Source organism: Oryctolagus cuniculus, chromosome 6, assembly GCF_051225735.1.
Source record: "Oryctolagus cuniculus isolate XC-2025 breed Fujian yellow rabbit chromosome 6, ASM5122573v1, whole genome shotgun sequence".
In the NCBI taxonomy this organism is placed as follows: Eukaryota; Metazoa; Chordata; class Mammalia; order Lagomorpha; family Leporidae; genus Oryctolagus; species Oryctolagus cuniculus.
In genome coordinates, this window is record NC_142872.1 from 129,052,613 (window position 1) to 129,185,379 (window position 132,767).

General features: G+C 43.1%; 2 protein-coding genes and 1 pseudogene across 3 annotated transcripts; all 3 read left to right on the forward strand.

The window, feature by feature from the left end:
* The first annotated feature begins 1,929 nt into the window (after positions 1-1,929).
* LOC127490792 (ribosomal biogenesis factor pseudogene) lies at positions 1,930-2,246 on the forward strand (annotated as a pseudogene).
* Positions 2,247-26,354: 24,108 nt separating this feature from the next.
* Positions 26,355-62,806, forward strand: FZD6 (frizzled class receptor 6). Of its 2 annotated transcripts, none has more exons than XM_017341467.4 (7): positions 26,355-26,595; positions 27,692-28,001; positions 43,186-43,382; positions 51,910-52,927; positions 57,052-57,200; positions 59,024-59,452; positions 60,675-62,806. In XM_017341467.4, the coding sequence occupies exons 2-7, from the start codon at positions 27,825-27,827 to the stop codon at positions 60,841-60,843; spliced, it is 2,139 nt and encodes a 712-aa protein (XP_017196956.2). In that variant the 5' UTR covers positions 26,355-26,595; positions 27,692-27,824; the 3' UTR covers positions 60,844-62,806. The 2 variants fall into 2 exon arrangements, with proteins under 2 accessions (XP_017196956.2, XP_002710771.2); XM_002710725.6 differs by having other exon boundaries at positions 26,364-26,595; positions 27,667-28,001.
* A 42,604-nt stretch (positions 62,807-105,410) lies between these two features.
* Positions 105,411-122,008, forward strand: CTHRC1 (collagen triple helix repeat containing 1). Its single transcript, XM_002710591.6, has 4 exons — positions 105,411-105,804; positions 113,020-113,241; positions 116,787-117,003; positions 121,489-122,008. The coding sequence occupies exons 1-4, from the start codon at positions 105,670-105,672 to the stop codon at positions 121,629-121,631; spliced, it is 717 nt and encodes a 238-aa protein (XP_002710637.1). The 5' UTR covers positions 105,411-105,669; the 3' UTR covers positions 121,632-122,008.
* The last annotated feature ends 10,759 nt before the right edge of the window (positions 122,009-132,767 follow it).

Below are 132,767 nucleotides of genomic sequence, written 5' to 3' on the forward strand. Positions count from 1 at the left end.
TATGAGAATTAACTGTAAAAGTTGTTTTCAAATAGTACTTTATACTTTGTGTATCTGTGGGGGTACAAATTGTGGAAATTTTTACTTAGTATAGAGTTGGTCTTCAGTATATAAAGTTAATTGAAAATGAATCTTAATGAAGAATAGGATGGGAGTGGGAGTAGGAGGGCGGGTATGGGGTTGGGGGAGAACCACTATATTCCTAAAGCTGTACCTATGAAATTTGTATTCATTAAATGAAAGGTTTCAAAAAAAATAGCAAAGAAAAGAAAAAAGTGCCTGCCCACTCCTTGGCAGCTTCCAATCTTAGTGCCTGCCCACTCCTTGGCAGCTTCCAATCTTATCATAAGAATAGCAAGGAAGAGGCAATTCTTTCTGATCTCCCAGTTGACTATAAAGCAAATTAGGCATCCCACCCTACTGATGGTTCTTTGTTTCTTCCAGACAGGATGAAAGATTGCAAATCAGGTATTTTGATGGGTGTTATCCCTGCCTTGTAAATGAATGTCAAGCTGAAGTTTTTTTCTTCTCCAAAATTGTGCCTAAAAGCCCGGTACCACCAGCCCTCTCGGATTTTGCTTTTCTTGGAGCCCCTTTCCATGCCACTCTGTCTGGAAGTCTCTGACTCTGATAAATCTTGCTTTTATACCTTAAAAAAAGACTGTCAAGAGATAAAGATATAATTTTGAAAGCAATAAAAGAGAAGAGACTTATCACATAAAAAGGATCTTCCTTTTTAAATTAATACTTGTATATTTTTATGGGGTACACTTATATTTTAACAGGTACATACAGTATAAACTGATCAAATCAGGAAATTAGCATTTCTGTTGCCTCATCATTTCTTTGTATTTGGAGCCTACAAATTACTCTCTTCTAGTTCTTCATACAGGGTTGACTACATTATTGTGAACTATAGTCACCCTGATGTAAGTACTATGGAACAATAAAACTTTACCTAAATGTGTTCTGGTATACAAGAGTTCTTCAATAAGATTAACAATTTCTCACCAGAAACTATGGTAGCTAGAAAGTAAACGGAGAGTATATTCATAGTGCTGGGATAAAAATTCCTGTCCAGGGGCTGGCGCTGTAGCATAGCAGGTAAAGCCACCACCTGCAGTGCTGGCACCCCATACGGCACCAGTTCGAGTCCTGGCTGTTCCACTTCTGATCCAGCTCTCTGCTATGGCTTGGGAAAGCAGTAGAAGATGGCCCAAGTCCTTGGGCCCCTGCACCCGCATGTGAGACCTGGAAGAATATCTTGGCTCCTGGCTTTGCATCGGCCCAGCTCTGGCCTTTGCTGCCAGTTGGGGAGTGAACCAGTGGATGGGAGACCTCTCTCTCTCTCTGCCTCTCCTTCTCTCTCTGTGTAACTCTGACTTTCAAATAAATAAATAAATCTTTAAAAAAAATTCCTTTCTGTCTAGAATTCTACAACCAGCAAAATTACCCTTTGAAAATAAAAGAGAATTAAACAAAAACTGAATGGATTTGTCACTAGAATACCTGCACTAAAGAAACACTAAAGGGAGTTTTTCATGCCAAAACAAACAGGAACTAAACAGTAACTGAAATTCACACAAAGCAATAAAAGAGCAATGAAAGTAATTACTTTGGTTAATATAAAAGATAGTATAAATGTACAGAAATTTTTTCTTCCTATCTTATTTAAAACACAATTATGTAAAGCAGTATTATAAATCTGTATCGACTGGCAAACAATGCATAGATATAACTGGTATGACACTAATAGTATCCAAGGAGGAGGAGCAGACTTACACAGGAGCACGTTTGTATTTACTATTAAAGTTAAGTTGGTATTGATCCTTCAGTTGATACTGTTGTAAATTAAGATTGATTGTAATTCCCAGAATAACAGATACAAAAGTAATGTAAAAATATGTACAAGGGTATGCAAATGGCATCATGTGGGGCTCAAGCTGCTGCGCCAAGAACAAATTAGGAGGGCAGAAATCCAGAAATGTATTTCACAGAGCCGGTCAGAGAACTTTAAGGCTAAAACTAAAGCAAAACCAGTTACTACTAATCTTAAGAAGAAAAATATTGTGAATGATGAAAAAATTAGCAAAATTTGTATGTTTTGTAAATATACAAAAGGGGCTTGCATATTTCTCGAGAGGCCTTCTCAGGAATCTTGGCAGAAAGAGCTGATTCCTCCGCTGCATCATGAAGATGAACCAGCTAATGCTGACAAAGCTACACGATTACTGGCTCTGTTGTAATACAGTGATGATACAAAGGTCAATAAAGTAAATGTTTTACACAATTTTATTTATTTATTTAAAGATTTATTTTATTTATTTGTAAGAATGACAGAGAGAGGGAGAGACAAAGAGATTGTCCATCTGCTGGTTTACCCCTCAGATAGCTGTGACAGCTTGGGGCCAGACCAAAGCCAGGAGCCTGGAACTCCACCTGAGTCTTCCACATGGGTACAGGGGCCTAAGGACTTGAGCAAAATTCTGCTACTTTCCCAGGCACATTAGCAGGGAGCTGGATCAGAAGTAGAGCTTCCCGGACTTCAGCTAGCACTCTAATATGGATGCCAGCATTGCAGGTGGTGGTTCAACCCACTGTGCCACAACACTGGCCCCTGTACAACTTTATTGCAGTGACTGTTCCTCACCACCGCCGGAGAATTAGGCAGGCTGCCCGCAGCTTGCCTTGACCAAGGAGGGGAAGTGCACCACCCGCCACTCAGCCTTCCCCAAACCCGGGGGACAATCAGGCGCGGTGTGGAGCCCAGTTGAAGCAGGGTCTCACTTTATTGTAAAAGGGAGGTGTATATATAGCTGAGGTACAGAGCGGATGGTACAGAGCGGGATGAGCTGATGCGGGCAAGGGGTGGGGTGTTGTGATGCAAAAGGGTCCTAGGCACTCCTGTTATACCACCTTGATGATCCTTAGGCAGAAGCACCCTGGGGCTGGGGTGTTTGATACCAGGGATTTGAAACTTAAAGTCAGGTTTTCAAATTCGAGGCAGGCTCAGGAAGTTCCTCTAGGCCTCTCTGGATTCAGCGTCCCCCACACTTTATTTTTTAAAAATCTTGTTATTCTACAGGCACTGGCAAAAACAAACTACATAAACAGATCTTTCCTATACTCTAAGAAAGTAGAATGAGGAAAGTAAACGAATGTGATTGGGTGTTAAAACAGGAGGCACTTTACAAAGTCTGCTCATTCAGTTACAGAGCCTCCTTCACATCCTTCACTTGCAAGTGGCAGTGACGGGACTGAAGGACCTGCAGAACTACTGTTTCATGGCAGCACAAATGCAAAATACACACTGTTGGACCCTTGGCCAATATTTTTGTTTTTGATCACCTAAAGTCTACTTCAATTTTCCTCTCGTAAAAGGAAAAAACAGAAGGATTCAGAATTAGCCAAAAGAAACAAACAGAAACCTCAGAATGCAATTACTTAGGAGTGTAGGGATTGTATATTAAAACACTTTTCCCTCGAAGCAGTCACAGTGCTTTTATGGTTGAAGTTTTCTGAAGCAAAAAAAAAAAAAAAAAGGAAATTATTTGGAAATAAATAAGGAAAAAAAGTATTACATTAGTTATTTTAAATACTTAGGTTATTAAGAAATCTAAATATTACATTTAAAGGTAGATAAGTCCCAAGTCTCCATGGAATCTAATAGTTTTGTTTCTGAACATCAAATAAATTACAAACTTCTCCATTATTATATAATTAAAGTTGTGGTCATCTCCCAGCATAGGAGAAAGTGATGAGAAGAAATGCTGCAAACCAAATAAAAATTCAGTGTTACTAACGATTTCTACAAACAGGTAATGCTATTTAACGTTAAGTACACTGAGGCTGGGACTGTGGCACAGTGGGTTAGACCACTGCTGGTGACATGGCATCATGTGTCCTGGCTGCTCTGCTCCTGATCCAGTTTCCTGATAATGCAACTGGGGAAGACAGCAGATGATGGCCCAAGTGCTTGGGCCCCCGTCATACTTGCGGGAGATCTGGATGGCGTTCCATGATCCTGGCTTTAGCCTGGCCCACCCCTTGCTGTTGTGGTCATTTTAGGAGTGAACCAGTGAAATGGAAGATCTCTCTCTCCCCCTCTTTCTCTGTCACTCTGCCTTCCAAATAAATAAACAAATCTTTTTTGTTTTGTTTTAAGATAGTCTCAAATATATCAACCCCAATTAAGCTGTTTACTATGTGACATGTAAGTTTTTTAATATAATATATAAAGTAATGATCAAATTAACAATATATATTTAATGTATGCTTTGAAAGAGTCTAATTTCAAGGTAATTTGTACTGATTATTGGTATTAGCTTGAGCAACAAGTTAAATTTTTATTGTTGCAACTGTCACTAAAACACTCATCAAAGTAGTTGATTTACCACCTTGAAAACAGAAGTGTGCACTAGATTAAACTACATTATGATTTTACTACATAAATATTTAGTAAACATCTAAGTTGTTACTGAAGAAAATATGTATAGTGAAATGAAAAAAATATATTATTTATATATAAAAATTATATACTAGAAAATATCTAATACAAAAGAAGGCAGTAATGAAGAAAGGATGATATATGTAACACATATATAAAACAAATAGCAAAATGTCAGGCATAAATTTCACATTATCAGTAATTACAATGAATATAAATAAACTGAACATTTCAACTCCAAGACAGAATTTGGCAGAAAATGTTTTGTTTTGTTTTAAAACCCTGCTCTTGGGGCCAGCATGGTGGCATTAGTGGGTAAAGCCGCTGCCTTCAATGCTAGCATCTTGGCTGTCCACTTTTGATCCAGCTCTCTGCTAATGGCATGGGAGAACCTGCACCCATGGAGGAGACCCTGAGGGAGCTCTGGGCTCCTGGCTTCATCCTGGCACTGCCCAGCTGTTGCAACCATTGAGGAGTGAACCAGCGGGTGCAGGATCGATCTCTCTCTCTCTCTCTCACCTTCTGTAACTCTGTCTTGGAAATAAATAAAAAATAAAAATAATAATTAAAAAACATAATCGAGCTTTACACTGTCTACAAGAATATCACTTTAGGTGCAAATGCACAAAAACTTCAGGTTGAAAGTTGTTTTTTTTTTTGTTTTTTTTTTTTTTGTTTTTTTTTTTTTTTACAGGCAGAGTGGACAGTGAGAGAGAGAGACAGAGAGAAAGGTCTTCCTTCCATTGGTTCACCCCCCCAGTGGCTGCTGCAGCCAGCCGCGCTGATCTGAAGCCAGGAGCCAGGTGCTTCTTCCAGGTCTCCCATGCAGGTGCAGGGCTCAAGCACTTGGGCCATCCTCCACTGCACTCCCGGGCCTCAGCAGAGAGCTGGCCTGGAAGAGGAGCAACAGGGACAGAATCCGGTGCCCGGGACTAGAACCTGGGGTGCCAGCGCCGCAGGCGGAGGATTAGCCTATTAAGCCGCGGCGCTGGCTGAAAGTTTTTTTTTTTAAAGATTTATTTATTTGAACTGGTGCCCATATGGGATGCCAGCACTGTAGGCGATGGCTTTACCCACTATGCCACAGCGCCAGCCCCAGGTTGAAAGTTAAAAAGAAGATTCCATGTAAGCAGTAAAACCAAAAGAGAGCTGAAGTTACTATACTAATATCAGACAAAATTTAAGATAAGAACTGTTACCAGGGGGCTGGTATCGTGCTGTAGTGGATTAAGCTGCAGCTTGCAATGCCAATGCCCTATATTGGAATTCCAGTTCAAGTCCCAGCTGCTCTACTTCCAGTCCAGCTTCCTACTAATGTTCCTGGGAAGGCAGCAGATGATGGCTCAAGTACTTGTGCCCTGCCACCCATGTGGGAGACCTGATTGAAGTTCCTGGCTCCTTGCTTCAGTCTGGCCCAGATCAGGTTGTTGCAGACATTTGAAGAGTGAACCAGTGGATGGATAGTCTCTCTCTCTCTCTCTCTCTCTCTCAGCCTTTCAAATAAATAAATCTTCTAAAAAAGAATTTTTAGTAGAGGTAAAGAATCCCATTGTATATTGGTAAAAGAATAAGTGCAGTGTGCATATATATACTTTATATATGTATATTATATATTATATATATTTTATATATGTATATATGCATATATATACTTTATATATATAAATATCTATGCACCTAAAAACAGAGTCCCAAATACATGAAACAAAAACTGATAGAGGGGCCAGCACTGTGGCATAGTGGGTAAAGCTGTTGCTGCAGTGCTCAGCATCCCATATGGGCGCTGGTTCAGGTCCCAGCTGCTCCAGTTCTGATTTAGCTCTCTGCTACAGCCTGGGAAAGTGGTGGAAGATGGCCCAGGTGCTTGAAACCCCGAAGACGCTCCTGGCTCCTGCTTTCAGATCAGCATAGCTCTGGCTGTTGCATTCATCTGGGGAGTGAACCAGCGGATGGAGGATCTGTCTCTCTCTCTGCCTCTGCCTCTCTGTAACTCTGCCTTTCAAATAAGTAAATAAATCTTTTAAAAAAACTTGATAGAAATGAAAAGAAACAAAAATAATTCTACAATAATAGTTGGAGGTTTAAATACCTCACTTTTAATAATAACTCAACCAGGCAGAAAATCAACAAGGAAACACTTAAGCGTCATTGTTGTTGAGAGGAAAATTCCTTAGCTCAATTATATCTAGTAGATTTCATTTGAGCAGAACAAAACAGAACAAAAATAAATTACAAATGAAGCATTTCCCAGACCCAGAAAAGGTTTTGTGAACTCTAACCAGCCATAATATTAGACCATATTTACAGAAAAACAAATCTGTGAAATAGAAAACAGCTTAATTGACTGCAACCTGGTTAATCAACCAGTCAATTGGTTACAGCTTAACTAGAAAATTATTTGTAGCTCCATTAGTTAACTGGCCACAGAGCCCTCTGAAATTAGCCAAAGCTCAGGTACTATGAATAACTTCTATGTTGATGTAATCTATTAACCCAGTGCAGGTGCTTGGTCTAAATCCACGGCTTCCAACAAAACCTTATTTAACACTACAAACCAATTAAACCCAACAAACATAGATGTACCTTGAAAACACTATGCTAAACGAAATAAGGTAGTCACGAAAAAGTCATTTAATGTGTAATTCCATTTTTATGATTGTTGAGAATAGGAAATAATACATAGAAACAAAAAGTAGATTAGTGGTTTCTAGGAGTCATGGGGAAAGGAAAGTTGGGAGTGACTGTAGTTCCTTGTAATTTGCAAAGTTAAACTAACATTAATTGCCATTCATACATCACCTGAATTTTTGTTAAGGTTTACAAATTATTAAGCCTGAGTCAACCAACCTGGGGAGATCAGTGATGGATCCCAGGAGGAGAGATGAGAAATGGAGAAGAAGACTCACCCTCTTCCTATGCACAAAATAGAATGTGGCTCACATCATAGGCCTATTGCAAGTATCAAAGGGTGGCGTGTCTGTGCAAGTACTTTATAGACACACCACACCATACAAATGGGAGGAATCATTACTGTTTAATGAGCCATAGAAAGAGTTCACTAAATTATTTGTGGTCTGAGTTCCTGTTCAGTTTTTACATGTAAGATCATGTCCAAATTTTCCATAGAGAATTTTAGTCTCTGAAAGAATGGTATATGACAAATATAAAATTACAGCATTGTCATTAACTAGCATAATTTATCTTGCTATTGTGACTAAATGACATGTCAACAAAAGTTTAAAGTACATAATAAAATTTTCTCAATGTATTGACAGAATTTGAGACACATTTGAGATGAAGATTTAAAGGCACTTCATAAATGGGAAAATGCCAAATAAATGCCAGTTATCAATATTAATTGAACCAAGGAAGCTTCATTCATTTTAGCTTTTAAGTTTATACTGGAAAAATATCAGCCAATTTCCAATTCAGTCCCATGACAATATTTATTGGTGCCACCTGCTGGAAGCTTCTGAAAAATTGATAAGGTTAAGATGAACAAAATGATAAATAGCACAGCACATTTTGTTTAAATACATGTATTCCTCCTATATTAAAATTAATGTAGGTAAAGTTCCTGGCATGAATTTCTTGAATTAAAATTTGCCATATAAAACATTTGATGCTGAATAGCTGAAATGTTTCATAAATTATTCATTCATTCATTCAACCAGTATGTTTTGAGCTCGTGGTGTCTACCAGGCATGCAAGAAAGTCTAAGTAGCTGTCACTGATCCCATAGGGGCTACAGCCTCCACTTGATGGGGCAGATGACAGATACACAAACAACTAAATGTCAGGTATTGGAATAAACAAAAAACTCCTTGGGGAAGCCAAGGAAGGTCCTTCCAAATTCAGTAAGTGATAGTCTTTTCCATAAAATACTGAAATTTACCATCTTTACACAAGCAGGGGAAAGAAGGGAGAATTACTGAAGAAAACTAAAACTTGAAGTGAAGTCATGAGGCAAGTAGGGGTAGGAATAAAGAAAACAAAGCCTTCTCCACTGTCATGAAATATCAGAGGGAAGTGGTCTCCCTGATGGTCGGGTTAGGTTAGTCTAGCCCTGTGCATTAAATGCACCATGGATTTCAATATAGAGTGCATAAATACTCTGCCACCCAAGACATGTATCAGCCTCCTTAGAGTTTTCCCTACACTCATTTAGCATAACTGTGGTGGATTTTCATCCTCCCCAGCAGGCTCACCCCCAATAAATTCACTGATCCCACAACGAGCCCATCCTGCATCTTACATGACTGAAATGTTCGGATTCCTGGAAACTTAGTGAGTGAGGATTTCCAGGTATGGACTTGTTTATTGAGCATTAGCTTCAAACCAGGGGTTCTCAGAATTTAATGTGTAACAAAATCACTTGCAGGGCTTCTTAAAACGCAGACCCTGGGTCCTACCTCCAGAGTTTCTCATTCAGAAGGTCCTGGGTGGAGTCTGAGAAGCTGCGTTTCTAACAGGGTCCCAGGTGATGCTGATACTACTGGTCCAGGGACCACTCTGGAGAAACACTGCTTTAGACTCTGACTGTTACATATTAATGTTAGCCATCGCAAAACACACTGAACACCAGAGTAAGGGAAAGGGTTTATTGGGGAACACCCTACAGACTGGAGTGAAGGGGTGGTGAAGGAAAAAGAGAAGGAGACTATAAGAGAGAGAGAGACAAAGAGGAGGGAGAAGGGGAGGGAGGAGACTACAGAGCAGAACCAGGAGAGCACAGGAGAGAAGGGCCAAGAGAAAAGAACCAAGAGAGCCGTGTTCAGGCCCTTTTAAAACTTTGCCTGAGGGTGGGCAGGGAAGCAGGAGCAGCGAATCCCATTAGGATGGGGGTGGAGCCTGGCTCAGGTAGCTGGGCCATGTGGCCACCTGGCTAAAACTGCGCCAGTTTCCTAACACTGACAACATCAACTAAAGAGAATAAAGGCAAAACATTCACCAGTTTTACAAGCATTTAAAAATAACTTATGATGACTTGTTCTGATATAAAAAGAAATAAAGTTACATTGAAAATGTTGAAAAATAAATTATAAAAAAGAAAATAAAAATCACCTAAAATCTCAATATCCAGAAATAACCACCATAAATGATTTGGTTTCTTTCTTTCCATATTTTCTTTGATATATGTGTATATACACATGCCTATAATTGAAATAATTCTGTAGGTACAAATTTGTATCTGATTTTTTTCTTTGCCACTGTATTTGAACATTTTCCATATCATTTAAAAAGTTAGCCAATATAGAGTACATAAATGATCAAGTTATTGCCATAAGCAGTGAGTGCTCAAAACCTTGGGGACTGCTGGGAGACGAGTAGAACCTACTGCAGAGTTGACCCATCCAAGGAGCAAGGAAGCTGTGGTATTTATCCTATATCTCCCATTTGCTTTTGGTTGGGAGCTGTTGGGCCAACAGAAAAACTTGACAGAGTCACAGTGCTTGCAGTAGAAAGTCACTGGAATGTAAAAGGACAATGAATGAATATGGGTCCCCCTCCCCCCCAACCCCCGGCACTGTGGCATAGCAGGTAAAGCTGCAGCCTGCAGATCCAGCATCCCATATGGGCGCCAGTTCTAGTCTCAGCTGCTCCTCTTTCGATCCAGCTCTCTGCTATGGCCTGGGAAAGCAGTAGAAGGTGGCCCAAGTCATTGGGCCCCTGCACCACATGGGAAACCTGGAAGAAGCTCCTGGTTCCTGGCTTTGGATCAGCGCAGCTCCTGCCGTTGCGGCCATCTGGGGAGTGAACCTGTGATGGAAGACCTCTCTCTGTCTCTACCTCTCTCTGTAACTCTGACTTTCAAATAAATAAAATAAATCTTAAAAAAAAAAGAATATGGGTAGGCTATGGATGGGTAATAAACAGCATCTACTACAGAGAACAAATCCAGAGTGGTGATGGAGCATCTCAAGGAGATGACTGAGAAACACACCCATGTAGTCCTCTACTATGCTCATTTGGTTTTAAAACCAATACTATTATGGAATAGGTAATTTTGTATTCTTTATATTGAAGCAGTGTTTACAGAACAGTGTCTTTATAAGATGTCCTCACAGACTAAGCCTTACAGCCTGCAGAACTCGGGGCTCAGACATGACAGGCTCTCTATCGGCTTGCTCTGAACACACCTGCCAGCACTTCTTCATGCTGTAGTATTTTCTGAAATGGTTTAGCTTATTTTCAGCTGCCTGTGGTTGCCTCATTTTAGCTCTTTTTCTGCAGGTGATAGACTCTTCTTCAATCAATTACAGCTGTGTTTTTTTTTTTAAAGATTTATTTGAAAGAGTTACAGAGAGAGGTAGAGACAGAGAGAGAGGTCTTCCATCTGCTGGTTCACTCCCCAGATTGCCACAACGGCCAGAGCTGCGCCGATCCGAAGCCAGGAGCAGGGACTTCTTCCCAGTCTCCCACACGGGTGCAGGGGCCCAAGGAGTTGGGCTATCTTCCACTGCTTTCCCAGGCCATAGCAGAGAGCTGGATTGGAAGAGGAGCAGCTGAGACTAGAACTGGCGCCCATATGGGATGCCGGCGCTTCAGGCCAGGGCTTTAACCTGCTGCGCCACAGCGCCAGCCCCAGCTGTATTTTTTTTTTAAAGATCTATTTTATTTGTTTGAAAGGCAGAGTTACAGAGAGGGAGAAGGAGGGGCCGGCGCTGTGGCTCACTTGGTTAATTCTCCGCCTGCAGCGCTGGCATCCCATATGGGCGCCGGGTTCTAGTCCCGGTTTCTCCTCTTCCAGTTCAGCTCTCTGCTGTGGCCCGGGAGAGCAGTGGAGGATGGCCCAAGTGCTTGGGCCCCTGCACCCACATGAGAGACCAGGAAGAAGCACCTGGCTCCTGGCTTCGGTTCTGTGCAGCGCCGGCCATAGCAGTTCATTCTCCAAATGGCTGCTACAGCTGGAGTTCGGCCAGGCAGAAGCATGGAGCCATGAGCTTCATTCAGGTCTCTCATGTGGATGCAGGGTCCCAAGCATGTATCTTCTGCTGCTTTCCTAGGCACATTAGCAGAGAGCTGGATTGAAAGTGGGCAGCAGGGAATCAAATGGGCACCAATGTGGGATGGTGGCATTGCAGGAGGCAGCTTAACCTATTACGCCACAATGCCGGCCCTTTTCCAGCTATATTACAGCTAGTGCCCTCTTACTGTGGGCAAGGCAGTCCCTAAGTTGGTTACACACACTTGGAGTATGGCTTCTGTATCACAGAACTGGGGCAGAAGAAAGAGCAATGTAGCCAGTTATAGCTGAAATGTCACAAATTGACACTTCTACCTAAACAAATTTGGTACATTTTCCTACATGAATGGCTCTCCACTGCCATGTACCTTTCAAACAATCTCCAGAGACTGAATAAGAGTTCTTATTTTCATATTGTATTGCTGTTTTGCTGGTGAGAAATTGACCTTTTCATTCCATCATTTTGGAAGTCCCATCTCATCCTCTTTGTCCTTTCCTGACTGACAGTTGGTGGAAATAGCATGAGCAAGTAGAAAGGCGATAGTCAAATGTCTTCTCTCTGTGCTAAGATCTCTTGAGCAAATAATAGGAGCATGCATGTTCTGGGATCTTCCCTTTGTATCCTCAACCTCTTTTGCCACTAATGAGGAATATTAACTTTGCATATGTTAAGTACAGTAGATATAAGTTGCAATTTTTGTGGAGGTTAAGATCAGCTGATTAATCATGGAATTAGCCTAATTAATTGTTTTAGCATTCCTAAAAAAAACGAATTTAAGTTGGTAGACAAAAATTTAGGGTGAGAGTAAAGTTCAAGGGCAAATCTATACATTCAGACATGTTAAAATATTTTCTGAATTATGTAAGTAATAAATGTCTATCACAGAAAAAAGGGCTTTATCTTTCCTTCCCAAAGTATTTGTGATTCTTTAGGCATTCACTCTAGTTAACAACCACACTAGTTTTGCTCTAGCAAATTATCACTCTATTTTTGGTTAAATCCTAACTCTTACCATTTCCTTTCCATCATAACTAGTTAGGCTCAGAGTTGGAGTCTATTCAAAAACACTCTAAGTATTTCCAATAGGGCAATTAATAGAAAGAATAGTTCAAAAGTGCTAGAATGGCAGAAGAAGCAACAGTAAAACAATGAGCTACCTGAGAGATTAGCAGCTGGGGAATTTGCTACCCCCTCAAGGCGGGAGGAAAAGAAAGGAAGGAAGTGCTGTCACCAGGCCCATCAGGCATTCCTCTGTTACTACCCAGGCTTGTTGTTATTGCCAGAACTACAGGGGCCCACAGCAGCCACAGTTTCACCTACTGCCCACCAGCAGCTGTGGCCCACTGCCAAAGAACATTGAAACAGTAGCCATCCAGGGGTGTTAGACAAAGAGTGCTTACCGTAGGCACTGGCAGTTTATTGAAAGGAAATGTTTTCAGGCTCTGGAATTTTTTTTTTTTTGTTTTTGACAGGCAGAGTTAGACAGTGAGAGAGAGACACACACACAGAGACAGAGAGAAAGGTCTTCCTCCCGTTGGTTCACTCCCCAAGTGGCCACTATGGCCAGCATGTTGCGGCTGTTGCGCTGCGCCCATCCAAAGCCAGGAGCCAGGTGCTTCTCCTGGTCTCCCATGGGGTGCAGGACCCAAGCACTTGGGCCATCCTCCACTGCCCTCCCGGGCCACAGCAGAGAGCTGGACTGGAAGAGGAGCAACAAGGACAGAATCCGGTGCCCCAACTGGGACTAGAACCCGGGGTGCCAGCACCCCAGGCGGAGGATTAGCCTAGTGAGCCGCGGCGCTGGCCCAGGGCTGTCTCATAGAACTTTCTGCAGTGATAGAAATGATCTATAACCTCTGCTGTCTGATACTACAGCCACGAGTCACCGCAGGGCAACTGAGTGCCCGCAATATGACTAGAATGCCTGAAAACTGAGTTTTAAGTTTTACCGAATTCTAGATTAGTTTAATTTGAAGAGCCACATTTGACTAGTGGCTTCTGTATTGGAAAGCAAAGATTTAGCCTCTGCAATACAGAGCAGATTGGGGAAAGGCTAGATTGGAGTGAAGGGCAAGTAGGCGAATGCCTGCAGAGGGTCAGCACTCAGGCTTGGTTCCTACCCTGGCTCTGTCACTCACTTGCTGAGAAACCTTGGACAAGTTACTCAATCTCTGGAAGCCATTTGTAAAAATGGCAATGATCATAATAGTTACCTCCTGGGATTACAGAGTTATTGACAGAACTAAACAAGATGATGCAACCATTCACTAAATGCCTGACTCATGGGAAGTGGCCAATAAATGTCCATTATAATTGTCATCTACAGTAGTTCTTTCCAAAGCTTTGAACATGGAGAGGCAGAGTAGGACACAGAAAATCTACGGAGAGATGGTTGCAATCCATCTCCCAGTGTTTCCTTAACTACAATCCCATAGGTATATTTGCTAAACTTTCTTTCCTTCTCTCTTTTCTGTGTTATTCTTCGTCTCTGTCTAGCAAGTGATTTCAGTGTCTCCTTACTCTTCTTACAGTAGGGACTGTTTTGTCTTTACTTAATTATCATACTATTATAGCCATACTATTATTATGGAAGACTTACATAATTATCACATGTGATGGACATTCACAATTATGTCAAAATAACATTTGTTGGATCTGATGAAGTGTTACCATTTTCCTGCTATGACTATGACATGCTAAGAGGCTGTCACCATAACACACGGCACTTATGTTTATGTCTGACTTTCCCTTATCATATTATTAGAGATAAGAAAGATGTATAAATGTTTACAAATGTTTTATAAGAGTTCTAATACATTATAGAGGTTTACTTTATTATGGAATGTAATATTTTGTGCCCAACCTAGCTATCTCTCTCACAATCTCTTCTGTTCTCTCGAAGGCTTAGGAAAGCAGGCTAGCATCTGGAGGCCTACCTCTTACACAAATAATGTTGCTGCAGCCTGGAGATGGTCAGCTGCTTAGAGAACAATATTCCAATTGAAGTAGCAGGTGTTTCACAACACAGAACCATTCTTGCAACTGCACTGAAGGAGCACCTTATCTCGGTTCAAGTCAGAAAGGGTGTTAATGAGACACACCTGGGAGTGAAATGATTCTCCCAGGGAGGTAAAAGAAAAAAAATGACAAATATTTTCATTGCTCAGCTACATTGTAGGACATGGAACACTTCTTAGATAACTTACAAGGGAGGTTTTTGAGGGAAAAGTAAACAGAAAAGGAATGTGGAGTCCTAAATGGAGAGTAATCCAACAATTAATGAGATTAGCTGGCATACAGTACAGTGGGCTGCTCTTAGTAACAGGTGATGACATGCCCAGAGGCACATGGGGCCTTTCACCAGAGCCACGCAAGCTTGTGTACTGCTCCGAATTTTTCTTGTGAATATGCTATTAACACTAGTGGGAGCTGTTTACATTAGATTTTTCTTAAAATCACAAGACCCACAATTCTGTAATCTTCCCCCCTCTATGGTCAGACTTACTTGTCATGTTTGGGGGAAGTTATCTTTAAGTGAATCATTTGCTAAAACTTGATTTTTTTTTTCAAAAAATTATAAGGCATTATAACATGGAAGTGAATAATTTTCTTCACTCTTTCTTTCTACCTCTGAACAATATTTAAGCCAGTCAAAGGAAATTAGTGTCTGTCATTAGTGCTTTCCAGAACACACTAGTGGTCTGTTTTTAGTTAGTTACTGTAGATTCCCAGATTTTAACATATGAAACTCTTGAAATAATGTCTGAACAAAGTGGGCAATTTCTTTCCAACTTTTTACTTTCCCAGGTTTATCATACTTGATCACCAAAGATAGTGGCATAGCACATTACTGAGGAGCTGAGACTTGTAACTGTGGGATTATTTAATCTGGAATGCCTTTGAATATCCATTTTCATGCACTTTCTACAGTCATCCCAACACTCTTACATAGTTCTATTTTTTTTTACAAAAGAAATAAGTGGACACCCTGGGAAATTCAAACACTAGTTTAGTGGAGCGCAAGCACCCTGAGGACTACAGAATTCATCCCCTTCCATGAAATTTGTTGGGAAGACTCTAAGAGTTGGAGCAACCTGACCCCTTTTCTACTGATTCTCTCCAAAGAATCATGCTACTCATAATGAAAATGCATGGAAAAGAATTCACAGTCTCCACTTGGCGGACAGTGACGGTGCAGGCACTCACTAAGTGTCAGACACCATGCTACAGGGTGGAAGCATCCTCATGCCAAAGCTCTGAATTATTCTTCCTTTCAGTTTGCTGATTTATAAACTGATGCTTTGAGTGTAGATCCGAGTTAGTAAATGGCTGAACCAGTATTCAAGCTCAGATATGTCGTACTGCAAAGTTCTTATTCAACCGCTACATTTTACTAGATTGTCTATACTGAATATTACTAAGGAAGGAAGGAAGCATTGTCAAAACCCTAGGCAGCAGTGAGATCCAGGGTAGTGACCGTCTTGTAATAATGATAGCTACCCTCTACTGAGTGCCTACCGTAGGCCAGGCATTTTATATTTGTCACTTAATTTGATCATCACAGTCACCTAACAGATAGGAATAATCATACTCATTTTTCAGGTGAGGGTACTAACATCAGAAAACTTAATTTTCCCAGTCACACAGTTGGCAAGTAGTAAAATGAGGCTTAAATCTAAGTGATTTGAAACCCCGCTCTCTCAGTCCTCTTAACATGAGTGCCTGAGCCATGGGAGTGTTCAGCAGACTTTGAGTGCATGATAAATGAATGAAAACATGAGTGATTGGGTGCTAGAATGGAGTATGTACCTGTTGCATAATAGGTAGGCCTTTATTAGGCTCTTAGGCTCTCAAAAACAAGCAAGAAACAAACACAAAATGTTCTGTTTTGTTCCAAAAGGCAGACTTGGGACAAATCAGTGGAAATTGCAGACTTCTTTGCAGCTTCCTGCACAGGAATCTGGTTGCACAAAGTTCATTGCCTGAATGACCTTCACATCTATGATCCAAAGAGTCTATGAGAGTCAGTGTCTCCATAGAGGCATGAAAAGGGTAAGAACATTCCACCCATGAGAGCTGCCTAGAAAAACAGTAACTGGCCACTGATAAAGAAATTATTATACTGGGTAGTGTTGAAGATTGTTTCCAAAAATGGCTGAAACTAGTCTCTTTCCTTTTACCCATTCCCCCTTTGCAAGAGGACTATGAAATTCCTTTCACTGAGATCTGACATTTCCCGACTCCTTGAAACTGGGCTAGCCTTGTGACTTGCTTTGCCCAAAAGGTAGCAGAAGTAATAGTGTACCAGTTATGAGTTTAGACTTCAAAAGGCCTTGCATAATTTCAATATTTTTCCCAAAACTCTGCGACTACTGAGCAAACAAGCCTAGCTAGACCAGAGTACTGGAGGGTGAGAAACTACATAGCTGTCACCTTCTAGAAGCAGGGTCATCTAGCCAACCCGCAGCTGATCACAGATGTACAAGGGAGCTCAGCTGAGACCAGAGAAACCACCCAGGTGACCTTACACTTGTGGACAATCATAAATGGTTGCTGTGCATTTCTCAAAGTGTATCCTGAGATGAAGGTAAGATACAAAGGGTGCCTGGTGTCCTAATCAGAACAGCTCAAGTCACTCATCTGCCTGCATTCAAGAAGGTATCCAGAGACTCTCCTCCAAAGACGTAGTAATAGCAACATAAATTGGGCATCTTACTATACTACTTCTTAAACCTCACATACTTCTTAAACATCACAGCTAATGAGAAATGCAGGGTTATTATTAAACTGATTTTACAGATACACAAACCACAGCAGAGTTTAAGGTAAAGTTAGGAAAATCCAGTCCAGGATTAGAACCCAGGAAGTCTATAGCTACATCCCTTGCTTTCACACACTATACTGCCTCTTGCTCTCTGACCCAAAGGGGAAGATTGTTTGCAGAGACTACACTTACAGCCACAAGACTTGGTAGCTGTAAGTATTTGCTGATGTTTTCTGAAACTTGGAACCTGTTATCGGGAAATAAAGTTTAAAAAGACTCATTACCAAAAGCAGAGGAGCAAGGAGACAAAACACTCCTTTTCCAAGAGAATCAATTCTACAATATGAGAGTTTCCATTCTACCCAGAGTTGGAAATGTGTGTAAAGCAAGCTTAGAAAAATATGTAAAACAGGGTTATGCAAAAAGCATTTTAAAATCAGGTTAATGTTAACTAAAACGATCTGAACAGATTGCCTAATCATTCCTAATAATCAAGATGATTATTTTTCTTCAGAGTCTCCCTGCAGCTCAGGATAGCTACAAAATGCTTCAAATCACTGTTTTTCTTGCTGAATGCAATGGACGGCCAACACTTCAACCATAATTAAATCAATCCAACAGGGAAAAAGCCAAGCAAAGTGTCTATTTCCACATTTTCCGCAGTCTTGTAGCTTATACTGCTCTGCTATGAGGTCTCTTAAATGCCAAATTAGATGAAATATGACCAAGGCATATCTCATTTTTTAGAAATTTCCTCTGCCTTGTCTATTTTTTCCATTGGAGTAGGGATTATGCTCTTGGCAGCATGCATGTTATACGCTTTGACAGCTGTAGAGGGACCTGTATCCATCATTGTGCTGTCACACAGAGTAGCTTCACTACCCTAAAAATCTGTTCTCTGCTTATGCCTCCATTCCTCCCATAAACCCTTGGAAGCTGCTGATCTGGGTACTGCCTACATAGTTTTGTGTGTCCAAGAATGTCACATATGTGCATTTTCTAAAAGGTCATACAGTATGTAGGCTTTTCAGGTTGGCTTTTTTCATTTAGTAATATGCATTTAAGTTTCCATCATGTCTTCTCATGGCCTGAGAGCTCATTTCTTTTAATGTCTGGATGTATCACAGTTGATTTATCCAGTCACCTGATGAAGGATGCATCTTGGTAGCATCCAAATTTTAGCAATTAAGGATAATAAAGCTGCTACAATGTAATGCATTTGATATAATGGTGGTGGGGAGTAAGAATCTCTGCTGCACATCAGATTGCAGGGGCAGGGGGGTGTAAGAGTCTCCTTTGCACATTAGACACTGCCTCAGACACCACTTATTCCGATCTATAACACTCGCTTGTACTTCCTTCTCCAAATGCCCACAACATCCAATGCTGGGCCCAACCAAAGTTAGGAGCTCCAAAATCCCAGCTGGGTCTCCCACGTAGGTGACAGGTACCCAACCATTTGAGTAATCACCTGCTGCCTCCCTGGATCACATTAGCAAGCTAGATCTGAAGAGGAGTAGCTGGGGTTTTAACTAGGCACTCCAGCATGGGATGTTAGCATCCCAAGCAGTGATTTAATCCACTGAATCACTAGGCCTGCCCCTCAATTTAGCCTTTATATGTGGTGAATGATGAAGACCCGATTTTATCATTTTGCATGAAGATATCCAGTTTTCCCAATACCATTTATTGAAGAGACTATTTTCCCTATTGTGTATTCTTGGTGCCCTTGTCAAAAATTAGTTGATGGTAAATTCATGGGTTTATCTCTAGGTCTATTTTGTCTGTCTTTTAAAATCTTTAACTCCTTTCTTTTTGTCAATTACCAATTGATTCAAATTACTTTCTGCTCTTTTTTTTAAAGATTTATTTTATTTATTTGAAAGACAGAATTACAGAGAGGTAGAGACAGGGAGAGAGGTCTTCCATCTGCAGGTTCACGCCTCAGATGGCCACAACAATCAGGAGCTAGGAGCTTCCTCCGGGTGTCCCAAGAAGGTGCATGGGCCCAAAGACCTGGGCCATCTTCCACTGCTATTCCAGGCCACAGCAGAGAGCTGGATCAGAAGAGGAGCAGCCAGGACTAGAACCAGCACCCATATGGGATGCCGGTGCTTCAGGCCAGGGCTTTAACCCACTGCGCCACAGCATTGGCCCCTATTTCATCTGTCTTAATCTCTGTACCATTCTATTTTGACTATGGTAGGTTTGCAATACTGTTTGAAATCAGAAAGTGTGATGCATCTAGCTTTTTTTTTTTTTTAACAAAAAGATTTATTTATTTACTTGAGAAGCAGAGTTACAGAGAGAAGGAGAAACAGAGAAAGCTGTCCTCCATCCATGCTGGCTCACTCCTCAAATGGCCACAAAGGCCAGAGCTGAGCCAATCCAAAGCCACAAACCAGGAGCCTCCTCCAGGTCTCCTACGTGGGTGCAGGGGCCCAAGCACTCGGGTCATCCTCCACTGCCTTTCCAGGCCATCAGCAGGGAGCTGGATTGGAAGTGGAGCAGCTGGGACTCGAACTGGTACCCATATGGGATGCCAGTGCTCTGGTGGACCCTTAACCCACTACACCACAGTGCTGGCCCCTGTTTCTCTTTCTTAAGACTGTTTTGGCTACTCAGGGTCTTTTGTGGTTCCATACAATTTTTAGGATTTTTTTCTAAATCTGTGAAAAAATACTTCTAAATTTTTAATAGGAAAAGCATTGACTCTGTAGGTCACTTTATGTAGTATGGCCATTTTAGCAATGCTAAATCTTCCAATATGTTAATTTATCCTACTTGTTTTTAAAGCAATTTTGAAAATCACATGCAGTCATTAGCAGCCCATGATGCCCAGGTAGGTATAAAATTGAGTTTGCATATAATGAAATTTAGTTATTGTCTAAATCACTAACTGTGGACAAGAAGCCCTTTTCTAGATAATAATTTAACCTGACAAGGTATAATGCTAGAAGGAAGGATATTAAATATTCAAGGTGAGCAGGTGGTAGGTATTGAAGCCACTACAAAGATCAACAGGGTAAACTCACATGCACAAAATGTAACTCAAAGCATTAGTAATGCTGAGCCTATTTTTCTTTAGCATTGTGACTCTCTATTTGCAAATGACAATACCAGAGCTCCAAAGAGGCAATCTTACACATCAAACTGTCATTAAAATATGTGCTCTTTCCAACAGTGTCATGTTACCACTGGGCTGAAAGTTTCACTTTTCCAGTAATACTGGTGGTAATAACTGGAAAGTATATTTCTAGCCAACCATAATGGCTACAATCCAAAGGTTAATTGCTATGTCACAAGCACTGTGGCAATTAAAGTAGAAAGCAACAGGTAATACATTTTAAGTGAATGTTTATTTTTAAGTAAAGGCTGTCCTCTTTGTCATGTTCATAGACTCCCCTAAGTTAACTCAGTGTGTTATTAATTCTTAATGTCACTTAGAGGATCCAGAGCCATGAGCAGAGCTTCTAAGACCCACGCAAAGAAAGGTTTGGGGGAGAACTTCAGCAGGGAAGGGGCCCATGGCACTGTTGGAACTGCTTTCCTCACAAGTTCTTCTCTTTCCCTCTGTTCTCTTCTGCGCCTCTGTTCAACCCAGCCTTTCCTAGTTGGAATCCCTCTGTGCTATCTGCTCTCCAAGTTCCTACACAGAGCCTCAACATTAGGTTAGTGGTCACAAGCATAAATTGGAGTTCCCACTTTGGCCTGTAAAGACCTTGGAAGCTGTCACTTCATCCTCACAATAAGTAAAATATTGAACAAACTGAAAATCAGCAACTTTTCTTAGCAGTCACTGGGCAGACTGCTGCTCCCTGGAGTAGAGAGACAAAGAAGCAGATACTTGAAAAACTTTCCAGAGCGGGAATGCACAAGCAGAAACCACCGAGGGAACCAGGACAGGGGAAGAAAGTCAGAAACTCACTGATGAATTGCTGGAGGCTCGGTGTGAATTAGTCTGACAGTTAAAAATCCCAATAGGCCTAAGCTTGGGAAACATAGCCATACTTCTGTGTTTTAACTTCAGGAACACTTTTGGGTTCTCTCACTGAAAATCAGAGAAAAACCCCCTCCTATATTCAGCAGGGAGAGGGGAAAAGGAACTATGTTGAAATATGCCAGTGCATTCTGTTCTTCACACAGCCCGCCTGCCCTCAAGGAAAACTACTTTACCAGAGCCCGATCGATTGCTCTTTATCGGAGTCTAATAACCCAGCGGAAAAGAAATATCCAACTAGCCCCTGATAGCCCTCCTGTCTCACTCAAGGAGGGGAAAAACTGAGAAGGTCACAGCCCAGGGCAAGGCTCACTAAGACTGAGACCTAATCATAGCTCTCTAGAATGGTTCCCCACCCGCACACCTTACCACCACAGCCCCAAGCCCTACTTCCCACTCTTCCTTTCACTAGGACATCATGTTCAGATCTTAACAAAAATCCTAAGGCATACTATAAAGCAAAAATCATAGTCTGGGAAGACAGAATAAGCATCAGAACCACACTCAGATACAGCAGAGGTACTGGATTTTCAGGCCAGGGTCTTAAAATAATTATGATTCATTTGCTAAAGGCTATAAAGGATAAAGGAGACCACATGCAAGAACAGATGGGTCATGCAAGCAGAGACATGGAAATTCTAAGAAAGAATAAATAAGAGGATTCCTAGGGATAAAAACATTGTGCCAGAGATGGGAAATCCCTTTGCTGGGCTCATTATTACTCTAATGGACATGATTGAGGGGATAGTCTCCGAGTTTGAGGCTATGTTAACAGAAGCTTCCAAAGTTGAAAAGAAAAAAAAAAAGACATAAAAAAGGAAACATAAGTCCCAAGAACTGTGGAATAATTTAAAAAGTAACATGTATGTAATGGGAATATCAGTTGGAGAAAAAGAAGAAAATTGAACAGAAGAAATATTTGAAGTAATAATATCTAAAATTTCCCCCAAGTTAATGTGTTTTGTTTTTTTTTTTGACAGTCAGAGTGGACAGTGAGAGAGAGAGAGACAGAGAGAAAGGTCTTCCTTTGCCGTTGGTTCACCCTCCAATGGCCGCTGCGGCCAGCACGCTGCGGCCGGCGCACCGCGCTGATCCAATGGCAGGAGCCAGGAGCCAGGTGCTTTTTCCTGGTCTCCCATGGGGTGCAGGGCCCAAGCACCTGGGCCATCCTCCACTGCACTCCCGGGCCACAGCAGAGAGCTGGCCTGGAAGAGGGGCAACCGGGACAGAATCCGGCGCCCCAACCGGGACTAGAACCCGGTGTGCCGGCACCGCTAGGCGGAGGATTAGCCTAGTGAGCCGCGGCGCTGGCCCCAAGTTAATGTTAAACACAAGTTCACACAGCTGGTAAGTGCTAAAGCTAGCCCTTGAACCCAGGAATTTTGAATGCCAAAGTCTGTGTTCTTACTTTCATGCTATTGAGATGAACTTTTTATATTGAAAATGCTGGTATGGACAATTGCCTAAATATTCCAAACTCAGTCTGACACAAAATCATTGTAGTTCATCACTGCTGGCTACATAATTAAATGCAATTACAGAGAAATAGGATTACTTCTGTGTAGACTAACGCTTACCAGTTTCCCCTCTAAATCATGTAACACGGGTTAATTTGAATTTCAACAGTATCACTTTAAAATGTCATTTCTGTGTTCAAGTGTTCTAGGCCAATCACAGAAAGTTTTGTTAAGTTTCTAAGAATTGGGGAGAAGTAATCTCCCTATGTAGAAACTTAGGGAGAAATATTCTTCCCATGTGAAATTTATTTGGCAACACACAAACTGTCCAGTTGTAAATGGTGTTAGCATTTCTTCATCATTCTTTCCCCAACATCAGGCCTACACCCTTGATAGAACTGAAGAGGAATTATCCTCTCCAGATGGAAGTCTTTCCCTCCACTTTGATGCTTAGCAGATTTCAAAATCCTTACATCTGGTTACTCGGTGGTGTCCTTTACCCCAGGTACTGAAATCTGACTTTTGTTGACGCTGCAGGATGCTTTTTGTGACAAGGACAGCTTCCATGTAAAAGGCACCTGACATCTGTCAAAGTGCTTCCAGAAGTTCATTTGCTTCACATAGAATTCTATCTACCACATAGGAAGGTCCTATCAATTAGACATAAATGCACATAAAGGATTTAGCCCTCTGCTGAGCTATTTGTGTTCCATAAATGCTAACCATCATTTTAATCACATTTGTGCACTGTATAATGACATTTTGGTCAATAATGGACCACATATACATTGACAGTCCCATAAGATTATAGAGGAACTGAGAAAGGAATACAAAACTAAAGAGGCAAGAGAATAGGAAATGGTAGGAAAGGGAGAAGAATGTGCCTTCCTCTGTTTTCTGTTACTGTAACAAGATATCCAAGGCTGGGTAACTTTATAAAGATAAGGGGTGTATTGTGGCTCACAGCTCTGGAGGTAAAAGAACTAGGGGTGCCACTGGCTTTTTGCTGGCTGAGTTCTGAGGTGGTGTGGGATACCACGTGGCAAGAGACAGGGTGATCACATGTGTATCTATCTTCTGGACTCTCTCTTTCTACATGGCCACTTGTATTCAATCCTGGGGGCTCTGCCACGATGTATTGATCTAACCCTAATCATCCCCTAAGACCCTACCTCTAACATCATAGAGTAAGTTTCCAGCCTCTTCATCCATGATTGGGATCAAATCAACACGAACCGCTGGGGGAGGACACGTCAATCATATCCAAACCAGAGCAGAAGCTTTGGCAGACTTCAACAAGCTCCTTAGAAAGTCACAAAACATGGACCCCAATACTGAAAGGTTTTCCTTACCAGAGAATGTTCATGGTGCATTACCTGCTTACATAGGAGGCTAAAGAAGAAAAACAAACAAATTAAGCAAACCACCATGAAGAGTGACACCTCCTCAAGAGCCTGAGGCAAGCCCCTCACAGGAGATGACAGCTCCCTGCACGTTACCACCCCCTGAAGACCCTCCAGTGAGACAAGAGCCACAAAGAGAGTGACTGAAGAGTTTGACCCTGTGTAGACCAAGGCTGCTGCTTACATATGTGTGTGTGTGTGTGTGTGTCTGTTTTGTTTAATTCAAGAAACAGATACACACAGAAATACTGAGTATGTCTTAGTTTTGAACAAAAAAGTTTAAAAGTAAAAAAAAGATATGCAAAATTTTAAAATAAGAGTAAAGACTATATAAAAGACTCTTGTCTAGCTGTTCAATGTTTGCATCTTAAGCTGTTATGAGTCAAAAACGTTATAAAGTTCATTTACATGCTAATTTTAAATTATTATTGAAAAATGCGATTCTTTTTGGGCCGGCGCCGCGGCTCACTAGGCTAATCCTCCGCCTTGCGGCGCCGGCACGCCGGGTTCTAGTCCCGGTCGGGGCGCCGGATTCTGTCCCGGGTGCCCCTCTTCCAGGCCAGCTCTCTGCTGTGGCCAGGGAGTGCAGTGGAGGATGGCCCAAGTGCTTGGGCCCTGCACCCCATGGGAGACCAGGAGAAGCACCTGGTTCCTGGCTTCAGATCAGCGTGGTGTGCTGGCCGCAGCGGCCATTGGAAGGTGAACCAACGGCAAAGGAAGACCTTTCTCTCTGTCTCTCTCTCTCATTGTCTAACTCTGCCTGTCAAAAAAAAAAAAAAAAAAAAAAGAGAGAGAGAGAGAGATTCTTTTTTATAACTTTAGGGTAGCCTAAGTGCCTGGTGTTTATAAAGTCTGCATCGGTGTACTGTTATATCCTAGGCCTTCATTCTCTCCACTCACTCACAGACTCAGAGAAACTTCCAGCCCACAAGCTTCAAGCATGATAAGTGCCCTATATAAGTTTACCATTTTTTTATCTTTTATACTCTATTTTTGCTATATCTTTTTTATGCTTAGACACATAAAAACTAATCATTATGTTACAATTGCCTAGAGTACAGTAACATGCTGTATCGGTTTGTGGCCTAGGAGCAACAGGTTCCAGAAGTAGGGAAATTTTTTTTCTGCCCACAGCCACTTTGATATTTATAACATCATGGTGGTGAGGCAAACAAAATTATCAACTTAAAAAGTAGCCTGCTAGGGGCTGGCCTTGTGGGCTGGGTATAGTGGGTAAAGCTGCTGCCTGTGATGTTGGCATCCCATATGGGCCCCAGTTTTTGTCCCCGCTGCTTCACTTCTGATCCAGCTCCCTGCTAATGTGTCTGGGAAAGCAGTGGAGATGGCCAAGTGCCTGGGCACCTGCCACTCAGATGGGAAACCCTAATAAAGCTCCTGGCTCCTGGCTTGGACCTGGTCCAGCCTTGGCCCTTGCGGCCATCTGGGAAGTGAACCAGCAGATAGAAGATCTCTCTCTGTGTGTGTCTCTCCCTCTCTCTCTCTATAACTCATTCAAATAAATAAATCCTTTTTTAAAAAACAATATTAGCCTGCTATAGATTTATCAAATTTTGAGTTCCACCTGCGGCTGCGTTGGCAGAACCAGACCCAAAGATTTTCCCACCCATGATACACCATGCAGCCCTGTAGGTCTGTCCAAGTTCGCTCTGTGATGGCCTAACTGCATTTCTCAGAGTGTCTCCCCAACGCTAGGCAATGCGTGGTCTATGTATTACCCTGACTAAACTGCTTAGAAACCAAGGTGCTGAAAGATAAGGTTATTTAGCTGAGATGATGTGAGGCAGAGTCCGCGCTAAAAACTAGGCTGGCTTAAGTTAAGGTTTTGCATCAGTAAACCTGTAGGATCCACTAGGATTGGAATTCCACTGTCCCTTGTGCTCTGAGGTAGCAACCCACCCTGCCTGATAAATAAGAAGAGTGGTGTTTTTTTTTTGTTGGTGGTGGGTTGTTTTTTTTTTTTTTTTTTTCCACAATTATCCAGGATGTTGCCTGCTTTCTCGGGTCACCGGGGCAACCGACTCTACAGAGCAAACTGGCTCTGCTTAAGGATTCTCAGGTCTCCAAATCCGAAATTCAGTGGGTTCTTTTCAAAGGAGCCTTTACCTTGAGGCTCACCAAGAGCTTCTAAAAGTCCTTCGCCGGTGAAGCCCTCAGGGGCTGGAGAGCGAGAGAGGGCACGGCCCTGCGCCTCGGGTGCCTTCACGGACCGCAGGGCGGAGGGGACTCCCCGGCCCCAGGCCGTCCCTGGCACCCGGACGGTCCCCCGCCCCGTCCGACAGCCGCCGAGCCGGGCCTGCCGGCGCAGCGCGGGCGGGGCCCACACGGAGGACCAGTCCCGCCGCCGCCGCCGCCGCGAGCCCGGACCTGCCCGCCCGACCTGGCGGCGCAGTCTCGCGGGATCGCTCAGCTCTCGCTCCCCGTGCGGCTCCCCCTGCGGCTCGAGCCCGGACATTCCCCGGAGTCGTCTGTGGTCGCGCGGGGCGGTGGGGCTGGACGGGGACGGGGAGGGAGCGAGGCCTGCGACCGCTGTCCGAGGTGAGGCTCCTCCGGCCCCGACTGGGCGGACGGCCGGGCGGGTCCTGAGGGGAGCGGGGTGGGCCTCGAAGGGTGCAGGGCGGGCTGGGGCCGCGTCCGGGGTAGGGTGGGCGGCCCAGAACCCGAGGGTGCCTGGCAGTGGCATCCGGGATGGGGCGGGCGGGCCTGGCGCTTGGAGCTGCAGGTGCGGGGAAGGCGCCGGCGGGACGGCCGGCAGCAGCCCAGGTCTCCAGAGAAGTGGGGGCAGCTCCTGAAAGGCGACGCCGGGTCCCCGTGGCGCGCTGCAGGCCGGGACGCCGCGGCTGCCCGGCTCCAGGCCTGGAGCAGGTGCCCAGGAGTGGGGCGCTGGAAGGGGGCACCGGTGCGCTGGGTGGAGAGAGGGGGAGCTTATTCGTCATTCGGGGCCCGCACCCTTCTTTCCCCAAGGACTTAGGTGGCCCTCCCAGGACAGATGGGCTCACGTTCCTCTTTGGTGGGCACCACTGCCCCTTCCCCCACGCCGGCCCATGAAAACCATACCACTTACTCACTCCTAGAAGTCCCCTTCTAGGTGACCTTTTGAAAAACAGGAAAAGTATATTTCCTGAAGACTGTCACAAAACCTGGCTCTTTAGAATCTTTAAAAAGTTTAAGAACTCTTTAGATTTGAAGAATTCCCCAGGACCTCAGATTTCTTGTGCATAATAAGATTCCCACAAGAACCCTTATATTTTACGATTCTATTAATTCCTGTTAACTTAGTCCTAACCACCACCATTACCTTTTTTCTCCAAATCATTCATGCTGTGCGCACCTTGGAGCCTGAGTTCCATGGGGCACAAACTGCCATCAGTCCCTACAGATGAGGTGTATCAGCAAATGACACCGTCAGCTAATAATCATTCGCTTTTTTTGTTGAAAACTAAGACACAAACACACACTTGGCTAGGGCAGGTGCAGAGTATCTTGCTACGATGGAATTTTCCATCGTTTTCCGCAGTTCATTTCCCAGGAATGAAAATCTGCACTGTGATATCCGCATTGGCGTTTATGACAAATATTGCTGATACACCCTCTTGGTTGTTTTTACAGTAATTGACCCAGAACTCATTTTCAGGAAAACAGCTTCCTTCAAAATGGTAAAATAATGAGATGAGGACTTTGAACATTTTGCCTTTGGATGGGAATCCTCTGAGGATGAAGAGAGCAGTTAACCTAAGACATGTGGTAATATCAGGAATTTGAAGACAATGGACATGTTTGCATTTCTGTTGACAAGTATGTTTCTACCCCTTATAAGGGGGCACAGTCTCTTCACCTGTGAACCAATTACTGTTCCCAGATGTATGAAAATGGCCTACAACATGACATTTTTCCCTAATCTGATGGGTCATTATGACCAAGGTATTGCTGCTGTGGAAATGGAGGTGAGTGGTTACATTCTTCATGCCCTCAGTGAAAAATAGTTGATGCTCTGTTCTGGAATAAACTAGAAATATACCTTTATTTTTAAACACAGCAGGAGATTCCTTCACATTTTGGACAAGTCATATTTTGAGCAGTTTTTTTGAAAATTAAAGCTCCCTGTTACTTTGTATTTTGTGTCATTTGGGTATGTCTTTAGTGAATTTGCTTAAGATAGGGTTTGTTTTAATAATGAAAGATGATTATGAATAATACCTAAATACCTTATACCTGGCGAATATTTTGCTTTTCTGAATGAAGTATGGTAGTTCCTCTAGAAATGCAGTTTTTTTTTTTTTTTTTTAATTCACAGAACATACAGGTATAATCTAGATTGCTTGGAGTAAAAGTGAAGCAATTTACATATTTTTGTAAAGAACAATTTTGTTCATTTGGCATAGTTTTCCTGAAGCCAATTATTGGGAGGCTTTGGGACTGCAGATAGTGTTTTACTAAAAAGTGACTGTTTTCTGAACATAGCACTTAAATATTCTTCATAAGATAGTTATTAAAAGAAACCACAAGTCAGGCAAGAACAGTGTCACTAAAGATTGCCTTAGGTGCCTCAGTTACTTGCTTCTGCTTTAGAGAGATGTAAATTGCTAGGGAGGTGTGGGAAGAAAGAGCTACCTGTAGAGACAGGAACCTGCTCTCCCATACAGATCTGTTAGGCTGATAAGTCTCATGAAGGAAAGAAGACAAATGGGTTGTTTTTGTAGTTTTTCTCTAGAAAAACTTTCTGAGAATGGTTAAGAGCCATTTTCCCCCTCCTATTGTTAAGAGATGAAACCCCTATGTATTTAATATAGATTCTATTTTTAAAACTGCCTAGATCTGCTTTTGCAGCTTTGAAGGTCTTCCATTGTTGTTCGTTTGAATAGTTGGCTGACTACCTCATTGTAGACTCATATCTAGAATAGGAAAGCTTTTTAAATACTAAGTGGCTGTAATTTAAAAGGATATTACAAATAATATTATTACAATTTTCAGTGGTTTTTCAAACCAGTGCAAGATATCCTTTTGAACGCTGAACAGATGATACATTGAGACTTTCACTGACTAATCAGAAGCCTTTTGATGGTTTTATTTTGACTAAAATAAAGTATGTAGTAGGAATACTGTCAAGTGATAATTACATCATTCATTCACATTTTTTTCTGATGCCAATATGTTTTATAACTAATTTTGAACTGTGTTAAAAATTTTTTTGCTAAACTGGTTTCCTCCCTAACAGTAGCTACATTTTAGTTTGCATTTTGGTTTGAATGCCTACAATGATCTTAAAAACTCTTACCATTTAGACTGAAGTTCCTTATCTTAGAGTGCCATGATAAGGACAGGGGAGAGAGGCATCATTGCTATTGAATACCTATAATTATAAGATGGTAACAACTACTTTTTGACCTGCACATGTCTTTTTAAAACCAATTCTTTCAGACTTAATTAAAAAGTTTGTTTTTTTTTTTTTTTTTTTTTAACTTACCAAGCTTCTTTCCCAAGTGGTTGTGTGTCTGGGCTAATTATCAAGAAGGCTTTTTGTTCTTCCCTTCTTTATTTGATTGTCAACGTTGCCAAATTCTTTATTATATAATATTTCTCACAAACTAAACTTTCTGCCATCCAACTTCTAATGAAGCCCTACCCTATGTAGCCTCCAAAGTCAGACACGATTGGGTGTATTTAGGGTGTTACAGCCGTACACCTAAATTTCCTCATTGCCTTTACTAATGAGGGTTTTTTTTCCCCCCTGTAAATCATACTGCAGTGTGTTTAAGGATACAAAAGAAACAGGCCATCAAACAGTCATTTAATACCAGTATCAACCTAATCTTACAGAAGGAGAAAGGGATAGAAGGGGGAATGGAAAGGTAAAATATGAATGATATCAACTTGACTCTGACTTTTCATCACTACAAATAATTTTTATTTTTGGTCTGTGGTATTGCGCTTTTCCTTTTGCCCATTTGTAGTTGTCTTCAGCCAGCAGCATTCTCTTTTAGTTCCTGTATTGAATGACCAAGATCTTATAATTTGAAAGTTTTTAAGTGACGCCAAAGATCACACAATCCTTCTTCTTTTGTGCCATTAACTCTTTTTCAAAATAAGAGGATTTTTTTAATTTAAATAAGTAAAATGGGTGGTATAGTGGAAACCAATTATTTAGAAGTATACATCTGTATGGGGTTCAGGTTAAGAACTTTGAACCCTTTATTATATAGGTGAAGAAACTGAACCCCAGGGAAGTTACGATTTGTCCAAGATTTGAACACTATGAACTGACAGTCATTTCATTCTGGACCATATGTCATCTTTAACTGTTCTTTAACACCTTTGACTTTATTGGATAAGTAGGACAGCATTTCCTAAGATCCAGAATATAATGTTTCAATTCCGATCTTTGCTTCATTTTTATGAACTTCATTTAGATAAAAATTGAGTGACTTTTTTTAAACCTCTATTTAGCTCTATCTCTCTCCTTCTCTTCAGTGTCTTGAGTACGAAGTTTTGTTAGATCAAAAATAAAATCCCTAGCCTTCTGTCTCTTTCCTCTATGGGTGCCAAAGTGATTTTTTTAAAATGCAAATCTGTACATTTAATTTTGGAATTGAAAATCTTCATCATTTCCCTAAAGCTGAAGAAATACAGGCCTGGTTTTAAGATGGTGCCCAAGACTCTTCATATGAGACCCTGTCCAGCCTCCCATCTTGTCCCTTCCCACATTGTGTACTCTGTTCACCAAATTGGCCTATTTTTAAACTCAAGTGTGTATCACTCCCTCCCCCCATGGACCATTGGAGATATTGTAATCTCTTGTGGACTCTCTACCTACTCTTACTCACCTGCTCAGTTCCTTCAGGTCTCAGTTAAAGCAGTTGTTTTTAGTGAAGGCCTCTTTCACCTTTCTTCCAAGCGTATTTAATCAACTTACTCTCTGAGCTTTCATAGGACTTAACATATACAACTGACCTCATACAGTATTGCAGTTATTTACATTCGCTCTCACTAGATTATGAACTTGTTGAAGGCAGGAATGGTGTTTATTTATCTTTATCCCTGATGGCTTACATGAGCACAATACCTCTGGGCATGGTAGATTCTCGATGGACACTGAATAAAGAGAAAGGTGGTTTTACCTCTTCCTCTAAATCAGCAAAGAAAAATTTCCCCCTAAATCTTTGCCTTCTACCTCTATTGCAGTGTCCAAGTTAAAACTATTCTGATATTTTTATGTGGTTTTCATGTCATCCTTTTTTGTTCTGCTTCATCCTAGCTTTAATTAAACAAATTAGTTCACATTCTCTATTTTCTCTATGAGCTGTACACATACTTGTTAGAATTTCAATAATTTAATTTAATTTTTAACCATCTCTGTTTGTTTATATGAAATAAAATGATGAATGTAAAAATTCATCATTTGTTTGAACTGTTGGATTATAAACTATATGTGTCACAAATCTTTCAAATATTATACTTCAGTACTTCAGTTTATGACTGTAGTCCAGGGAACTCCTAAATTATAGCTGCAAATACCTTGGCTTTTACTAAAAATGTGTTTTATAGATTCTCAAAGGAGCAGCTTGGGTTTTCACCTTTAACCCAATTGCCTTTGATTCCTATTGGTCCCTGTTTAATATCCAACATTTACTGGGAGTTAGTGTTGGGCAGAGGTGCTGAAGAATTATTTGATGATTAGGGCAACCAATTGTATCTTCTTTGCCACCAAGAATTCCAAGTAAGTCAAAAGATCTATCTCATTCCTCTTTTGTTCCTCAGTTTTGTTTTTTATCAGCTAACCTATTATAGAATTTAGACACTTATGGTCATTGTGATTATATGAAGTGGTTTAGAGCAGTGGCTCTCGAAGTTCAGTTCATAGGCCAGCAGCTCATTAGCTTGTTAGAAAGTTGAGTTGATGTACCCCACCCCAACCTACCCAGTCATCATCTGAAGGGAGAGTTCAGGAAACTGTTTTAAGAGGCTGTCCTAGTGTTTCTTAGGAATGTTAAAGTTCAAGACCCACTGCTTTAGAGCAAGCGTTACAGACTTTTCCTGTAAAGGGCCAAATATTTCTGATTTTGCAGATCATATAGTCTCTGTTCAACTCAGCAATTGTGGCACAAAAGCACTCACAGGCAGTATCTAAACAAATGAGTGGGGCTGTGTTTCAATATTATTTACAAAAACAGGCAATGGACCATTTAGCTTGCTGAACTTTGGTTTAAGCTCCTTGAAAGTGTTTTAAGGATACTATATCGTGATAAATAAATATCAGTGTGAATGTTTATCATTGTTCCCTGATTTATATGTTGTTTACTTTCCACATAAAATTTTTAAGTCAAATTTATCACAACCTGAAAGTATCTGTCTGGGATATCCTAGTTCTTCAGTTTTGTTTCAGAGACTGCTTGAAATAAGGAACCTAAATTTTTTCTTTATTATCTGAACCTGAAATCACTTGTATTATGCAGAGTTAATTTACAGTTCTGAATAGTAACTTGGCTTTGAAATGAAAAGGATGTTGTACAGTCTAACTCTCCCAAGTGGAAAAACAAATGGTTGCCGGTTTTCCTTTTGTTTCGTATCTAGAGCATTGTTTCTCAGATTGTGAGGTTGATGTCCCATGAGAGACTGATTTCATCCAGAAAGGGCTGAGACTGATCTAGGGAAAATGGAAACAGGAATATTGTATTTTTCTTTTTGAATTGCCTTCATTGAGGTCTAGGCAAAAGCAAAGCCATGTATTGTGTTTGGAACAGCATGGGGTCATTCCACTTTTAAATAGTCTAAAGGGAAGTGAGCCAAAAAACACTTTCCTCTCCACCTGTTAATGTGTACTATTAAAATGTCTCTATACAATTAAAAATAAAGGATGGAGAAGAAATGGATACGCAAACTTTTAAGGAAAAAAATCTGTTTCTAGATGGTGCAGTGGTTTTAAACATTTTCATTTTTCTGCTTTTAGAAGAGTCTAATGGACCTTTTCCTGCTGTCATCTTTCTTCCTTATTCTCTGCCCTTGAAAACGCATAGGCGAGGAAAGAATATGTTTGGTGTAATTAACTTCTTTGTTTCTCAGGGAAGACTCTGAAAATAGCTTTAGCTATTCTGAAAGTAGGTTAGCAGTCATGTAAAATGACATAGATATTGAGAAGTGTTTCAAGTCAATTGAATAAATAACACTTTTGTGTTTTAAATGTAGAAACAACAAGCTTACCTTCACTGATGAAACTGTTGCTGTAGTAGGGAAAGTACTGTGCTTTCTCTGGGTCTTCAAAATCAGGGTAGGTGTGTGATGTGTGTATGTACAGAAAGGATAATATTTCTCCTGGGAGGCTCTGCTAGTAGGAACAGGTTCCTATTCCAAACCTGTGTTCCACAATCTAGGAGATTATTAGTTGTGCCCTTAAGAGAGCCTGACCACAGACGGACGCAGTTCTTTCAGGCTGTGAAGGGAAGAATCAAATCATTTTATCATGGGGAGCTAATTGGTCCTTTCCCTGATACATCTCATTGAGACCAGCTAGTGTTTGTTCAACAAATATTTGGATGCCTCAGTAAATAAATATTGAAGCACTAGTCAGGCCCTAGGAATACTATAATGAACCACACAAACCACTGTGCCCTCATGTAATTCATATGCTGATGGAGGAGCAACCTGTTTTTGTCATTGTGCATTTAGCTCTAGGTTTTAGCAAAGGCTTATTTTCTTAGATTACTTTTTGCCCTTGGCTACTCATTTCCAAAGAAACACTTTTAGACCTATTTCAGTATTATCTCTCTCTATTTCTTTTGTTTACATTTTATAGATCTTTAGTTATTTTAACTCTGAAAAGTGATCCTCCTTCCTTTGTGGTTTGAATTATTTTCTTCTTTTTCTGTGTATTTTCCATCTAAGATGTGGTTCCTGTAAAATAATTGATTAAGAGAGTAGCAGGTGGCTCACAGAATCAACAGGTAGGCAAGATTTCAAAAAGCTCAGACTCCCAAGGAAACAAGCTACAGCTAAGACCCTGACTCAGAACGATCTGGCAGCTTTGTAAGCAAGGAATGTCAACGAGGGCAAATATTGGATGGAAGGGGTCCAGGGCACTTTTTGACACTAAAAAAGTTGGATGAACCCTCTGGTGGCACCACATTGAGAGCTTAAGGTTGGTGGCTGCTCTGCTTCTGGCAGCTACTCAGCAGTGGGCAGATGAGCTTCAGGGAGAAATCTGTGCTTTCAGATCTGGGCACTCCTTCCTGCCACCGCAGCCCTTTTGTTCCTGAGCATAATAAGCAAATACGGGAGAAAAGGCTGATTGACATCCACAGAGAGGATTGTTTAGTCTATGTGTTTAAAAGCTTCCTCTGTATTGAGGCCTTTGGTTTACATTCACGTCAACAAAAATACTTTACAATTGTGCTCCTAATTTGGAGAATTCTACTGTCTCACTACTTTTTCAGACTTAATCACCAGTTCTCTAGTTTGTTCCTTATAAATCTTTATCTAGTTATACTAATAGCTGTAGCCTATCAATCAATGTAACTTCCTACCTCAGACCATCTTTCTACTGAAATGTAGACAATACATGGTGATTCAGTTCTGCCCACCAGGGCCAGCTCTGAGTGCAATTAGAATCCTGTAGCAGTTTGCTGTTGCCTAGGGCCAGCTTGTATAAACCAGGCTAAAATTGTTTCCTCATCAGTCATTTGGTCAGAAGGAACTCTCCATAAAGCCACAGGTATGTTTTTTTTTTTTTTATTTTATTTTTTTTTTATTTTTTGACAGGCAGAGTGGACAGTGAGAGAGAGACAGAGAGAAAGGCCTTCCTTTGCCGTTGGTTCACCCTCCAATGGCCGGCGCGGCCGGCGCGCTGCGGCCGGCGCACCGCGCTGATCCGATGGCAGGAGCCAGGTACTTCTCCTGGTCTCCCATGGGGTGCAGGGCCCAAGCACTTGGGCCATCCTCCACTGCACTCCCTGGCCACAGCAGAGAGCTGGCCTGGAAGAGGGGCACCCGGGACAGAATCCGGCGCCCCGACCGGGACTAGAACCCGGTGTGCCGGCGCCACAGGCGGAGGATTATCCTAGTGAGCCGCGGCACCGGCCTCACAGGTATGTTTTAAGGATAACACAGAAATATGGCAGAAGTTAGTTCTGAGAATGTGAGCAGTGTGCTCATGCCACTTTTGCTTGTCTTTAAGATTTTCATTTGAAGATGGAATGTTGTTGGGCACACCTGGCATGAATAGGTGATTTTTCTCTCATGGTAGGGAGGGGACCTCTAGTTTTTTTGTTTGTTTGTTTGTTTTTTTAAAGATTTATCTTCTTATTTGAAAGTCAGAGTTAGAGAGAGAGGGAAGGAGAGCTCATTTTCCATTCACTGGTTCACTCCCCAAGTGGCCATAACAGCCAGGGCTGGGCCAGACCAAAGCCAGGGGCCTAGAACTTCATCTAGGTTTCCCCAGACAGGTGGCTAGAGCCCAAGTGCTTGGGCTATATTCTGCTGCTTTCCCAGGCACATTAGTAGAGAGCTGAATCAGGAGTGGAACAATTGGGACTCGAACCAATGCTCATGTAGAATTAACATCGCAGGCAATAGCTTAACCTGCTGAACAACATGCCAGACTCCCTCTAATGGTTTTTTACTTGGCTACTCCTATCATGATTGACTTATCTAGGAAATCAGTATGGTAATTGTGTTTTTACCAAATAGAGCTATTAAAGTATATACATGTGGACTTGGAAATTACAGTGGGTTGAGCTTGTAGTCTTACTGAACCACTATCAAGGGCTTGTTTATCATCTAACTTCCAAAAGCCCAGCGTCTGAAGCTAGCGCACTACTGAAGAATCTCTGAGAAGTAAACTCATATCATTATGTCTTAGTCCTATCTAAAATAATGTTCTTTCCTTCTTAATCTAGAACCTTCAGAAACCAATATAAGTCAACAGTGTCTGACAACTAATTTATAGGCCTTTTTTCCAAATGTGATTTTGACTTGACCATCCCAGGACATGGTGGGCTGAACCTCTAGCTTTTTGGTTGGGACTTTGAAGAGTGGTGAGGTTTGGGAATGTAGCTATTCTTACAAAGTAAATGGTTTGGATGAGGTTTGCCTACAGGACTACAAGTTCAGAGCACTGTGTGAGCACTCTAAATCGTGTTATGTGTCCCCATACTGCTTCCTAATCAGAGTATCACTAGATGTCTTACGAAGAAAGAAAGCGAATATAACTGATAGACTTTCGCAACCTGTAGGATTGAACTGTGCATTTAATTTTCAACTTCTTAAGCCTCACATTCTTTTCATTCTTGTGTTTTGCATCATACTTTGAGTCAAGAATTCAGGGATACCAGTTGGTGTTTTTTTAGATCAACCAGTGCCATTAGAAGCCCTCACCCCATGCTACAATCTTTGAGTGACTCATGCTCTTCATACTGTTTTCTGGTTCTCTGGCATCAGCCACTCATTGAATCTCTCCAAAACCTTGTCTTCATTGGGCACATCATTTTAAGAGGTACTTAGAATATAAGTGATTACAAGGATAACTCAGTTCATTTTTCTGCTGCAATATGCATTGGGTTTCCAGGTTTCCATTTCTGATACCAACAGAATATCCACTGCTTTTGGCCACAGTGAGGCAAGAATCCTCATTCTAGAATTCCTTCCATTTTTCTGAGGTCATTTGTAGTGCATTCTCTGTGTAATTTCTATACTAACCAGTCTTCCTGGTGATAAATAACAGAAACTAACTTTGGTTAATTTAAGCAGGAAATGGACAGATATTAATAGCACATAGAATTGATGAAGTGGCTGGAGAACCAGGTCCACACTATAGATGAACCTAGAGAACCAGTGCATGGCTCAGATCATGCCATAGGATCAGTTTGTCACATGTCGCAGTGCCGATGTCATTGAACACTTCCTGAAGCATTGCCACGGGATACTTGTTTTGGGACTGCAGCTGACTCATTTATTCTGTTGCACAACCCTGTCCCCAAGAATCACAATACCTGGAGTATCCAAATGGCCAAGCCTATGTTTCAGTTGACAGGTTGAGTTTCTACATTTCACCTTAGCTTCTGTAGAATCTCACCTACTTTAGGATTCCCAAAAATAGACTGCTGGGTAGACAAAAACAGTACATATTCACTCCATGAGCTTAATGCAAAACTGAGTTATCTGTCAAGGAGTGGATATCCTTGTAGTACTTAGAATTATTTTGTTGTTTATCTCCATCTCTGCTATTCAGGTCTTTTTTACTCTCTTCATAAACTTTTAAGCCATAAGTACACTTAGAGATCATCCAATACATAGTTGATTACTCTCATTTCACTGATGAATATTCTAAGACTCAGAGACACAGAAATCAGCTGCCAAAGGTGATCCAGGTAGGCAAATTAATGGTTGGAATTAAACTATTAAAATTAAATAGTAGTTTAAATTTAGTTAGAACTAAAATGCTGACAGTATTTCCAGCAAAGGATTATATAAAGCACTCCATGTACAATATTTTGGTTCTCATTATCCGTTTATCTTACCATTTGGCTCAAGGCATTTTTTCAGAATGGAATTAGACTAGCTCACTCAGTTGCTCTCTTTTTTCCTTATCTGTGATACTGATACCAGCTGCTGTTTCTAGGGATTTCTACCAGGGACTGACCATTTCCTTAAAGATACCTACCTAATTATTTCTGAGTGTTAAAACTATAATTAATGAGACGGTTAGTTGTTATTGAGTAGTAGGATTTCAAAAGCATTATATATTCTTTATATTGAGGTTAGTTATTAGATGAGTTTCTTTGAGAATTAAATTTGAGAGAAATCTGCAATGAGATTGTAAAGTTGCAGGGTTATTGAGAGTTGAAGAAGGTGTGACTATAAGGGGAAAAAAGGGAACAGAAGAGGCAAGAAAGTTTGAATATTTGCTCAGTTCACAGGTTGACATAGCACCTGCTGTGCTCAACACTAGTTAATAATATGGTAGAATTTAGAGTATAAAATTCAGAACTTAAGAAATATCACAATGAGCCTCCCATCTTAAGGTTTGGTTTTGGAAAATGGTACCCAGGACATTTCTTTTCTTTTCTTTTCTTTTCTTTTTAAGATTTATTTATTTATTTGAAAGGCAGAGATACAGAGAAGCAGAGGCAGAGAAAGAGAGGTCTTCCATCTGCTGGTTCATGTTCCAAGTGGCTGCAGCATCCAGGGCTGGGCTAATCTGAAGCCAGGAGCCAGGAGCAAGGAGCTTTATTTGGGTCTCCCATGCGGGTCCAGGGGCCCAAGGACTTGTGCCATCTTGTACTGCTTTCCCAGGCCATAGCAGAGAACTGGTTTGGAAGTAGAGCAGCCAGGACTCGAACTGGTGCCCATATGGGATGCCAGCACTGCAGGCGATGGCTTTAACCACTACACAATAGTGCCAGCCCCAACCCAGGGCATCTTGTGGCAAAGCATAAGAGATTCCTATCAAAATCTTTACCTCAAAAGATGAATGAAACTTGTTCATCCCGTTTTTCAACCAATTGATGTCATTAATAGACTGACAACCCATTATTTAAAGTGTGATTATTTCTTCTAAAATAATTTGTTCTAAAATTACCTGCTTCAGGAGGTTTATGCATTACCAAGAAAGGGATAAACATAGCTTAAGGTATTATAGTCTTTCATAGTCTTTGATATGTGTCTTGTGAACATTTATTGTTTCCAAACACAGGTGTTTTTTTTTTTTTTTCCTCATGTGAAAGATTCCCAGTCTTCCTTTGACATCTGTTCTTCCCTCGTCCTTGTTGGCATGTTTGCCCATCTTGGTGCTTTGGGAAAGAGTAGTTTGCAGGGAGCACCGAATGCAGCACTGTGTAAAGGTTACATCTCGAGTGCATGGCCCCCGGTTCATAGCCTAATTCTCTGTTATTGGTTTTCTGACTGTACAAGTAACTTACCATCTCACAACCTCAGTTACTTCATCTGCAGGGCGCAGAGAAGGGCATCCATGTCTCAGAGTTGTTGTCTAGGTAAATGGTACATGATCAAGCACAGTGCCTTGCTTATGGTAAGTGCTCAGTAAACCGAAGCTCTAATTTATTATCAGTAGCTATTGCATTGGTATGGTAACATTCAGTCAGGAATAAGAAAACCCAAGATTTTAATCCAAGGTGTATTTTGGAATTTCAACGATAATTTTAATAAGCAATTGACTTCAGTTTTCTGTTGGAATCTCAAGGTTTGACCTGGATCAGTGGTTTTTAAACCAACTTCTCTGGAGGTACTTTGAGGTCACTGAGAGTGAAGGGGAGCATTGAGCAGTATCTCAGCAGGGCGGCCTTCCTTTTCAGCCACAGCAGTTGGACCTGTATTTATTTACTACATAGGTCTTCTTTGTAGTCTTGTACTTAAATAAAATGTCTCTTGGCAACATGGTGTGCATGCACACATGCACAAAGTTCCTCTCAGGTCTCTTTCAAATATAAAATTCATCGAGTCTGTCCATCTGCAACAAAGCTTGGAAGTTGGTGTTCCAGCTGACCCAAAGTTAATGGTTTATTTGTCTTGCAGTTTTTCAAATGTGTAAATTAAACTGCCAAAGTCTAAAATTTGAAGATAAAAATCCAGGTCATGTTTTCTTGTGAAAAATTGATATGTTTGATAACTTTGTGTCCACATTTCCAAATAACAGTATTTTAGAGTTGAGTAGCAGCTGCTTCTGTTGTCATAACCCTTTGAATTTACCTGTCTCGTCTCTGAAGGTATTTGAGTTTTCAACATCCAGTTCATCCTCTCCACAGTGTGTGACATCAGCATTACTAGGTTAACCAGTGTTGGCACTCTAGTAGAAATAGCAAGAAAAATGACTTGCCATGGTTGCTCTGTAAGAAAAGTGTTTTAGTGTAGCCAAAGTATGTGTGTTACTTTCATTTTGCCTTTCTTTTTTCGGAGTAATTAGTTCTTAAGTGCTGACCATTGGCTATATAATGGCTATTGCAAAATGACTTAGTTAGAAGAACTAGACACCGTATGTTTTATTTCTTTCCACCAAAAGGTCTGATTACCAGACACTCCAAAAATTGAGGGACTAGGCTTCTTAGGAACAGTAAACAGTCAGTGCTACCAGTTGCCTGTGCCTCCCCTTCTCTCACCTGAGTCCCAGAAGAGGCTGCTCACACAGTCTAGGCAGTACTCCCCCTTAGCCTGGAAGAAACAGGAAAGTCTGTGCTGTTTGTTCTCCAGCAGGTTCTTGTTAGGTGGCAAGGGGTCAGGCCTCAAATAAGAGAGCCTTGTCGGCTCCATCAGGACAGGGTGAACCTGCCACTTGGCTAGCATTGTCCAAAACTGATATCTTGTTGCTATTGGCTATAGGTTCTGTGTGTCTTTTAAGTCAGACTTGACTGTAGTACCATAATCAAATCTCATACTTACTTATTTTTTTGTTTAATCTTTCATTTACTAGGAATGACACATGGAAATTTTTCTTTATGATCACGGAATTGTCTATTTCTCCTTAGAATTTTGTTGCTATTTCCTTTATAAATTTTAAGGTGATCTTAATTAGGTGCATACCATGCGTTACAATGTATTTTAAAGTGTATTTATTGTAGTATATCCAAAATCTGAATGTTTTAATGTTATAAGATATTTAGTTGACCATACTACTCAAAGTAGACATCTTCATTCCTTCTTTTTATCTTCTAGAAAATAAGAAGCTGAGTAAAAGAAGGAAGGAAGGAAGGAAGGAAGGAAGGAAGGAAGGAAAGGAGGGAGGGAGGGAGGGAAGGAGGGAGGAAAGGAGGGAGGAAAAGAGGGAGACAGGAAGGTAGGCAGGCTACTATCTGATTCCACTTATATAAAATTGTGGAAAATACTCTGTAGTGACAGGAAGTATATCATGGTTTCCAAGGGAGGGAGGTAAATGAGGGGATATGAAGGAGGATGGATGGGAAGGAGGGATTACGAAGGGGCTAGAAGAAACTTTTACTACCTTGATAAAGGTAATAACTTCAGGCTTACCAAATTGTACACTTTATGCATACTCCGCTTAGTACAATCAATTATACTGGAATAAAGCTTGGGAAAAAAGCCCTTAATACTTAATGGCTTTTAACAGGAAAGCAACAATCCTTGCCTACCTTTCTCTGCCCGCATTGAAGTCCTGCTTCGCAGAGACAGTGGCTTTGAACTCTTGCAGGTGCTCTTCTGGTAGATAGGCCATCTTCTAGCTGATATGCTTACTTTTTAATTTATTGCCTCATCAGTTTAGAGCTTCAGATAGTGTCTGTTTATTTTTTCCTATTGTGGTAGATGATGGTTTGTTTTTCTTACTCCACCACTTTCATTTCTCCTTATAACCTCCTAATAAATCAGTAGTTCAATTAGGAATACTAAATGTTGTTCACTGCTGAGTCCAATAGTATATTTTGATTACATTTATTTCTTCAGACCCCCACCACAGTTAATGTAATAGTTATATTTTTCCTTCCTTGCTTTGCTTTTTGTGAAACTATGGCTATTTTTTCCCAGCTGTCCCAAGAGACTCATCAGACACTGGCAGCAGGCCCCTTCCCCATGCCCTGGAGGGCTTTCTGCATCAGCCATCTGTCCTAGCTCACGCACCGGGGTGCTTTCTGGACTAGACTCACGGCTGTCATGCAGACCACTTATCTTCTTATTTTTCAATGTTGGATCAACTAATCCTGAGTCCCATATTATTTTCCTTCCTGGTTTATTCATATATTCCTCAATATTGTATTTTCTAATTGTTTTATAAGAAGAGAAAACTGAAAGTTAAAATTGTTTCTCATAGAGCCAAAAATGCCATTCCTTTTCCTTTTTAAAGTAGAATAGAACAAAATTCTAGGTTGAAAGTAACTTTCTTTCAGAATTTCAGAGTTATTTCTTCATTGTCTTTAGCATCTAATATTATTAAATATTCAAAATTTAATATCTTTGCTTGTATCCTGTTTTCTGCCTCTGTGGGAGCATTTATAATCTATTTATTGTGATATTCAAGTTTTTTATTGATATGTCTTATCCTTGTTCATTCATTGTTTTGGGGATTTATTTATTCAGTAAATATAGAGAAATCACTAAGGAGCAGACACTTTTATTCTAGACATTGGAGATACAGTGTTGAACAAAATAAACAAGTCCCTTTCCTCGTGGAATTTACATTCTAGTTTTTGGGATATGTTTGATTTGAGGTGCCTATTGACAGACAAGTGGAGTTGTCCAGGAATCAAATGTTCATTGAAGTCTAGGGTTCACAGCAAGGATGGAAGCCATAGATAGAGGAGAGGTCTGAGGACTGAGCCTTGGAGCATTTCAATTTGTACAGCGGAAGAGTGGAAAAGAATCAGAAAAGTAATAGCCAGCAGAAAGCTAGGATATGAGCCAGTGCCGTGGCTCAATAGGCTAATCCTCCACCTAGCGGCGCCGGTACACCGGGTTCTAGTCCCAGTCGGGGCAACAGATTCTGTCCCGGTGCCCCTCTTTCAGGCCAGCTCTCTGCTGTGGCCAGGGAGTGCAGTGGAGGATGGCCCAAGTGCTTGGGCCCTGCACCCCATGGGAGACCAGGAGAAGCACCTGGCTCCTGCCTTCGGATCAGTGCGGTGCGCCGGCCACAGCGCACCAGCTGCAGCGGCCATTAGAGGGTGAACCAACGGCAAAAGGAAGACCTTTCTCTCTCTCTCTCTCACTGTCCACTCTGCCTGTCAAAAAAAAAAAAAAAAAAAAAAAAAAAGCTAGGATATGTAGAACTTCAAGAAAATCAGTATCCTAGGAGATAAGTGTAAAAAGTGCCCCAGGAGGATGATATTCATCAGGTCAAGTGTTAAAAGTTGAGTTGAATAAAGACCCAGAATTTATCAGATTTGATGCTTTGGAGTTTAGTGATGACTCTGGCAAGCAGTTTCACTGTAGTATTCCATGTCGTCTTGAAAAAAAAATGTGTGTGTGTAATTGAATAAAATAATAGTATTCCATTGTGTATGAAAAAATCATAGGTCTAATAGACTAAAGTTGCTTCCTCAAAATTTGGTTATAGTGAGAGGGAGATTTAAAGATTCTTTAAATATAGTATAGTGATAAAGTATATACCTTAAACAGTAAATCAACTAATTTCATTCACTTTTTATTAAAATGTTTTCTAACCTTGTCTGTTTTCCCTAATAGCATTTTCTTCCCCTTGCAAATCTGGAATGTTCACCAAATGTTGAAACTTTCCTTTGCAAAGCTTTTATACCAAGCTGTACAGAGCAAATTCATGTAATTCCACCTTGTCGTAAGTTTTGTGAGAAAGTATATTCAGATTGCAGAAAATTGATTGACACTTTTGGGATCCGATGGCCAGAGGAACTCGAGTGTAACAGGTAAACTATATTTTTCACTAAATATTCCTAGTAATATTTTAATATTGGTGTTAGCTCTTTAGAATGTTAGTGACAGGTTCTCAGTATGTAATTCAACAGATGTTTATTCCACACTAATACATGCCAGGCACTATAGTGGTAAGTGTTGTGGACACAGTAGTGAGTAAAACACAGACCTGGTTCTTACTCATAGAACTGACAGGTGAGAGGAACAGATAGTAGTCAAATCACTATGCAAATAAATGTAAAATTATGATTGTTCTGCAGCAAAGGAGAGGTGCATAGTTCTATGAGAACATGTGGTGGTGCCTTTGACCTAAACTGGGAAAAGGAAAGGAGATGACAATCGAGCCTAGGTATGAAGGGTAAGACAGAGGTAACTAGATAGCAAGGGGAGGAAAGAGCATTTGTGACAGTGGGAGTAGCTTGTTTAGACCCTGTGGCACCAAGAAGGTTGCCATATTCCGGGAATGAGAAAGCCAGTGTGACTAGCATGCTGAGGCTAAGAAAGAATGTGGTACAAAATGAGGAAGGAGAGAAGCAGCAGTCAGACCATTCAGAACCTATCTGTCCTGCTTTTATGCTAAACGCAATGAGAAGTGAAGCATTTTAAAATTGGAGTAGATGGCATGATCCTGTTAGCTTCTCTATAGAGCCTGGCCCAGTGTCACAGCCTAATGAGGATTGGGCAGCCATATTTGGCCATGTGCCTCTGGAATCTAGACACCTTCCATTTTGTACCTGTGACAACCATGCAGATGGGCAAGAGAGAAGGCAAAAAAAACTCATACTTCTTACTAACTGCTTCAGACTGGGAGTATCATACTTTTCTCATTCACATTCCTGTTGCCAAGGTATCAGTCATGTGGTTACAACTGAATTGGGAAAATGGGAAATGTGTGTCCAGAAGGTACAAGGGTATTGAAGGCAGAGGAAGTATCTGATGCTGCCTGTTGAAAAGGTCATTATTGCCTTGTATTTCACTGAAGTAATTGGGACAAAGAGTGAAGGAGTGAGTGGAAAATGAAACAAGACACATGGATAATTCTCAGGAAATTTGGTTATAAAAGAGGAAGAGAAGGGGAGGGTCATGGAAATGGTTTGTTTTTTGGGAGGCAAAGAGACACAGAGGGAGAGAGAGAGGGAAAGACAGAGGTTAACTCTCTGAATGCTGCTCAAGGCTGCAGCTGAGCCAGGCTGAGGCTGGGAGCCAGGAACTCAATCTGGGTCTCCCACGTGGATGGCAAAAACCCAACTACTTCAGCCATCACCACTGTCTCCCAGAGTGTGCATTAACAGGAAGCTGGAGTCAGGAGCTAGAGCTGGGTATGGGACTCCAGTACGGGGCACAGGCATTCTTTTTTTCTTTTTCTTTTTTGTAAGATTTATTTATTTATTTGAAAGGCAGAATTATACAGAGAAAGGAGAGGTAGAGAGGGATCTTCTATCCGATGGTTCACTCCCCAATTGGCCACAATGGCTGGAGCTGCGCCGATCCAAAGCCAGGAGCCAGGAGCTTCTTCTGGGTCTCTCACGTGGGTGCAGGGGCCCAAGAACTTGGGCTGTCTTCTACTGCTTTCCCAGGCCATAGCAGAGAGCTGGACAGGAAGTGGAACAGCCGGGACTCAAACTGGCACTCATATGGGATGCCTGCACTTCAGGCCAGGGCATTAACCTGCTGGCCACAGCGTGGGCCCCAAAGGACATAGGCATTTCAACCAGTATCTTAACAATCAGGGTAAAGGCTTGCGCCAGGGAGATTGTATTTTAATGGCCAATAACTAAGAACTGATAGGAGTTCTCTGGGTTTAATGGGAAAGGATTTGCATTTAATGGGGAAGAACTGATGCCTTTAAGAACTGCTAAGAACAAGGAAGAGCTGAGCATATATGAAGTAGAAGAGACAATCAACAGTAGAAGCTTTCTGATGAGGAGATAGGATTTCCAAGCACAGAGAAATGTGGGCCAGTGGGCCATCGATAGGAAGAGCCTCCGTTTTAACAGCAGGAAAGAGAATAGGATGGCTGGATGGCTATGCATAATGGTAGGTCTGTGTGTTTGGTAAGGGTTGTTGCAGAGTTCCCTTCCAATGGCTTCTATTTCCCTTGTGAAGTAGAAAGAGAAAACGAAGTTGCAGTTATAGAGAGAGCGAGAGTGAGTAGACCAGAGAGTCTTCCTAACATTTTAAGTCAGGGAGGTGATTCTGAATTTGTAATGGATCTCATCTGACCCATTGAGGCTTTCTCTAGCAATAGTAGAATGCCTGGGGCTAAGTTAAATACAGAAGAAACATGTAGTTGTCTGTGGTTGGGGCTTGTCAGATAAAGGAACAGTTTTAAAATGAAGGATAGTGAGAAGGATGCTACTAAGTGGCAACCCATTAAAGTCAAAATGGGTGAGGAGCAAAAGACAGAAAAGGACTGAAGCGTGGAGATGGGCTAGAAGAAATCCCAATAAAATATTTGTTTTTTAGAGGCACAGGATAGGAGCTTGCAGAACAAAGGCAGGATGCTGTGGTTGGTTTTGGAGCTAGTGTGCACTGATAGGTTGGGGTCGGGTTCTTTGTGTCCATGATTGCAGGTGGTCAGAGTAGGTTAGGGATAGTCTTTGGAGATGAGGAGGTTAAGGAGTTGACAAGCCAGAGTATCCCTGGGTCATCCACATGGATGGTCAAGTCACCAAGGATAAGGACAGCAGAAGGAGAGGAGAGAAAACTGGTAACTCATTCAACAAATCACATACTGCCATTATACTTTGTGTTCGGACAGCTCTAGCCACTAAAGATATAATAGGCAAAATTTTCCAAAACTGGGGATCTTGCATTTCTAGGGAGGGAGAGAGACAATGAAATAAAAAAGTTGTATTTATGTTAGGAGATAAGACATATAGAAAAAATATCTTTTTCTTTTTTATGGGATTTCCTACTCAATTTCAAATTGGGAGAGTTAACAACTTAAAATTTACACTGGCATCTACGTTGCCATTCTTGACTCTTTTGGAATCTTGATCTTTGTTGGGAAATTGATGCATTTTTTCTTGTAATTTAGCCAAATAAAATTTATTTCATGTTTGAGAATGATTGATACATTGAATTTAAAAGTAAAATCTATTTCTAAATTATGTAAACCCTATATTAATCTGTATTGCAGTATTGTAAAGCAAATCATAAGTGTTCCCTTATAAATGTCACATATGAGGCTGGCATTGTGGCACAGTGGATTAAGCTACAACCTGCAGTGCTGGCATCCCATATGGGTGCTGGTTTGAATCCTGGCTATTCCACTTTTGATGCAAACATTTGGGGAATGAACCAGTAGATGGAAGATCTGTCTCTCCCTTTCTCTTTGTAACTCTCTCTTTGCCTTTCAAAGAAACAAAATAAATCTTTTTAAAAATTTGAAAAGTTTTTTAAATGATATAATGTTAACGGCTCATAGAATAGTTTTATTCTCGTTTCCTTTAGGCTTTTGTGGCATCTTCTTTTACTAAAAACGCACAGAGAGAAAGGGGGAACTTCTGATTAAAACCTCAGTTCTAGCTCATTGAACAGTTCCTAGCAGAGTAGAAAGTTTAACACATTTAGCTTTGTGGTGAAAACATGAAGACAGTAGAACTGTGTGGTTCTGGCGCACATCAAGCACTTGGGCGTCCAGAGAATGCCTTTGCCTTCACAGCGAGATTAAAAAGGTGCATTCAGTCTTTTTTTTTTTTAAAGTTTATTTTTATTTATTTGAAAGGCAGGCTAAGGGGGGCGGGGTACTTCTTTGCTGGTTCACTACGCAAATACCGCTAACCACCAGAGCTAGGCCCGGCCAAAGACAGGAGCTCAGAACTCAGTCTGGGTCTCTCAAGGCCTCAAGTACTTGAGCCTTCATCAGCTGCCTCCCAGGGTGCATGTCTTCTGCATTCATAGTTTCCTCAGAGCACAGGCTCTGAGGAAGTTTTGAGACAAACTGGGCTTGCTTTCTTTGCACTTCTAGCTCAAGCCATGCTCGGACAGTTTGCCAGTAGTTTAATCCTTCTCATGATGCCCTGTCGCGTTCCTGCCCTTTTCTCACTTGTTTTCCCACGCAGTGCGTATCACCATACCTCCTGAGAGCCTATGGAATCTTATCACTTTCCCTTACGATTTTTTCTTTTCCTCATGTTCCTGTCTTTGTTATGGTAGTCAAACTCATCACCTCACAAAGGTATACCTATCTTGCTTTAATAACATTCCCTCCTGAAGTGATATGTCAGCAGGCATTTCAACCCCTTACCCACTTTACTGTGACAGGTTTTTAAATTAATAAGTGAATTTCAAAACAAAAATAATGCAAATGAGCTAAATTAGCATATGTTCTAACAACATGAAATATTCTGTTTTAAGGTCAAGATGCCAACTATGTATATTTTCATATATCTTATCAGTATTAGTGTAACATTTTGCAAGACAATGTGTCTTTATTGGATATAAAAATCTCAGATTTATTTATTTATTTTGAAAGGCAGAGTTACACAGAGGCAGAGACTTGGAGAGAAAGGGGCGGGGGAGAAAGAGAGAGAGGTCTTCTATCTGCTGGTTCACTCCCCAGATGGCCACAATGGCCAGAGCTGTGCTGATCTGAAGCCAGGAGCCAGGAGCTTCCTCCGGGTCTCTCACATGGGAGCAGGGGCGCAAGGACTTGGGCCATCTTACACTGCTTTCCCAGGCCATAGCAGAGAGCTGGATCACAAGTGGAGCAGCCAGGACTAGAACCAGTGTCCATATGGGATGCTGGCACTGCAGGCAGCAGCTTTACCCACTATACCACAGTGCCAGGCTCCTACTGTCTCTGAAGTTTGAGCCTTTCTTTAATAATAAACATAATAAATAATGATTGGCTTGATCAATTGCCATTAGAGTTCATATTGAAAAATTGGATTTTAAGCATGGTTATATCATGAATGAACTTTATTATCAATTCAATAAGCTTTACACATCAATATTTATTACTTTAATTTCCTGTTTTCTAGATATTAGGGCCTTGTAATTTTAAATATTCTACTGGTATAATACGATAATGTATAACTTGGGGAAGGAAGCTAGCTGGATTTTTGGTTTTTTATTTCAAGACTAAAGATACTACAGAACTTCTGTGGAACTCGCACACTTCTGGTAGATGCATAATCATTTTCAGTGTCAGTTGAATAATATAAAGTTGTAAATACTCATACCTTACATCCTAAAAGATATATGTCTGTAAGATCTCTAACACAAGGAGTCATAAACAAGAAAATTGACTGTAGCACTGTCCTAGTAGAAGAGCAGTTAGTGGATGGCCATGCACTTACACACTATACTACTGCCACAACTGATAAAATGAGTGCAGTTGACCCACATCGGTCAAGATGGATAAATCTAAAAAATATGGTGTTGAGTTTAAAATAAATTATGGAATGACATCATTTATATGAAGTTCAAAAGGTATGAAATGGTATTATATACAGTTACACTTAGTAAATAGTATAATAAAAATACTTTTAGATGTTTGAGAAGAATAAAAATTGAATTTCTAGTCATGAGAACATCTGAGAAGAGAGAGAAGGTCATAGCACCAGAAAGGGGTGCCAGCTGTATCTGGATTGTTCTCTTGCTTTATTTAGAAAGGTTTAAAACAAAACTGATATATATGATGTTTTAGTAAAGCTATTAAATACATAAATATAAATTTTATGGTCATATATTTCATTTTTTAAATCTAAGATATATTAAGGCATATTTAAAGTGCTTTCTCCTTAAGCACCACCCCCCATTACTTTTAAAGCCATATTGGTGCTCCAAAATACCAGAGTAAAGAAACTTGACTCAGAGATAAAGTTCTGCTCAAGACAAATTTTCCTGTGGATCACCCAGGACTGAGTGACCTGAGGAAAACAGCCAAACCTAAACAGATCGGGGGTGTGGGTTAGGCTGGTCCTTAGGCTCCCTCTCCATGGTATCCTTGACTTTTTTGAAGAATGCTATGCTGTCAATCTGGGGAAAGATCTCAGTCATTTTTGTTGTCATCACTTAGGTCATGCAATTGCTGTATTTTGCTTGTGGGTATCAGAAATTAAAAGAGGGGCTCCAGTGTTGTGGCACAGCAGAGTAAGCTGGTGCCTGTGACATTGGCATCCTGTGTCAGAGTGCTCGTTTGAGTCCCAGCTGCTCCACTTCCAACCCAGGTCCCTGCTAATGTGCCTGGAAAAGCAGTGGAAGATGACCCAGGTGTTTTGGCCCCTGCACCTACCTGAGAGACCTGGGTGGAGCTGAGGCTCCAGGATTTGAGCTGTCCCAAGTCGCTACCATTATGACCATTTGAGAAGTGAAGCAACAGATAGAAGATTCTCCTCTCTCTCTCTCTCTCTTCCTCACTCTCATTCTGTCTTTCAAGAAAATAAATCTAAGAAAAAAGTAAATTTCTCCAAAGCTTACATCTCAAACACTGTAAACAGACATGCCGGTACTCTGTCTATAGACTACCAATTCAGAAAAAAATTCTTTCGTAGGTATTTAGTCTTTTTTTAAAAAAAAATTATTTATTTATTTGAAAGACAGAGTAACAGAGAGATCTTCCATCTGCTGGTTTACTTGCCAAATGACCATGATGACCCAGGCTGGGCCAGGCTGAAGCCAGGAGCTCTATCTGCATCTCTCATAGGGGTGGCAGGAGTCCAGGCACATGGGCCATATTCTGCTACCTTCCCAGGCACAGCAGCAGGAAGCTGGATTAGAAGAAGAACAGCTAGGACTTGAACCAGTGTGCCGATGGTGTGCTGGAATTCCAGGTGGCGGCTTAACTCAGTACCACAACACCAGTGCCCAAGTATTTAGTTGTGTTTTTTTTTTTTTTTTAATTTAATTGAAAGAGTTAGAGAGAAGAGAGAGAAATCTTCCTTCTGCTGGTTCATTCCACAAATGGCTGCAACAGCCAGGGCTGGGCTAGGCAGGAGCCAAGAGCCTGGAGCTAAATCTTGAGTTTCCCACGTGGGTGCAGTGTCCCAAGGACTTGGGCCATTTTCTGCTGTTTTCCCAGGCACATTAGCAAGGAGCCGAATCTGAAGTGGAGCAGCTGGAATTTGAACAGGTGCCTATATGGGGTGCCAGCATCACAGGCAGCAACTTAACCTGCTGCATCACAGCACCCGCCCCAGTATTTAGTTGTTGTTGTTGTTTTTAAAGATTTATTTATTTGAAAGACAGAGATACAGGGAGAGGTAGAGACAGAGAGAGAGAAGGGGTCTTCCATTGAGTAGTTCATTCCCCAAATGGCCACAATGGCTGGAGCTGAGCCGATCTGAAGCCAGGAGCCAGGAGCTTCTTCCTGGTCTCCTACATGGTTGCAGGGGCCCAAGAACTTGGACCATCCTCCACTGCTTTCCTAGGCACATTAGCAGGGAGCTGGGTCAGAAGAGGAGCAGCCAGGACTGGAACCAGCGCCCATATGGGATGCCAGTGCTACATGCTGGGGCTTTAACCCACTGCAGCCACAGTACCGGCCCCAGTATTTAGTTTTTTTTTTTGTTTGTTTGTTTGTTTTAAGGTTTATTTTATTTATTTGAAAGAGTTACAGAGAGAGGTAGAGACAGAGAGAGAGGTCTTTCATCTGCTGGTTCACTCCCCAGATGGCCACAACAGCTAGAGCTGCACCGATCCGAAGCCAAGATCCAGGAACTCCTTCCAGGTCTCTTACGTGGGTGCAGGGGCCCAAGGACTTGGGCCATTTTTCACTGCTATCCTAGACTATAGCAGAGAGCTGGATTGGAATAGGAACAGGCAGAACTAGAACTGGTGCCCATATGGGATGCTGGTACTTCAGGCTAGGGCTTTAACTGGCTGTGCCACAGCACCAGCCCCCAGTATTTAGTTTTAAAAGCAGAAATTAATTAAAATTTTTTAAATTCAGGGCCAGTGTTGTTGCACAGCAGGTTAAGCTGCTGCCTGTGATGCCAGCTTCTCAAATAAGTGCTGCTTTGAGTCCCAGCTGCTCCACTTCTAATCCAGGTCCCTGCTAATGTACCTTGGAAGGCAGCGGATGATGGCCCAAGCATTTGGGCCTTGCTAACAAAATGAGAGACCCAGATGGAATTTCAGGCTCCTGGCTTTGACCTGGCCCAGCCCTGGCCAATAGGGCCATTTGGGGAGTGAACAGCAGATGGAAGATCTCTCTGTCTGTGTGTCTCTCTCTCTGTCTCAAACTGTGCCTTTTAATTAAATATACAAAATCTCTTAAAATTATTACTTCACTAATTTTTCCCCAGTGGATTTTCACGCTCACCTGCTTTGTACTTATAATATATATATATATATATTAGTGTGTTGGAGCCTTATTAACAGCCACAAGATTTTAGTGAAATTCAAAACTTTCTACCCAATTCTTTTAGCCTATAATCTATTTAGTTTTGTATTTCTTTCCAATAATTATGATTACATAAGATAATATTTTATGGTTGGAAAGCATAGCATTAAAATAATGGATCAATAAAATTGTTGACTTCATGTATTTAATTTTTGTTATCTTTACAGATTACAATACTGCGATGAGACTGCTCCTGTAACTTTCGATCCACACACAGAGTTTCTTGGTCCTCAGAAGAAAACAGAGCAAGTTCAAAGAGACATTGGGTTTTGGTGTCCAAGGCATCTTAAGACTTCTGGGGGACAAGGATACAAGTTTCTGGGAATTGACCAATGTGCACCTCCATGCCCCAACATGTATTTTAAAAGCGATGAGCTGGAGTTTGCCAAAAGTTTTATTGGAATAGTTTCAATATTTTGTCTGTGTGCAACTCTGTTCACATTCCTTACTTTTTTAATTGATGTCAAGAGATTCAGATACCCAGAGAGACCAATTATCTATTATTCTGTCTGTTACAGCATTGTATCTCTTATATACTTTATTGGATTTCTGCTAGGCAATAACACAGCCTGTAACAAGGCGGATGAGAAGCTGGAACTTGGCGACACAGTTGTCCTAGGCTCTCAAAATAAGGCTTGCACCGTTTTGTTTATGTTTCTGTATTTTTTCACAATGGCTGGCACCGTGTGGTGGGTGATTCTGACCATTACTTGGTTCTTAGCAGCAGGACGAAAATGGAGTTGTGAAGCCATTGAACAAAAAGCAGTGTGGTTTCATGCTGTTGCCTGGGGAATACCAGGTTTTCTGACTGTTATGCTTCTTGCAATGAACAAGGTTGAAGGAGACAACATTAGTGGGGTTTGCTTTGTTGGCCTGTATGATCTGGATGCTTCTCGCTACTTTGTACTCTTGCCACTGTGCCTTTGTGTGTTTGTTGGGCTGTCTCTTCTTTTAGCTGGTATTATTTCCTTAAATCATGTGCGACAGGTTATACAACATGATGGCCGGAACCAAGAGAAACTAAAGAAATTTATGATTCGAATTGGGGTCTTCAGTGGCCTGTATCTTGTGCCATTAGTGACACTCCTTGGATGTTATGTGTATGAACAAGTGAACAGGATCACCTGGGAGATAACGTGGGTGTCCGATCACTGTCGTCAGTACCATATTCCTTGTCCCTATCAGGTAAAAGCTGTCATGTGAATTATATCACTCTTTACTTTTAATGTCAAAATGTTCCCTGGAAATATACCTATTAGTCATGGACAAAAATTTTTATTTTAGCTGAGAACTATAATGAAACGGACATTGGGAATGGTTCCTTCTGCACCAGCTGAAGCTGTGACAAGTGTCCTAAGCATTCGTTCCTCAAGCTTTAGCTTCAGTTACTGTATTATGGTGCCTCCTTTAGCTATCGTTTTAAAGATTAAATTGGGTTGCAAAAGCAGATTGATAATAATGAAGAAGAGAGTAGAAGAACAGGCCTTGCCAGAGGGAAAAAGAGGAGTGACTTCTGCTGAACTGAAGATTGTTTTTTAATTCTTCCATTAGTAGAGGACATCCTTTTTTGGATGAATTTAATTTAATCACATTATCTTGCAACATTTTGCACTGGAAATACTTACAGTAGACAATTTATTTTTTACCTAACCTATCCTATCATTTCTAAGCTGATAAGAGCAATTAAAATGAAGTGGTTTCATATGTTTCTGATGCGTATGATTAGTATAAAGCTGATATTTCTAAGATTCAAAACACCAGACTTCTGAAACTATGACATTTCTTAAAGCATTTTAGTTGATATTTTTCTAATAGAAATTTTTTGTGTTTAATAGGTATGATATTAACTATATTAAACATGAGAACTATCACAGTCTGTATTATATATCCTAGAAATTGACTGTTTTATACCATGGTGGATCCTAAATGTTAGCCTGCTATGTGGGGATTAAAGTGCTACTTGCCTTGCATGCTGTCCACAGTCTGCTCTTACTACATACTGACTAAGGCAGCCATGTCTTAGAGTGAAGCTGCCGTGTTGAGTGTCTCCTAGATTCCTCAGACAAATGTGGGGGAGGACTACTATTACATACTGCTCAAAAGTTAAAGAGCTGGGGCCGATGTCGTGGCTACCTTGGTTAATCCTCTGCCTGCGGCACCGGCATCCCATATGGGCGCCGGGTTCTAGTCCTAGTTGCTCCTATTCCAGTCCAGCTCTCTGCTGTGGCCTGGGAGGGCAGTGGAGGATGGACCAAGTGCTTGAGCTCCTGAACCCATGTAGGAGACCAGGAAGAAGCACCTGGCTCCTGGCTTCAGATGGGCGCAGCTCCGGCCATGGCGGCCATTTGAGGGGTGAACAAACGGAAGGAAGACCTTTCTCTCTGTCTCTCTCTCTCTCACTGTCCAAAAAAAAAAAAAAAAAAAAAAGAAGAAGCTGATTATTCTGATGCCGATTAAATTGGGAATCACAACTCTATACCAATGTTTCTCTAAAAAAAAAAAGTTAAAGAGCTTTATTTTTTTAAGTTATGTTTCCTGTAAGAAAGAATAGAACATAGATTGAGAACATTATACTCCTCAAGTGGAAAAAGAATCTATAAGAATGACATCAAATTTAGGAACTATAAAAGAAAACATTGCCTGATATACTCCATGGCAAAAATAAATAAAAAACCCATTGTCAAAATTGAAACAAGCTGAGACATTTATGTGCATATTATGTTGTAATTGAAAGGCTAATTTATAGAGTTCATACAAATCAGTAAGAAAAACAACAATCTGATATAAAAATGTGAAAAAGATAAGAGTATTCATGAAATAGAAAAATTAAAAAGCATTCTTAAAGATGTGAAAAATACTACAGTAGGAAATGTGTATTAAAATTAATTTATACCCCCCTATGTATGACTTAGCAAACATCTGAAGCTTTTATCCCCTCTGTGCTGGTGAAACTGGCAAAATATGCATTCTCACATTTTGCTATCAAGAATTTCAATTTGTTCAACCTTTTGCAAGAAGCAATTTGACAGTATGTATCGGATTTTAAATGCACATACTATGATTCTGCCTTTCTGTGAATTTTAGGCAGATGTGCTCACAGATGTGAAAAATTATGTAATACATAATACATTGTGTAATACAAAGATAGTCATTGTAACATTATTTGCAAAATAACCTACATATCCATTAATACAAGTAGTTGGATAAGTTATGGTTCATCCATACAACATAGCAGCCTTTTTTTTTTTTTTTTTTTTTTGACAGGCAGAGTGGACAGTGAGAGAGGGAGAGAGACAGAGAGAAAGGTCTTCCTTTGCCGTTGGTTCACCCTCCAATGGCCGCCGCGGCCGGCGCGCTGCGGCCGGCGCACCGCGCTGATCCGATGGCAGGAGCCAGGAGCCAGGTGCTTTTCCTGGTCTCCCATGGGGTGCAGGGCCCAAGCACCTGGGCCATCCTCCACTGCACTCCCTGGCCACAGCAGAGAGCTGGCCTGGAAGAGGGGCAACCGGGACAGAATCCGGCGCCCCGACCGGGACTAGAACCCAGTGTGCCGGCGCCGCTAGACGGAGGATTAGCCTAGTGAGCCGCGGCGCTGGCCGCCTTTTTTTTTTTTAAAGATTTATTTATTTGGGGTTGGCGCTGTGGTACAGTAGGTTAATCCTCCTCCTGTGGCGCCGGCATCCCATATGGGCACCAGTTCTAGTCCTGGCTGCTCTTCTTCTGATCGAGCTCTCTAATGTGGCCTGGGAAAGCAGGAAAAGATGGCCCAAGTACTTGGGGCCCTGCACCTGCATGGAGACTGGAAGGAAGCACCTGGCTCCTGGCTTCACATCGGCGCATTTCCGACCGTTGTGGTCATTCGGGAAGTGAACCAGCAGAAGGAAGACCTTTCTGTCCCTCCCTCTCACTGTCTGGAACTCTACCTCTCAAATAAATAAATAAAATCTAAAAAAAAATTATTTATTTATTTATTTGAAAAGCAGTTGCAGAGAGGCAGAAGCAGAAAAGGAGAGAGAGAGAGAGAGAAAGAGAGAGAGGTCTTCCATCTGCTGGTTCACTCCCCAGATAGCTGCAACTGCTGGAGCTGTGCTGATCTGAAGCCAGGAGCCTGGAGCTCCCTCCCTGTCTCTCACATGGGAGCAGGGGCCCAAGAACTTGAGCCATCTTCCACTGCTTTCCCAGGCCATAGCAGAAGGCTGGTTCAGAAGTAGAGCAGCCAGGACTTGAACCGGCACCCATGTGGGATGCCAGCGCCACAGGCTGCAGCTTTACCTGCTACGCCACAGCGTCAGCCCCTGGCACAGCCTTTAAAAAGAATGAAGGTTTGGGCATTTGCCTTCAGAGTGAAAATGCTGCTTGGGTTCAGAATGCCTGGGTTTCAGAAGTCTCAGCTTCATTTCCAATTCCAGCTTCCTGTTAATGTGCACCCTAAGAGGCAGCAAGTGATAGTTCAAGTACTTGGGTTCTGCAACTCACATGAGAGATCCAGCATGAGTTCCTGGCTCCTGGCCTCCACCTGGTCCAGCCCTGGCTGTAGAGCTTTGGTTGTAGAGATTTGGAGAGTGAACCCCCATGGATGGAAAAGTTCTTCCTTTCTTTCTCTCTCTCTCTCTCTCTCTCCTTCTCTGTTTTGTAGATAAATAAAATAATGGAGGGCTTTACTTGCATTAATGTACAATGATCTCAGAATTTTCATTAAATGCTAAAAGCGAGATATGCAGAATGTGTAATATGTTGATACTTGTGCAGCATTTTAAAATAGTATTTAAAAATTTATGATTAAAAATCTGATTTTAATTTCATGAAATTTCCACATTTTCCCATTTTACAGATATTTATTTTTCTCTAAGGTTGCAGATTTTAGAACATAATCATTAATAGTGAATAGAGGCTATAAAATATGTATATGTTGTTTTAATGAGTTTAAATGTATTTTTCTGATAGATTATGGTGAGAGAAAATAGATAAATATTTATAAATACTTTGGCAATTATAAGAGGCAGCTATACCCATATGAGGAAATGCCAGAAAATCATGCCAGGATTTAAGAGATAATTCCTAAAGTATATTTCAGTATTTTTACCTTACTAGACATATATTTTGATACACAGATCAAGGTTCTTTGTTCATGACTTAGGTAAAAGAATGTATTGCAATTAAAGCACCATTTATTATATTACATCATTTCAAACCTTTTATAATAAAACAGACTACAGATTTTAACTTTTGTTTAAGTTTTATGTTGACAATATAGACTTTTCACTTTAAATGTGGCATGGTAAATTTTATTGTTAATATTTCTTTTGTAGGCAAAAACAAAAGCTCGACCAGAATTGGCTTTGTTTATGATAAAATACCTGATGACATTAATTGTTGGCATCTCTCCCGTCTTCTGGGTTGGAAGCAAAAAGACATGCACAGAATGGGCTGGGTTTTTTAAAAGAAATCGCAAGAGAGAGTAAGAAACCTGTTGAATTACTGACATTATTTTCAAATAAATAGATCAAATATCAAGAACTATTCAAATTATTGTACTATCTGAGTTTGCTTATATTCAATTCAAATTCAATTGAATTTGCCAAATTCAATTTTTCATGGAGGATCTATGCTTTGACATTTAGTGACTTTGATACATGCTAGTCTATTTGAAATATGCATGAATGATTTCTAAAATGCACATTTTCCTTCCATAGTTTATAGTATATATTCAGTATTCTTAATTGCTGTCATTGGGTTCATTCATTTAGGTGTAGCATCTTTATTAATTTTATCCCATTTTATCAATGGTAAAAGATTAAATGGAATCAAACATATGTAAGCAGATCTCTAAAGTATGGTTCAAACATAAGTGATGTATTGTGATCATTATTTACTACTTATAAATTTTATTACACAATTCTGACCTAAATTTCACTTACTTGCCCTGACTCAGTTGGTAAAAATTCAAACTTGGAATACTGTGTAATAATTTAGATTTATATTTAGGAGTAAATAGTTCATTTTAATTATTTATATACAATACATACAAGGAAGTATAGAGTTTTTAAAATTGTTCCCCACTGGTTTGTATAATGACATTTTTGTGGTCCAAATTTCAGAACTGTAGCTCTTTTCACAAGTATGGTTTTTATGTCTGAAGAACTGCATTTAACTGGACTTTTTTGCACTATATATATATATGCTACATATATATATATATGCTTCAAAAAGTTCATGGAAAATGAATTTTATAGATAAGTTTACTTTAGCGCAAAAAAAATTAAAATCCATTCTCTGTTTTTTAATAATTCACAATTTTCTTGAGTTTTTCAAAGAACCCCTTAGGCACAGATTTCAAAATTTTTACACCAAAATAAACATCTCTTATTCCATTTTCCTTTAATGTTTTCAATTACCCTTGTATACTAACACTATCCTTAATGTAACTTGCAAACTTTAATGTTAGAAGAAAAGAATTAAATTTAAACAAAAACAATTAATTATATTCTATATCATCTGTTTCTGATTTACTTTTATGTTGGATATATTTATTTATGATACAAATATAACTATTCCCTTTATGCTGATTTGAGTTTATTTGCCATCATCCTCTGATTTGACCTATTTAATTTCTTTCCTTTTTTTTTTTTTTTTTTTTTTTTTTTGACAGGCAGAGTGGACAGTGAGAGAGAGAGACAGAGAGAAAGGTCTTCCTTTGCCGTTGGTTCACCCTCCAGTGGCCGCTGCGGCCGGCGCACTGCGACTAGCGCATCGCACTGATCCGAAGCCAGGAGCCAGGTGCTTTTCCTGGTCTCCCATGGGGTGCAGGGCCCAAGCACTTGGGCCATCCTCCACTGCACTCTCTGGCCACAGCAGAGAGCTGGCCTGGAAGAGGGGCAACCGGGACTAGAACCCGGTGTGCCGGCGCTGCAAGGCGGAGGATTAGCCTATTGAGCCACAGCGCCGGCCTGACCTATTTAATTTCTTACCAGTTTCTTGTTTATATTGAGAAAAGCAACTGAGAGCATATGCACAAAAGATTTTACTTTATGTAAATCTATTTAGAGTATTTATAATAGCAGACTTCATAAATGATGGAAAATTTCTAATTTTAACAAATGAGTATTTTTGCATATATAGGATCTAAAGGAGCTTCAAAAAGTTCATGGGAAATAAACATCTTTTAATTCTTTTTTTTTTCCATTTACATTTTGAAGCCTCCTCAAATGTGATACTTTTTATGGCTTCTACTATAATACTTCAGATTTATTGAGTAAATCCTCTCCTTGGATTGTCTTGCAGTCCAATCAGTGAAAGTCGAAGAGTACTACAGGAGTCATGTGAGTTTTTCTTGAAGCACAATTCTAAAGTTAAGCACAAAAAGAAGCACTATAAACCAAGTTCACATAAGCTGAAGGTCATTTCCAAGTCCATGGGAACCAGCACAGGCGCTACAGCAAATCATGGCACGTCTGCGGTAGCAATCACTGATCATGATTTCTTAGGACAAGAAACCTTGACAGAAATCCAAACCTCCCCAGAAGCATCAGTGAGAGAGGTGAGAGCAGATGGAGCAAGCACCCCCAAAGTAAGAGAACAAGACTGTGGTGAGCCTGCCTCCCCAGCAGCAGCCAGTGCCAAGGTCTCTGGGGAACAGGCGGACAAGAAAAGCCGAGCAGGCAGTGTGAAGGCTAAGAACAGTGTGTCTGAGGGTGTGCGGAGCGAGGGAAGGTAAGACTTCATTTTCTTATCGAAAGTCATAACTTTAAATATTGCATTACTTGCTTTTTGTTAAAGCATAGCATATCTGGAAATAAAACATTTTATGTCTTACTCTTAAAGCAAGGACATTTGGGTTTCGTCTATAAATGTGCTATTTGGTAATTTTTTATTCTTTTTTATGATTTATTTTATTTATTTGAAATGCAGAGCTACAGAGAGAGAGGGAGAGACAGAGATAGATCTTCCATCTGGTGGTTCACTCCCCAAATGGCCACAACGGCTGGGACTGGGCCAAGTCAAAGCCAGGAGCCAGGAGCTTTTTCCAGGTCTCCTAATGGGTGCAGGGGCTCAAGCACGTGGGACATCCTTCGCTGCTTTCCCAGGCCACTAACAGGGAGCTAGATGGAAGTGAAGCAGCTGGGACTCAGACTGGTGCTCATATGGGATGCTGTCGACACAGGAGGCAGCTTTACCCACGAGCCCAGAGCACCAGCCTGTAGTTTTTTATTCTTAACTTTGAAAAGAGCATTAGTATGCATGTCAAATAGGAAAGTAATAATCATGTCTTATGGTAATTGTTACGAGTTGTTTAAATGTTTAGCTAAATTCATCTGAAATACAGGCTAAGTTTTAGTTAATACTACATTATTGTTCTGTCTAAAAGGATTCATTTTATACAAAGATGATTGTAAAATATTTTTTAGTTTCTGGTCATTGAAGAGTATGTTATATTATTAATGTGTTAACAAAAAATTTTAAATAAATTTTCCTAGATGGTCATAAATGACCAAGCCCAAATGCCCCTTTTCTGTGTTCTCATAACAGTTTTCATACACCTGGATTACAATTTGATACATCTGCAAACCCTCACAGGCAGAGCTGAGGTCTTACTCATCTTTGTGTTCCCAGCCTCTTAAACAGTGTAATATCCATGGTGGACTGAGGGCGGGAATCCTGCCTTATAATTGTATTCCCCCATGAGATGCCATGCTCAGTTCAGGCATGAGTAGTGCCTGCTGATGTCTCTGAAGTCAGTGAAACCTGTATTTTATACATTTTTATTTGTATTTTGAAATGTTAAGGAATACGTAAAGATTTTTACTTAATCATTTTCTCATAAAGGTGGACACATTGAGGGTAGAACTTACAAAAAGTGGATAGCGGTTGTAAGAAATCTGACGTCGTATTTGTGCATACACATGTATGTATGTCAACTTTTTCTTTTATCCAGGGTAAGTCCAAAGAGTGATGACACTGACACTGGCCCAGTGCAGAGCAACAATGTGCAGCTCGCCAGTTCTTCAGAGCCGGGCAGCCTCAAAGGTTCCACCTCTCTGCTTGTTCACTCGGTTCCAGGAGTCAGAAAAGAGCAGGGAGCTGGCAGTCACTCAGATACCTGAGAAACGCTTTCCCCCATTACTTGGAGGCAAATTCCTGCTACACTGGAGACGACCAAAGCACTGTCTTAGAAGAACGACCGTGTCCATGTTCTTTTGCACTTAAAGCTGCTTTGCCAACTGTTACACTGGAAAAAGTAGATTTCAAGAATAATGCAACTCATTTCCTCAAAGGTTAATGATAACAGCATACCTAAAGACAGAAATGTGCAGGTTACTGTTTTTTAAATCATGTGGGGGGAGGGGGCTAGAAGAATCTTCCTTTTCTACTTATGAAGATTCTATTGTTGAAAGTCTTTTAGGATGTACTGTGCTACTTCACTATTTTTATATGTTTAAGATTTTTCTTTGCTGAAGTATTTAAAGCATATTCTTGTATCTTTTTATATATATTTTAAAATAAGCTTCTATATATTTGAACTTTTTTGAAAAATCTGGAAAATCTATTCAAATATTTTATTATGCTCTTCTGGTATTTTAGCACTACTTTGGTAGTTTTACACTGAATATAAGAAGGTTGGAAAATTGTATTCTTTTATAATATAAAACATAGTTAATACACCAGGAGATTTTATAATAGGAATTCAGCTTTAAAAAAAAAAAAAAAAAACACTTGGAGGAATGGGGCTGGCATTATGACATAGTAGGTTAAGACACTGCTTGCTATGCCAGCATCCCAAATCAGAGAGCTGGTTTGAGTGTCAGCTACTTTGCTTCTAACCAGCTCTCTGCTAATGTGCCTGGGAAGGCAGCAGAAGATGGACCAAGTACTTGGGTCCCTGCCACCCATTTAGGAGACCAGAATGGAGTTCTTGACACCTGACTGTACCTGGACCAGCCCTGGCTATTGTGACCATTTGGGAAGTGAACCACTGATTGGAAGATCTTTCTCTCTCTCTGTGTCTCTACCTCCCTCCTCTCTGCCCCTCTGTTTCTCTCTCCCTCTCTGTTTCGCTCTCTGTGTCAAGATAGGGGGCAGGCATTTATCCTAGTGATGAAGACACTGGTTGGGATGCCTGTGTCCCACACCAGAGCACCTGGGTTCAATGGTTGGCTTCCGCTCCTGACTCTAGCTTCCTGCCAATGGAGACCCTAGGAGGCAGTGATAATTGTGCAAATATTGGTTTTCTGCCACCCATATGGGAGACCTGGGTTGAGTTCCTAGCCCTAGCCTCCCGGCCATAGTAGGCATTTGGGGAGTGAACCAGTAAATGAAAGCGTTCCCTCTGTATCTGCCTCTCAACTAAATAAAAATTTTAAAACCACTTACTTCTACCTTAACATCTTAAATATGTGAATTTCATGGAGTATTGTTGTTTCAGGAAAGTCACAGATCTATGCACTGGAAATAAGGTGCTGACTGAACAAGTGGCCAATTGTGACTGTGTTGTGCGGTTCACTGACCCTTCTCCATGTTTTAAATCAAGTGTCCTAGAGAATGAGTAGATGAAGTGTTAGTCCTTTATAAATTAGGCCAAGTGCAATTTATTTCCTTTTTCTAATGTTTTATTACCACGCAAGATACAATTATGACCATTTACAGCTGCTTATTCTTTTCCTTTCACTTTTGGTTTGCAACATTTAGAATACTACAAACACTTTGTGGTGTTCACTGTCTTTCTCAGACATTATGCAGAGTTCATTTCTTCAACTAAGTAGTTTTTTGGTGAACATTAAAAACTAGGTCAATAGTATGTGCCAATCAGATGGGAAACAAACAAAAAACATTTTATATAACATACTTTAAAATATTAAGGAATTTTCTTAATTTTGTTTCTCATTACTCCTTGAACAAAGTTTTCTGATGCTTTTGGTTGTCTCTCTATTAAAGCATAAAAAGAAAATTATCATGTACTGTATGGAAAATGTTGTAAATATTAACTTTTCCACATTTTTAAAGAGATAACTTTGAATACAAAAATTTGGTTTTGTGTGATATTTTCATTAATAAAATTTGTCTTTAAAAGATTGTAGTCTGTTGAGACAAGGGCTATAAACAATCATCGAGTCTCAAAATGTATTACATTTTAGGTACTCTATTAGTTACCACAGATCACAGAAAACATTTAATATTTGTCTTTTGAGGACTGACTTATTTCACTAAGTATAATCACAGTTGAGGAACAGTGTTTTTTTCTTCATACTGTTTGTTGAACTCTTGGTGTAGAGTTAATCTTATGAATATAAAATTGAGCAGTTTTAAAGATGGCAGAAAAGGGAGGGAGGGAGCTTGCTGCCCTAGTCTAGGGGAAGATGGTTTAAAAAAAAAAAAAAGTGGAGAGAGTACAATCCCTGAGTTAGTGAGAAAATGGTAGAGGAAATTCCATGCAAATTAGAGGGACACTGCAGACCTACGTGGAGAGTGTGGATGCACACAACTCAGGACCCCAGCAGCCAAGAGCCTCAGCTTCAGCTTTGGAGTGAGGTGAGTCTAGATTGCAGCACCCCAAGCCACTGGTGATAAAGCTATGGGAAGAGCCTGGCGTGAGTATATCTTGTAGCCTTAAGGGGGACAATATACCTGCCAACCTAGAGGAAAAAAAGGGGAGGGGGCATGTTTCTCTCTTCCTGACCTCCTGACACTGGCATCCTGTAACTAGCCAAGAGAGGGCAGGTGCCACTTTGGACGTGTGTAACAGCTATGCCAGCTTGGTCCATGCAGCCAGCAATCATCCTAGAGGAGACACCTGAACTGCTGGGAGAATTCACGGGGTCTGGATGCTGGTGACTGTGAGCCTTGTGTGCTGGGATTGTGGAAACACTGGCTGTGTGGGAGTATGCAGGGTGTGGCTGGGTCTCCAGGCAGTCACTGTAGGCGGGTCCACATGCTCGGGGCTCCTTGTTTCCCTGGTGAGGGTCATTGCTGTGGGATCCATGTTCATACCAAGGATTGCACAGATCCTTTGTGTGGTTCTTGCAGCAGCACAGATGAATATTGTACTCACTGGGGCTAGCACCCAGGCATTGGTCTCCTTGGAGGAGAGGAGGTGAACGTGAGACTATGCAACAGAGCTGAACAAACCTCTGAGATATAGATATAGATACAGATATAGAATAAAGGAGATTTACCATGCCCAACTTGGGTGTCACCTTGGACACTCCCTTCACTCTGGAGCACTGAACAGAGCTCCCTGGCCACATCCAGCACATGCCTCTGGGTATTCACTGAAAGAGCAGAAACTCCAGTAGGCCACAGAAGCATAGTCCAAAGATAAAAGCCATCATGGTGGGGGGGGGGGGGAGTTTCTCCACAAGTACCTAAAAATAAACATAGCAATTCAAGAAACAAGAATAAGGAAGACAACATGATGCCCCCAAAAGAACACAGTAACATTTCAGTACTAGAATGGGAAGATGAAGAGACTGAAGAAATGCCAGAAATGGAATTCAAAAAGTAGGATTACTTAGAAGTAATCAAAAGCAAATCCATGAACTAAAGAAATCTATACATGACATGAATGAAATTTTTTCCATGAAATTAAGATTTTAAAGAGAAAATGAAAATTTAGAGATGAATTCAATAGAACAAATAAAAAATGTGCTGGAAAGTCTTAACAACAGATTCACTGAGGCAGAAGAAAGAATATCCAAGTTAGAAGACAAATTAGAAATTTTACAGTTGGACAAAAAAAAGAAAAAGAAATTAGAAAACTAAAAAAACACTGTTTAGATTTATGGGATACTATCAAATGACCCAACATATGGATCTTAGGAGTTCCTGAAAGAGAATGGATTAGAAGGCCTTTTTAAAATTGAAATAATTATGAAAAATTTCCCTAATTTGGGAAGGGAACATCCAAGTATAGGAAGCACATAGAACTCCTAATAGACATGACCAGAAAACATCTTCACTATGACATATTGTAGTCAAACTCTCCAGAGTAAAACATAAAGATTCTAAAATGTGCATGAGAGAAATGCCAGAGTACATTCTGAAGATCTCCAATTATACTCACAGCAGACTTCTCATCAGAAACCCTACAGGCTAGGAGAGAATGGTAAGATATATTCCAAGTCTTAAGAGAAAAAAAAAAAAACTGTCAACGCAGAATCCTGTACCCTGTAAAGTTCTCATGAATGAAGGTGAAATAAAAACCTTCCATAATAAACATAAATTGAAAGAATTTGTCACCACTTGTCCAGCCTTACAAAAGGTGCTTACAGGGGAAAGGAGGAAGAATTATCATGTTCCCAAAACTGTATATATTAAATGCATGATGTTGTATTCCTTAAACAAAATAATAATAAAAAAATGCCTACAGATGTGCTACGCCTAGAAACACAGAAACATGATCATCACTATGAAATAAGGTGAAGGCAGAAAATCTCCCAGTAAAAGTACAAAGGAAATCCAAAGTAAACAATAGGAATATTTATGGGAAAATGGCAGGGCCAAGTCATTACTTATCAATAGTCACCTTGAATGTAAATGGCCTCAAGTCTCCAGTTAAAAGATATAGACTGGCTGAATGGATTAAAAAGAAAAACCCATCTATTTGCTGCCTATAAGAAACACATCTCACCAACAAAGATACATGCAGACTGAAAGTGAAAGGATGGAAAAAGATAATCCACGCTAACAGAAACCAAAAAAGAGCTGGTGTAGCCATCCTAATATCAGACAAAATAGACTTTAACACAAAAACTGCTAAAAGAGACAAAGTCTATGTAATGATTAAGGGATCATAACTGCTAATTTAAATTGGGTAAAGGCAAATGAGATAAATGCATCTAAATATAAACTTTGGTACTCTCAACATGTTATATTCTATAGAAAAATTATTTGGGTTTAATAAATAGATTTTCATAAACTATCCATAAAAAATAGTTCAACAATGATTAAGGGATCAATTCAACTGGAAGATGTGACTATTATAAACATATATGCACCTAATCACAGGGCACCTGGCTATTTAAAAGAAATGTTAATGGATCTATAGGAAGATATAGACTCCAATACAATAATAATGGGAGACTTCAATACTCCACTTTTCAGCAATGGACAGATCAACCAGACAGAAAACCAGCAAGGAAACAACAGAGTTAATAAAAAAAAACTATAGACCAAATGGACCTTACAGATATCAACAGAAATTTTCATCCTACACATGCAGAATACATATTCGTCTCACTAGTGCATGGAACTTTCTCTAGGATAGACCACAGGTTAGGCCATAAAGCAAGTGAGCAAATTAAAAAAAATGAAATCATACCATGCATCTTCTTTGACCACAATGAAATGAAGTTGGCAATCAACAACTTAAGAATCTGTAGAACATATGCAAATACATAGACTGAATAACATGTTCCTGAATGAATAGTGGGTCAGAAGAAATCAAAAGAGAAATCAAAAAATTGTTGAGAAGCAGTTTTTTATACTATTTGTTGAACTCTACTTTGTATAGAGTTAATCTTCTGTGTATAAAGTTAATTGAAAATAGATCTTAGTAAAAATAAGAATGAGAATAGGAGAGGGAGGAGGAAAAATGATGGGGATAGGAGCATGGGATAGGACAGGGAAGAATCACTATGAATATGTTCCTAAAATTGTATTTGTCCAATACATGAAGTTTATATACCTTACATAAAAGGTTTCTGGGGGAAAATAAAAATTTAAAAATAAAAATTTAAACAAGTCACATAGGAAACATTGACTTTTAATATTTATTTTTAACATGACTTTATTAAAGTCCTTTAGTCACTGTGATAAATTTACAGTTACTGGGGCCAGTAGTAGTAGACTAAACTTCCGCCTGTAGTGCCGGCATCCCATATGGGCACTGACTCCTGTCCTAGCTGCTGCTCTTCTGATCCAGCTTCTCTGCTTATTGGCTGGAAAAGCAGTTGAGGATGGTTCAAGTGCTTGGGTCCCTGCGCCTGCATGGGAGACCCGGAAGAAGTTCCTGGCTTTGGATTGGCTCAGCTCCGTCCATTTGGGGAGTGAACCAGCAGATGGAAAGTCTCTCCCTCTGTCTCTGCCTCTCTCTTTTTGTAACACTACCTCTCAAATAAATAAGTAAAATCTTTTTAAAAATTTTTTTACAGTTGCTTTTTCCTGGGTTTTCTAACTGAATGATCTTTTCATCTCAAGTAACAGGAATTTGATTTGTCCTCTATTAGTTAGAACTTCTGGCCAGGGATCATTAGTACTCAAGGTGGTAAGACCAGGCATCTTCGTCTTATTTCCTTTATTCCCACACTTTATTTGAGACAGAAACAGAGACACAGATAGACAGAGATCTTCCATCTGCTGGTTCACTCCACAATGTCTGCAAACAGCTAGTGCTAGGCTAGGCTGAAGAAGAAACCCATACTGAGTCCAGGTCTCCCACAAAGGTAGCAGGGAGCCAAGCACTCCAGCCATCATCTGCTGCCTTTTGAGTGTGCATTAGCAGAAAGTTGGATGGAAACAGGGTAGCTAGGACTCAAACCAGGCTCCAGAGGGGATGCAGGCATCCCAAGCAGCATCTTAACTGCTAAACCAAATGCCTATATTTTAATGAAAATGCCTGTAGCATTTCATCATTAAGAATAATGCTGGGGGTGGAGGGTGGGGGGTGGCACTGTGGCGTAGCAGGTAAAGCCGCAGCCTGCAGATCTGGTATCCCATATGGGCACTAGTTTGAGTCCCAACAGCTCCACTTCCAATCCTGCTCTCTGCTATGGCCTGGGAAAGCAATAGAAGATGACTGAAGTCCTTGGGCCCCTGCATCCATGTGGGAGACCCAGAGGAAGTTCCTGGCTCCTGGCTTCAGATCAGCCTAGCTCCAGCCATTGCAGCCACGTGGGGAGTAAACCAGCAGATGGAAGATCTCTCTCTCTCTCTCTTTCTGCCTCTCTATAACTGCCTTTCAAATAAAAAAATAAATCTTTTAAGAAAAGAAGAAGAATGTTGGAATTTGATATGGTATCTTTAATGAATTAATAAAGAATCCTATTCCATGTTACAATTTCTTTTTAAATTCACTATCTATGTTAAATTTCATTCTGTCTCTTCTTGTTACGAGTATTCGTTGTTATTAGGATAACTGTTGTAACAAATAATCCTCAAAATCTTGGTAGCTTAAGCAATTGTTATCACTCACCTGACAGCTGCAAATATTCATTTTTTAAAAGATTTTTATCTAATTATTTGAGAGGCAGAGTCACAGAAAGAGCGAGAGACAGAGAGGGAGGTCTTCCATCCTCTGCTTCACTCCCCAAACAGCTGCAATGACCAGAGCTGGACTGATCAGAAGCAAGGAGCCAGAAGCTTCTTCTGAGTCTCCCAGGTGAGTGCAAGGGCCCAAGAACTTGAGCCAAATCCCATTGCTTTCCCAGGTCTTAAGCAAAGAGATGGATTGGAAGAGGAGCAGCTGGGACTTGAACCAGCACCCATGTTGATGCCACAGTGCTGGCCTCATCAGATATTCTTAAGGTAGTCATTCAAATGATGCCTCAAGCACCCAACACTTCCACCTTGCAGCTCTGTCCTCTCTGTCATAGAAGAGGTTGAGTAGATTGCACAGTGAAAAATTTCATGGCCCCAAGTTGGAAGTGGCACACATTTCCAGCTACATTCTTGTCCCCAGAACTCAAGTACAAATCCAAACCTAACAGCAAAAGAGGTTGAAAAATATAATCTGGATGTTATCCTAACATGGAGAAGAAACAAGTTTAATGAGTTGTTAGCCAGTAAGTCAATCTAATAATACAAAATTTTAAATAAACTTCTTAATAAAATGCAATTCTTTGAATAATCCCTACTTTATCATGATGTATCATTTAATACATTGCTGGATTTGATTTGTTAATGATTTATTTAGGATAAAAATTTGTACTGACATCCACCTATATTCTAAATGATTTATCAACCCTCAGTATAATATTTAGAATCAGTAGGCTTGATTTTTATTCATTTTTAAACTTCAAAAGCATAATCTAATGCAAAAGGAAACAGATCTTTTTTGTGTGAACAGGTTCTCTGATGCAAAAAGAACCTGCTGTCTCAGAAAAGGTGACTTTTTTTAAAAAAAAGACTGGTTTTTCAACCAGGAAAGTTGATGTAAATTATGCTATGTATGAGAGTACTTCAAAGGTTTGTGTAAAATGGAATTAAAAGATAAGATTATTTTGGTGCCAAAGAACAAGAAAGAAAAGTTGAAGTCTGTGCATACCAAGAATCTTCAAAAAGTTTGTTGAAATGTAAATTATGAAAAAAATTATGCATGGGTTTCAAAATTTTTGCATGGGAATAAAGTTATCTTTTCATTCCATTTTCCCACGAGCCTATCAAAGTACCATCATATTTACATTCACAGTAACAAAGTGGACATGATCAGTGTGCAGCTAACCCCAGCAGCAAGAGTTATGACAAGGCTCAATTCCACTTCAAAAGTCTGCTACAAATGCTCAACAGAATTTAGAGGCTGGCACCCTTCAAAAAGACCCAGAACACCCACGGACATCCACACCCACTATGCTATTTACGGTTCTGAAGGAACCTTAACTAAACTTTCCTGGTTAAAACTACACCAAAGACAGCTTGAAATTGCCACCCATCATGGAAATCACGGTTTCACTCCCCGCCCCCCCCCCCCCCCTTCTCATCTTCTCAGCAACGGACCTCCGACCGGCGTTCCCTGCCGCTGACGTTGGAAAGTTGGAACATCGCCAAGGCGGGCGTTAGTACTTTCAGGAAATGGAAGATATAATTTGCAACAACCACCAGAAGCCCTGCCGTTAGTTTTCTGCATGGAAGGCATAGCCTTTAATACTTCGCAGCCCACAGCACAAGGGAAAGTCAGACATTCCAGACGGTGAAGGCTTTAACAGCAGCCGCTGTGATCTATCATGGGCAGGAGAATCCAGCTTTCATTAACTGGCACTGGCAATATGTACATAAAGAGAGCAGAAGAGGGAAAGGCTGATCCAAACCACCAAAGGCACTGGGGCCCAGAGCTGGCTGGTGGCGCAAAGTGGCTTAGCAAACTTCGTTATAAAAATGGCCAGAGGAGCAATGGGGAAAGAAGTGCGATGATAGGAAACACGGGAAAGACGTGGAGTGGTAAACACTAATTAGAGATGAAAATAAGTGGAAACGATGACGAAGATGAGAAGATCGAGCAGCCAAATCTGAGATTGTTTATTTTCCATCCCTAGAAGGAAAAAAAAAAAGAGAAACCCAGGAAAAACGTTGAAGAATAGATTTTCTAAGTTTCCACCACAAAAGAAGAAAGTAAGTGAAGCTGTTTGGCACCGAAGTGAATGCAGCCTGTAGGCGGTTAAGCTGCGGCTCTGGATGCCCACATCCCATAGAGGAGCGCCTGGTTTGAGTCCTGTCTCCTCCACTTCCCACCCAGCTTCCTGCTGGTGCATACCTGGAGAGGGGGCAGGTGGTGGCTCTTGGTTTGGGTCCCTTCCATTCGTGTGGGGGACCTGGATTGAGTTCTGGGCTGCTGGCTTCAGTCTAGCCCAGCTCTGTCTGTTGTGGGCATTTGGAGAGTGAAACAGCATATGGAAGATCTGTGTGTGTGTCCCTGTGTTTCAAATACAGCGAAAATGAATTTTAAAAAAAGAAAACAGAGGGGAGCCAGAGCTGTGGCAAGTAAAACCGCTGCCTGCAGTTCTGGCGTCCCATATGGACACCAGTTCGAGTCCTGGCTGCTCCACTTCCGATCCAGCTCTCTGCTGTGGTCTGAGAAAGCATTAGAAGATGGCCCAAGTCCTTGGACCCCTGCATCCGCATGGGAGACCCAGAAGAGGCTCCTGGCTCCTGGCTTCAGATCGACTCAGCTCCAGCCGTTGTGGCCATGTGGGGAGTAAACCAGCAGATGGAAGACCTCTCTCTGTCTCTCCCTCTGCCTCTTTATAACTCTGCCTTTCAAATAAATAAATAATTTTTTAAAAAAAGAAAGAAAAGAAAAGAAAAGAAAAGGAAAGAAAAGAAAAGGAAAGAAAAGAAAAGAAAAGAAAAGGAGGAAGGCTGAATCTACAAGGCTTGACAGAAATGCCCCAGAGAAAATTGTTCAAATTGATTGATTTCCCAACACCTGCCCCGTTGATCTTCATGACACTGAACACATTCTAAATATTTCCTACCCATTTGTTTTCACTTAAACTGTTGTTTTGTTTGAAAGGCAGAGTGACACAAAGAGAGAGAGAGAGAAAGAGAGAAAGGAAGATCTTCCATCTGCTGGTCTTCCATCTTGCAGCCACGAATGGCTGCAAGAACCAGGGCTGGGTCAGGCTGAAGCCAGCAGCCAGGAACTCCATCCAGGTCTTCCATGTGGGTTGCAGGGGGCCAAGTACTTGGGCCACCACTGCCTTCCCAGCTGCAGCCAGGACTCACATCAGCACTCCAAGATGGGATGCTAATGTCACAAGCAGCAGTTTAGCACTCTGAGCCACAAGGCCAGCCCCCTACACTGGGTTTTAACATACCTGGTGCAGATGCCATTAAATCCAATACTTAATACCTCTGCTTGTCAATATACTATTAAATGCTATTGCATTTTAAATATGTTGAGAGGCACAAAATCAATAAAAATTAAGAAAATGTCTTTAGGGGCCAGAGCTGTGGTGTACCAGGTTAATCCTATACCTGCAATGCCAGCATCCCATATGGATGCCCGTTCCAGTCCTGACTGCTCCATATATATATATATATATGTGTGTGTGTGTGTGTGTGTGTATCAATATCTATATCTACATATATATATATATAATTCTGCCTTTCAAATAAAGAAATAGATCTTGAAAAGAAAATATCCTAAACTAAAACAAAACAACCTTAATATCCTCTTTTCTTCCCAAAGCAGTAACCAGAGTAAAACTGTCTGCTTTGAGGGTATATTTCCTTAGGAACCGATTCCAGGATCTGATGAATTTCACGGTGAAAGGCTGTTATCTGTCTGAATACACGAACTCCACACTTCCTCTGGAAACGTCACCAGCAAAGAACCAGCTCCCCTAGCGGCTTCGGTCCTTCCTCCTCCTGGCCCGTCCTGCGGCCTCCAAGGAAATATTAAACAGAAGCCTCCAGCTCTGTAAACAGAGGTGACCACTGGGAAAGCTCTCTGGCCTGCCCCTGTGCTGGGCAGCTCCACCGGAGGAAGAATGGGCCGCTGTGTTTCCAGAGCCGGCCTGGTTGGCAGGCTGTGGGCAAACAGAAAGTGCGGCGAAACGAACCCGGGCCACTGCGTTCCTCGACCGCGTTCATCACTGCCTCTTTGTCGCTGTCCTGGCACTCGGCGCAGGGCTTCCCACGCTTAGCCTGCAGACGCGGAGCCCTGCAGAGCTGTTCCTTTATGAACGCCAAGACCACGAAAGCCAGGGACAGCACCTCCCGCCGGGGAGGCGGGTGCCTCAGGGGCTTGGGGACAGCGCAGAGTCTGGCTCCTGTGGTCCTTCAGGGATGCATGGGACAGAATTCAGGCCAGGGGGAAGAACAGCTCAAGAAGTGGCCATTACAAACCGTGGAATCTGAGGGCATCGATGGGGAAGCCTTCCAAGACATGGGGGATCTCACAAAAAAAAAGTTGCAAAATTGCTCTTACAGAATAACAATAGTGCCAAGGATGTAAACACCCCCAGGACAGGTGCACGGTGAAGAAGCTTGGTCCCACAGCAGAACCCCTGGGTTCCATTCCCTCTGTTTCCCGACCCCAGATTCCCACCAGTGCACACCTGGAAGACAGCAGTGACAGCTCAAGCACTTGGGCTCCTGCCGCAGACATGGGAGACATGGCTTGTGCTCCCAGCTCCTCGCTCCGGCATTGCAGGCATTCGGAAGGTGACCCAGTGGATGCCAGCTGTCTCTCTCTCTCTCTCTCTCTTTCTACCTCTTAAATTTAAAACATTTTTAAGTCCACCCTGCAGAGCAATACTGTATTTTTTAGGGTTACATACTAATGTATGTAGATGCATAAAAGAAGGCCATGGAATGTACTTAATGTTTGTTTATCTGTGGAAGGGATCAGCACTACAGGTGATGAGGAAAGCTGATTTTTTGGGTGATCTTTACATTGTTATGAGAGTCCTATTAATTGTGAGTATATCCCCTGGTGTAATTGAGAGTTAATTTTTTTAAAAAAGAAAAATCTAAGGCTATATCTAGCTGATAGTGAGTTCTGCCACTTCAGCCTGAGGGAGCCAGTGCCTCCGGGGGTGTCGCCACACACCTGCGGGCCCCGCCTCTGAGTCCATCCCACTCCAAGGCCCTTTGGTTCCTCACTCCTGCTTCTCCGTTCTCCGGGACCCGCAGTCTCCTTGCTTGGCAACCACCATGCATTTACTCAGAGTCTCCGTGCCCACTCCTCCGTCTTCCCCAGCCTCCACTCCCATTTCCACAAGGAAACCTGGGCCTGCTCACTGGATCCCAGCACTAAGACAGAGGAGCTTCCGGCCTTTGTTGTGAGGGGGACAGGAGAGTGGGAAGCAAGGCTGCAGGAGACAGCATTCCGCAGAACACCGTGGTGGCGAATCCATCCTGCGCGCCCCTCCTGCCCCACACCACCCACACCTTGGGTCATTCGTCTGACACTTTGCCTGCAGATGGCCTGGTATCCCTCAGAAGTGGGTGTGAGAGTCTGAGATCTGAAGCATCGAAGGCATGCCTGGCTTTCTGCGGAGGGCAGACCCTATCCTCCCCTAAATCTCCAGCAGTAGATCCACCCACCCACACGCCTCGCTGCGGGCAGTGGACCTGGGCCCTTGAGTTCTGGACGGAGGTGTCGAAGCCCTTGTAGCTCAGGAGGCGTGGTCTGTTCACAGTGCTTCTGTCCCAGAAGCTGTGGTTAGGTGTTCTTGGAACCACCCACATTTGACCAACAGTTCTCAACTTGCTAGAAAGGTCCAAAGGTAAACTGAACGGTGAACTCACCTGTCTGGGCCTGCCTCCTGCTTTTGCTGCTAAGAGGTTAGCTCTTAATTTTAGGATTTGACCTCGCGCTTTCCCTCCAGACCAAATCAGTCAGCTTTTCCTCTTAACGTGTTTGCCAAAAAGCAAAAATAACGTTCCTGAGCACCTGCCACTCAAACCGAAGATTCATAATTTTTAACCAAGAAGACAAAATGTTCTAAAAGCCAAAGATAAAGCCTGTTGGTAGCATGGGAGTCTGGCATAGCCTCCCAGAGATGGTGGATCTCTCATTCAGCCTCTAGAATACAGCCAAGAAGAAATTGTATGTTATATTTTGACAAAATAACATATACACTATACACTCAGTGACTCTCAAAAGCTTTTTATTTATTTATTTATTTTGCATATTTTGGGTTGGTTTTATGGCTTCCGCCAAAGTATAGGCTGGTGTTACATTGGAGTGTGTTCCTCCTATGAGCTGAGTCATGTGCTTCAGGCTCTCCTCTTCGTTTGCTGGTGGCTGGGGAGGTGGGAAAGCTCTGGGCAAGGTCCTCGTGGCATGAAACTTGACCTATCACAGGACTTACAATTGTGTGTCTTATACGAAGAAATCCCGGGCCCATAGTATAATATAACCTCATGGATGTATAGTTTACTAAGGTATTTATTTGGAAACAGGTCTATTTCCTGGCCAAAAAGAACTATGTTCTAAGGCAAATTAAAGTGACTGGCATTGTGGCACAGTGGCTTAAGTGCCACCTGGGACACCAACATTCCATATGAGTACCATTTTGAGTGCTGGGTGCTCTATCCAATTCAGCTCCCTGCTAATGCCCCTGGGAAAGCAGTGGAACATGGCCTAAGTCCTTGGGTCCCTGACACCTATGTGGGAGACCCAAATGGAATTCCAGGCTCCTGGCTTGGGCCTGGCCCGGCCGCAGTCTTTGTGGCAATTTGGGGAGTGAACCAATAGATGAAAGATTTCTCCCTCTCTCTCTGTCTCTCTCTTTTTAACTCTGCCTCTCACATAAATAAGTAAGTCTTTAAAAAAATCAAAGTAAACTGAAAACTATAATTTACATCCTGGGTTTTCAAATTAATAAATATCAAGTGATTGTGGGGGCCAACACCGTGGCACAGCAGGGTAAGGCCCGGCCTGCAGAGCTGGCATCCTATATGGGCACCGGTTTGAGTCCCAGTTGCTTCACTTCCAACCCAGCTCCCTGCTAATGGCCTAGGAAAGCAGCGGAAGATGGCCCAAGTGCTTGGGGCCCTGCACCCACGTGGGAGATCTGGAAGAAGCTCCTGGCTTTGGATCTGCTCAGCTCCGCAGCCATTTGGGAAGTGAACCAGCAGATGGAAGACCTCTTTCTCTCTGCCTCTCTCTCTCTCTCTCTCTCTAATTCTGTCTTTCTAATAAATAAAATAAATCTTTTCTTAAAAAAAAAATCAAGTGATGTGTGTGTGTGTGTGTGTGTGTGTGTGTTAAGCATTTGAAACACCACTTAGGAACTTCTCAGAATACCCCTATAAAACTTCTCTCTTATACATTTAGGTAAGTGTATCTGAATCCAATCAACTCTCACAATAATCCATACTCTCCCCAAATATGTTTAACATTAACAAAAGTAAGATTTTTGTCTTCATTGTCCACTCATGTGTCAATCTCTCAATTGATTTCAAAGATGGGTGCTATTTACTAGGGACTCTGGAATACAGAAATTGAGTCTACAGTCTGAAATTATCATGGGACATATAAGAAGTGAGGATGGACTCAGAGAAGCCATAGAGATCGCTGACAAAACTACAGGTAAATCAGACAGGAAAGGAAAGAGTGTGCTTTCTTTTTAGGCCTGTGTTGCTTGCTGGTCACAGCTGCTTGGGAGAGAAGTAGAGATTGAAAAGCTCACATACATACTCCTGCGTCAAATCAGAATTCCTGCTGCCTGGGAACAATGCTTTGGCTTCTCATTTATATGAACTCTTACAAATAAACAGCTGGTCCAGAAAAATACACCTCGTCAAAGAATGAGTAGCAATTTATAAACTACCCAGGAGCTAGAAAGCAAAGAAAAAGAGACAAGAAAAGAAGCAAGACAACAAATGGTGGACAGAGAATGCTCTCCAGAAACTAGTGCTACAGAGCAGATAGAATTTTTGGCTAAATGGATCATCTTTATAAGTTTTAAAAAGCAGTGAAACAATCAGTCCTGTAAAAAAAGCACAGAAAAAAGAAGCGAAAGTTCAGAGGTGGCATGGGGAAAAGATACAGGTGACTGAAACATGAATTCTGCAAAGTCCAGGAAAGAAATAGAAAAAAATTAGAAGCAGTAGAGAAGACAAACATTTCCTGTGTACAGTAACAGACAGGGAGACAGGACTGAAAACAATAAATAGAATAAAAATGAAGAGTTGAAAAGTCTGGAAGAGAACATGATAGTCACAGAAGACAGAAGAAATTAGACTTTGCGTAACTAACACCCCCCAAAATGTTAACCAAAATAACAGAGCTGAAGGCGGCACTGTGGCATAGCGGGTAGAGCCGCTGCCTGCAGTGCTGGCATCCCACGTGGGTTCGAGTTGGTTGGTTTGAGTCCCGGCTGCTCTACTTCCAATCCAGCTCTCTGCGATGGCCTGGGAAAGCAGTAGAAGATGGCCCAAGCCCTTGGGCCTCTGCACCCATGTGGGAGATCTGGAAGAAGCTCCTGGCTCCTGGCTTCGGATTGGCTCAGCTCCGGCTGTTGCAGCCAACTGGGGAATGAAGCAGTGGATAGAAGACCTCTCTCTCTGCCTCTGCCTCTGCCTCTCTGTAACTCTGCCTTTCAAGTAAATAAATAAATAAATCTTAAAAATAAAATAACAGAGCTTACCAAATGTCTACTAACAGAATTCCCTTATTCCATAGTCCAGTCATTGGAAAACTGTCAGAACCTAAAAAAGACAGAGAGAACGAGACCCCAGTCATGTAGAAGTGGAAGATTTACTTACCCCCAGGCGAAAGTCTCCAACAGAGATAGACTGGCAGAGTGTGATGGGAACCTGAAATGGGTGACAAATGGGGGTGGCCAAGATTCTATGTAAGTGCAAAATGTAGGTTGTGGCTGTTTTCAGTTTCCAGTTTTAGGAGTGTAGGCATTACCCTGCATAGCGATGGAGACAGTTAAAGGATTGTTGTTACTTTCATCCCAAAGAAAAGTGCATATTTTAAAGTATTTGTATGTTGATCACTTCTTCTTAGGCAGCAGCTCACAGCCCAGTGGAGCCATCAAGGATGTTAACACAAACATCAGATATGACCAAGAGCAAAGGGATCCAGGGGTATCAGCAGCCAGCTGTGTCCTGCTTTTCCGCCCATCCTGTAGAGCCAGAGGAGTTGCAGAGAGGCAAGGATCCAGGGCAGGGGTTGAATTCCTGAGCCCCAAACTGGTTCCAAACTTTCAGGCTGGGCAGATTCCCAGGCTTTTGAGAAGCAGAATCCCCTGAGAAGCGCTGAGACAGGAAGGAGTGGCTGAGGAGGGCTCTAGGCTGGGAAAGGCCCAGAGGTAGCCTCCTCGCCCCAGGTTCCCCCTTGATTCCCTACATCACCGAAGAGACCTAAGAAGATACACTTGCTCCCAGCAACAACAAATGACATTATCTGCCAGACACTGCTCCATGTGCTAAGGATAGACTGGGCAGGATGGGACAAGGGCTCTGCTGTCAGAGTTTATGTTCAGAGGGTGTCAGGCAGAAACAAGTAGCTAAATAAATAGGCAGATAAATTCATATAGGGATTAGCATAACAATAGAATATTATTATTTGATATTAATCAAAACATCAGTTAAAGCAGAAGCTAAAGTGTCTACAGATATATGACTATGTGATGTGTTCTCCTCAATGGAATTCTGTGAAAATATTACAAAGAGCAAGTGTAAGTGTCCAGAGAAGAAGCTGTCCAGGATGCACTATCAATGTGATGAAAATAGGTTATAGATCACTCTTGTGCTGGTCATGTAGCAGTTCTGGGGTCTGTCCATGCCATTGGAGCTTTGGGAGGTCTTCGTGTCACAGAGGTGATGAGAGTGGAAAGGTGCCACAGGACGGTTTTCTCCACTGTACCGCGGCTGGTCTGAGGGTAGTGGTGGCAGCTGTTTTGTCTGTGCCCCCATCCCAGTTGCCTGCTGCCCCTGTCACCTTTCTGTCCACACAGTCCCTTGGCAGCAGCTGCTCTGAGGCACCCGGCTCAGGTTCCCACAACCATGGAGGGCATACGGACCTTACACACGCTGCAGGCATAGAAGGCAGGATGGTAAGAACCCTTCCGAGCAGAGCATTTCTGTAGGCATGTCACAGGTCAGGACTCGCAAGGCAGGACCATCCATGCCAAAGACTCACCCCTGTGAGGCATGTATCCCAATCCTAGGACACGTTTTGCACTTGGCTGATCCACCTGGGCAGAAGCCAGACTTGGCTGGGACACGTGCAGACCTTCAGCCCTGAAAGCACCATTGTGCAAAGAGGCCCTTGAAGGGGAACACTGACAGCTCCATTGCCGCCCCGGCCATTCCACCCATCAGGAGAACCCTTCCCCCTGTGCGAAGTTGAGGCCTTCGCATCTGGGTGTGCATTCTTAAATCCCCAGCCTTTCCTAATGACAAGAAGCCCCACAAGACCCCCAAAGGTGGGAGGACATTCACATTATGATTCGAATAGGTATGGGCAAGCTTCTAGCCGTAGTCACAGTCTTATTCACTGCCTAAGACTCTCCCCTGGAAACACGCAGTACGTGCGCAGCCCACGTGGGAAAGCCCTGGCTGGAAACTGTTCAGCATCGAGAATTCACACTGGAAAAAGGCCTTGGGAGCGCAGTGTCTGCGGGAGGGTCCTTAGCCAAACCTCCCACCTGAATGATCATCAGAGAATCCACGCTGGAGAAAGGCCTTACGAGCATAGCAAATGTGGAAAATTAATTCAACAAAACCCCAGCCCGAGAAATGCCTTAGACCTGCAAGTAACGTGCTCTTTTATTTTCTTTCTTTCTTCAGTATTAGGACGTTAGTGGGTTTTTGTGAGGGAGCCATCTGCCAAACATACAGAGGGGTGAAACCTCCCATGAGCTCCAGGCTCTGGCAGGAGCTGCTCTGTGCTTCCTAAACTGCCCAGGGCCCTTGCTGGAATTCTGCCACTGCCATTTTCTCTGGTACAAGCCATCTTGCACGGTGTGCACGGGCCATCCCAGGGTCTAGGCGGATGTAGCATCCGTGCTCAACTCCCAGAGAAGTCTCAAGCAGTCATTGGGTCTTTCGGGGGGAATTCGTTCACTCTTCTGACCGATTAAAGTATATATCAGACCCATTTTTTGCTGGGAGGACCTCATTTGCATTCTGCTGGAAACTTCAAAAAGGAATGGCCTGCCTTTTTCATGGAAGAACTGGTTTTGTTGTTCTCACATCACACTTATGGTTAATTTCTCCAAGTGCCAAATGGCAACCACCTGCCTCAATTGCTCTGCTTTGTGGACAAATAAATGCCATATTGTTCATTTTCCTTTTTTTTGAAAAAAGCAGATTGAGAGAGTGATGTTGTGGCACAGTGGGTTAAGCTGTCCCTTGCAATGCCAGCATCACCTATCAGAGTGCTGCTTCCAGCCCTGGCTACTCCATTTCCAATCCAGCTTCCTGCTAATGTGTCTAGGCAGGCAGCAGAAGCTACTCGTGTGGGAGGCCCAGTTCCTGGCTCCTGGTTTCAGCCTGGCCCAGAACTGGCTGTTGTAGTCATTTGGGGAGTGAACCAGCACATGCAAGCTCTCTCCCCCTCTCTCACTCCCTCTCCCTTTGTCTCTCCTTCTCTCTTTATTACTTTGTCTTTCAAACAAATAAGAAATCTTCTTAAAAATTAAAAAACAGGGGCCAGAATTTTGGCTTATTGGGTAAAGCCAACACCTGTAACACTAGCATCCCATATGGGCACTTGTTTTAGTCCCAACTGCTCCAGTGCTGATACAGCTCCCTAATAATGTGCCTGGGAAGGCCGCAGAGGGTGGTCCAAGAGAAGCGGTTCCTGGCTCCTGGCTTCAGTCTGGCCCAGCCCCAGTTGTTGCCTCTATTTGGGGAGTGAACCAGTACATGGTATCTCTTTCTCTTTCTCTCAATCTCTCTCTCTCTCTCTCTCTCTCTCTGTAACTCTGCCTTTCAAATAAAAAATTAAAAAGCAGACTATAGCATATGTGATATATGTGTATGATAATAGTATTTATTTTATATTCAAATGTTTCTGTGTTGTGTAGTGTATAATGACTAGAAAGATATACACTAAACTGTGGACAGTAAGTTATCTGAGAGGAGTGGGATTATGGTGATGGTTAGCAACAGGCAAAACTTTACTTTCTACCTAACATTTCTCTATTGTTTTATTTCAAAATGAGTAAATGCTATGATTTCCCACCAGTCTCAAAATGGGGACTAAGGACATGCAAGGAAGGTCAAAGTGGACAGAAACAGCCTGCCTTGCAAAATTCTATTGTTTCACTAATTTGACATTTCAAATAAACCAAAGCATATTGCAATACAAGATATGAGTACATAAGATACAAATGAAGATAAGCAGGTTTATAAATTTCATTATCTTCAATATTATTCTGGAATTTGCAAAATGATTGCTCACCAGATAAACATTTCTCTTTTTTTTCAGTTTGTAAAAAACATAATAAACTTGTTTCTGGAACTTGTGAACTTTTTATTCACTCCATATATGATATTAATGTATGAAACACATCATTTTATCTCCTACCGTAAGATAGCTTAGAAGTAGACTTTGATAAATGACCTGTGTCCCTGGATAGAGATCTTAGAAATATTTGACATGAATTCTAAGTTAACTATTTCAAGATGACTGGTTAGCCATGCATGACTGCTGGTATGCAGACATGAGCAAATCACTAAGAAAAATAATTAAAACCCTGACTTTGGATGTGCATCTTGGAAACTGGCATATCTGCTGAACATATTAGCAATGACTCATAACCACATGAGTTAAATATACTGAAGAGGGAAGCGTTTAGCTCATAGTTCTGGATGCGCGGAGGTCTGGGATTATTACAGCCCCAACAGAAAACTGGGATTGAATTGGATATACTGGATCGGACTCCTAACTTCAAGGCCAACAGTTGGCTAAGAATGCACCCCATGGGGCTCAGATATGAAGCCTCTGTCCCCCTCTGCTTTCTGTTTTCCAAGGCTCTGTCAGGCAAGAGGGGGGAAATTTCTGTGCAGCAGCCTGGGGTGTGACTTGGAGTCCTGCTTCTAACACAGAGTCCAAGCCTCTCGGAACAAAAGGAGAGCTGGTGACAAGTTCTAACGGGAGGGGAAGCTGCACTGCCTTACCTTCTTAGGGAAACCCCAGTTGCCCCCAGGACAATCCAGCTTGTGTGGGGCCTCCTCCAGCAGTGGAAGCATCAGAGGATCATGGCACGTGGCCATCTTCTCTAGCATATTGAGGGTCACTCCTCGGCAGTAGGAGTGCTCCATGCCCAGAGGCCCTGGGGCCGTGGTCTACTCTCCAGAAAGGAGCTCCTACATCTGCTCATCATAAACTGTAAATGCTGATATGGTGTAAACTTCAAAGGGCAAACAAACTATGGAATTTCAATTAGTGTTAAAAAAGAAAACAAACTACTTGTGTGTGCAATAATGGATAGATCTCAGAAGCATGCTGCATGGGGCCGGTGCTGTGGCGTAGTAGGTTAATCTTCCACCTGCGGTGCTGGCATCCCTTATGCGCACCGGTTCTAGTCCCGGCTGCTCTACTTCCAATCCAGCTCTCTTCTGTGGCCTGGGAAAAGCAGTGGAGGACGGCCCAAGCGCTTGGGCACCTGCACCCGCGTGGGAGACCCAGAGGAGGCTCCTGGCTCCTGGCTTCGGATCAGCTCAGCTCTGGCTGTTGCAGCCAACTGGGGAGTGAACTAGCAGATGGAGGACCTTTCTCTCTCTCTCCCTCTCAATGTATGTATCTCTACCTCTCAAATAAATAAATAAAATCTTAAAAAAAAAGAATAAGCACGCTGCTGAGCAAAGGAAACTGGACATACACAAGTGCAGAAAGAGAGTTGTACATAAGGGTCATTCTGGTGGTGTTGTGGTTGCCACCACTTGCAACACCAACATCCCATTTTGGACTTCCAGTTCAATTCCTGGCTACCCAGCTTCCTGCTAATGCATCTTGGGAGGCAGCAGACGATGGCTCAGGTGCTTGGGCCTCTGCCACCCATGAGGGAGAGAACTGGGTGGGGCTTGTGGCTCCTGGCTTCCGCTTGGCCCAGACCTGGCTGTCATAGCCATTTTGGCAAGTAAACCAGTGGATGGAAGATTTCTCCCCCCCGCCCCCCTCTCTAGTACTCTTTCAAATAAATAACTACAAGTTTTAAAAGAGTATTATGAATAGTCCTAAAGTGAGTGAGTGATGAGTAGGGGTCAGGTGTGTCTAGCTTCTCTCCATAGACTGTGGGTATATGAGCCTACTTGAGCCTCCTGCAACATTCTAAGGGAAAAGCAAAAACCATCTTTAACATCTCAATGTCCTCAACCAGAAGCTGTCAGCTAGCTGCCTGTATCTCTTCCCTCACCCTTTCCCACTACTGAGCAATTCTATTCTGGACCCAGGAGTTTCTTCTTGATTCTCCTTACTCTGTTGTAGTTATCCTGTTCCCCTAGTCAAGGCTTATTTCAGGATAGGATATGTGACTGCAATAGGCAATGCTATGTGAAAAGGGGGATTCTGAGAAAGATTCCTCTCCTCTTAAGAAGCAGATAAGGCAAGAGATGTTCTTTTTCTAGACAACGATGCAACCAGAAGGGACTCCTAGACCAGTTTTTTCTTACGGGGGGAATGATAGCATGGGGACAAAGCCAAAGCCCTAAGAACGCAGAACACAAATACAGAAAAAAAAAAATCAGCATCTGTAATGATATGGTTGAGTCAGTGCATTACCTAATCAAGGAGCAGCCTTCTGAACCTCATGTGAAGGGGGAAATAAAGGTCCTGATTGTTTAAGCCATGGTGAATTGAACTTTTCTGATTCAACAACTCCTTGGGGATGATACAGACCCCCGAATACAGAATATCTGTCAAATAAAGAGAATTGGTGCTGAAATATTGTAAGAATGCACCTATCAGACCCTCTGATGATCTCAACCACTGATGGCATCAGTCCACCCAAGTAAGCCTGAATCTGAGCTTATTTATACCACAAAATGAATAGCAAAGTAAAGAAATGGCAGGATTTATGTGGAGTGAAGACATGTGGGAGTCAGTGATGGTCAAGGGTGACAGGGAAATCAACAGTAACCATCTGGCTGGGGAAATGTGATTTACAAGGGCTTAGCTGCCATGTGAAACCCTGGGATGTTCTTCTAGAAACATGGGGGATGATGGCAGAGCAGGATAACGGACAAGCTGAAAGCGTTTCCCAGGCCGAGGCTGGTGAGCACTGCTCACATACCAAGGCTCTCCAGAACAGAAGGTCGGAAGCTTTCCGTTAGGCCCTGAGCTCCTATGCTCTTTGGTACTTACACAAATGCTATTCTGTGAACATCTTTGTGTATCGCCACAGTCAAGTGAGTTTTTGCAATGGGAGGAGGTGGGCAATGGAAATTCTGGGAAACCTTCATTCAAGACATGACTCAGAGTCATGGTTTCATGTGGATCTTAGGCAACACCATACTGACCCACCCAATCATGTCCTGTTTTAAAAAAATTAGGATTTTTAAAGCAGTTTCGCATTCACAGGGAAACTGAGTGGAAGATTAGAGCTTTCCCATACACCCCTGTTCCACAACACCCAGTTTCACCCACTGTCAAAATCTCCACCAGAGTGGTACATCTGTTACAACTGATGAATCTCCATTGACACATCGTTATAAACAGAGGCTATAGTTTATATTAGGGTTCACTCTTGTGCTGTATATTCTATAGGTTTTTTTTTTTAATTATTTATTTTCACTTGAAAGACAGAGAGACAAACAAATAGAGAGGGATCTTCCATCTGCTGGTTTGCTCCTGAAATGCCCACGACAGCTTGAGACTGGGCAAGGCTGAAACCAGGAACCCAGAACTCAGTCTGTGAGTGGCAGGGACCCAAGTACTTGGGCCAGCGTGCACTGCTTCCCAGGGTGTGCATTAGCAGGAAGTTAGACTAGGAGCAGAGGAGTCAAGACTGGAACCAGGCATTTCAGGGTGGGAAGTTGACATCGAAAGCAGCATCATATCCATCTGTTCTGGATGCCCTAAGCCTTATATGAAGACAAAGCTAAAATGTTGGTTCACTGCAACATCCATTGTGCAACACCTTTTATGTACTCTGTGGGGAGCAACTGGGAGCAACTCGGACTAGACTAAGTTACTGGAATTAAGACTTATTCTATGCATCTGCTCTCCCACAATATGGCGCTGGGAGAGGAGGCAACAGCTTCTACGCAGCTGCCTCTTGCCAACTTGAGTGATGACCTCCAGGAGCTGATCCTGCTCCTGATTGGAGGAGAGCAGTGTACTTGGCGTGTGGGTAGCAGAGTTGGGATTGGTGGAAGAGGACTATAAGGGAGGAGAGAGACAGCATGCACCAGGAACATCTAAGGGGAACATCTATCTGAAGGAACACCTGTGCAGCCCCCGAGAGAGCCCGCCAGCGGTGTGCTGCTCCCCTGCGGAAGTGGGGAAAGTGGCAGGGGGAACCGCCCTTCCACGGAGGTGGAAGGGACGGTAGCCAACCGGGGAAGAACCAGCAGCAAACCCGGGAAGGGCCGAGCAGACGAAAGAACAGCGCAGGGTCCTGTGTCGTTCCTCCACGAAGACGGGGAGCGACAGTACTCAACACATTGTTTTAGAAATTATGAAAGATAAGGAGAAGCATCATATATAATTCCTACCATCTTGGCAATATTTTGTGGAAAACAAAATAATGGCAATATTAGACAACACTAAAGGATATGAAAAGTTCATTGCCAAATATGTTGTATCGCTTCTGAGTACTGATCACAAAACTCTTTAATTAAATTTGAATTTCCTTTATACATACACTTAAATGTTATTTTTATGGAAGATGGTGAAAAATTAAGCAGGCAAACCACTAGTGTATTCTGGAGCACTGTTGATATATCAACTTATAAATTACACATGCATTTTATTTTTATGGGAGCACTGAACTGCAGCAGGCAGAATAGGAAAGGGCATGGAGCAAACAACTTATACCACATTCAGATAGACAGATGGAGAGGCCTCTGTACATGAAGAGTTCTCATGTGGAATGACACTTTCTTCTTTGGTGTGGAAAAAAGACCACAACCCTGGAGCTAAAGAACAGTATGGCAATCAACCTCCAGTGAGCTGAAGTGCAATCATGATTATCATAATAGAAGTGTAGTAGTGATGGGCCACTGCTGTGGTGTAGTAGGTTAAGTGTGTGCCTGCAATGCCAGCATCACATATGGGTTCCGGTTCATGTTCTGGCTGCTCCACTTCTGCTCCAGCTCTCTGCTATGGCCTGGGAAAGCAGTAGAACATGGCCCAAGTGCTTGAGCCCCTGCACCCATGTGGAGCTCCTGGCTCCTGGTTTCATATTGGCCCAGCTCCAGCCATTGTGGCCATTTGGGGAATGAACCAGTGGATGGAAGACCTTTCTCTCTGTCTGTACCTCTCTCTGTCTGTAACTCTGCCTCTCAAGTATACAAATAAATCTTAAAAAAAAAAAGTGTGGTAGTGATCAGTAATAGCAATTCAGAAACAACTGCCTACCAACTGAGTTTTTGCCAATAGACCAATACTTCAGGAATCTGCAGACTGTAATAAGCCTAAGAAAGAAAACAAACAGCGTGAGGGAACTTAAGTTTCATCAGAGGGATTATCAACAGATAACAAAATGCTTGTGGAAAACCACTGGCCAGAAGCTCTGGCTTGTCAATGACATGTTCCAGACTTCCACAGGGCCGCTCAGTGAGTGGGGCTCCACATATGATCACGACTTTCCATCCAGACTAGAATGCTTGGGGAGGCAGGGAGTAGACATATTGCAGACAAGACACTGAGTAAGCAGAGAAATTGGTGCAAGTTTCTTATACTTTTCATAAAACATAAAACAAGTCTTCTTCATAACATTCCCCTTCAAGCACTGGTAAATAGGGCTACTTCCCTGGAAACAGAGCTGGGTTCTCTGATTCACTTTTTTTTTTTCTTTTTATAATTTTTAGTTATTTGAAAAGCAAAGTTACAGAGAGAGGGAGGGAGATGCACAGAAAGAGAGAGATCTTTCATTCGTTAGTTCACTCCCCAAATGGTTGCAACAGCTGGGGCTGGGCCAGGTCAAATTTAAGAGCCAGAAGCTTCATCCAGGTCTCCCATGTGGGTTCAGGGGCCCAAGCACTCAGGCCATCCTGCGCTACTTTCCCAGGTGCATTAGCAGGGGGTTGGATCAGAAGTGGAGCAGCCGGATTTGAGCCAGAGCCCATATGGGATGCCAGCACCGCAGGTAGCAGCTTACCCCATTACACAACATTGGCCCCTCTGATTCGCTTTCATGTACAGAAAAACTGGTGGTACAAGAGGAGAGTAGGTCTCCTGGGTTAACACCTCTGAGTGGCACGTTGTGATCGATCCTTTGAATGTAAGGAACTTACTTCCCCTGGTGCTTTATCCTAATCCTTCCTGTTGGAGGTGTCCCATTTGCAAATGACATTGAGAGTGAGAATAACTGATGGGAGGCTGGGTAGACAAGCAAAGGTTTTCCCTGCAGCTGTCCAGGAGAGGGAAATGGTAAGAGACTTGTTATGGAGTAAGACTTTTCCTGTGGCAGTGGTGGGGAGCCTTTTTTTCTGCCAAGGGCCATTTGGATATTTATTTATTTATTGACAGGCAGAGTTAGACAGTGAAAGAGAGAGACAGAGAGAAAGGTCTTCCTTTCTGTTGGTTCACCCCCCAAATGGCTGCTATGGCTGGCACACTGCGCCAATCTGAAGCCAGGAGCCAGGTGCTTCCTCCTGGTCTCCCATGCAGGTGCAGGGCCCAAGCACTTGGGCCATCCTCCACTGCTTTCCCAGGCCACAGCAGAGAGCTGGACTGGAAGAGGAGCAACCGGGACTAGAACCCGGAGTGCCAGTGCCGCAGGCTCAGGATTAGCCTAGTGAGCCGTGCGCAGGCCAATTTGGATATTTTTTTTTAACTTTTATTTAATGAATATAAATTTCCAAAGTACAGCTTATGGATTACAAGGCTTCCCCCCCCCCCCATAACGTCCCTCCCACCCGCAACCCTCCCCTTTCCCACTCCCTCTCCCCTTCCATTCACATCAAGATTCATTTTCGATTCTCTTTATATACAGAAAATCAGTTTAGCATACATTAAGTAAAGATTTCAACAGTTTGCTCCCACACAGAAACATAAAGTGAAAAATAATAGATGATTTTTTAAATGATGATGAAATTACATCAGACCTATTGTCATGTTTAATCCCAGTGAGAATCAAGTTGGGAATTGATAATTTCTTCTTCTTCTTCTTCTTTTTTTTTTTTTTTTTTGACAAAAGATCAGTTTAGTATACATTAAGTAAAGATTTCAACAGTTTGCACCCCCATAGAAACACAAAGTGAAATATACTGTTTGAGTACTCGTTATAGCATTAAGTCTCAATGTACAGAACATTAAGGACAGAGATCCTACATGAGGAGTAAGTGCACAGTGACTCCTGTTGTTGACTTTACAAATTGACACTCCTGTTTATGGCATCAGTAATCTCCCTATGCTCCAGTTATGAGTTTCCAAGGCTATGGAAGCCTTTTGAGTTCTCCGACTCTTATCTTGTTTAGACACGGTCATAGTCAAAGTGGAGGTTCTCTCCTCCCTTCAGAGAAAGGTACCTCCTTCTTTGAAGACCTGTTCTTTCCACTGGGATCTCACTCACAGAGATCTTTTGCCAGAGTGTCTTGGCTTTCCATGCCTGAAATACTCTCATGGGCTTTTCAGCCAGATCCGAATGCCTTTAGGGCTGATTCTGAGGCCAGAGTGCTGTTTAGAACATCCGCCATTCTATGAGTCTGCTGAGTATCTCGCTTCCCATGTTGGATCACTCTCCCCTTTATTTATTCTATCGGTTAGTATTAGCAGGTACTAGACTTGTTTATGTGCTCCCTTTGACTCTTAGTCCTTTCATTATGATCAGTTGTGAACTGAAATTGATCACTTGGACTAGTGAGATGGCATTGGTACATGCCACCTTGATGGGATTGAATTGGAGTCCCCTGGTATGTTTTAACTCTACCATTTGGCAATTTGGATATTTATAACACTGTTCACAGGCCATACAAAACGATGTGCTTGAAAATTAGCTTGCTGTCTGTTTTCCTGTCTTTCGAATCCTGCCTTTGATTGCCCTGGCAGGACCAGGATAAATGACTTTGCAGGCTGAACATTTCCCACCCCAGCTAAATTGTCTGCCAACAGTCAACCACTATGCTTGCCACCCAACCTTCCTCCCCACTGGAAGAACCCAAATGTTGTCCACTGTCCACCAGGCAGCTGTGTCCCTCAAGACAGGCACCGTCTCTTTCCAGCCCCAGGAGACCAGCGTCACTTCCATGGGATTTGTTTCAGGCAACAGGCACGAGAGACAATCCTGGCCAATGGAGCCTGCAGGGAGGGCTCTGGGAAGAATTTTCTCAGTCTTGAAAGGGCGCACAGGACAGGGTCATTTCCTAATCAGGAAAGAGAGAATGAACAAAGGCTAAAGGCAAGGAGGCAGTAAGGAGAAGAGTAGCACCAGCATTCCAAGAAAACCAAGCAACCCCAAAGCCCAAGAGGTCACCAAAGACTCAGAGGAGGATGGAGGGCCAAAGGCCTGGGCTGAGGACCAGGATCAAGAGTCCAGGAATCTGGGAGCACTACCAGATGCTTCAGCCGCAGAAGACTTCTAATCTCCTGTTGAGGACACTCACTCCCTGCCATCATTTAACTTCACTGCACAGATGTGAGCATCTGCAGAGTGTGCTCATCTGCCGTGTGAGGGAAGAGCCAGGGCCGGCACTGTGGCAGAGCAGGTAAAGCCACTGCCTGTAATACCAACATCCCATATGGGTGCCAGTTCTAGTCCCGGCTGCTCCACTTCCAATCCAGCTCTCTGCTGGTGGTCTAGGAAAGCAGTAGAAGATGGCCCAAGTCCATGGGCCCCTATACCCACGTGAGGGACCTGGAAGAAGCTCCTGGTTCCTGTCTTGGGTCTGGCCCAGCTCTAGCCATTGTGGACATTTTGGGAGTGAACCAGTGGAAGGAAGCACTCTCTTCTCTCTCTCTCTCTTTCTCTCTCTCTCTCTCTCTGATACTGCCTTTCAAATAAATGAATAAATCAAGAAAGAGAGAAAGAAGGATGAAGGAAGGAAGGAAGGGAGGGAGGGAAAGAGGGAGGGAGAAAGAAAGAAAGTCACAGTTTGCCTGGGTGGGTGGAACTTCATGATAGCCTTGACCAAGGTTCTGCTGCTGGTTCAGGGCGCTCTCCTGGTTTTTCTCCTACTTCTCTGGCCTCTTCTTTGGGGCTCTTTCCTTTGCCTATTCCAGAAGTCATCTGCTTTCAGAGGGACACTTGGGAGTCCCTGAGACACTTTCCAGAAGACTGTGACATTAGAACTATTTTCATAATAACACGAAAAGGGTTATTTACTGTTTTTCTCTCATTCTCTCATGTGTATGATGGAATTTCCAAGGGGTTGTGTGGATGGAATGTAAAAGCAGATATGAGACCCTGCTGTTTTCTGTTAAACCAGTATTTCTTTAAAAACTGCAAAATTGGGACTGGCGCTGTGGCATAGAAGATTAAGCCTCCACCTATGGTGCTGACATCCCATATGGGTGCTGGTTTTTGTCCAGGCTGCTCCTCGTCTGAATCAGTTCTCTGCTTGTGCCCTGAGAAAACAGCATAAGATGGCCCACGTGCTTGGGCCCCTGCACCCACATGGGAGACCCGGAAAAAGCTCTTGGCTGTTGTGGCCATTTGGGGAGTGAACCAGAAGATGGAAGATCTCTCTCCATCTCCCTCTGCCTCTGACCCTCCTCTGTAACTCTGACTTTTAAATGAATAAATAAATCTTAAAAAAAAAAAAACCTGCAAAATAATGCCACTCTTCTCATCAAACATTTTGGTTTGGGAAAATATAGCTATTTTTCATTAAAATATATGATTTGTTTTAACATATAATGGGCTAATTAATGCTGATTTAAAAGAAACTCATAAAAATACCTTTAAATTACTGTTTTAATTTCTAATGAGTGTTCTCTGAACCAACAGCATCAGAGCTTGTTAGAACTGCAGATTCTCGGGGGCTGGTGCTGTGGTGTAGTGGGCTAAGCCTCCGCCCATAGCGCCAACATCCCATATAGGTGCTGGTTCTAGTCCCGGCTGCTCCACTTCCTATCCAGCTCCCTGCTGATGGCCTGATAAAGCAGTGGAAGATGGCCCAAGTCCTTGGGCCCCTGCACCCACATAGAGGACCACAGAAGAAGCTCCTGGCTCCTCATTTTGGACCAGCCCAGCTCCAACTATAGTAGCCATTTGGGGAGTGAACCAATGGATGGAAGATATCGCTCGCTCTCTCTTTCTCTTGCTCTCTCTGTAACTCTACCTCTCAAAGAAAGAAAGAAATGAAGATTCTCAGGCCCCTCTCAAGACCCATTGACTCAGAAGCTCTGGAGGTGAGGTTCCACAATGCAGTTTCATAAGCCTTCCAGATGACACTCCTCTCAGCATGTTCAAAACATAACAGCATGCAATAACTTTAGCTACTAATTGTTGGGTTTTAGACTGTTTGCACTGGGTATGTTATAGCCAGTTTGAGAGCCCCTGCTCTCATCCATCAAGCCCATCCATTCTCCAGGGCGAGCAGAAACCCATTCCTGAGTTTTCTGACCTCAAGTCCCTGAGGGTTTTTTGGCTCAGGTTCTGGGTTATACACCTGAGTTAGAAAGCCAGAGCTGCTGTAGCAAAATGCTGCCAAATATCTGACTTCAACGGCAAAGTTATTTTCTCACACTCGTGGAAGCTGGACATCTGAGATCAAAGTATCAGCAGGCTTGGTTTCTCTTTGGCCTGCATATCACTGCCTTCTGGCTGTGGTCTCACATGGTGTCTCATCTACGCACACACATCCTGGGTCTCTTTGTGTGTATGAATTTCTGCTCGTAAAGACAACAGTCCTGGTGGGCTTGAGCCCATCCTACTGGCTTCATTTTAACTTACTCACCTACCTCTTCAAAGGTTCCGTGTCCAGTCAATCACATCCTGAGGCACTGAGGGTTAGGGACTCACCCAATCAGTTTGAAGGGACAATTCAGCTCCCAAGAGCTCCTAGCTGTGAGTATCTCTTTTATCCCCTTCTTTGGCTATTCCTGGAAGAGCATCAGGGAAAACAGTGTAGGCCGTAGAGCCACCCTGCTCAGAAATTCCTTTCACTGTGGTCACAGAGCACTTAAGTTTACAGTTTGCTGTGCTAAAACACAAGCATAGGGATGGGCGACTGGCGCGGCAGTTAAGACGCTGGCATCCCACATCAGACTCTTGACTTGATTCCCAGTTCCAGCTCCTGACTCCAGCATCCTGCCATTGCAGGCCCTGGGGGGCATAGGTGACGTCTCAAAGTAATTGGGGGCCTGTCATCCAAGTGGGAGCCCTGGTATGTGTTCCCAGCTTCTGCTCCAGCCATTGTAGGCATTTAGGGAGTGAACCAGAAGATGGTATGCACTCTTGCTCTCTCAGGTAAATAATTTTTTTTTTTTTTTTTTTTTTTTTTTTTTTGACAGGCAGAGTGGACAGTGAGAGAGAGAGACAGAGAGAGAAAGGTCTTCCTTTTGCCGCTGGTTCACCCTCCAATGGCCGCCGCTGCAGCCGGCGCACCGCGCTGATCCTGGCAGGAGCCAGGATCCAGGTGCTTTTCCTGGTCTCCCATGGGGTGCAGGGCCCAAGCACCTGGGCCATCCTCCACTGCACTCCCTGGCCATAGCAGAGAGCTGGCCTGGAAGAGGGGCAACCGGGACAGAATCCGGCGCCCCAACCGGGACTAGAACCCGGTGTGCCGGCGCCGCAAGGTGGAGGATTAGCCTATTGAGCCACGGCGCCGGCTTAATAATTTTAAAACTTAAAATGTCCCAGGGGAGGACTGACTGAAGCACCAGCCATTTGCCCCAGGTAGTCACATTGCTTTCTCTCTGGCTGAGATTAGGGCTAAGGAACTAGGAATTCTGGCCCAATGTGAGCTGTGAAGTTGAAGGAAGTGAGTAATGTGTAATGGCAGTTTGGGGGCAGATGGAGAGATGGTATAGATGCTATGGAGGGGGTCCCTGGGGGAGGTGGAAAGACCCCAGAGGGGCTGTTTGAGCTTTCTGGTTTAGAAGACTGTGGAGCAAGAGAAGTGCACAGTAAAGGGCGACTGACTTGAATGTTCCAACTGTTCCTACAAAAGCTGAATTAGAGTGAGAACAGGTGCATGAGGAGTGGTTATGATAGCATGTGTGGGGTGGGGGGGGTGATTTACTGTAGTACACAATGATGACCTGACTGCAGATTAGGGGCAAATTAATCACCCTGCTTGTAGATTCTGAAACTAATGGGAGCAAAGTGTCAGTTTATTAGTGGTAAAACAGAACTAGAGAATGCAGCTTAGACAAAAACCTACCTCTTAAAGCACCTGCTGCTCCCAAACATTGCTGCAAACCCTGCCCAATATGTCAGATAACTGGCCAAAGCCACCGGAAATGACAGTGACACAAGCCCAATAAATAAGCCCAACTCCTCACTGCTTTCTCACTGCATCAGAGCCTGAGGAACTCCTACCCCCAAACAGATGACCAGGTCTCCGTTTCTTGTTTCTCGACTCCGCTTCTCCACAAAAGATGCTTCAACTGAGTGTTTCACATCTTTGTGATACCCAACTTGAGCAAGATGACATAGGGGTGGGAGTGGGGGCACAGTTCCAGGATGGAGGTGGGCATTGCACGACATGTGCATTTCCAGAAAGGACCAGGCCATGAAGCTCAATGGTTTTTATCACCCATTTGGAGCTCTCAATATTCCTGGGCCATTACATGAGCAAACTCATTCATTAGACTGTCCTTATGCCAGAAGCACACCATGATTTTTATGATTTGTATCCATTCCAAAACGGCACATCTCCATGCTTGGGCATCCATGCCATTGCAGGAGGCATCTAATAAGGCTCAGTCACCTGAGCTTGATGCATCACCTCTATGAGATGAGTCCTCCACCAAGCTTCAGAATTGTCATTCTGTCCTGTCTATAGGACAGTTATTTGTGGATGTCGCTCAGGTACCTTAAACTCAATGGGTCAAAAATTGTCTTTATTTATGCCCTAAAAGCTGTCCCTTGACTGTACTTCATATCCCAGTTCATGGCGTTACAATACATGGAATATATCCGAGGCTAGAAATCCAGAGAGGGGAGATCTTTTCACTCTCTCATCCCACTCTCTATATCCAATCAGTCATGAAGATCTATGCTTGCATTTCCTAGATTTCTCATTGTCACCTCCTGACCAACCCAGATATTGCTGTGGCAGTTCCAATCCTCATCGTCTCTCGTCTCTCTCTACCAATGAGACCCAATATTTCTTCTTCTGAGAAACAAATATGTATGCACCATCACAGCAGGTTTGTGTCCCATGGCCCTGGTCATGCAGGTCAGAGAGAATAGACTTCAGATCCCGGGCACTCTCTAACCCCCACCCACCTCGATCAAGATCGTTCCCTTCATTACACTTCATGCCAGTTCCCCAAATCCCAGTCAACTTTTTGCTTGCCTACCTCTAACCTGCTCTTTATTATGAAGTATCACTTCCTCCAGGAAGGCTTCCTCTTCTTCCTCTCACCATCTCAAGCAACCTGCTCTCACCTCTACCAAGGCATTTACCAGTCTATTCTGCACTCAACTCTATAAATCTGTCTTTCTTGTTAGCTCAGAGATCTTTGAGGATAAAGACCATGTCTTTTTTCTCTTTATATTTCCAGTGTCTAGCACAGGATCCTAATTTACAGAAGGTGTTCCAAAAATATTGGTTGATTGAATTAATGAATGGCTTCGAGGAGTAATGGAGAGGACTCAAGTGCAGAGGCAAAAAGAGCATCATGCATCAAGGAGAACCCAAATTGTGGGAGGTGGTTAACACAGTTGCTAGGTAGGTGGGACATCTTCACAATGAACAGCTGGGAGGAAATGCTATGTCTACACCTTGCTTTCTTTTTCTTTTTCTTTTTTTTTTAAAGACAGGCAGAGTTAGACAGTGAGAGAGAGAGAGAGAGAAAGGTCTTCCTTTTCCGTTGGTTCACCCCCGAAATGGCCACTATGGCCGGCGCTGTGCCAATCCGAAGCCAGGAGCCAGGTGCTTCCTCCTGGTCTCCCATGCAGGTGCAGGGCCCAAGCACTTGGGCCATCCTCCACTGCCTTCCTGGGCCACAGCAGAGAGCTAGACTGGAAGAGGAGCAAACGGGACAGAATCTGGCGCCCCAACCAGGACTAGAACCCGGTGTGTGGGCACCACAGGCAGAGGATTAGCCTAGTGAGCCGTGGCACCAGCTGCCTTGCTCTCTTAAGCCTGGGATCTGCCCTCCACAGCTGTGTCACTCTTAAACTGGCCATGCCTCATGATGTTTTTAGAGTAGACATCCAATTTCATACACGTGTCACTTACTACACTCATTTTCAGGTATTCTAGATATTGTCAATCTATATCCTGTTGTTAGAACATAATCTTTGTCTTCTGTGATCAACTGCAATTATGCTATGCAAACCACCCCCAAGCAGGAGGCCAAACAGTGACATCGTTGCCCATCCAGGTAGCACCTAGGCTCCTGCCTGCTGGTCAGAACAGCTGGACTTTTCCTCAGTGAAAGCATCAGCCCCAAAGGATCGCCTCCCTTCTTGGCAGCTCCAGGAATGCAGCAGATAAGCGCAGTGCATACCGATCTCTTGAGTACTGCAGACCAAGTCTCCTCTGGAGCAGCCCTGCAGATAGCTCTGTGTCTTGCCTCCCCGTAGCCACTATTCTCCAATTTTGCAACCGTTTCTTTTGAGATGGTTTCTATTCTTCACAATTATTTCACTCCACCATGAAACACTCCTGTGCTATATTTGCCAATTTGGTCTTAAACCACAGGACTCAAGCAATATTCTCAAACGTGCAAAACCGTTTAAATCTAAGAATGTATTTGTTTCTTATAGCGTTTACAATGCCACTAATATTACTCTTGTTTTTTGGTTTTTGTTCTATCATCCCAGCCCTGATGATTGTGAAATACAGGACGATATAATCACAGTGAGAGTAGACATGCAGAATGTGTGCATGGATAAGTGCTTGAGGGACAGCATGACAAGGAGCTAGCCCAGGAGTGTAATAATCCAACCACCACCCTGAAACATGGTCAAATGGTTCCTAAAAGGATTGCCAAGAAACAGAGCTTCCTGTAGACGTGTTGCACAGATGCTGAGGCTGTAGCCTGCATCTTAAAAGAATTCTACCTAAAAGAAAGGTGCCACCCATTGAATCGTGACTTCCTTTCATTTTATGGACTCCTCTGCTTATCTAGTAAAAATAAAAAATAGCATTCTGTAAAACCAGGGTAGGTAGGAATAGGACAGATATGCAGATTTCCTGCTGGGAGCAAGGGAGCAATCACCTCAAAAATTAAGGCCTATTCCAGGGACTCCATTCCCTGTTGAAGAGATTTCATAATGAAGCCACGTAAGGGTCAAGCCCCATGTCATCCCTTATCAATCCTAGCAGGACAGTCACTTACAACTACCAGCAGCATCTGATCCAGTGCATCGAAAATCCAAAAGAAAATCTGTATATGGTTATGATCAGTAGAAGCTTATGTCTGTTTAATGGATAAGCAAGAAATTTTATCTCTCCTTATTCATTTTCAGTTTTGTTTTTTTTTTTTTTTTTTTTTACAGCAAGGCATTAGTTAACAAGTCACTAATTCAGTATGCAACCTGTCCTTCCCCCTACTCACCACTCCCTCCCCCACCCTGCCACACACATGTAGTTTTTTCTGTCTTTAGTGCCAGCAGCTTGAGTATTGTATTAGCTGTCTCTTCCAGGGGCACTTATAAATTTTGAAGCATGCTTTTTATAAAATCCACAAATAAAGCAGGGAGTCAAGAGTGACCTCAATAATAGGAAACATTGGTTTAGCTGCTGGGAGGAAAAGGTGGTAACAGGGTGTTTCTGATAGTTATGACAATCCTGTTACAGTATCTGGTGATACGGTAAAGGGATTGTTTTCAAACCACGGGAAGGGAGTTTGCCTAAATCTAATTTTAATTTTATACAGAGTGAGTGGCAAGTATTATCAACGGTAACTTCTGTGCCATAATTGACAATTAATTATTCCATTAACACTTGTTTTTTTTCCTATGAACAGTTACCCATTTCTTATTTTATATCCAAACCTCTTGATCTTTCTCCTGTCACCAGTCAATTCCATTTTGTCACTTCTTAGCATTCTTTATTTAGAGAGAGGAAACTGTTTGCTTGCTTGTCATTTCCCAAAAAACCCTGAGACATGATGGAGGAGTTTAATACTATAAGCTTGTTTCAATCCATTTACAACAAAACAATCACAACTGTACCAGTGAAGGGAAGAACAAGCGACTATAATTTAGCTGGTGGGGTTGGAGGTTTGTGGAGGGAAATCGGAGAACTGGATGTATTTTATGAACCTAAACGTTTTTGAGACGCAATTCCAAAAATCTTGCTTACTTTGGCTTCCTTTTATCACAAAACAGGCAGTTCTTTGTACCTTGATAGAGACACACAGGCAGCAAAGAGTCATCTGAACTGCCCAGAAATGTCTTTAATCTTGGCCATTTTCAAACACAGATCTCCACGGTGAGCAATTTTCTGAGCAAACCTTACAATGCAGAGTCTGTTCTGAGGATGCTGATTTTAAAAACCTCTGTACACAGGGCACAATGAAAAGGGGGAGAGAGTGCACAGCTTCGGGTAACTTAATAAAAAGGAAGAAATTTGACAGGAAATGAAAGACTACCCAAGTTGAAAGGGTGTAGCATGCTGTGATTCCAGAGAAATGAAATGTCCTCCTTCCAGGTCTAACAGACCAACACTTGCCCTCAGGCCTGCAAAGGATATCAGCTTCCAGTTGTAGAAATATGCAAAAATAAGAGGATGCGTGTAGAATGTCCTTACCATAATCACAGGTCAGGGACTTTGGGGCATCTTTCATCACTGATTTGGGTTCTATAATTTTCTATCTAGTTGTATTCTCTTAAAACCATAAAAATTCCAACCATTCATGAGCTCATAGGGTTCTCTGTATTTAACATCTATCTGTACAGGGTGTGGTAGACTATTTAATACTGACCTGAATAGCCTCGTAGCCTAGGTATTTAGAAATAAACGAATGTGGATGTTAATAGAGGAAGTTAGCCCGCGGTTGGATTTTAGGTTTAGGGCTGACTGTGCACATGAGCCCAAGCCAGCAGAGCGGGGAATCCAGAGCCCCCTTCAGGACTGATCAGTGCTGTTGGTCCTCAAGCCCTTTCTTCCTGCTTCCCCTGCTGTGCTCTGACTTCAGCAGGCTCTTCCCCAGGCCACCATTTTGGGCTCTCCAGCTGGGTGCAGCCATCAGAGACCGGAGGGTGAGATTGGGAGGAAAGCCAGGCCATGACTCATCTGCTGCAGGTGGTTCTTCTGGCAACGGCTTCCTCTCTTTCCTGGTTCGCTTCCGGTGGATGAGTCCAACATGGGTCCAGCTTTGGCTGGATACCTTGAGTCTCCAGCTCAGGGACGGTAGCTGTTTACTCTATTGTCAACTTCAGGGTTGCCTATCTGTATTATATTCACCTTGTATCCTGTGTGTGTGGCCGGTTTCTTACATTAAATTACCTCTGCTGCTCAGAGCAGTTGCTATTCCCCCATTGGACCCTGAATGATACAAATGATGTATAAATTGGGTGCCATCCAATGAATCATGACTTCCTTTCATTTTATATGGAATCCTCCATTTATCTAGTAAAAATAATACTAGCATTCTCTAAAACCAGGAACTGTGATAAGCCCACATTCTTTCAATTGATCTTCAATGCTGTGAAAGGGTATTATTGCTATCTCCACTTGAAGAACTGGGGTTCAAATATATTTTAAGTAACTTGTCCAAAGTCATGCTCACTGAGTGGATGAATCAGAATTCAGCCAAGAACTCTAAACAGAATTCTGGTGTTGGGAGTGGCACTGTGGGCACAATAGGCCAGTTCGAGTCCTGATCAAGCTCTCTGCTATTGCCTGGGAAAGCAGTAAAAGACGGCCCAGGCACTTGAGACCCTGCACCCATGTGGGAGACACAGAAGAAGCTCCTGGCTCCTGGCTTCAGATCAGTTAAGCCCCGGCCATTGCAGCCATTTTGGGAATAAACCAGCAGACAGAAGACCTTTCTCTGTTACTCTCTCTGTCTGTAACTCTACCTTTCAAATAAATAAATAAAATCTTTTTTTTTAAATTCCAGTGTCACCACTCTTAAGTATCCTATTTCCTTTGAAGATATTGTACTTATGAAAAATGTAGATAAAAGTCTAATATCTTAAAAGTAAAACCAACTCATTTGCTATAAGAAAAAAATAATTTATTGAATCATATAACTGAAAAAGTACAAGCTGTATCCAGGAGAAGGTTCAAATTATTTTTAGGTGCTTTTTGTCTTCCTTCTTTCCATATCTCTTCAGAGGCAGACAGAATAGTAACCGGCAGTCTCCAACTCATGTTCTGTCAGCTTAGCAAGGCCAGCAGAAAGAGACAGTATTTGCCGAGAATAGTTTTTTTTTTTTTTTAAAGGAGGGTGGGGTTACAGGGAGAATTCTGATTGGCCTGGGTTAGCCATCTGCTCATCTCTGACCCAACTACTATAGCCAAGCGAGTGGGGTCTTAGCAGCCAATGCTGGGCCTGGATAATATTCCCCACCACCACGGGGGTGGGTCAAACCCAACTTGACTCTCACAGAATAAGTTCCTTACTCTAAAAGTGGATTCTGTCACCAAAAGAAATTAATGTGGTTCTGAAAGAACAGAGGCCAGCAATGTTCAACAGAAGAGAATTCCTTTCTTGACCTCAGAAAAATAAAGCATTCCCTAGTTACTTTCCACCTTTCCCAAACACTATTGGAAATGTTTTCTTCATTTTTCACGTGTTCTTTCATTTTTATGATGTCATCCCACAGTGATTTTCTATTGTTTTCATCTCTAAGCCTTGGATGTGCTCTCACATCTGGACTTGGAGGCTAAAAACTACATTTCCCAGAAGTCTTTGCCAGCCAAGTTCCTGTTATGGTCTGAGGATTGGACAACTGAAGGCTAGAAAGAGGCAGGAAGGCACAAGTAAGGGAAAGAAACTCAGTTCTCATCACCGATTCCTCCCATCTTCAGCCAGAGGCAGAGGGCTGCAAGGCTGTGGCCTCAAGCTTCTCTTGGCACGTCCAGCACTAGCTGTGCCACACCTTCTCAGAGGCACCAGTGCCAGAAGGCTGGTGTCACCTCCGCTGCTGGTGACTCAACCCCTGTGTTGCTCTGATGTGAAGTCGAAAGACCAATATCCATGAATCCTGATGGGGCAGACCTTCCTCCAAGTTCAAGTTTCTAGGACCTCCCACAGAGAGATCCTCCCTTTTGTTCTTCAGCTCTAGGGTGGTAACTCCTTCTTGCAACATCTATTTAGTTGGCCTCAGCACCCTAATATCTGGAAAAGCAATTTTCTGCATGAAATTATCTTCATTAAATCCAGCATGGATTACGTTGCTCCAACTACACAGGTTCTTCTGTCTTAATTCCAGGGATAGTTGCATGGATCTGAAACAACTGGCACTTCCAGTCAATTAATTTGTATCTCAGTTTCAGCTATACTAAGTTTATTTATAAGCCCTTATCATTAGTAACATCATTTTTTTTCTTTTTTTGCCCTTCAATGAAACAATAAGAGAAAATATATCAAATTGTCAAATAAGTAGACTAATAGTGCTATACAAAGGTAGTTGACTGGCAGGCACTAAGTATATGATATTCTGAAATAGTCATCATCATTCCTTAATACTTGAAAGATACACTTGGTATGAGAATGATTGAGAAATATAGTGAATTCTTGGCACTTTAAAAGTTGAGAACTGCTTGTATTTGCTTTCCTGAAAAGAAAATGTAAAACTTTGGTGGCTGACTCCTGACACTATTATAATTGGAATATTTTATTGACCATCTTAATTTGATCTTTTGGACTAAGCCTGGTGATGTATTTTGTTACAATGAGGCAAGTGATAAAAATCAAAACTTGTAGCCATAGTTAATCAATACAGAGTAGACAGAACTCCAAGATGGCCCCCAAGGTCCCTACCCCCTTATGCAGAAGCCCTGTATGAGCGTGGACGAACCTGGAAACATGATCTATGTCACTCTCCTAATTATTTTACATTTCATGGCAGAAGGGATTTTACAGATGTTGTTCAGCTCCCTAATCAGTTGACTTGGAATTAATCAAAAGGAGGTTATCCTGGGTGGGCCTGACTTAATTATGTGATCCCTTAAAAGGAATGTCACCTTTCCAAAAGTCAGAGATTTGAAATGCCAGATAAACCTAAGACCAACATCTAGTATCTGAGCATGATGACTAACCCACAGACAGCAAGCAAATGGGGACATCAGTCATGACCCGTAGGAAATGAATCCTTCCGCCAACCTAAGGGAGCTTGGAAGGGGATTTTTTCCCCTAGTCAAGCTTGCAGGTAAGGATGCCCTACTGGACACCATATCCTTGTGTGAGCAGAGGACTTAGCTAGCTGTGTTGGACACAGTTTTGATCCATAAAAGCTGTGAGATAGCAAATTTGTATTATGCTAAGCCACCAAGTTTGTGGTAATTTGTCACAAAGTAAATAAAAGTGTAATTGAGTAATATTTGGGAGGCAGAGTTCCATTCCCAGTTGCAGCAAAATGTGTCATAGCCACAATAAGAAATATATAAGAAAATTATGAAAAGTAAAGAAAATTTTAAAACTTAGTGGTACATAAAAGAGGATTTGCAGAAATGAGGATTTGGAAAAATTATGTCCCTAGGAGGAAATATTAACTTTTAAAAAGTCAATCTTGGCTTGCGCCGTCGCTCACTAGGCTAATCCTCCACCTAGTGGCGCCGGCATACCAGGTTCTAGTCCCAGTCGGGATGCTGGATTCTGTCCCTGTTGCCCCTCTTCCAGGCCAGCTCTCTGCTGTGGCCAGGGAGTGCAGTGGAGGATGGCCCAAGTGCTTGGGCCCTGCACCCCATGGGAGACCAGGAGAAGCACCTGGCTCCTGCCATCGGATCAGCGCGGTGCGCCGGCCGCAGCACGCCGTCCGCGGCGGCCATTGGAGGGTGAACCAACGGCAAAGGAAGACCTTTCTCTCTGTCTCCCACTGTCCACTCTGCCTGTCAAAAAAAAAAAAAAAATGTCAATCTTTAAAGGGTTTTTTATGACAAATAAGAAATTCATTAATAAACCAATATGAAATACAAAGTATAAAGACCTAGAACAGAAATGCTGGAAGACTTGGAAATAGTCAATAAACTTGGGAATGGCAAATAAACATAGTTTTAAAAATAGCTGAATGAGGTCAACGTTGTGGTATAGCAAATAAAGCCACCGCCTGCAGTGCTGGCATCCCATATGGGTGCTGGTTTGAGTCCTGGCTGCTCCACTTCCAATCCAGCCCCCTGCCAATAGCCTAGGAAAGCAGCTAAATATGGCCCAAGTCCTTGGGCCCTTGCACCCATATGGGAGACCCAGGAGAAGCTCCTGGCTCCTGGCTTCAATTGGCCCAGCTCCAGCCATTGTGGTCATTTGGGGAGTGAACCAGTGGGTGGAAGATTTCTCTCTCTATGTCTGCCTTTTTCTCTCTGTTTGTAACTCTGTTTTCAAAAAAATAGATAAATCTTTTAAAAATGTAGCAGAACTTCTTTATACATAAAGATTCAAGGTTGATGAGGATATAATGATGTCAGCCCTCATATACAATGGTGGTTATATAAAGTGGTATGATTTTTATAAAATGTACTAGATATTATGTACTAATAACTGTTTTCAAAGATTTATTTTACTTTATTTGAAAGAAGAGTTACAGAGAGATAGAATGGGAGAGAGATTTTCCATCCACTGATTCACTCTCTAGATGGCTGCAATTTCTAGGGCTGGGCCAGGTCTCCAACATGGGTGCAGGGGCCAAGCACTTGGCCATCCTTTACTGCTTTCCCCAGGCACATTACACGGGACCTGGATCAGAAGTGGAGCAGCCAGGACTCAAACTGGCATCCGTGTGGAATGCCAGCATTGCAGACGGAGGCTTAACAAGCAACACCACAACACTGGCCTCACCAAGAACCTTAAAAAGAGTTCACCCTAAGGGGCCAGCACTGCAGTGTAGTGAGTGAGACTGCCTGCAATGCCAGCATCCTATATGGACGTCGGTTCAAGTCCCGGCTGCTCCACTTCCAGTCCAGCTCTATGCTATGGCCTGGGAAAGCAGTAGAAGATGGCCCAAAGCTCCTGGCTCCTGGCTCCTGGCTCCTGGCTTCAGATTAGCACAGCTCCGGCCATTGCGGCCAGTCGGGGAGTGAACCAGCAGATGGAAGACCTATCTCTCTCTCTCTCTCTCTCTCTCTGGCTCTACCTCTCTTTGTAACTCTTTCAAATGAATAAAATAAATCTTTTTTTAAAGATTTATTTATTTATTTATCTGAAAGTCAGAGTTACACAGGAGAGGAGAGGCAGAGAGAGAGATGTCTTCCATCCAATGGTCCAGTCCCCAATTGGCCGCAATAGCCGGAGCTGTGCCGATCCGAAGTAGGAGCCAGGAGCTTCTTCCAGGTCTCCCACATGGGTGGGCCATCCTCCACTGCTCTCCCAGGCCATAGCAGAGAGCTGGATCGGAAGAGGAGCAGCCGGGACTAGCACCAGTGCCCACATGGGATGCCGGCGCTTCAGGCCAGGGCCTTAGCCCACTGCGCCACAGTGTCGGCCCCAATAAAATAAATCTTAAAAAACAAAAAAATCCTGTAGTCTTGAACAAAGCTGAGCACATAGCAGAATCTCAATAAATGTTTTAAATGAATGAATGGACAGTAGTAGAATGAGTAGTGGTAATAACATTCAGTCTCCTGATTCTAAATTTCACGACTGTCCCACTTGGTTGTGTGCTGCTTTCAAACAGAAAAAAAAAAAAAAAAGATTGCCAAGGTAAGACGTGAGTGCACCTGCTATATGAGGTTCTAAAGAGTAAAACCAGGGTATATGGATCAAAATTACATGGAGTCACTTAAGGGCACAGCTTCCTTGGTTAAACCCAGCCATCATCCTCCAACGGGAAGCTTGCTGGCCAGTCTTTCTGACTCTGATTTAACTTTCCGTTGGGATCTTTTCATTTTCATCTCTTTCTGCCCTTATGACACCTGACACCAAAGCCTCTTGCTTGCCTTTCAACCCCTGTCTCAGGCATAAACAATTCTTCCCTCAGTTTCCACTAGCAAGGCTGTGGAAGGCTAGAATATGCAAAGAGGGTATTACTAAAAATTTTCCAACCTCACTTCAACCCTGCTTTGACACTTGCTACGTGACTTTTGGGAAGTTTCTGAGTTGCCTTAGCTACATGCTTCAATCATAAAACATGTGCATTGAATTAGCCTATTTCTAAAATGATTGCCAACTCTGGGCTAACTTTAGGGCTGGGAAACAGGGTATGTTCAAGTCCTGTGTGTGCTGTAAAGCACTTATCCCTTATTCTATGTTATCTTTAAATATAGATCATGGGGCCGGCGCTGTGGTGCAGTGGGCTAAAGCCCTGGCCTGAAGCACCGGCATCCCATATGGGTGCCGGTTCTAGTCCCACCTGCTCCTCTTCCGATCCAGCTCTCTGCTATGGCCTGCGAAAGCAGTAGAGGATGGCCCAAGTCCTTGGGCCCCTGCACCTGCGTGGGAGACCCGGAAGAAGCTCCTGGCTCCTGGCTTCGGATCGGTGCAGCTCTGGCCGTTGCAGCTATCTGGGGAGCGAACCAGCAGATGGAAGACCTCTCTCTCTGTCTCTACCTCTCTCTCTAACTCTGTCTTTCAAATAAATAAAATAAATCTTATAAAATATATAGCTCATGATATCTGGCCTGCTCATCTTACCTTGTAATTTGATTACATCCGTGGAGGTGTAGCTTGGAAGTGCCTGGATGTTAATGCCGCATTAGGTCTTTGCTGAAACCCCAGTGTGGACCCCTGATATACAGACAGGGACCATCTGAAGTCACTGTGTGATGGCGGCTCTGGGAACTGCAGCTGGGGAGATTGCAACTCTGGTGGGTTCCTGCTCTCCATTCCAGCCTCCAGACTGCCGTGACATGGAGGGGTGGCTGCATCCACTCCATACAGGGCTGGTTTCACGGACCTGTGACCTGTGCAGTCACCCGGGCCAGGCGCTTAGAAGGGTCCCACTCTTGGCTGATGGCTCTGTCGACACCGGTTTGCAATTCTTTTTATATGCGAAGTCCTTTCATGTTCTTTTGGCATGTGGCAGGGCAAATCATAGAGCCAGTCCTGCCTTTGGAACTCGTTTGGGTTTTTGCTTTCTCTGACAATCAGGAATGAATTTTTTTTTTTTTTTTTTGACAGGAAGAGTGGAGAGAGAGAGAGAGAGAGAGAGAGAGAGAGAGAGAGAGAGAGAGAGAGAGAGAGAAAGGTCTTCCTTTTGCCGTTGGTTCACCCTCCAATGGCCGCCGCGGCCAGCACGCTGCGGCCGGCGCACCGCGCTGACCTGATGGCAGGTAGTTAGGCACTTGCCGAGGAGTGAGCACTCCTATAACTGCCTGAGACTGGTCAGACTGCTTCTCTCTACTACCCACCAGCTGTGGTCACTATACCTCTGGGACAGCTCCTTGCCTCTCTGATGAGCCCCTGCTGAGCTGAGTCAGACTTCAGCAGCGACCGACCTCCGTGTTACTACATCTACGGCAAGATTTCTGTTCGCCTGACTCCAGCCTGCGATGCCAGGGACGCCTGCGCCCACCTGACCCAGCCGGTGGGTCGCCTGCTGTCCGAGGACGCTCTCTTCCAGAGCAGACAAAAGACAAATGCAGGAGGATAGAGGCGGTTAGAATATCAATCCGGTTAGAATATCAAGACCGAACACCCAAGTGGGAACTTCTACCACTGAGTGTGGATTAACTTCCCTCAGCCTCAGTTTCCTCAGCTGTGAATGGGGCGAGCGGAGGAGGTCTCCACCCCCACAGGGATGCCCAGAAGACAAAGAATACGCATGCGCGCAAGGCCTTGCGCGGTCCCTGAGCTAAGAAAGCATTAGTGCTTGGGATGTGGGCAGAGGGGGAATTCAAAAAGTTGGTGAAAAAATGGAATTAGAAGATGATGCAGATTTTCCACGAACCTTTCGAAGTCCACTTTTTTAAACAAAAAGTTTATTGGTCATTTGGGTAAGGGGACTCTGGGAGAATCTGATGATCTGAGAATCTTCACCACCCCCCCCCCCCGCCCCGTTCCCCAAAATGTCATCTACTCCCCAGGCCAGGGATCAACCGCCCTTGGGGCTGTCTCTGGGAACAGTTTAAGAGGTGTGTCTCTAGCGCGTGCATGGAGGCGGCGACACCTCCAGCCAGTCCCAGGCCTCCCGCGCGGCTCCTGCCCTCGGCCCCCGCCGCAGTCCCACAGGGACTTGTCCACGGCGAGGGTCCCGGCGGGAGGAGCGGCGGCAGCGGCAGGGGCGGGCCCGGCTCTCGGCCCGCCCCGGGGTCGGGCTCGGGGTAGGGGCTCCAGCCTATTACGGGATGGAAACTCCGGGAGTGCAGGGGGCGGGCGGGTGAAAGGCGCATTGATGCAGCCCGCGGCGGTCTCGCAGCGCGGCGGGGCCAGAAGCTGACCGGGACCGTTCGAGCGTCCCCGCTGCCGCCGCGCCATGCGCCCCCAGCCCCGCCTGCGGCTGCGCCTGCTACCGCTCCTGCTGCTACAGCTGCTGGCTCAGGGCAGCGCCTCCGAGACCCCCAAGGGGAAGCAGAAGGCGCTGCTCCGGCAGAGAGAGGTGGTGGACGTGGTGAGTCCCGGCAGCAGGGCGGGAAGACCCCTACGCCGGTGGAGGGCGCCCGCCCGCCCGCTGTGAGGGGTGCGCGTCGGCGCAGCTGTGGGTGGGGCCGGGGAGCCCCGCTTTGTCTGCGCCCCGAGACCAGAACTCCCAGGGAGACCTATAGAAAGGGGCCCTCGCGTAGTGGCGACGCGACGTGGGTCGGTGGGACGCCCCGAAGTTCAGGGAGACGTCCAAGAATGGCTGGCTTTAGGTGTCCCCTTGGGAAAGATGGAGAGGATTGGGTAGTGATGGGGGTAGACTGAGGGGCTTGGGTTGGGGCCTGGGTTGGCTGATCCCCTGGGCCTGGGTCCGGGCCGTGCAACGTGTCCTTTGTCAGGGCCGGTGGCCACGTCTGCCCGCAGGAGAGCAATGGCCCCACAAAGCATCTGTCCAACCCTCCGAAACTTGAGGACTGAGTCACGCTGGGTCATCTTCCCAGGGAGTATGAGCTGCAATTTACTTTGTTGGACGACCACACTGGAGCCGGGGATGGTTCAGAGAGGGTTCAAGGCTGGAAGGGGAACTGACACCCCCCCAACCCCCAGGCACCGACCCTCCAAGGTCTGCCAGGCCTTACAACCACCTGGGGCTTGGCTTTGTGGCCACCAGGTGTGAACAGCACAGACAAAAGGAGCTGAGTTTCCAGGAGAGCAAGCAAACAGCTTTCTGAGGGTCTTATCTGTGGAAGCAACCGCAGGATAGTCCTTGGTATACCATAAACTCAAAACTTAAGCCAGTCTCTGCGCATAAATGGCGTTCACAGATGTTGCAAGACTTAAGACGGGAGGAGGGTATAGCTTGTGATTTTAAAGAGCTTTCCGTGTTGTTAAGCTGCGGACCTAACCTAAACTAATAAGCCAAGCTCTCTTGCAGCTCCTCCTATGCTGGATTCAAAAGCACTGGGCGGAAAAAAAGAAATCACAGAGCATTTTTTGGTGATATGCTATATAATTTTGCCCCACAAAAGCAGACTGTGTGTTCAGGGTTACACTTCTATTTTAAGTGTCTAAATTGTTAAAACTGTACCAAATGAATGTGGTTCTTGTGCAGTTAGCATTTTATGACTGTGTGGTTATGATACACAAAATACCCCCTTTCCCCATAAAGCCAGCAATTTTTTTCCCGTGCAGGGATTTACAGGACCTGCGGTTGCCCACAGCCCTACCCGACGTGGTGAAGCTTTTGTGCAGTCAGGCTCAGGTGCATCCCGGAGATTGGGTTTGGTTTTGCTGACAGAAAAGGCCCCAGAGTCATTTAGAAGGTTTCAACAGATCCTATGAAGCAACTTCTTTGTATAGGATCTTTCAAAGCCTTTCTTTCAATCATCCACCAAGTTCTGCCCCCTGGTGGCCAATGAAAAAACAGAGGTGTAGAAAAATTGGCGCTTCCTTTCGCATGGAATTAATCCACTCCACAGACATTTGTTGAGGGTACTGAACATGTGTTGGATTAGTGTTTTTTAAAACATTATTTTATTTCTTTGAAAGGCAGTGACTCCGAGAGGGAAGTCTTCCATCCTCTGGTTCACCCCCCAGATGGTCTCAATGGTTCACACTGGGCCAGGAAGGAGCCAGGAGCCAGGAGCTTCCTCTAGGTGCTCCTCCCCACCCCAAGCAGGGGCCCAAGCACTTGGGCCATCCCTCCATGACCTACCAGTCACATTAGCAGAGAGCTGGATTGGAAGTAGAGCAGCCAGGACTCTAATTGGTACCCACATGGGGTGCCAGTGTCAAAGGCGGTGGCTTGACCTGTTATGCCACAGCACCAGCCCCTGGGTTAGCATTTTAAAGTGGAAAAAGACAGAGTGGGGCTGGCACTGTGGTGTAGTGGGTAAAGCTGCTGCCTCCAGTGCTGTCATCCCATATGGATGCCAGTTCAAGACCCAGCTGCTCCACTTCAATCCAGCTCTCTGTTATGGCCTGGGAAAGCATAGAAGATGTCCCACATCCTTGGGCCCCTGTACCTGCATGGGAGACCCAGAAGAAGCTCCTAATTTCAGATCAGCACAGCTCTGGCCTTTGTAGTTAATTGGGGAGTGAACCAGAAGATGGAACCCCCCCCCCCCACTTCTCTCTGCCTCTCCTTCTCTCTGTGTGTAACTCTGACTTTCAAATGAATGAATCGATCTATTAAAAAAAAAAGAAGAAGAAAGAAATAATACCTGGGGAACCTAATCCCCTAAAAGTTATGTCATCTTAAATACGGTTTTTTAGATGAAAAGGTGAATAAAAATCCTCAACCATGACACTTACTGGACACTTTAGGCCACATAATTATTTTTTAAAACAAAACCATTTATTTATTTATGTATTTATTTGAAAGGCAGAGTTACAGAGAGAAAAGGAGAGACAGACCTTGTATTCACTGGTTCACTCCTCAGATTGCAGCAAACCAGGAGCCTGGAATTCCATCCAGGTCTCCCACATGGGTGCAGGGGCCCAAGCACTTGGCCATCTTCCACTGCCTTTCCCAGGCCATTAGCAGGGAGCTGGATCACAAGTAGAGCAGCTGGGACTCGAACTGGTGCCCTTATGCGATGCCAGTGCTGAGGTGTCAGTGGCTTTACCCGCTGTACCACCATACCAACCCCTTTTCAAATACTTTTTTTTTTTTTTTTTTTTTTGACAGGCAGAGTGCACAGTGAGAGAGAGAGACAAAGAGAAAGGTCTTCCTTTGCCGTTGGTTCACCCTCCAATGGCCACTGCGGCCGCAGCCGGCCGGCGCACCGCACCTATCCAAAGGCAGGAGCCAGGTGCTTCTCCTGGTCCCCCATGGGGTGCAGGGCCCAAGCACTTGGGCCATCCTCCACTGCACTCCCTGGCCACAGCAGAGAGCTGGCCTGGAAGAGGGGGCAACCAGGACAGAATCCAGTGCCCCGAACGGGACTAGAACCCGGTGTGCCGGTGCCGCAAGGCGGAGGATTAGCCTACTGAGCCGCGGCACCGGCCTCAAATACTTTTAAAGTTAGATACTTTCCTCACTGTTTCTCTGACAGTAAATAGTTTCTTTTCTTATAGCCAGTAAATGGCAATATCAAAGTTATGAAAAGGTCATTTATCAGAACAAAGACTAGGGGCAGACACTGAGGCACAGGTAGCTGGTTAAACAGCTACTTAGGTTGTTCACATCCCATACTGAGTGCCTAGGATTGACTCCTGACTCCACTTCCGATCCAGCTTCTTACTTACATGCTTGGGAGGCAGGAGGTGATGGCCCAAGTGCTTGAGTTCCAGCCACCCACATGGAACAACAGGATGGCGTTCCTGCCTCCTGCCTTTGGCCTGGCCCAACCCTAGTTGCTGTGGGCATTAGAGAGTGAACCAGATGATGGAAGAGCAATCTCTCTCAGTTCTCCCCTCCTCTCTCTCTCTCTTTCCCTCTCTCTCTCTCTCTGCCTTTAAAATAAATGAATAAATAAATGTTTAAAAAGATCAAATAGGTAATATGAGAGGCAAATTGATTAGCAAATATTTACATAGGACCCGCCCCAGTGTGCTTTTTGGATTTTGTAAAGTGATCATGTCTAATTCCAGAAAGTAAAGTTAAAAGATAAGCCTTTGGTGCTGGCGCTGTGGTGCAGCAGGTAAAGCTGCTGCCTGCCGTGCCTGCATCCCATATGGGCACAGGTTCAAGTTCTGGCTGTTCCACTCTCTGCTATGTCCTGGGAAAGCAGTAGAAGATGGCCCAAATGCTTGGGCCCCTGCACCCACGTGGGAGACCTGGAAGAATCTCCTGGCTCCTGGCTTTAGATCTGCTCAGCTCCAGCTGTTGCAACCATTTGGGGAGTGAACCAGCCTATGGAAGACTCTTTCTCTCTCTGCTTCTGCCTCTGTATAACTCTGCCTTTCAAATAAATAAAGTAATTTTAAAAAAAGATAAGCTTTTGGGGCAAGCATTTGAAATAGTATTTTTTTTTTTTTTGACAGGCAGAGTGGACAGTGAGAGAGAGAGACAGAGAGAAAGGTCTTCCTTTGCCATTGGTTCACCCTCCAATGGCCGCCGCGGCCGGTGCGCTGCGGCCGGCGCACCGCGCTGATCCAATGGCAGGAGCCAGGAGCCAGGTGCTTTTCCTGGTCTCCCATGGGGTGCAGGGCCCAAGCACCTGGGCCATCCTCCACTGCACTCCCTGGCCACAGCAGAGAGCTGGCCTGGAAGAGGGGCAACCGGGACAGAATCCGGCGCCCCGATTGGGACTAGAACCCGGTGTGCCGGCGCCACAAGGTGGAGGATTAGCCTAGTGAGCCGCGGCGCCGGCCCTGAAATAGTATTTAAGATACTCTTTGGGAAGTCTGCACCCCTTATCTGAGAGCCTGGGTTCAAGCCCTGTCTCTAGTCTCAAGTCCAGATTCCTGCTAATGCAGACCCAGGGAGGCAGTGGTGATACATGAAGTAACAAGGTTCCTGGCATCCACATTAGAGACCTGGATGAGTACCTGGTTCCTGGCTTTGGCCTGGCCCAGGCCCAGCTGTTGCCAGCATTTGGGAAGTGAATCAATGAATGACAAATCAACCTCTCTCTCTCACCCTCACTGCCTTTTAAGTCAAAATAAATAAATAAATATTTAACTCTGAAATTATTTTAATATATAAGGAAATTGGTTTTCACTTGGACATTATATTTGTACAGAATGATAGCACTGATCAATTTAGACAAAGAGGAAATATTAGAGTAAAAATATAAGTAGATGGTGTTGGAGTTTGGAGGATCTAATTAATGGCACCCTCGTTCCCACATGAACTTTCTAGGGTAGACGCAGGAATTGGATAGATGAAGCTCAAAATACTACCTTTACCACTGAGCAAACAACATTGGCTTATGTGCATGCTTTATGGATGCCAGCTGATGGGATTGCCAATGCTTTCTTCCCCAGATCTGGAAGCTATTCTGTCCTCTCATGGGAGTGGACACACTCGTCCAGGCAATGCCTCGAGGACATTGGTCTTGGGGTGATTACAAGAGTAATAGTGGCCAGCTTATGCAATGTGTACTGTGTTCCAGGCCTTATTCTAAGCGTGTGTTGTATAATATTCACTTAAATCTCATACAGACCCTACAAGGTAAGAAACATTATTATTCCCACTTTACAGCTAAGGAAAGAGGCACTGGGCTGCATAGCTGAAAAGTGGTAGAACCAGGATTCAAATCCTAAGAAACTAGTGCTAGAATCCATGCATTTGAACTTTATAATATACCCCTTCATATGGACACACACACATATAAAAAAAAAACGGAATCTCAGCACATACAGATTGTCTGATAGAATATTGCCCCCCTGTTGAAGACTGATGGTCACCTAGAACTGGGTCACTGGTTCTTGAGGAGCTAGGCTGGAACTGGAGACCAGAAATACTATCCTAAGACAACTTCTACATAAAAACAGGGAGAAGAAGCAGGGGGTATATATATATCCAATGTAGAGATATTACCGGTATGAGATGATTACTGACTATTATGATTTTATTTTATGGAGCAGACATTTAACCTAGCAGTTAGCAGTGTGTGGGTTCAATGTCCAGCTCTAGCTCTTTGTTCGGGCTGCCTACTAATGTAAACCCCAAGACACAGCAGATGATGGCACTCAGTAATTGGATTCCTGCCACCCATGTGGGAGACCTGGATTTCCTGTGCCTGGTTTCACCACAGCCCAGCCCCAGCAGCTGCAGCCATTTGAGGAATGAACCAGCTGATGGGAGCTTTATCTATCTCTCTCTGCCTCACAAATAAGTATAGAAAATAATTTTAAGATATTATTTTATAGTTATGGCCCTAGGAATTTATCTTAGGGAGAGAAGTCAAAAGAAGAAAAAAAGCTACGTGGATAAAAATTTTCATCACAATAATATTAATGGTAAAAAAATTAGAAATAAGGTAAGCATCCAAAATGGTGCAAGGTTTTCATAAAACTGTAAAAGTATAATGGTAGGCTGGCACCGCGGGTCAATAGGCTAATCTTCCGTCTGCAGCGCTGGCACACCCGGTTCTAGTCCCGGTCAGGGCACCGGATTCTGTCCCGGTTGCCCCTCTTCCAGGCCAGCTCTCTGCTGTGGCCCGGGAGTGCAGTGGAGGATGGCCCAAGTGCTTGAGCCCTGCACCCGCATGGGAGACCAGGAGAAGCCCCTGGCTCCTGGCTTTGGAGCACTGGCCGCAGCGCGCCAGCCGCAGTGGCCATTGGAGGGTGAACCAACGGTAAAGGAAGACCTTTCTTTTTTCTTTTCTTTTTTTTTTTTTTTTTTTTTTTTGACAGGCAGAGTGGACAGTGAACCGTTGGTTCACCCTCCAATGGCCGCTGCAGCCGACGCGCTGCGGCCGGCGCACCGCGCCTATCCGATGGCAGGAGCCAGGTACTTCTCCTGGTCTCCCATGGGGTGCAGGGCCCAAGCACTTGGGCCATCCTCCACTGCACTCCCTGGCCACAGCAGAGAGCTGGCCTGGAAGAAGGGCAACTGGGACAGAATCCGGCGCCCCGACCGGGACTAGAACCCAGTGTGCCGGCGCCACAAGGCGGAGGATTAGCCTACTGAGCCGTTCTGTCTCTCTCTTTCTCACTGTCCACTCTGCCTGTATAAAAAACAAAACAAAAAGTATAATGGTGAAATCCAACTCCTTTTACAAGATGCAAGATCAGGAAAAAAAAAGTGGAAAATCAAATCATATCCATCATGGGTCTGGCTTTGTGACTCTGCAGGTTAGGCATCCCCTATGGTTGCCGGTTTGGGTCCTAGCTGCTCTACTTCTGATCTAGCACTCTGCTAATGTGCCTGAGAAAACAGCCATTGAGGCCATTTGGGGAGTGAACCAGTAGATGGAAGATCTCTCTGTCTCTCCCTCTCTAACTCTGCCTTTCAAATAAAGAAATAAATCTTTTTAAAAAGCTTTCTGATTAAAAAAATTAGGCTTATAATGAGCAGTGGAAAGAAGCAAGCAAATAAAAACATTTTGTCCTCTTGGATTTGTGTGTGCGTGTGTGTGTATTTGTGTAAACTTTGAGCAATTAAAAAGTATGAAAGAAATTATAGTATTTCTGAAATAATTGTGAAATTCTCTACAAAAACTCATCTAGAATATGGGTAATTGGTATGAAGGGATTCTTGACTCCAAGGGCTCAAAATAAATGCAATTATAATGTACTGCATCTTTGAATCTAAGTGGTAAGAGTTCTTTCCCCTTTTCCTGTCTCTCTTTAGTATAATGGAATGTGTCTGCAAGGGCCAGCAGGGGTGCCTGGTCGGGATGGGAGCCCTGGAGCCAATGGCATTCCTGGTACTCCTGGGATCCCAGGTCGGGATGGATTCAAAGGAGAAAAGGGGGAATGCTTGAGGGAAAGCTTTGAAGAGTCTTGGACACCCAACTACAAGCAGTGCTCATGGAATTCACTGAACTATGGAATAGATCTTGGAAAAATTGCGGTAAGTAAACTTTGATTTATTTTCAAGTTGCATCAGATTTATTTTAAAGGTTTTCATATTTGAGTGTTAATTTTTGGGTGAGGTCTTCTTTTTTTCTTTAAACCAAAAGACTTTTTAAAAACAATAAGGAGTACAAGATAATGTAGTGTGTGACTTTTAACTTTAAATTAATGAAAAAGTTGATAACGTTTCAGAATCAATTTCATAAAAATATTTCTAACACAAACAAATTACCTTATCATTTCAACCATACTATCTAAAATAACTTACCCTCATTTTTAAAATCCAAACAAAAAAGGAGAGCAGAGGTGTTCATGTTGAACAGTATGCTTTTTTCTAGACTTACCCTTTAGTTAATTAAGATTCATATTAGGCCAGGAAATTCTGCCCTTGCTCCAGACATAAGTAAAAATGAGGAGAACTTCCCAAGAAATCACTTCATATAGGAATTATCCAGAAATGGGAAGTCTGTTGGTTTCTGTCCTTGTTCCATGTAGCATTCTCAGCTTAAAATTGCTGAATTTAAAAGACATGGACCAGATGGAATGTACTGCAGGGGCCATTTAAATTATTCTGCAACATTAAGGGGAAGAGGAAAGATTGTTCAAAATACTGTATCTGCCAATGCATTTTGAATAGTGACTCAGTCACTTTGATGAGTGTTTGCTCGAAAAGTAATTGGTGAGACCAATGGCTGGGTTCAAGAAGTCAGTGCTGTTTATAAAAATCCTTTCTCTTGTTGATCAGCTCTATACATGGTCCATATCTACAACATATGCCTTCATGATTTTAACTACTACCACCACCTTTTATTTTCCTAAAACTGAGGTTTTTAGGTAAAAACCTGTATATTATCCCTGCTCCTATCTCAGCTTTTTCTGCTCTATACTACACTATAAAAGGGTTTGAGACTATGTTGGTTTGATGTATGCATGGCTTTCATAGTTTTGGTAACTACGACCTCTTCTTTGTCTGGACATGATTTCTTAGAAAGCATTTTGTTGAACTGTTGCCTCGTTATTTAAATGTCTGGCATTGTGGGACCCTATTTATAGTTGTTCCTCAAAGGTTACTGAGTTCTTTCTAAAAACTATCCTTACGGGTTCTGAATTATTAATATGTTTTCAAGTTCCTTTTAGTAGCAGTCAGAACGGGTACAGGAATTTTGTGCAAGTGAAAAATAGTGGGACCAAAGGTGCTAAGAACATGATTCGGAAGAAAGGCAGTCTTCAACAGCAATGCTGGGAAAGATGGATTTCTGCATGCAGAAGAATGAAACTAGAGCCCATCTCTGCCCACGTTAAAAACAAAACCAATTCAAAGTGGATCCAGTGGGAAATGCTGCAGGACACTGGAATGGGCAAAGATGTTTTGAATCAGAACCCAAAAACACAGGAAACGAGCAAAAATAGACAAATGGGATTTCATTAAATTAAAGAGCTTCTGCACAGCAAAGGAAACCATCAACAGAGTGAAGGGGCATCCTACAGAATGGGAGAAAAATATTTGTAAGCTATATATCTGACAGGGAGTTAATAACCAGAATATGTAAGGAACTCAAACAACTCAATAACAATAAAACAAAATAAGAACAACAAAACAAGTAAAAGTCAATTGAAAAATGGGTGGTAGATATAAAGACTTCTCAAACAAAGACATAAAAATTGCCAGCAGGGGCCGGCGCCGCGGCTCAATAGGCTAATCCTCCGCCTAGCGGCGCCGGCACACTGGGTTCTAGTCCCGGTCGGGGCGCCGGATTCTGTCCCGGTTGCCCCTCTTCCAGGCTAGCCCTCTGCTGTGGCCAGGGAGTGCAGTGGAGGATGGCCCAGGTGCTTGGGCCCTGCACCCCATGGGAGACCAGGAAAAGCACCTGGCTCCTGGCTCCTGCCATTGGATCAGCGCGGTGCGCCGGCCGCAGCGCGCCGGCCGCGGCGGCCATTGGAGGGTGAACCAACGGCAAAGGAAGACCTTTCTCTCTGTCTCTCTCTCTCACTGTCCACTCTGCCTGTCAAAAAAAAAAATAAATAAATAAATAAATAAATAAAAATTGCCAGCAGACACATGAAAAAATGCTCAATTTACTAATCATCAGGAAAATGCAACACAAAACCACTGTGACTTATCACCTCATGTCACCTATATTGCCTGTCATCCAAAAAAAAAAAACAACAACAACAACAACAAAAAACCCAAAAGGTAACAGATCCTGGCAAAGACAGGGAGAAGAGGGAACCCTTGCACAGGGTTGATCGGGATGTAAATTAGTACAGCCATTATAAAAAACAGTATGGAGCCTCCTTTAAAACTAAAAATAGAACTGCTCAATGATCCAGCAATTCCATCACTGGGGAATGAAATCAGTCTTTCAAAGAGACATGTGCAGTGCCATGTTTATTGCAGCACTATTTGCAATAGCCAATAAATGGAAATAGCCTAAGTATCCATCAACTGACAAATGGATAAATAAGATGTGATGTTTTATATACACACAGTAGAATACAATCCAGCCATTAAAAAGGGTGACATCTTGTCATTTGCAATAACATGGATTGAACTGGAGGTTAAAGTGAAATAAGCCAAGCACAGAAAGACAAATACTACACAATCTCACTCATTTGTAGAATCTAAGAGTTGATCTCAGAGCATGGGGAAAGTAGGGGAGTCAAGGTGTAGGGATAGCTTGGTTAATGGACACTGAGTTAGAATGAAGAAATTCTGATATGCTACTGTACAATAGGGTGACTACTGAAAATGTACTGTGTATTTTTCTTAAAAAGTTAAAGAAATGATTTTGAATGTTTTCTTAATAAAGAAATTATACATGTGTGAGGAGATAGATAGAATTACCCTGATTGGACATTGTGAAATGTGTTCATGCATTGAAACATCACATGACACTCCATAAATATACACAATTTTTATGTACCAGGTAAAACTTTCAAAATCATTGTTTAAAAATTGAGGGTCATGAGACCACAGACAAATTTTGTGAAGACCAGGTTGTTGCAGGGAAAAAAGCAAAAAATATGGGCCTTATCTTTGTGTCATAGAGGTAGACTAGAAACCCTGCTTGTTCCTTACCCCATTATACTGTTTGTTGTTGCTCCAAAAGAGAAAGTTCAAGGGTAAATATGTGTGGACAGCACTCATGTAGACTGTCCATGAGGGCAAGGTTTCAGTTTTGTTAACTACAGTATCTATGCCATTTAGCACATAACTGGAGCTCGAAAATTATGTTTAAAGGAGAAAAAATGAATTATAGATTAGTTTGGCCAAAAGTATTGAATTCTAGCTATTCTTTGTCAAGCTGAAAGACACTTTCAATGGAATGAATAATTCTAAGCCATAATTTGATTTTCTACAATTTTCTTACATCAACGTTTCTTACCTACCTTGCAGGGAATCTTTTTCCCTCTTGAAAAGTTAAGCGTTTAAAAAAGAGTTTGGGGAAAGAATGGTTCTGTAGGATTCACATGCAATTTCAAAGCCTCTTTTTAATTAAAATGGAAATTGCTAATTAAATGCTATTTCTACGTTTGTGACAGGAGTGTACATTTACAAAGATGCGTTCAAACAGTGCTCTAAGAGTCTTGTTTAGTGGCTCACTTCGGCTAAAGTGCAGAAATGCATGCTGTCAGCGCTGGTATTTCACATTCAATGGAGCTGAATGTTCAGGACCTCTTCCCATTGAAGCCATCATTTATTTGGACCAAGGAAGCCCTGAACTGAATTCAACAATTAATATTCATCGTACTTCTTCTGGTATGTAAGATAATAATTTTGTAGAATGTGCTTCAGATCTAGCAAAGATTCGTTTGGGTCCTGCTGCTATAAAGCAAGTTTTCAGTGTGTGACTCTCCACCCTGGATTGCACTTCAGAATTACTCATGGATCTTTAAAAATATATGGGAATGCACATTTGGCATACCAGTTAAGATGCCAGTGGGGATGCCTGCATCCCATATCAGGGTGCCTGGAGTCAAGTCCCGGATGCTCTCCAAAACTAGTTTCTTACTAATGCACCCTGGGAGGCAGCAGGTGATGGCTTACATGGTTGGGTCCCCACTACCCATGCAGGAGACTTGAATCCAGTTCTGGCGTCCAGCGTTGTCCTGGCCCAGCCTCGGCCATTGCAGATGATTCGGAAGTGAACTAACAAATAGGAAATTTATCTTGCTCTCACTGTCTCTGTTTCTCAAATAAAATTAATACATAAATATGTTTATACAAATATATAAGTATATACACATATATTTTGTAATATGAATGCCTGAGTGCCTTCTCTAACCAACTGACTCAGAATCTCTATGGTTTAGACCCCAGTATTTATATTTTTCAAAAGATCTCCTAGTGATTCTCATGTGTTTCAGGATTGAAAATGAATGAGTTAGATTAAGTGGCAAAAGATCCAGTATTGCCATAAAGAAGTGGTTCTCAACCCTAGCCACACATTGGGCTTACCTGGGGATCTTCCAAGGATCTTTCAAGGATCCTCCCTCCCTCCTTCCCTCCTTCCCTCCCTTCCTTCCGATTTATCAATTTATTTGAAACTCAGAATTACACAGAGAGAGAAGGATAAAGACATGGAGAGAGATCTTTATCCACTGGTTCACTTCCCAAATGGCTGCAGCAGCTGGGGCTGGGCCAGGCCAAAACCAGGCGTCAAGGAGCTTCTTCCTGGTCTCCCATGTGGGTGCAAGGGCTCAAGCACTTGGACCATGTTCCACTGCTTTCCCAGGCACATTAGCAGAGAGTTGGATAAGAAGTGGAGGAGCTGGGATTTGAACTGATGCCCATATGGCATGTAGACACTGCAGGCCATGGCTTTAACCTGCTGCACCACAGCACCCCACCCCATGGAACTTTCAACATAGCTCCCATTATTCTAATATGCAGCCAAGGTTGCGAACCACTGGCTTCCACTGATAAGAGGACTGGCTAATTTCTTTGCCTTGTTTTTTGAAAGAGTGGCTACTGTCTGCTAAATTTGTAAAAGAGAATTTCCCTATTGTTCTTGCAGTCTCTGCCTCTGCCTGCCTAGTAAGAAAGAAAAGACATTCAATTAAACTACTGGTCCCTTAAAATGTCTGGGAAAAAAATTGGTTTGTTTTGTTCTGTTCTGTGCTTCATTAAAGTTTAGAGAATGACAAAAAGTATTAGAGTTAAAAAAACAAAGCAGATGTTAATCTCATCATGCAGGGATAGCACTATCAATCTTTGGCTGCCAGCCATTTTTCCAGAGTTGCTGTGGGGGTGGGACACCATGCCTGGGAGAATCAGAAAGTATGCATATTGCTAGTTTCACTGCCCTCATTTCTTGCAGGGACTTCTTTTCTAATCTTGTACCTAAGAATGACTGAGGAAAGCAAAGAGAGACTCTTTAACTAGAAGAAATGACAATTCAGCTTTCTTTGGGGATCTACTTCAGATAATGAACTCTAAACATTTATTGTTTCTTTAAGATATTTATTTCGATTTATTTGAAAGGCAGAGTGACAGAGAGAGGAGGGGGAGACAGATACAGAGAGAGGTCTTCCATCCCCTGGTTCACTTCCCAGATGGCTACAATGGTCAGGGCCAAAGCCAGGAGCCAAGAACTCCAACCAGGTCTCCCACATGGGTGGCAGGGATCCAAGCACTTGGGCCATCTTCTTCTGCTTGCCTAGGCACATTAGTTGGAAGCTGGACCAGAATATGCTCATATGATCAGATATGGGATGCCAGCATTGCAAGCAAGGATTTAACCCATTGCACCATGACTCTGGCCCTAGCAAATTTACTCTGCAAAAATCAGGGGCCAGCACTTGGGGCAGTGGCTTTAGTCACTGCTTGGGACATCCAAATCCCATATCAGTGTGCCTCATTTGAGTCCTAGCTATTCCCCAGCATTCCTGCTAATATGCATCCTGGGAGGCAGAGGTGCTAGGTCCCTGCCACTCATGTGAAAGACCTGGAATGGAATTCCAGGCTCTTGGCTTTGGTCTGGCCCAGCCTCAGTTATCAGCATTTAGGCAGTGACCCAGTGCATGGAAGAGCTCTGTCTCAGTTGCTTTGCTTTTCAAATACAATGAAAATAAATAAGTTGAAAAGAAACCAAGGGCTTCTCTTTCATGTTTTCCCTTAAATCCACACAATACTCCTGAGATATAATGAAGCTCTTTTCACTTCCTCTCTTTAAACATCATGAAGGCCCAGGGAAATACTGCATCTTACCCATGACCGTGGAATCACTCTCATCTCCCCAGCCCACTTTTTGATCAGATTAAGTCTTTAGGCCTGGGTGCTAGAGAGGATGAAATACTTCAACAAACATGATTTCACCTGTTAAATACCATGAAGTGACCATCTGACTCTCCTGTGTGAGGGTGACACAGCTCACCTGCCCCCCCCCCCCCCCCCCCAGTCTGTAGGGCGAAGTGAACAAGATTCTAGGCCATGGGTGTCACTTGGGGTCGCACTGAGAGTATCGGATTAATTAGGATTGTGAGCCTACGGCTTAGTTCTCCCAATTTTGGAAGAGACCTGAACCAGAGCGAGGTCCCTAGATTCTGAGGGGCTTGCCCTAGATTTGTTGATTAGTGAGAGCTGATGAAATAGACTGTTTCAGACCTGCATCCCTGGGGTTCTGCTGGATACACTAACCAGAAAGCAAACCTCGCCAGCCGCATGTGGTCATCCACTCTACTACCTAAGTGTCAGGATTAATGTCCTTAAAGGACCTACCAGCCCTACCAGCCTATGGTTCTTTTTCCCCTTTACACAGTCATCCAAAGTACCATGGGTTTTTTGTTTGTTTTATTTTTGCTTGCTAAAATGAGCACTGGGGGAATGACGTACTTATTTAGTAGTGTGGGAGAAGAGCCTTGGTAACATAGAACGCAGGTTGTTAGTCCTGTATGTAAAAGTTCAGAGAACATGTGCAAAAGCACATTACTATTTAAGAAAAACAACTTTTTTTTTTTTTTTTGGAGTTTTACAACGAGGAAATTCTGAGTAAAATGAGATTCCTAGGCTAAAGGGCTGGGATACTGATTTTGCTAGATTATTTTTTAGTGTTATGAAAGTCTAGTTCAGTAGCACCAAGTGTACATACATGTGTTGGACAGCACTTTCCTAAAAATGGATTTGTATATTAAATCAAAGTTTTGGCTTAGGGGCTGGTGCCATGACATAGTAGTTTAATCCTCTGCCTGTGGCGCCGGCATCCCATTTGGGCGCTGATTCTAGTTGGCTGCTCCTCTTCCAATCCAGCTCTCTGCTGTGGCCTGGGAAAGCAGTGGAAGATGGCCCAAGTCCTTGGGCCCCTGCACCCACATGGGAGACCTGGAAGAAGCTCCTGGCTCCTGGCTCCTGGTTTTAGATTGGCACAGCTCTGGCCATTGCGGCCATTTGGGGAGTGAACCAACAGATGGAGGACCTTTCTCTCTGTCTCTCTCACTGTCTAACTCTATCTGTCAAATAAATTTAAAAAAAATTTATAAATTAAAAATAAAAATATTTTTAAAAAAGGTTTTGGCTTTTAAAATAGTACAGGTTTCCTCTGTTTAGTCAAATACATTGTGGTTTTTGTTTGTTTAGTTAGTTGATTGGATTACTTGGGCTATTTATTTAACAAAACAAATTCTGGTGTCATAGTTGACACATGTAAGAAATCTGCCTATTCAGCATATATAGCAGAATGTCTATGTGCACATCTGTTTTTTTTTTTTAAGATTTATTTATTTATTTGAAAAAGCTACAGAGTTAATTCATTTGAAAGGTAGAGTTAAAGAGAAGCAAAGGAAAAGAGAGAGAGAGAGATGTCTTCCATCCGCTGGCTCTCTCTCTAAGTGGCCACCACAGCTGGAGCCGAGCTGATCTGAAGCCAGGAGCCAGGAGGTTCTTCTGGGTATCCCACAGAGGTGCAGGGACCCAAGCACTTGGGCTGCCTTCTACTGCTCTCCCAGGCCATAGCAGAGAGCTGGATCAGAAGTGGAGCAGCTGGGACTCCAGCCGGCACCTATATGGAATGCCGGCACTGCAGGCGGTAGCTTTACCTACTATGCCACAGTGCTGTTCCAATGTACACAGCTTTTAAAAACATTTGTATACCAATTAAAAGAGAACTTTATTATGAACTTTTATCAAGTATTGTATATTTAAAATTAGCTTTAAACAATTATACTCTATCTTTCTATAATAAGATTTAGTTAAATCTTATTAAAAGATTAGCTAAAGAAAATCTTAACTTTCACCTTTGTTTTGCAGTGGAAGGACTTTGTGAAGGAATTGGTGCTGGATTGGTGGATGTTGCTATCTGGGTTGGTACTTGTTCAGATTATCCAAAAGGAGATGCTTCCACCGGATGGAACTCTGTGTCTCGCATCATTATTGAAGAACTACCAAAATAAAGCCTTTGAAGTTTCATCCCCTACCTCTTTCTTATTATATCTTTAAGTGGTTCATCTAAATGACATTTTAAAATGTTTTATACATATACATCTGAAGGAAAAAAACTACAGACCTAAGTGTGATTTCACACTGTTTTGAACATAACAGTACTCATTTTACTTCAATCAAAAATGGTTTGGGATTATTTTAGTTGATTAGAATATTTTCCTCTTATTTCCATTCCTTGAACCTATGATTTAGAATGTCATCATGGTGTCTAGTTTTTCTATTCTCTTAGTACAGCATTTTTTAAAATATAAAAGCTTCCAATCTTTGTACAAGTTGTAAATGTTCAGAACTATTTTATATCTGTTAAATAAAACTTATTTCAAACAAATTTAATATCTTTAAGCTAATTTCCACTAATGTTGGAGTTCTGGTACTTTATATCTGAAAGGTTGAATATAAATCTAATTGTGTATTCATTTAATAATCATATATTATTTCTCATACATGTATAATATGGTTCATTTTAAGGGATACAACGACAAAAAGGTGTTTATGTGTCAGGAAATTCATCAGCACTTTAAGAATTTTATTTCTTTTAATGATTTATTTTATTTATTTGAAAGACAAGAGAGGTAGAGCCAGAGAGAGAAAGAGAGAGGTCTTCCATCTGCTGGTTCACTCCCCAAATGGCCGCAACGGCCAGAGCTGTGCCTACCCGAAACCAGGAGCCAGGAGCTTCTTTCAGGTCTCCCATGTGGGTGCAGGGACCCAAGGAGTTGGGCCATCTTCCGCTGCTTTCCCAGGCCACAGCAGCGAGCTGGATCGGAAGTGGAGCGGCCAGGACTCGAACTGGTGCCCACATGGGATACTAGTGCTGTAGGCCGCAGCTTTAACCTGCTGTGCCACAGTGCTGGCCCCAAGAATTTTACCTATATATAACAAAAGGTAAAAAGATGCAGAGCCTGGACTCAAATTGCTTATTTTTTAAACGATTTATTTATTTATTTGAAAGGCAGAGCTACAGAGAGAGAAGGAGGGAGAGAGGAAGACAGAGAGAGAGAGAGAATCTTCCATCCGCTGGTTCACTCCCCAGATGGCTGCCACTGCCGGAGCTGTGCCTACCCGAAACCAGGAGCCAGGAGCTTTTTCCAGGTCTCCCATGTGGGTGCAGGGGCCCAAGGACTTGGGCCATCTTCTACTGTTTCCCTGGCCATATAGCAGAGAGCTAGATCAGAAGAGGAGCGGCCAGGACTAGAACCGGAGTCCATATGGCACTGCAGGTGGTGTCTTTACCCACTATACCACAGTGTCAGCCCCGTCAACCCCGTTGCTTGTTATTTGGTTAAGATCAGACATAAAAGTAACAATAAATCCAAGATGAACCTGTCAGTTAACATAAAAGTGTCTCAAGGATGGTGGTGTTCGAAGGAGGAGGGATCACTTCAGGCTGAGTGATCAGAAGAGTCCATGAAGACAGTATAGATGTAAGACTGATGAAGGTAAGTAAATTCTAATAGTGTTGACTCTCCCTTCCTTGAAGATATTCTACATGGATTTCAGTGATACTTTATTCTGTTTGGATTCCTTTATTTCTACCGACTAAACTTCCTTAATCTGTAATTTTCTTTCTTCTCTCTCCTGCGATTGACTCTGACTTCACTTTCTTTGTAATTGGGTCTCTTCTCATGGCTTTAACTATCACTTCTGTGCAAAGAAATCCCCCAGATTTCCTCGACTTCCACCTCCAACTGCCTATTGGGCAGTTCTGCTAGGATGTCCCATCGATAATGCAACCTCAGCATGTGCGAAGCCACCATCTTACCCTCAGATCTTCTCCTGACTGCCCCATTTCTTTTCTCCCAGTATCCCAGAATTAAAACTTTCAAGTGAATTCTGATTCTCCTCCAGATCCACTCAGAAGTCCTTTTGCTTCTCCTCTGACATTTCTCAAATCAGTACTTCCATTCCTGTGGTCACCAGTTTACTACTTGAATGGCATAGGCATATGATGTTTGTTAAGTATGAGAAAAAACAAAACATACTTTCAGTGATAGTTCAATGGATGTGTAAACAAAGTGGCAGTGGGAGGGAAGGAGGCCTTGTATAGACTTAACACATTGGAATGTCCCTTACCAAGGTTTGCCTCAGCCCTGCTAGTGTGTGCCGAATCTGCCAGCAGTGGAGACTGACACTGAGTCCCTAAAAGGGCATCTTCCCTAGTGGCAGGCTGGTGACATTGGGCCTTTTCCACCTGGAGGGCAGAGATCTGTCCTCATTGAAATTGCCCCTTATGGATACAGATTTGCCCTCTCTGCTGCTATCACTTCTGTTGGCACTATCATTTGAGGGCTCACCAAATGCCTTATCCATTTGCATGGCATTCTGCACAGCATTGCTTCTGATCAAGAAACTGCACGGTACAGCAAAGGAACTCCAACAATGGGGCCCTCTCCATGGAATTAACTGATACTAACTGATCTCCCCCAAAACTCCATCAATGACTGTTGAAACTATGTTCTCATCTTGGGGAAAGACAAGGATTTTATTTATCAGGACAACTAAATCTTGTTAGGCTGAAATAGCCGCTTTGTTGTTCAGGAGGCCCAATGTGTGCAGACTTGGTGCATCTGGAAGCAGAGTCATCAGAGGCTTACTGAGCCCCCTTATCAATTATTCATTTCTCAGCTCCAAATCCACCCGTCAGTACCTACTCTGCAATAGCTTGGACTGTAAGCATTTCTTCTTTGAATGAGCAAACTGGGTAGAGAATGCTGGAGGGATACTGCAGTAGGAAAGGAGTTGCTCCTGGTTTATGTGCTGAAGTTTGCTTTTTCTTCCTCCTGCTGTGTGTCTATCTGTGGTGAGCATTTGTGGTAGTGCTTTGCTTCATCCAGCTGCACACACAGAAAGCATGGCCCAGCTACCTACCTTGGAGGCCTGGACCACCTTGCTACAGTCCTCTTGAGATGGTACCACACGCTCCTGGCTTCATGCCTATAGCAGTTCTGACTCCCTCCGCATGTGTACACACTAATCTTGGCTTTGCTTTCCCCTCAGGCTTGTTTCTAAAGCTCTTCCAACCTGGATAGATCTGCCCCTGGACCTGGCTTTGCGTCTACAGAAGCATCCTAGCTCCCTTGCAATCCGCTCACTGGCCTTGGCTTGCCTGTGTCTGGGGGTCATTTCTTGTTGACGATTCTAAACCAGATCTGGCCCAGGCAAGCCAGCAAACCCCACCATCCAGTGGTCTGCAACCACACCGAAGTGAACCCTCTTCCAAGTTTGTCTTTCTTTGGATACCCTCTCTCAGCCATAGAGTACTACTTGAGAGTCCTTTTTTTAAATTTTTTAATTTACTTATTTTTATTTGACAGAAAAAAGTTAGGCAGTGAGCGAGAGAGACAAAGGTCTTCCTTCCGTTGGTTCACCCCCAAAATGGCCACCATGGCCGGCACTGCGCTGATCCGAAGCCAGGAGCCAGGTGCTTCTTCTGGTCTCCCACGCAGGTGCAGGAGCCCAAGGACTTGGGTCATCCTCCACTGCCCTCCCAGGCCACAGCAGAGAGCTGGACTGGAAGAGGCGCAACTGGGACTAGAACCCGGGGCCCATATGGGATGCCGGCGCTGCAGGCGGAGGATTAACCTAGTGATTTTAACACATTTAACTACTATACATAGTGTAAAAATTCTTTAAATTTCACCCATCTAAATCACTGTTCTGCCTCCTGGTTGGACCTAGATTAACAGAGGGGTAATCACTTGATTGGTTAAGTGCCTTTGGTACATTTTCTGTTGCTATAGCTAAATATCACAGACTGGGAAATTTATAAGGAAAACAGGTTTATTTGGCTTATGATGCTGAAGGCTGTGAAGTTCAAGATTATGGCCGGCGCCGCGGCTCACTAGGCTAATCCTCCGCCTAGCGGCGCCGGCACACCAGGTTCTAGTCCCGGTTGGGGCGCCGGATTCTGTCCCGGTTGCCCCTCTTCCAGGCCAGCTCTCTGCTGTGGCCAGGGAGTGCAGTGGAGGATGGCCCAGGTGCTTGGGCCCTGCACCCCATGGGAGACCAGGAAAAGCACCTGGCTCCTGCCATCGGATCAGCGCGGTGTGCCGGCCGCGGCGGCCATTGGAGGGTGAACCAACAGCAAAGCAAGACCTTTCTCTCTGTCTCTCTCTCTCACTGTCCACTCTGCCTGTAAAAAAAAAAAAAAAAAAAAAAAAAAAAAAAAAAAAAAAAGATTAGATGGCTGCATCTGGTGAGATCCTTCTTGTGGGAACTGTACAGTCCAGAGAGTACAGGGCATCCTACAGGGGCTCAGGATCTAAGCTCAGGTCTCATGAAGCCACAGTCTCATTGGATTAGCACCCAACCTTGTGACTTTTATAAAAAAAAAAAAATTTATTTGAAAGAGTTACATAGAGAAGAGGCAGAGAGAGAGGTCTTCCATCTGCTAGTTCCATCCCCAACTGGCCACAATGGCTGGGGCTGTGCCTATCTGAAGCCAGGAGCCAGGGGCTTTCTCTGGGTCTCCCACAGGGTATAAAGGGGCCCAAGGACTTAAGCCATCTTCTACTGCTTTCCCAGACCATAGCAGAGAGCTGGATCTGAAGTGGAAGAGCTGGAACTCAAACCATCACCCTATGGGATGTCAGCACTGCAGGTGGTGGCTTTACCTGCTACGCCACAGTGCCAGCCCCTGTGATCTTATTTCACTTGACCTACCCAAACTTTCACATCCAAATACCAGTCAGACTAGTTTCCGCCCTCTTACCACCTCACAATGGGACTACATTGCAACATGAGTTTGATGGAGATATTTAAACCATAGCAGTAGGTTTGGGATAAGGAAGTGAGCATGAACAGCACTCTCTTTGGGCATTAAGCTGTTTACAGAGAACTTGCATACAGCCTAATTCCTCCCTGCATTAAACTTTTTACAAGGGCAGGCTGTAGTGTTGTCCATAGCTGGACAGATATGGCTGCATGCCTCTGGGCTTAATCTAAAGGTCATTTTTGCACAGATGTACATCTCATTCTCTGTATTCTCTAATATTCCTCACCACTATTAAAGTAATATTCCACACTCTCTACTGCTGGTCTTAGTTTGGAAATTGGACAGGAAACAGATTAATGTGACCACTTAACAAAAGCAGCTTGTTGCTTTTCCTTTTGACATGTTGAGTGTGAACTGGTTTTTTAACTTCCTAGCTTTGAGTAGAACAAGGTCACAATTAACACACAAACCTGTCGTATTTGATCTCAGAAAACATGAGAATTTCCAAATCATCCACCTTTTCTGTTTGAACCTTCCACTGGAAGATTCTTAGTTATTTTTCTGTCTTCCAGTCAATCTTTTTCCTTTATGCTTTTTATGAGTGGTTGATTAATTTTTTTTGAAGGGGCCGGTGCTGTGGCATAGCGGGTAAAGCCGTCTGCCTGCAGTGCCGGCATCCCATATGGGCACCGGTTTAAGACCCGGCTGATCCACTTCCTATCCAGCTAGGGCCTGGGAAAGCAACAGAAAATGGCCCAAGTCCTTGGGCCCCTGCACCCACTTGGGAGACCAGGAAGAAGCTCCTGGCTCCTGGCTTCAGATTAGCACAGCTCCGGCTGTTGAGGCCATCTGGGGAGAGAACCAGCGGATAGAAGACCTCTCTCTCTGCCTCTCTTCTCTGTGTAATTCTTTCAAATAAAAAAATAAATCTTTAAAAAATATTTTATGTAAATAATAGAATAGCAATGTTTTTCCTTTTAAATGTTTCTTATTTATTCGAAAGGAAGAAGGGAGAGAAACAGAGCTCATATCTAGGAGTTTACTACCCAGAGGCCCACAACAGGTGGTGATAGGCCATGCCAAAGCTGGGAGCTATTCAGTCAAGGTCTCCCATGTGGGTGGCAGAGACCCAAGTACCTAGGCTGTCATCGACTGCCTTCCAGGGTACACCTTAGCAGGAGCTGGACCACAAGCAGAACCAGAACTCATACACAGGCACTCTGATATGGGATGCAGGCATCCTGAGTAGCATCTTAACCACTGTGCCAAAGTCCACACCAGCAATGTTTTCCTGTAAGAAACTATGTGACTACAAGAGTCCCCAAATGTTCACTTTTCATAAAGGTGACATCAATTTCCATAGCAACAAGAGTCCACCAATATTATGACAGATGATGCAAAAGTGTCAGATGAATCAAATCGTGTCATCTGGGAAGTTTTCAGTTGCAATAGAAAACCCCAACTGAGACTGGCTTAAATAACACAGGAAATGTACTGGGTCACCCAAGTGAAAACTCCAGAAGTACAGGGTGCTAGGAGTGAGAGGTGCTCAATAACCCCATATAACGGGACTCAGAACCTATTTTTCTTCCAATTTCTTGTTACTTCCTTGGTGTTGACTTCATTTTTACAAACTCTGCTCGATTCAAGACCCTAAACTGGCTCTGAGGAATCCTCACTCATTCATGAAACAGCAAAGAATCTATGTCAGGATATTTAGAAGAGAAAAAAATGTCTTTACAAGTCACTCTGACTGCATTAGTTTAAGTGTGCCAATTCCCAGTCACTCATCACCAATATAGATGTTGCACAGAAAATGGCCCTGCTAATGGTGCCCCCACACGAAGAGGTGCTGCCTCTCACAAAGCTGAGAAGGGAGGAAGGGGCTAAAACTACTCCAGCAAGAAAGAGAAGCAGATCCCAGGCTGTCAAAAACAGGCATTCACTACAGGCACTTCAGAGCCTACTTCCTATTTACTCCTTTAGAAAGCAACTCAAAACTTCGCAAATTTTCTGCATGTTACCTAACATACTTTTAGAAAACAAGCATAAAAGTGTACTAGGTCATTTCACAGTATTTTATAATTGCTAAAGAGCCTTTATTGTGAAAGTGATAATAATACATACTTTATTTGGAGGATTTTTATATTGCATAGTGTTCACATCCAAAAGAAAATCCTAACTCTGATGACTCATGAATTCAAACATACCTTATTTGCTATCCCTTTTAGTGTGGTGTTTAAAAAACATGACTTTTTAAATGCCGTTGGGCTATAAAAGCACACACTGAAATGTAATACAGCCTTCTTTTCAAAGCATCACACCCATCATTGTCTGATCACATCACTGTCTGAACTATGCTCAGGTGCATAGTTCCAAGCAAGTTTAATTTTGCTCTGTACAAGTATTTAACTTGTTTCCTCCTGTTCTCCCTTTAGTAATCTGGTTTTCTCTTAGCCAATTTCCTCTACCTCTGTTCTTTTCTAGACTCACAGAGCTTTTTCAAGCTAAAGTTCGTCACCATTTTTACTGTCTGCCAAGACACGAAAGAAGAACCCATAGTGAAATGAATATCGCAGTTTGCCCCACCTACTAAGCTGCCTGCAATCTGTCTTCAGCCTCTATAATTTGAATCTGCTCAAAGTTATCAGTGGCATCAATCTTCACCCTACTGAATTATTGACACAATTGATAACATCCTTTCTTGACTTTGCTTTTCTTATCTGATTGGTCTTCCTCTGTTACCCTTAAGATGTAACCATGTCTCTTTGTTTTAATTACTCTCACTTCTTGGGGCCAGGGCTGTGGCTTAGCGGCTTAACGCCCTGGCCTGAAGTGTCAGCATTCCATATGGGTGCCTGTTCTAGTCCCGGCTGCTCCTCTTCCAATCCAGCTCTCTGCTATGGCCTGGGAAAGCAGTAGAAGATGGCCCAAGTGCTTGGGCCCTTGCACCCGCGTGGGAGACCCAGAGGAAGCTCCTGGCTCCTGGCTTCAGAAAGGTGCAGTTCTGGCCATTGCAGCCAATTAGGGGGTGAACCATCAGATGGAAGACCTCTCTCTCTCACTGTCTGTAACTCTGTCAAATAAATAAAAATCTTTATAAAAAGAGTTGCCAACTTCTGCCCTGTCTTTGAGTTTTCTCCTTCATTTCATTACCACCCTGACTGACAAGTCACTGCTTCAGAAGGCCCACATGTGTCTTCTTTTTCCCATGAGCCTATCAAGGTTCCCTTTGGAATCCTTCCTTGAAGGTCCAACTTAAATATTTCCCCTCTAGAATCCTGCTGCAATTTCCCCAGCTATAAATTACCTATGATCCCATCATCTGTGTACAAGCTACCATCAGCTCTTGATTTAGACATTTGAAAACCTTCCTAACTTGTATTCCTGCTTTTCTTGCTGTCTCCTAATTATTTCTCCATATAATCATCAGACTGATTTTTTTTTCATGAAATCTAAACTTTGTCCCTCGGTTTACAAGGCCTGAAAAGATCTGGCTTCTGTTACTGTTTACTAGCCCAGGCACTATGGTAAATTCTTTATTTGGATTAATTCACTTAATAATGTCAGCATCCTACAGCTATGTACTTTTAATATCCTCATTTGTAGCAGATGTTTTTGGTGACTCACTCAGATGTTTTACTGGGCTGGTATACATATTCCAGTTGCTACAGGTGTTGGCTGCTAAGAGCTCACAATTCCACCCTTATTTGGAAGATAATTCTTGGCCAAGGACAGGCACCTTGGCATCCCTAGTCTAGACTGCCTGATGTAGGAACCTACGGCTCATATTCCTCATCTCTGGGCAGGACCTCTGTGACCCAATTCATTCTACACGGTGCCTGTAGGGTCAGGCTGAGGCTTTACAAATTCTGTCCTTGTGTAAATCCCATTTTCTTTACTCCATTACAGGTTTCTCCTAAAAGCAATCTCTCAATCACTTGTGCAAAGATCCCAATCTGAGGCATTGCTACAGAGGAACTGACCTAAGACACTATTTTTACAGATAAGGAAACCTCAGACAGAGGTGAAATGATTTGCCTAAGGTCAAAAACAAAGTGGAAAAGCTGAGATTTGAAACCAGACAGTCAGGCTCTCCAACCTCTTCTCTCTCCTCAGCACATCCTGTCTCCCAGTTAATTCCTGCCTTAAGGCCTTTGTACTTCCTATTCTGTCTGCCTAGAATGTCTCCTGTGTCACTGTGGCTTGCTTCTTCACTTCTTTTAAAACATTTCCTCTCTTCTCTTCTCTCTCCTCTCCTCTCTCTTACTCTCTCTTTCTCCTGCTTCGCCCCTTCCCTTCAGTCTGTCAGGTTTCCCCCAATAAATTCTTTCCCTTAAAAAACAAAATTTCGGGCTGGCGCCATGGCTCACTAGGCTAATCCTCCGCCTTGGGGCGCCACCACACCGGGTTTTGGTCCCGGTCAGGGCACCGGATTCTGTCCTGGTTGCCCCTCTTCCAGGCCAGCTCTCTGCTGTGGCCAGGGAGTGCAGTGGAGGATGGCCCAGGTGCTTGGGCCCTGCACCCCATGGGAGACCAGGAGAAGTACCTGGCTCCTGGCTTTGGATCAGCGCGGTGCGCCAGCCGCGGCGGCCATTGGAGGGTGAACCAACGGCAAAAGGAGGACCTTTCTCTCTTTCTCTCTCACTGTCCATTCTGCCTGTCCAAAAAAAAAAAAATTTTTTCAAAAAAAAAATTATAAAAAAAAAATTTCGAATATTATCTCCAAAAGAGACATTTCCTGACTTCAACCATCATATCCAAGATGGCAACACTATAACCAAATCTGCTTTAGTTTTCTTCATGGCATTTAATACTTGAAAGTATATTGGGGCGGCCGGCACCGCGGCTCAATAGGCTAATACTCTGCCTGCGGCGCCAGCACACCGGGTTCTAGTCCCGGTCGGGGCACCGGTTCTGCCCCAGTTGCTCCTCTTCCAGTCCAGCTCTCTGCTGTGGCCCGGGAGTGCAGTGGAGGATGGCCCAAGTGCTTGGGCCCTGCACCCCATGGGAGACCAGGAGAGGCACCTGGCTCCTGCCTTCGGATCAGCGCGGTGCGCCGGCTGCAGCAGCCATTGGAGGGTGAACCAACGGCAAAGGAAGACCTTTCTCTCTCTCTCTCTCTCTCTCACTGTCCACTCTGCCTGTCAAAAAAAAAAAAAAAAAAAAGTATATTGGGGCAAGTGTTGTGGTGCAGGAGGTTAAGTTGCTGCTTGGGATGCCTGCATCCCCTATTAGATTGCCGGAATCAAGCCCTACCTATACTCTCCATCCAGCTTCTGGCTAACCCAACTGGGAGAAAGCAGATGATGACCCAAGCACTTGGGATCTTGCCACTCATCTGAGAGACCTAGATGGAATTCCTGAGTCCTGGCTTCGGCCAGGCCCAGCCCCAGCTGTTGCAGGTACTTGGGGAGTGAAGCAGCAGATAAAAGACCTCTAGGGGCCAGCGCTGTGGCATAGTGGGTAAAGCTGTCGCCTGCAGTGCTGGCATCCCATATAGGTGCGCGTTCGGAGTCCTGGATGCTCTACTTCTGATCCAACTCTCTGCTATGGCCTGGGGAAGCAGTAGAATATGGCCCATGTCCTTGGGCCCCTGCACCCACGTGGGAGAGTGGAAGGCTTCTGGTTCCTGGCTTCAGATCAGCGCAGCTTTGGCAGTGGGAGTGAACCATTGGATGGAAGACCTCTCTCTATGCCTCTCTGTAACTTTGTCTTTCAAATGAATAAATAAATCTTTAAAAAGAAAATCTTTATCTTCCTCTCTGTCACTATGCCTTTCATATAAATAAATAAGTTAAATTTTTTTTTTTTTTTTTAAAATTTTTGACAGGCAGAGTGGACAGTGAGAGAGAGAGACAGAGAGAGAAAGGTCTTCCTTTTGCCGTTGGTTCACCCTCCAATGGCCGCCGCTGCAGCCGGCGCACCGCGCTGATCCGATGGCAGGAGCCAGGATCCAGGTGCTTTTTCCTGGTCTCCCACGGGGTGCAGGGCCCAAGCACCTGGGCCATCCTCCACTGCACTCCCTGGCCATAGCAGAGAGCTGGCCTGGAAGAGGGGCAACCGGGACAGAATCCGGCACCCCAACCGGGACTAGAACCCGGTGTGCCGGCGCCGCAAGGTGGAGGATTAGCCTAGTGAGCCACGGCGCCGGCAAATAAGTTAAATTTTAAAAAGGTGCAAACTATATTGTGCATATATTTGTTTTCTGTCATTCACACTAAAACCAAAGTCCCTTGAGGGCAAGAATGCTATTGTTCATTGCTATACTCTCAATGCTTGGTGATACACCTGGCACAGAGCAGGAGCTCAGCAACTATTGCTGAATGAATGAATGACTTCTCTGTTCTCAAAACTTTTACAGGATTTGTAG

Bases quoted from the DNA above. Each gene is read 5' to 3' on its own strand.
- FZD6 (XM_017341467.4), top strand. From the start codon at position 27,825: ATGGACATGTTTGCATTTCTGTTGACAAGTATGTTTCTACCCCTTATA. The intron at 28,002-43,185 runs GTGAGTGGTTAC...TTTCCCTAATAG, and splicing joins TTGCTGCTGTGGAAATGGAG to CATTTTCTTCCCCTTGCAAA. The intron at 59,453-60,674 runs GTAAGACTTCAT...TCTTTTATCCAG, and splicing joins GGTGTGCGGAGCGAGGGAAG to GGTAAGTCCAAAGAGTGATG.
- CTHRC1 (XM_002710591.6), top strand. From the start codon at position 105,670: ATGCGCCCCCAGCCCCGCCTGCGGCTGCGCCTGCTACCGCTCCTGCTG. The intron at 105,805-113,019 runs GTGAGTCCCGGC...GTCTCTCTTTAG, and splicing joins AGAGAGAGGTGGTGGACGTG to TATAATGGAATGTGTCTGCA. The intron at 113,242-116,786 runs GTAAGTAAACTT...CGTTTGTGACAG, and splicing joins TAGATCTTGGAAAAATTGCG to GAGTGTACATTTACAAAGAT.